This window comes from Phoca vitulina, unplaced genomic scaffold (assembly GCF_004348235.1).
Source record: "Phoca vitulina isolate PV1807 unplaced genomic scaffold, GSC_HSeal_1.0 scaffold1, whole genome shotgun sequence".
Lineage (NCBI taxonomy): Eukaryota > Metazoa > Chordata > Mammalia > Carnivora > Phocidae > Phoca > Phoca vitulina.
The window spans coordinates 85,519,349-85,663,527 of record NW_022589704.1 but is presented as its reverse complement, the minus strand read 5'-3'; the positions used below and the strand labels follow the sequence as shown (position 1 = coordinate 85,663,527).

At 36.3% G+C, this 144,179-nt stretch overlaps 1 protein-coding gene across 1 annotated transcript; it reads left to right on the top strand.

Annotated features, from left to right (window-relative positions):
- Window positions 1–112,592: 112,592 nt before the first annotated feature.
- Window positions 112,593–113,442, top strand: LOC116636386 (calmodulin-A-like). Its single transcript, XM_032411168.1, has one exon. The coding sequence runs from the start codon at window positions 112,764–112,766 to the stop codon at window positions 113,049–113,051; it is 288 nt and encodes a 95-aa protein (XP_032267059.1). The 5' UTR covers window positions 112,593–112,763; the 3' UTR covers window positions 113,052–113,442.
- Window positions 113,443–144,179: the final 30,737 nt, after the last annotated feature.

Sequence of the window (144,179 nt, the reverse complement as noted above, 5' to 3'; positions counted from 1 at the left end):
CTGCTCTAACAGGCATCACTGGCTTTGCTTGCTCGAGTTGACTGGGGTCCAGGATTATTATTCAAGGTAGCTTCTCCAGGCCCCAGTGAACCCCTGGCCTTGTGCTAATGGGTTTTTCTCCTAAAGATGCAAATAATGGCTGCCTAAAGTCCTGTTTTAATTGTCTCAAAATGAGGCAATCTGGCATCTTTGCAGAGCCATAAATAATCCTCTGAAACTACTTACAGAAATACTCTAGCAAGATGTTTTTTTGAGACTTGTAGTAAAAAATGTGCAATGCCAAATAGCCACCATAAACCAGATCACATCTGTAGGAGGAGGTTTGCTGGAAGAAGCTTCTTTCTGAGTCTCCCCTTTTACTGTAGTTGTAAAAACCACCTTCACTCATTAGTATTACTCTAGTAGTGATGTTTAGGACTCATACTGTCCAAAGAGCCAGTGTAAAGTTAGGGCTTTAGGAAAATGAAAAGTGAGGCTTCATTTGTGCTGCAGTCCAATCAATCATGCTTATTTTTTTTAAACCATACTAGGTGAGCTACATTCTATCACTATTTAAATTTATTATTTCAAAACTACCCAGAACTGCACTTCAAGCACTTCGATAATTTATACCTAGGATTAGAAGAGTAAATAGGGTAAATTAGAGTAGTAAAGAGTTCTTGACAAAAAATTCAGTTTTACTACTACATATTAAATATAATATAGCTGACCCATTATGAAAAATTAAATGCAGAGAATAAGGGTGTTAATGTTAACCAAGCCTCAATATTTATAATTGACATTTATATTTATCATTACAGACTCAGATGTACAGTCTGAGTATGCAATAAATATTTATTGAACACATGAATTAATGAATAATACTTTTAATATCATCTTTAGTTTTCTGATTAAAGCACTGCACACAGTTTCATAGGCATTCACCTCAGCAGTAATTAGACATTCATCCAGAAATCTAATTTCCATAATCTTAGCCCTCTGGAAAGGAGTCAAGAGCCCCACACACTGTACCTGAGAATATTATACAGCTTTTGGTGTTCACAAATGAGTAACTCTGATACCATGGATATCAAATAGCTTTGTGTTTAAGAATTAAACAGAAAAAAAGATGCAAAATACAGCTGCTTAACATTTTAGAGTGTGGATAAACAAAGAGAAGTTTCAATCATACAGAATATTCATTTTCACTGAAGTTTTATATAATGTCATACCTTGATAAAGAAGTTATTTTTTTCATTAAGAAGACTTTGATGAAATGAGATCCTGGAGAAGAAGGGTAGGAAGAATATGTGTCACAATTCATCATTCTCAAAGTGTAGATGGTGACTGGATTATTTAGTGAGCCAGGCACAGTGAAGGCTAATCAGTGAAAATGGAAATTAGCTTATTAAGCATTCTTAGATGACTGAGAGAAAGCATGTTACAAAAATAGAGAAATTGGAAAAAATTCATTTATCCTGTTCAGTCTTATTCTTCCAGAAAACTTTATTTAAAACATTTATTTCTAGGGAAAATAACATTAGAACAACTTTTCTCAGTAACCTACATTATCTCTTAACAATCTCTACTCTCAAAAGGCACTTCCTAATATTGAATCCAAAATTTTGCCAAGTGACAAGCTGATAAATTATCCATGCAAATATTTAAATATTTACCAGCTTATTTTTCAACTTTTTATTTATTTTCATGGTTCTCTATTCAATGTTTACAGTTTTGGGGGCACAGTTTTTCTGCATTCTGTACATCAATTAATAAGAATTTCTGAACCTCTTAAAAATAGTACCTGAATGTATAATCGGCTAACTATGGAAACAAATCAATCAAAGGATAATTATGATTTTAACTTAGGTCTGTATGAAATAGAAAGACTTATGTCCCTGCCTCAAACAACAGGAGAATTGAATAAAATATGAGAAACCATATTTTTCAAATACTGGGCAACAGGTAGCATATGATGGTGATGCCTGAGTGATAGAAAGCAGATGAAGTAAACCCTCTGATCACCTCAGCTTCCTGCCTAGAAGAAGTTTTGGGGTTGTAGTGCAGGGAGAGAAAACCTACAAAGAATGTGGTGGTCATTTATATGAGGGGACATAGATCAAAGTTTATGGAGGCCATGGTGCCTATAATTTGTGACTCAATAATGGAGAGGGGTTGTTGCACAGAGGGAAGGGTAAAGAGATTTGAAGAAGATCCTCAACTCTTCAGCTGAGTACAACTCAATGCATGTGATAAAGGAAGTTACACAGGTCGGGGAAAGACCTTCCAGAAAAGAGAAAACTGAACAATTTCCAAATCTCACACATGTCTAGTAATAGTTCATATTACTACCAGCCAAAAACAGAAAAATCTCAATAAATAAGGCATCAGACAGAATTCTCAGAAAATATCACCTTAGTAGTAGAGCTCAATTAGCCCTGGATTAAAGAATGCAAGCACTGGCCAGCAAAGCGTAAAAGTAAACCTCGGGATGTATTAAACAAATTCCAAATAACGTAAACGATGTGCCAAAAAAGTCCAACACTATTTACATGAACACAGTAATAGCAAGAACTCAAAAACGTAAAATTCATACTGTTCAGCATCCAAATTTCCAAACTTGCTAGGAAACAGGAAATTATGACCCATAATGATAAAATTCAATCAATGCAGACAAACTCAAAAATTACATAGATGAAGTAATTTTTAAATTGTAAGTTCTAATTATAATTTTATTTAAAACAGATCCAGAAAAATAAAATGTGTTCCATATATTCAGAAAAGTGAAGGGAAAACACAAACCTTCTAAGAGAGTACAGTGAATAAAAACAAACAAAAAACACAAATGGAAATTCCAGAGAGATAAAATTCAATACTGGAAGTGGAAAAAAATAATGAAATTAGCAATGATTAGATATTGAAGAAGAAATCAATAGACTTAAAGATTTAGCATTAGTAACTATCCAAAATGAAGCACATAGAAAAGAAATACAAACAAAGCAACTAGCAGATCAGTGATCTGAGGAATGATATTAAATGTATTGTAATATTCATAATTTAATTCTCAGGAGAGGAAAGAAAAGAAAGCAGAGAGGAAAAAGCAAAAAATAAAAAAAGAAATGAAAAGAAATTGATGGAAACTATAAAGCCAACTATCCTAGAAACTCTAAGAAATCAAAGCAGCATAAACATAAAGAAAACCACACCAAGCCACACTGAAATGAAACTTTTAAAAACCAATGATAAAGAGAAAGTCTAAAAGTAGTCAGAGAACAAAAGGTAAGAACAGAAAAGGATTAAAGTTATGAAGTGATATATTTAAAGTGCTAAAAGAAATAACTGCCAAACTCAGATTTGATAGCGAGCAAAAATAATTTTTTAAAACATAAAAGCAAAATAAAGACATTTCAGACAAAGAAGAAAAAAATGTGTGGAGCAGCAGACCTGCATCACAAAATATGTTTAAAAAGTTTTTCTGGCAGAAGAAAAATTGGAGGCACCCTAAACAGTAATTATGCAATTAATTGCAAAAGACATTGCTTATTTTTTAAATTTACTGTAAAATATAACTGCCTCCTTATAGCAAAAAACAATAACAATGTAGAAGTAAACATATGTAGAAGTAAAATACATGACATCTGTAATGCAGGGGATAGGTGGTGGGAAATAATGGCTAAAACAAACCATATCAATAAAATCATTAAATGTTCTTATAACACTTCTCATTAGAACTGTAAAGCAAGCCATATATGGAATTGTAAATTTTGTAGTAGCCATATTAAAAAAGAAAAAAGAAACAGGTGTAACTAATTTTAATAATATATTTTGTGCAACTCAGTATACACAAAATATTATCACTTCAACATGTAATCAATGTAAAAATTATTAATGAGTATTTCACATTTTTTTTTTTTAAAGATTTTTATTTATTCATTTGAGAGAGAGAATGGGAGAGAGAGCACGAGAGGGGGGAGGGTCAGAGGGAGAAGCAGACTCCCCGCTGAGCAGGGAGCCCGATGCGGGACTCGATCCTGGGACTCCAGGATCATGACCTGAGCCGAAGGCAGTCGCTTAACCAACTGAGCCACCCAGGCACCCAGTATTTCACATTTTTTTACAAAATCTTTAAAACCCAGAGTATATTCTACACTTAAAGCATTTCTTAGTATCAAGTCCTCACTAGCATATGTGGCTGTTGACCACCATATAGAACAGAATAGATATAAGTCATGATTGTGGTGATGGTTTTATGATCTAGCACATTTGTCAAAACTTACCAAATGATGTGCTTAAAATGATAAGTTTTATTATACTGCATTATACTCAGCATAAGACACCACCCAAATCACAGTACAGAATATTTCCATCATACTTGAAAGTTCCCTCATGACCTTTCCTGTCAATCCCAACCATACCCACGAAGTTAGCACTATTTCAACTTCTAACACCATAGGTTAGTTCTGCCTGTTCTTGACCTTTATATATATATATATGAAATCATATATCATTCATTCTTTCGTGTCTGTATTATTTTATTTGACATGATATTTATGAGACTGAGCGCTACCTACTGCGCTAACGAGGCACCTTGACATGATATTTAGAAGACTCATTCATGTTGTGTACAGTTTATTATTTTTTTACTACTAAGTGGTATTCCATTGTATGAATACAATTTAGGTATCCATTTTTCTCTTGGCAGACATTTGGGATGCTTTCAGTCTTTAACCATTATGAATAAAGTCACTATGACATTCTTGTACACAGCTTTTTGTGTATATAAAAATATTTTTTCATAATACCTAGTAATGGAATTGCTATGTCATGGACATTGCATACATCATATGTGTTGTGTTTGTGTTTATTAGAAAATGTCAAATAGTCTTACAAAATGGTACCATTTTATATTCTCACCAGCAGTGTATAAGAATTACATTTGCTTCACATCCTTGCCAATATTTAGTATGGCCAGCTTTATATATTTTAGTCATTTCAAAAGGTGTGCAGTAGTACCTCTTTGTAGTTTTAATCTGCATTTCCTTGATGAATGATAATATTGAGCATCTTTTCAAATGTGTATTGATCATTATGTATCTTTTTTGGAAAGTGCCTGTTCATTTATTTTTCCCATTTTTATTTTGGGATGTCTGTATTTTTATTACTGATTTATAGAAGTCCTCTATTCTCTCTCTGATCATTGAAGTATCTTTAGCCAATTACTTATCTTTATGGGAGAGCGTGTCAGATTTGTTTTCCACATTACTTGTCTGATTATTTAGTTTATCTCTACCTCCCTAACTATAATGCAGGTATTAATTCTTTTATTTTATTTTCCTTAAATAAGTATGTTTCATCCAGCTCACTCCCTCAGTCACATTTCCTTCTACATTAAATTATGTCATCTCACCTTTCATCTCTTATTTAATTTAATAAGATAATTAATTCAATATATTGAAAAAGAAAAAAAATGGCAATTTAAAATATTGTTCCAAATGATGCTTGTCTTTTTTGCCTTGTGCCAAAATTATTTAGCAGAATCTTTTTCAATACCATGTACTTTCTCCCACATTTTAGGTTGATAATGCTTCTTAAAGCCTGTATGCTGAATTTTTATTGAATCTTTTCAGTTTCCTACATTTCAAAGTTTAAGCAAAAGGACACATTGAGGGAGGCAACTGCAGACCAAATCTTTCTGCTCTAATGATGATTCTGTTAGAATGAGGAAAGGGCTCCTATTTCCAAGGACTGATGACCATGGAAAAGAATATATTCTTTCAGGTCTTTCTTTACTAGGCACTGTGCTTGAAAAGCTGACACACAGAGTATACTACTCCCTTGGCTTTTATCTGTGTTTGCAGTTTTTCTTAATGACTTCCCAACCTATAATTTTCCTCTATTATTTTGACCCTGATATTTTTTGCATCGTTATGATAATGTGGGCACCAATTTGATTTTTTTAAAAGCCAAGATGAGAGGTTATTCACTTGGCTGCCTCAGAAAGCAGATCATGGTCAATAGGTAAAGTGGCTTCTGGCTGTGTACTACATCAAATGGTTTTTGTAATACTTATCATATCACATTATAGTTTGCTTTTTTTTTTTTTTTTTTAAGTGACTGCTGGCTGAACTCAGAGCTCATGCATAGGCTGCAATAACTACCAGAACACTTTTTGCCAAGCCTTGTATTAAACATTTCACAAGCAATATTTCTTTTAATTCTCAAGATAACATTTGAGGTAAATACTATTATTACCTCTATTTTACAGATGAGAAAACTACTGACTAAAGGTGTTAAGTACATTGGCCAAAGTCACACAGCAAAGTGAAAATAAATGAAAGTAAAGGTTTCAGTAGGTCTTTTAAGGGTGTAAAAAGGATATTGGTAGAGTCTCTCCCCTTTGTCTTCATTTTTTTGCAGACTCAACTCAATATTGATATTGTTCAAGACGAGTTGCCTGAGTAATACTTTCTTATGGTGATTAATTTGTATCCTATGCTTTCCTGAGCGCTGACATTCTAATGGTGACAGTAAGTCATCATGGATAGAGAGGAGCACACAGATGGTAACACAAAACTCAGATCTCTCCTGTCCTTCTACAGCTCCAAGTTCCATTTTTTAAAATTTGTAAAACTAATATCATCATTTGTGGTGCTCTTCAAAATTCCAAAATAATAATGTAAATTCATATACAATTAATTATTCCTAAATACTGAAAAATAAGAGCTAATAAAATCTGCTCTGTGAAGTGAATCTTTTTCTACTTTTAAAATTACTCACAGTATCTTAATATAAGTGAATAAAATGAACTTCTTTGTTAAAGACATTATATAGGCAAAGTAGGGGAAACATAAACCTTTCCATCTTAGAACATTTGTACAAGTAAAATATAATCACTTTTATTAAACGGAACAGATAAACAAAAAAGTAAGTTTAAAAGAACTGTCCTGAAATCTCAGTACCATGCAATTCTTATCTTACCACATTTTCTTTTTCGTAAAACATGACAGGAAGGATAAAAACAAAATAATTCCAGACATATTGTGGTTGAGGTGTGTGGGATGGGTGAGACGCAATTCATTCAACCTCTCATTAGAATCCACCCTTTAATGAAGGCTATAATGTTCTCTAATGCTAGACATTTTATAGCTTCAAATACCTTTAAGTTCTTGCTTATTTATATTCTAGATGCGAACTTCTTGGCAGTTCCTAATGATTTTTCATAAAAAATGTAGGATTCTATCAGATGACATACTCCACTAAATGGAAATATTTCAGAGAATTAAATTTTTTTAAATTTATTATTCTGGTTGTGATAGTGTATTATATAGTTTCGGAAGATGTTTACCATTGGATAAAGGGCACATGGGATCTGTCTGATTATTCCTTTTTTTTAAGATTTTATTTATTTGAGAGAGAGAGAGAGAGCAAGCAAGTGAGAGTGAGAGCATGAACAGGGGGAGATGGAGAAACAGACTCCCCACTGAGCAGAGAGCCAGATGCGGCGCTCAACCCCAGGACTCTGGGATCGTGACCTGAGCAGAAGGCAGAAGCTTAACCGACTGAGCCACCCAGGGGCCCCGTCTTGATTATTTCATAGCACTGCATCTGAATCTACAATTCTCTGAAAAGATTGATTAAAAAAACTTAGAAGTAGTTTGAACAATACTTGCTCTCTTCTTAGTGTATAACTAAATATATGGAATGGGCATCTTCTCTGTGCCTTGGTGAATTGCCATGCTTCTTTCTAAGTTTGCATCAGCTTCCAATATTTTATCCTTTGGTCTTTCAATTTCAATAAAATATTTCGAAATTTTCCTTTATTGTGAGGATTTTGCCAGCATCACTTCCTCTGAGACATCTTCATCTTTTTCATCACACCCACTTTACTTACTATGTCGATAAATTCTCCTTCATCAAATTCCTCTCTGAGTGTATATCTAGAATCTCTCTAATGACAGTAATGTTAACATTCTCATGGTCAGCTATCGCTTCTCTAACTTTATTTATGTTATACTCAAATGTCACATCAAGCATTATTACTTTCTATTACTTCAAACACTTTCATCTTTTTTGCCTAAGTCTCTCTCTCTCGATGATCCATTTAAAAAAAAAAAATACCACGAGTTTATCACTAGGAAAGTAGGAGGTAACACAACAACATGCTTTTATGTCTGCGTGTGAACTGAATAATTGATGCTCAAAGATCATTTGCTGATTGGTCATTGGTTATAATATGCATCTGTTATTTACACAGTGATTTGGGGACTGAAGAGCTAGCAGCAAAGTTGGCGCTTTACGGAATTACAGTTAATATAACATGGTAACTGAAACTTGAGCCATGTTCTTGGGAGATTGATTTTATCTAAATAAACTCTGGTAACTGAAATTTGTGCACATCAGAACCATGCAAAGCAAAGGCTGCCTGTACTTAACCCTGATCACTAGATGATGTAGTGGAAGTAATGCTTTATCCTTTTCAGGGCTATGTCAGAAAAGGCCATGCACTGTCTACCTATTTCCCATGAAATGCTTGCCTTGGGAAAAACCAGCTATCATGTAAGAACTCCAAATACTCTAGAGTCTCAGCATGTACTACTATAGATGACATCCTCACCTGAGCTCTTAACCAATAGCCTGTATCATATGGTATCCAGGTGAGTGAGTTATCTTAGATATCTAATCCAGTTGAGTCTTCAGATGACTACAACCTCAGCCAGCATCTGACCACACCAGCACGAGAAGTCCTGAGTAAAAACTGCCCAACTGAGTTCTTCCTGAATTCCTGATCCACAAAATAGGAGAGAAATAAAATGATTATTTTAAGCCACTAAGCTTTGGGATAATTTGTTATAGCAGTAGTAACCAGAACAAAGGATTATACCAACTAGCAAATAAGATGTGCATTTTGATTATATGTTTGAGGACTTGGAAAATTACTAACTGGTGTGTCTGTGGAACAAGTGAAACCAGAGTGAAATGAACCTGGGCCAGGTTCGTTAATTATCCATTTATTATCTCTCTGCCATATACTCCCAGGAAATGATTATTGAGTTAATATTCTCAGATTCCTTTGGGGAAGAACTGAGAGAATCATTACATATTTCCTATGATGTTACAGGGTACTGGAGACCCAGCCTCCCATTCACTCTGTGAGTTCTTGGTCTATAAATTGACGAGTGTACAAACTGGGCAAAGCATTATGACTTTTATTGAGGCTGTTTTTCTTGATTTCCTTTCCAACCAGTATGGATAATGTTTGTTTTACTTTGTTTTATTTTATAAATCCAGCAGTGTCACTGTTGGCTACCATATAGCTTTTTTCCAGAAGCCCTGTGTTCTATTAACAGTTACCATAGTGATGGTTGGTTCAGTTCCTGGCTTCCTCTCTGACTTTGACACATATTTCAAAAATTTCACTCATCTTTCTCCTGACAATTAAGGCTTTCCACCTGGCCTCTATTAATGTGGCATTCCATCACCTTTCTTTCAATCAGATAATATCATCTTTTAAAATCATTCCTAGCCTACAGGGGATAGCCATCATGGATATTTACAATACCGGTGTACTCCTCACTAACACTTTTCTTCCCACTTTGCTAAATGAATTGCACTCAGGGTTCCCATAAAGTTTCACAGATTTATGTATTATATGCACTCTAATTGCCCATGTTTGTGAGCATTTGATCTTTTCTTCACTGTTTACCAGGGTATCTCTGCAATTTCTCTTTATTTAGTGAGGGCAATCACTTTTTCCAGCCTTTCACAAGCCACCCAGTAGTAATTAGCACCATCTCCCAGTGTCTTTTGTCAAAGGGTTAAATTCTATGTGACAGGGGAGTGTTTCTATGTGAGGAAACTCTTCCTTATGTAACTATATAGTCTGTTATCCTTGATCTAGCACCCTCAGATCTAATCCCATCTATACTGTCCAGGGTCCTGTCTGTAATCTTGGCTAGGTCCTGCAGTTTCTTTGGCACTTAGTGATTTTTTTCTCCTTTAGCAGACCCAGCACTTCCCAAGCCAACTTAATCTGGCAAGGAGCAGAAGTGGAGGCATAGCCTGAGAAAGGAATGTGTTGTCTTGCAAGCAGAGGTGTCTGCATCATCATTAAGTACGGATAAAATGGTAGTCTTTGAGCAGGGAGGAGTGAGACATTTCTGAAAGCCCCGAGAGTTTAAGGTTATCTGAAGTGTCAGGGTTTTAGGGACCATTGACCCAGATATCAACATCCTTAATCTCAGGATTCCACTCTTCCCTATCGAAGCCAGACTTCTTCTGCTCTCTAGCATCAGAAAATATGAATATTTTTTATGTATTTCCAAGGAGGCATTGTGACTTTAATATACTGCCTTAAAACAGTGATCAATCAGTCTTTGTCTTTTTCCAGTGCATTGATGGTACCCCGCGAGAGACACCTAATTCCTACATTATAATGACTACTTCTTTTTTATTTCTTAATTGCTTGAGATATTGTATTACCCAGTGTATTTATTTTCATTTGTTCGGTACTGTTTAAAGTTTAATAATGGCATTGCTGTAGCGTACCAGGGCTTATTAGTACCCCCTTTACTATCAATAATAGGATTCACCATGGTGGCCAGCCAGTGGGTCACCTAGCTCTAATATCCCATTTTATAGTTCACTCTTTAGAATCACTCTTGACACCAATCGGCTTAGGTCACGGTCTTCAAAAGCAGTATCTAAGATAGGAATTTGTATGCAGAAGTTGTACTGGGGAAGACATACTGGAACAACAACTGTAGTAAAGTGAAGGGAACAGGACAGGACAGAGGAAGAAGTTGAACTGTAATGCAGTTGCAACAGAAGACTCAACCAGCCCCGTGGGCATCTATGGAATGAGTTGTCCCCTCAGAACTGTCCCAAGTTAAAGTTACAAGGCCAAGACTTCAGAGACATGCATGTACCAGTCACTGACACCAGCAATGGCCATGACCTTGGGAGAGGCAGCTTCCTCAGACCGAGAGCAGTTTCCAAAATGAACCAATTATAAGCCATCTGCAGCCAATACACATGTCTATTGGAGGAATGAATATCTCCATCCTGAAGGAGAATCTGAGAGGTATACACTGTAATTGCGAAGTATGTAAAGAAGGTCATTCAATGGTAATACACATATTCACTGGAGAATCTGTTTTCAGCAAGGAACTCTAAGTTGCAAATGACTGTCTCAAAGATCCTTTCACTAGGAGACATCTTATGGTGATGGTGGCAGGGTGAAAATCTGTAGCAATTAGAGTACAGATAGCATGCTTAACTAAACTAGTGTTAGAGGACAGTAACTGTAGCCATTTCCAGTAATAAGTAAAGAAAAAACAACTAACATTTTGAAGTTTGTGATATGAAGCAAAACTTCTGTACTTAAAGGATGTTATTGTGAACAAATGCAAATATAAAAACCAAAAGTTGTCTTTAAGTAGTAATATGTCCCATACATGACAACATAAAACAGTATGGAAACCAGAAAAGACATAATAGACTTGAGCAATTCTAAGAGAAAACGTAGCCCAACCAAAGCTTTGAAGAAATGCAACCCTTAGACATCCTGCCCAATTAGAGCTCTCACCATATACCTTGTAGAAGAGAAATCAGAAATAGAACCTCACTGAAGGGTTATGGTTACAGTCCTCTTCCACCCATAGAGTTTGGACAGATAAAATTATCAACATATATCCATATTGAACAATCCTCAAGTTAATGAATGACTATCAAATACTTATATTTAGCAACCCTGCTAAGCCAACTCTGCCTGGTTGTGGCAACCGGTATTCTGTTGTCCAGATAGACAAAATCAGTAGACTCTACGTATAGTTATAGCTTTCCAAGTCAGTCTTAGACTTAATTCTCTTTAGATTGATTGCCTGTAAAAACCATTGCCCCAGTGACAAGAATTTTGATAGAATTTAACTGTTAACAAGATTAAAAACTCAATTTGAAATGAAATTTTTAAAAATAAACCACATTGAATCAGAAATACTTTAGTAATATAAAGCTTATAAAACATTTTAATTGGCAAGAAATAGGAGGGAGAATACATTAGGATCTTTTGGTTTCTCTAGATTATAAGCAATTTGGGGACAAGAAATGACTGAACTCATGTTCACTCTTACAGTCCCATTAATTAGCAGGTTTGATACTCATTGATACTTATTTAGTGAAATGAAAACATGCCTCAACAATATTTCAATATAATTGTCTATGGACCTCTCAAGCCTCGTGCCTCTGTTTTTTAGTTTTTTGTTTGTTTTTAATTCTAAAAATTGTTCTCTTGACATTTGGCTTCAGGTTTGTCATATCCCTCTCCCTGTTTGTGACCTGTCTTATCCAGCTTTGGCCATTTAATGTCATTTCCTACCTCCTAATGCCTGAGATAGGTCTTCTTTCAGTATTCTCCTTCCAACCTAAATTCAGTTAAAGCTTTTTACCATACAACATTGACCTTCAAATCCATGCAGTAGAGCCCTTTTTCTTCTTACTGACTAAAAGCAGAAGGAAAAACATTTACACACTGTCAGCTCTTTGCTATCCTTCATGGATTTCCATTGTTTATAACTTTAGCTGTCTAAATTTAAAGTCACGTTTTCAACTCCAAAATTCAAAAAGTATAAATGAGGGCGCCTGGGTGGCTCAGTTGGTTAAGCAACTGCCTTCGGCTCAGGTCATGATCCCAGGGTCCTGGAATCGAGTCCCACATCGGGCTCCCGGCTCAGCAGGGAGCCTGCTTCTCCCTCTGACCCTCTCCTCTCTCACGCTGTTTCTCTCTCGCTCGCTCTCTAATAAATAAATAGATAAAAATCTTTAAAAAAAAAAGTATAAATGAATAGTCAAGGTCATTTAACTAGTAAAACAGTTTATTAAGAAATATCAACTTTTGATATAAACAAGTAACAATTTTATTTATCCAAATATTGCTATGCAGTGAGTCCTTTAATATCTTGGGATTTTCAATAAACTTAGTCATTTCTAAGTAATTAGAAGAGTCTCATTTCAGTATTTATTGTGCTGTCCCATTATTTAATAAACATTCATATTAAATTAGATTCAAACTTTTCTTCTTCCTCCCACCATCCCAGGCAAAGTCTCTTAGGGCTTCAGTGTTTTGAAAGAGGAGCAGGAAGAGGGAAAATCTGACAGGATCACTATTTACACATTCCCTTCTTTCATTTTCTAGGGCTAGTTAAAAGGAGGAATAGAGAGGGGGAAATGGGAGTGTTCCTTGACTCAACTGGGATTGATGGCAAGTTGGCTAGGTTGATTATAGTTGTTTCTCTAGATAACTGAAACTGGTTACTCTTGCTTTTTATATAGCAGTTACTTAAATACTGGCTTTTTTGGAAGGACACCTATTGGATGTTAAGATTCCCTTCCAAAGCGGTGTTAAATAGCACGATTTCTTGATATCAGAGATAAGGCTCTGGCTAGACCTATTCCAACGCCACTCATTTCCCACTAGCATCAATCTACCCCAGAGACTCTTACTGATGAAGCTCCTTCTGTCTGTTCACAGCAGACGCTGACAAATGGTGAAGGACAAGGAGCTCCATTCAGCTTCCTCTTTCTTAGCTCCACCATTTCTTCCTAATTCTCTCTTTCTGCCTCTGTAGTACAGTGGCAAGTTCACTGCCTAAGCAGACAGCCACTGGGGAACAAAACTCTCTCCCTTTATTTTGGGCACCCATTCTTGAGAAGCAATCCCTTGGCTTTGGAAAAGAGAATAACATTTCTAATGTTCATTTTCTCTAATAACATTTACAGCATTCCCTAAGGGCTTGTCTCGTTTCAGTTCTTTATTATACAGTCTCCTCTGATTGGGTCTCAGTTTTGGAAAACAAGGAAAATCCTACTTAGCCTCATTTGACATTAATAAGAAGAATAGCCAGCACTATAAGTTTCTACTCCTTCGTCCTTCAAGGGAAGCATGGAGAGGAAAACCCACCAGGCATGGGTCAGGAGGCTTTGAGTTGTGATGACACTGACAGATTTTCAAGTCAAGCAAGCCAAGAGGATTGGCTGAAATCTAGAGAAGTCTGGCCAGATAGCACTCAAAGCAAGAAGATAGTGGGAGATAACTGCTGTCAAAATTTGGATCAGAGTATGCTGATTTCTATGAGATGTCAAAAGGAAGTTCATCACTTAGGAGAACCATATATAATATATTATATTATAGCAATTTATATAACCATATATGTTACTTAGGGGAACCACATATATATTATATATATAATATATATAGCAATTTTATAAACTCATAAATTTATGTTTTGAATAAATCTGGATGGTCATATATAAAAAAGTATTTCTTGGGCCACAGCAAATTAAGTCTGATATAATTGGAGTAAAAGTGACCAGTAAACAAACTCAAGAGTATGAATAAAGTGGAAACTTTCTGATACGTCCCTAACATGGAATCTCTACACCTAGGCCTTTCTAAATCTTTCACAGTTGTATGTAGATGGAGTGCTGTGAAGATTCCCGTATGAGATCCGAACTGCAGGATTGGGTTTGTACCACTTGCAATCATTTTTAGGTGCCATGTTTTGCTACGGCCACCTCTGCTGCACACCTCATGCATCATATGCAGTGGCATGAGTGCAGCACTCGTCTGTCCTGATTACTAGGAACATTTTCTAGCGTTGTGCATATGAATATTTTGCATTCCCTTTGTAACCATTGCTACAAATGTAGTTTTCTATGTTTGATCATAAAAGCAGTAGTGCTTTGTGCCCTTTATTTTATTCAGAAGACTTGGCTATACAGTACTTTAAATAATCTCAGCCTCCTTCCTTCCAGATTTCTTTGCCCTGATCAAAAGGTGCTGATGTGGGAGAAAAAAATCGTGTACGGACAGGTGATGCTGAGGTTGTCTTCATACACGTCACCCTTTAGACCTTCTTGTCCTTTCTAGTCTGCTGCCTGGAGTATGAAGAGTGACCTGATAATGAAGCAGGTTAGGCATCTTAGTCTTGGTGACTTGGTAATAGGGATCTACTTAGTTGCCATGCATCGTCCTACAAATGGTCTTACTTAATCTGGCCCTACAAACCATACCAGTACCTCAGACTTTGCAACCCAAAAAGTTTTAGGTCTTCACTCTGAGATCTGTTTCTCACATATATTCAGTTTCTTTAAAGTAAGGTACATATACACACACTTTAGAAAGCAATATAGTGTATTTCAAAGGCCAAGAGCATACGCAGTAAGGAAAGAGTCTAAAAATAAAAAAGAAATAAGGTTCTGAAAAAGAACAACTAGGCCAGCATATTTCAAACATACTTTTCCTTATAAAGTGTGCTGTCAAAATAATTCCCCGCTGATGTTACAACTTGAAAGCTTTTTTCCTATTATTTTTCACATTTTTTTTGGATAGAGCAAAAAATCAATTGGCTTTGTTCATTTATAAAGACAATTTTGTCCAATTAACACAAAAGTTTTCTAATTAATTACTGTCAATTGGCAATTATTCTTTAAGTGAATTAAGATCATGGAAAATGGTTTCTAATCATTTGGTGTCATAAAAAAGGATTCTTTCCAAGGCATCTTTTAAAATATATTCCTCTAAAAGAATATTCCTCTACATGTGCTTATTTTGTTGATTTATTATAGGTGTTGTTCCTGCACTTCGTTTATTTACATCATTTCCTGATGTGACTCAGTAAGCAACCTGAGACTATGGCCTCTGATCAGGATGAAAGAACTTGGAAATCAGTTTTGTGAATAAAAATGCCTATTGAAAAACAAGGAGGGCAATGGTAAGAGAAAGTCATCCTGTCTGTGTTTTGTTTTGTTTTTTTTAAAGATTTTATTTATTGATTTGACAGAGAGAGAGACAGCGAGAGAGGGAACACAAGTAGGGGGAGTGGGAGAGGGAGACAGGCCTCCCGCAGAGCAGGGAGCCCGATGCGGGGCTCGATCCCAGGACTCTGGGATCATGACCTGAGCCGAAGGCAGACGTAAACGACTGAGCCACCCAGGTGCCCCCTGTCTGTGTTTTAATACAATGCTTTCCTCTTCCTCTTCCCATTCCATTTTCTGCTTCATCTTGAAAAATTTAGTCTACTAACCACAGAGGGCTCTCATGAGCCCCTGAACCATGGGGCTAAGGACAATAGAAGTCCATGCCAGGCTTGGCACGAAGGATCAGATTATGAATGATATGAAGAAGATGTCTCCAGAAGGGTTATCTCTTCACTAGGTGTGTGAGCCCAAGTGGGTTGAGAATGGCATCTGTGTGGTATGACTGTCCAACAGGGCTATCATAACTATAGCTGGGAGAGAGTATTTCCACCTGGGAGACCATATCATCAGGAGGTATTGGACCCTAGGTGGGGTAATGAGGATGGAGTGAGAACATTTTCCGTATGATAGGGAAATCCCACCTAGGAAGTTGGAGCAAAGTGTGGAGAGAAGGACATTCATATGTGGTGGGGAGCAGTGCATCCTGGTTCAAAGTGTTGGAGCCAAAGTGGGATGAGAGAGGAATCTGTGCATGAAGAGGCTGACAGCATCAATTGCATAGAGGGAGGAGATCAATTACATAGAGGGGGATTGATCACGTAAATAAATATGTCAGGTAGGGATAAGGAGAACTGGATTTCTCATCATCACAGATGGAAATTACAAATATGGAAAGGGGGGAACCTAACATGAACTCAGCAGTATTATATTGAAATTAAAGACATTTGTGTGAACCTGTGATTTTCAATATAGAAATAAATATAGGAATAGAGATGTAAATGTGTATGTCTTTATATATGTTTTTCTTCTAGTTTTTTTTCCATGTGGAAAGTCTGGAAGCAAGGACATCCCAATAGTAATAAGCACATCTTGAACCCAGGTGTTGGTTTCTAAATTCTGTTCTCCCCCAAAATAACTAGGAATCCTTGCAGAAAAGTCTCATTCCAGAGGTAGGCCAGAAAAGGACAACGTGAGCCTAGAACATCATGTACGAGGAAAAATAAAAGTCTCAAACAATGAAGGGACATGCCAAAAGAACGTAGAAGGCAGCTTGAAGGACTGCCATTGGCCGATTCTGGGACAACCGAATATCAAAATAAATGATGATGTTAATGGATTGCAGCCCACTGAATAAAACAGGTAACCATGGTTCAGAGTGATACACAAAAAATGAATGAATAAATTGAAAGTTTGTGTAGTGGAGAAGCACGATAGATACCACCTTCACCATGTGATCAAAATTAACATTACCAGTAATAAGGCAAATTGAAACCTTAGGCAATCTAATAAGATGCAATGGGAACACAATACTACTTCTGTGGTATTCCTAAAATGCACAACCTGAATCTAGTTGTAAGTAAACATCAGATAAACTCAAATTGTGGTATGGTCTATGAAATTTCTGGCCTGTATCTATGAAGATAAAAGCCAATGAAAGATTGAGGAAAGGTTTCATATTGAAGGGGAAGATTAAATACAAATACCCCCCACAGAATTCTGAATTGTATTATTTTGCCATTAAGAACATTCCTGGAACATTTGGTAAAACTTAGATGGCAGCTTGAATTCAACTTTGTTGAGTAAATGGTAGTGACGTGTCAATGTTAATTTCTCTATTTCAATGATTCTGTTGTGCTCTGTAGAAAAAATGTTCTTGTTTTATTTATTTTTTTAAATTTTTAAAAAGATTTTATTTATTTATTTATTTGACAGAGAGACAGCGAGAGAGGGAACACAAGCAGGGGGAGTGGGAGAGGGAGAAGCAGGCTTCCTGCTGAGCAGGGAGCTCGATGCGGGGCTCGATCCCAGGACCCCGGGATCATGACCTGAGCCAAAGGCAGACACGTAACGACTGAGCCACCCAGGTGCCCCTTATTTATTTATTTATTTGACAGAGAAGAGAGAGCACAAGCAGGGGAAGCAGGCAGAGGGAGAGGGAGAAGCAGACTCCCTGAGGAGCAGGGAGCCCCATGTGAGGCTTGATCCCAGGACCCTGGGATCATGACCTGAGCCGAAGGCAGATGCTTAACCGACTGAGCCACCCAGGCGCCCCAGTGTTCTTGTTTTAAAACTACACATTTGGGAGGGCATCGTGTAAATAACTCTTTCAAATGATAAAGGGCAAATATTTGTGCTCTTCTTGCAATTTTTTGTACTTTTGAGTTTGTTTCAAAATAATAAAGAATTAAAGTTTACGAAAATAAAGGCATGGCATTTTCAACATATACTGATGTGAGAAAAGGAAAAAGGAATTTGATGTTCTTTCCACTCTGCATATGACAGCGTAATGCAAAGAAGGATGTAATATTTTTTTTAAAATCCTGAATTTTGGACCAGATAGCATCAGGAACTACTCCAAATCTTACTCACTATGTTGAACTTGAACAAGTCTACTTCAAGTCTCATGTTTCTTCATGTTGCATGTGATATCAATGCTTACATTATTTACATCAGTTCTTTTATTTGAGCTAGGAAGCTCAAAGGGGTTGTGTGTGAAAACATTCTGTAGACGGTAAAGCAGCAAAGAAGAGTCAGCTCTTAGGAAGTGACATGATTGAGCTGTGCTCAGTCTGTAGCCTTAGAGTGTATTGCAAAGTTCCTGGTGTTTTTGTTCGAAGTCCATCAGTTCAATTCTGATTCCATTGCCCCTTCTGTTGGTCTGACATAGATCACACTCCACAGCTGTGCCATCTGGTCAAGGGGGCTGTAAGTTTGCGACTACGGTATTCCTTCCAGTTCTGTTCAGCACAGTGGACTAAAGCCACCTCGCTCTTACTGTCGGACGCTGGTGCGCACACTCAGCCAAGCAGAGCTGTATTTCTGCAAGTATTTGCTTTCAGATCGGTGAGCTGGCTAAGGTCAAAACGTTTTCCTGGAAAATCCATCTTAACTTTGAAATTAAGAACGCTTACATTTGAAGTCAATAAAGGTCAGGCAAAATCATTTTTTTTAATTTTTATTTCACAGTGTGGTAACCCTCTAAGATGAATATGGTGGGAGTTTTTGTTTGTATTTCTTGTTTGTTTGCATAGTACTACTTCTAACCATTTAAAAGATTAAGATCCAGAGAGACAATTGGTTTCCTTAAGAAAACTCAGAGTCAGGCAAGAGTCTGTATCCTCTCAGGTATTTGCTGGGACTATCCAACTATAATCTTACCGTGAACTTTGACTCTGATGTCTGATGTGGCAATTGTTTCCGACTTGATGCTGCACGGGGGGGATGCATTAAAGAAAGTGGTAACTCTCCCTGCTAAGTAACAAGTATACATTTTAAATGGGCCTTCAACTAAAGGCTGTTGGCATAGTTTTTTCTTCGTTTTCTTTTCTTACTTTTCTTCTTTTTTCTTTTTTTTCTTTTTTTGGTTGGTCAAATCATGACTTTTAACCAGAACCAGTGAAAGCATCTTTCTGAGATATATTAAGGACTGAGAAAAAAGAAAAAAAATTAGTATGATTACTGAGATTTTGGGTGCCTCCTTAAATTTTGTGCCGACACAAGTAACCTCATTGTGTCACCTAGTCTTAGCCTTGGGCTCTAGAATAAGCTTGGCTACAAAACAAATAGGGTTTGTTACTGCTGTTATTCCATGAACTCTAGATTTTCAAAACCATATCATGAGACCTGACTGCACCCTGACATCATTGTCTCCATGGCTGCTGAAACCTATGCACACTTCAGCATACGCTTGTGTGTAGATTCTTCTGCAGAAACTGAAGGAACTGTAAGAAAATGTCTCCATTCTCACCCCATTATAAGAGAGATGAAACTGAATGGGAGAAGCCTGAGAAAGCATTCCCCATAAGAATTCATCTTTTCCTGTTAAGCTGCAATAATCACCCACTAGTCCAATGGTGCCCGTTTCTCAAAGGAATTCCAGGGAAGCTTGTACCCATGTACTGGCTTAGATTTATAATCCAACTTGCTCTCATTTAACATGTTTTTTCCCCTTGCTTTAAGGCTTAAAGAACTCCATTTATCCATCCATCTTCTCATTCATTCAGTAAGCATTTTCTGAGCACCTACAGAGCTCATAGAAGCAGCTTGGGGAAGATATTTAAGAGGTGACATTTGAACAGAATGTTTGGAAACAAATATGTGGTCATGGACTGTGTAAGAACAGGAAAATCATTTAATGCATTTAATGAGGAAGAAGTGGACACGTGAAACTGTAAAGTTTTCCTGAAAATTTTAGTCGTACAAAAAATTTAGACAATAGCGTGTGTCGTTGTGGCAAAATATGACTCTGGAGAGGAAGTCAGAGGTCAGTGTATGAATGGCTGTGCAGAAAACGAAAAGGATTTAACAACATTCTTCTTGTCACATGGATCATGGACTATTTAAGCAATTGATTATGATGCATCTTGGAATGGTTTCCTTCACGTTTCTTCACTTGAGCTTCAGCGAGCTTTTTGAATATGTAGGTTGGTAGTTTCATCAAATTTAGAAAGATTTTGACCATTATTTCTTCAAATATTTTTTCCTGCCTCTGCCAACTCTTTTCTCCTCTGCTGGGACTCTAATTCCATAAATATAGGCTGCTTGATTCTGTCCTCAGCTCACTAGTCTCCATTCAACTTTTTAAATGCAATATACAGTTTAGGATAATTTTCAATTTATAGAAAAGTTGTTAGGATAGTACAGAGAATTCTCCTATACCCCACAACCAGTTTTCCCTATTATTAACATCTTACATTATTAGTATGGTACATTTGTAAATTATGTTTTCTGTATGTTTTTCATCTTGTATAGTTTCTATTCATGTGTATGTAACTTCCTTTATCTTTTCTTTGCCGAATATAACCTACTATAATCCTATCCAAAGCACTTTTCATTTCAGACATTATTTTTTATGACTGGAAGTTCATTTTGGCCATTTTTATATCTTACATGCCTCTCCTTTTTATATTCATGCTTCCTACTATATCTTTTTGCATATATGGAGCATATTTATAATAGTGGTCTTACTTTGCTTGTCTACTATTCTATTTGTGTCTCTCTCCTTTTTCTGTTCTGTTTCTGTTGGTTAATTTTTCTTCTCATTATGAATTGTATTGGCTTGACCTCTTCGTATGCCTGGTAATTCCTTCCTTCCTTCCTTCCTTCCTTCCTTCTTCCTTCCTTCCTTCCTTCATCCCTCCTTCCCTCCCACTCTTTCTTTCTTTCTCTTTCTCTCTTTCTTCTTTCTTTCTTTTTCCCTTTCTTTCTTTCTTTCTTTCTTCTTCTCTTTCTTTCTTATGCCAGTTATGAATTTCATGAATGGGGTGCTATAATTTTTGTATGCCTTTATGGATTTTAAAATCTTATTCTGCATGCAGTTAAGTTAGTTGGAAGCAATTTGATCCTTTTGAAGTTTGCTATGCTAGGTGGATCTAGAACAGTATTGTTTTAATATGACGTTTTTGTTTTAATATGACCTTATTACTGAAACAACATCTTTCTAAGATTCTACTAAATATCACATCATTTGAAGATCTTTCTAGTGAGATAAACTATTGTATAATGAGAATAAACTGTTTCTATCCCTGTGTAAACTCTGAGAATGTACTGTAAGTTCTTTTCCAGGGGTTCTTTTCCTAGCATGTGTGGATTATACTCAGGTGAAGCCTTAAGGGAAAACTTCTGCATTTCTCTAGATCTCTCTCTCTCTCCCTTTCCCTTCATCTTTGGCTCTGTCCTCTATGACACTCTATCTTGCAATTCTACTTGCCTTGGCCTCCTTGAAATCTAAACTGTGTCTCTCAACTCACATTTCTAACTATGCTGTCTACATAGTATCCTGGAGTCATCAAAGAGCTCCCTTCTTTTTGTTTTCCTTCTCTCCAAGATTATCATCCTGCTATGCCTGTGGTCTGGTGTCCATCATTTTATGAATTTTGTTTTTTAGTTCTTTAAAGTAGAAGAGTAAATCTTCTTTCTATTATTCTATTGTGTCCATAAGAAAAGGTATTAGGTATGTAGATATTTTAGTTCTTCTTTTCATACTAATACAAAGAAAAAATTTAGATGTGTTTGACCACTAATCCATTTCTTTCACATTTTTTTTTTCAATCAATTGATGTCTATTCTTTGCTTCGGACACATAAAATACAAAGGGACCCATTGTGATTTTTTTTTAAACTGGAATCCTAAGAGAAAGCAGCTGAAGTTGCAGGGTGGCTAGGAATTTGCAGGTGTTGTCGAAGGGGGAGAAGAGTAGAAAGATAGGACTCTGGTTTGTTTTGGGTACTTTTAAATCGGCTTCTTCATGCATCACTATCTGTATTACCTAAGAATGTGATTGAAAGTGACTGATTTTATATCTATGAACTCTGGTAGTTTTTGATGAATTAGCAAACAGCCCACATTCCTCTTGGATTTTAATGCTGGACTCTTCTTTCTTTAATTTACAATCATGGGTGGGAACTTACGCCGCTAAACTACCACAATTATAATAATTCTTTGACATATGAAGCAGTTGACTCAAATTGTTTTTTCCCAAATTAGCACTATATATATAATCTGAATATATTTTCTGATGCATTTGAAATACAGTCAATAACCAAATGGTTGTGTGATGCTGGGTAATAGTAAGGCTGAGATTCTATTTTGATAAACAATAAAGAACTCACATTTAAAGATAAATATGGAAAATAACCTCATATTTATAAAGTGATTCTGGAAAGAAAATAATTATTTTGAGAAACTCAACTCTATTTTCTTATCATACAATATTTTCCAATTTGGTTCATAAGTGATTATTGAATGATAAATCTGGTGGGTGGTTATATATATATATATATATATATATTTTACAGAAGATAAACCTAATATTGCCTTCTAATTTTACTGACTAACTTCTATGACAGCTTCCAATTTTGTCAGCAATGATTAAGGATGCATTTCTCTTTGTCTCAAAAATGTTTATATCATTCAAAAGGTGAGAAAGAAAGGATATTCTAAGAAGCTGACCTTGTAAAGCTAAATGGATTATTAATTAGTCTGCCAAGTTTAATTTTTGATCAAGAAAGAAAGGTAACACTTGAGCACATTTTAATTAGCCGATTTAAAATTTTTCCATCATTGCCATTGAAGATCTGCAAGTAGAAGAGATTCGACAAGTGATGGCATTTATTCTCTCTCCAAAGACATGATCATTTAGATGATTATGGTGGATAGCATAATATATCCAGAAGACATTAGCAAAGAAAGGCTATTTTTTACCCCTGATCTTTGATTTGCTGGAGTCCCTATGAAGAACTGCACACTGCATCTCAATTACCCTAAAGTCTGTGCTATCACTTGAAATATTTCAGAAAGTTTTCTTCTTCTGTTATGCCATCCAGCAAAGTTTTACAAAACAGCATGCTTTCATTCACAGTGTTTTCCAAAATGTATCTTACAAATGCCAACAACTGAGCACAACCTGAAACATCTGTGGATTTGTCCATTTATGGGGCAAAGTAATCACTTTTCATACTCTTTAAAACCAGCTGTTCACAGGCATTAATTGCCATGTCACTTGTACGCTGTAGAACAGCAACGTTTGACAATGGTGCACGTGTTAATTTGTTTACCACATCTGGTTCTTTTTCAGTGAATACCGTCTTCGTGGCAGATGGCAATAGAAGAGTTGTTGCAATTATGTAGTTTAAGAGGGCTTTGAGTTGTGATGGATACAGTATGCATTTAAGTGACTCCATTTTTATATTAAAATGCATTATGTAAATGCCTTCAAACTTCTGGCTAAGGACTTCCATAACCTAGGTTTTGTTTTATTTTTAGAAATCTACATGTTGTCTCTCTGATGACAAAATGCAGAATGGTTTTAAAGATTTACTACTTTTATATATCAGATCTTCAAAATATATACCATGTCTGTCTTAAAAGAGATGTACATGTTGGTGTCTTCTTCAAGTGATCCAAGAGCATTAAGGCTCACTTATAGAGAGAAAGATTAAACATTGCCAGTTTGAAGCACTAAGGTTCTTTTTCTGTTTCCTCTTCAGTTTGTATACATGCACACACACGTACACACACACACACACACACACCCTACCCTGAAGGTCCAAGTGGCCTGGGAGAAGAGATTTATGTAAGAATTCTACCAAATACTTAGTCTCATGAAATCCCTCTGCAATTAATATCAATCTCTTGTAGCTTCTATACCTTGGCCTTGACTTGACTTCCTAAACTCTTCTACATTCTTCTTTTTTTTAAACTATGATACATTCCTGATGCTTGATTTGGGCAGTCTCCTGCCTTACTCTGTGTAGTGGCTGATGAATTCTTAGATTTTGTTTAATTCTTCTTCTTATCCTACCCTTTAGATATCAGTGCTCTCAGCAACAATATCAAAAGACAAACACTAAGAATAATATTTGCAGAATTGATGACAAAGGAGTAAGTCTTTAAATATATCTTTTCCATCAACCATGCTGTAACATCTGTCACGTCAAAAAAAAAACAAAATCCCTTCCTCACAGCTCTTGTGCTATTGTCAGGGCATTTCTCTTCCTGCCGTTAGAGTAAATGTGCAGTTGCCTGTTTTGCAGTCTCCAGTTCTTTTCTGTCATTTCTTTTGCCTATAGCACACCACCACTGAGCTCTCACCAAGGTGGCCAATGCCATCTATCTTGCTAAATCTAATGAGACTTTGAAGTCCTCATTGTTTGTAACTTATAGACAGCCTTTGACATAGTTACTTACTCTTCTTTCTTTAAAGACTTTCCTCACTTCACGCCTAGGATAGCACTTTCTGCAGGGTCTCTTCTTCCCATGGGACCTGACCCACCTCCCCAAACCCTGCATTCTCTTTCCTGGCTTGTCTTCAACTCTAGGATTTCTCACATTTGGGTGTCTTAGAGCTCAGTCCTCAGGTGTCTCTGCTTTCTTGTGGACCCCCACTTCCTAGATCATTCCGTCATGGCTCAGGGAATAGCATACTACTTGTATGCCGAAGACTTCATGACTTACGTCTGTGGTCAACCGTTCTCAATGTCATTTTTGCACATAAAATCACCTCTTGGAAATCTTCACTTGAAGGCTCAGTGGCATCTCAAACTTAAATGGATGTTTCAATAAAGAAGTAAATTAAAAAGCCTAAAAAATATGTATTAAATTGAATATAAAATCCCACTCAATCCCCAAATTTGCACTGATCATGTTCCTCATTTCAGTTATTTTAGGAATTTTGTTATCCTATTTGCCTTGATCAAAAGCCTTGCAGATACTCTTGTGTCCTCTCTTTATCTGATGTTTCACAGACAAACTCAGCAGCAAATTAGGGCAATTTGCCTTTAAAATACACTCAGAAGCTCACTACTTCTCTCTCTTTCACTTTTCACTTTTACCATCATCGTGGGCATGTGGGTGGCAATTGTCTCTTAGTAGGTTTTCTTGCTTTGCCTCTTCCTATCCACCTTCCAGCACAATCTATCCTGAACACAGCAGACAGGGAGGTCCTCTGAAACAGAAGTCAGATCACATCTCTCCTTTCCTCAAAACCCTTCAGTGACATCCTATCTTTCTGAGAGTAAAAGCCAAAGTTTTCTTTTTTAAAGATTTATTTATTTACTTGAGAGAGAGAGAGAGAGAGAGAGCAGGGGCGGTGGCAGAGGGAGAGGGAGAGAGAAACTCTAAGTAGACCCTGTGCTAAGCACAGAACCTGACTCGGGGCTCTATCTCAGGACCCTGAGACCATGACCCAAGCTGAAACCAAAAGTCGGACCCCTAACAGACTGTGCCACCCAGGTGCCCCCCAAACCAAAGTTTTTTGAAGGTATACAATACCTTTTATTTTGTTACCTGTGGATCTCAATTCTGGCTACACACTAAAATTTCTTGGCAAGCTTTCAAAATATATATGAATTTTGGAGCCCTATTCCAGAGATTCTGATTTAATTTGTATGGGATGAGGCTTAGATATTGGTTTTTAGTTTGTTTGTTTGCTTGTTTGATTTTGGTTTTTTCATTGTTGTTTTGTTTTGTTTTTGCTTTATTTTGTTTTGTTGTTTAAGTTTGTGCAACCTAAGTTGAGAACAACTGTCCCATGGTCCAGCCATGGTCCAGTCACCACTCTAGCTGCCTTTTCAGCCACTCTTCCCTTTGCTTGTTTCACTACAGTGTTTTGGCTTCTTGGCTATTCCTCTGACATGCCAAGCACATTTTCCGCCTTAGAGCCATTTCACTTGCTGTGATGCTCTTCCTATAAGGACTTTCTCCCAGTTACCTCCCAGGCTCTTACTACCTCAGTTCCTTCAAGTCTCTGCTCAAATACTGCATAATAGATAAAGGCATAGCTCCCTAACCTATATAGAACAGCAACTCCATCACCATTACCTCTGGCCTTCTTTATGTTCTTCTTGCATATGATATATTTATTTATTTACTCTCTGTCTCTTTCCCCCCATTAAATGTAAGTTCAAGTTTGCTGGATTGTTCATACATAGTCTACAGAGCCCAGAACAAAGCCTGACCAAAGTAAGTGCAGAATAAATATTTCTGTAATAAATCAATGAATACAGAGTTATTTTTAAAAATGGGGAAAAAAAGACAGTTGAATTTTTGAAAATTGAAGAAATATACATGAGCAAGTGTCTCAGGCAAGGTAATGAAAACATTCAAAATGTAACAATACAAAGAAGGTTTCTTTCTTTCTTTCTTTTTTTTTTTTTTTTAAGATTCTATTTATTTATTTGACAGAGAGAGAGCACAAACAGGAAGAGTGGCAAGCAGAGGGAGAGGGAGAAGCAGGCTTTCCGCTTAGTGGAGAGCCCAATGGGGGCTCGATCCCAGGACCCTGGGATCATGACCTGAGCTGAAGGCAGACGCCTAACTAACTGAGCCACCCAGGACCCCCACAAAGAGGGTTTCTTTATGAGGTGTAGGTGTAGAGAAAACACATGACACAGGTACAGACCCCCAGGTTTAGTAAAATTTCATTTAGTCTCAAACCTAAGCTCTAAGTTACCAGAACCTGGATGGACAGAGAATTAGTTGTGAGAGCTCCATTGCCCTCAAAGGAGCTGCGACCTTCAGTTCAGGGACACAGTTGGCTTAAGGTGCCTCATGGTGGGGAAAGAGATTACCAGGGAATAAATACCTGAACTTTACCCTCCTTCCTTCTTCTTTCTCTTCTTTTTGGGATCCCTATTAGGTGAATCCAATGAGAAGCTAGAGAATGTGAGATCTCTGAGAGGTCCAGATGAAAGCCAAAATCTTTTGTATGATCTTTCAGGCCCAACTATGGGCACTTATAAAGTCTTTCCCTGGTTCTCATGGGGAGAAGCCACCCACCTCATATCAGACTTTGTACACAGCCAGTTACATTGCAATCTCTGGAAGGAATTACAGTAAAGGTCTTATTCCTCCCTGCCAACTCCCACTGGTCAGCCAGCCATGCTCTCACGTTTATCTGCATTCCTAGCTCAGGTGCCTGCATTTAGAGGCCTCTGAAGCAGGCAAAGGCCTTAAGACACTTCTACCTGTGCTTACTCAGTACCCAGTACTTCTCCACTCCTAACAATTACCCTTCCCCCAGGTCTGTAGAATGACAGGAGCCTTTTGGGTTGGAGGTTCTCTTGGCAATGAAATGATCCCTCTGTCTGCATTGATTCACTTAACCCTCACCCCAGTGCCATTCTGTAGGGGAGAAATGGAACTCTGGGGGAGCCAGCAACTTCCTTCTGGTCTTTTTCTTAAACTGTCTCAGTAAATGAATAAAAACTTAGCTGTTACTTTCAGTTTAGTTTATTATCCTAATTGACCACCTCAACACTTAGCAGCGCTCTCTCTCTCTCTGACAATCCCTTTGATGTAATCCATATTTGTTATCATCTCTGGACAGATTACAAGGCAGAAAAGATGGACCATGGATCTGGAGAATAAAATAAAAGATCTTCAGTAAATTTCAGTCCTTTTGCCTCTCAATCATCACTCCTGTCTTACACTTCAGCTTCCATTCTTGTCCTTCATCCAAGTAAACTTTGTGTCCCTAACATGGGGAAAGCATGAAGTCCCATTAACTTCAATATCACTGTAAAGTGTTGCCAGTTTAATCATATTCTAAAACCTAAATAAAGCAAAGGATAAAACAGGGAGAATATAAACAATTTAATTCCATAAAACACAACTACTACAGAAACTGCTTCTATAGTTGATCACAAGATTTATATTAAATAACATAGCTGACTTCAACTCGTTCCAAGTCATCTTATCTCTGCCCCTAGTTTATCTAAATGGATTCTCTACCTGATTGTGTGACTCAGATATTTACTTTTATAAGATCTGAATCCTTGATGATCTTATCTCTACTGAATTGCTGCAGATTTCCAATGACCAGAACTGTTTAGCAAGGGACTATTAAGATGTACTCCAAATAAATTCCTTAAGTTTCAGACATAGTCCTCTTGCAAAAATTTATAGCAGCAACTCATTGACCTTTAATAATTGGGATCAACGCTCTTGGCCAATAAAATACTCCTCTTCCTAATGGTTCAGTTTTGTGAAAGACTATATCATCTGAAGATGGTCTCAAATTCCAATTTATGGAAAGCATGACCATGTTCCCTCATAGAAACATTACTTCCTTGGGCATAAGAACCGCCAAATTCATTGAGCCAAAACTCATGAGGAAAAGGGAACAAATTCTTCTGGTAGGCCATTCTCATCTTTTGCTTCCTCTCACCATTTGCTTCCTGGTTCTTACATCTTGGTTATGGGGGAGGAGGCACAAAATATTGACTAATAGGTTGAGACATATACTCCACTCTGTAGGACTTCACCCCAAACTTGCTGAGTTGGGTCCTATGCTGGCAACTAAGCCTTCAGCAGCCCAATCAAACTTTCTGCCAGGTCAGTTATATGTGGCCTTATCATAAGGCCAGTATATACCATAGGACTGAACCACTGCCACATGCTTTTCACACACACACACACACACACACACACACACACACACACACACTATGTCCTTTGGTTGGATGTAATGTTGTGTGGGATACTGTGGTGAAATCCATAATTAGCACAAGTTTTTTGAGAAAAGAGGCAAATCTATATTGAAAATACTTGATTCAGGTATTTAAGAAAAGATTAATAAAATCTACCTTTACTAACATGGAATGAATTTTGTGACAGAATATAAAAAGAAGTTGCAGAACAGATAGTAAGTATGCTTCTATGAAAGTAAACAAAGAAAATATATGTAAATTATCCAGCTATTACTAGGAAATTTTATAAAATTCAGCCATGATCTAATTCCATTATCTGGGACACAAATGTCCTCTCCACATTTTCTATTTCTCATGCTTTTTTTTTTTTCCGTATCTCTGCCCAAGCATGAATATAGATTTGAAGCACAAACTCACACACACACCCCAGAATCTTTTTTTTTTTTTTAACTATGAAAGTTTGAAAGGAGGTAGAAGAGAAACGCAAGTCCAGGGCCCCCAAAATTTTGGCCAACATCCTTGTTCCCACCTCAGTTTTTAACTTCTTATTTCCTCAGAGATAAACACAAATTATTCCTCTCCTTTACTGAAAGTCCTTCTTTATTTTGCTCATACTTCAGTTCTTTTAGTCTCTTAGGGGGTCTTACTTTCCATAGTGAGTTGTCAAGTGAAAGGTATTTTCCAGACCAAAAATCATGATCTACCTGAAACTCTGGTGAATGTCAATTTCTCTATTTACTTATTTAAACTATAGGTTTGCATATTCTTAAAATACATATTCAGAGATATTTACAAAATGATTGACAGTAGCTATCTATAAGACCAGTTGGGATAGTGCATAGTAGAGACTTTATTATTTTTCCAACAAACATGTATCACGTTTATAAACTGAAAAAAAAAAAAAAAAACTTTTAATAAAAGTATTGACACGCCCCAGGATTAATCCTAGTTCACGTCTCCTTCTATTTGTTTTCCTTTAGTCATCACATTCTATCCAAAGGTTTTAATTACTTTCTGTATGGCAATGATTACAAATCCATATTTCCATTTAGATATTTTTTCAAGCCACAAATAGCTGTATTTCCTACTGGAGATTCATCTTTTCATGGAGATACATGTATTACCTGCCTACTACATGCCTGGTGCTGTGATAACTGACAGGCACACAGTGGCTAAAGTAAAGTGACGTAGTCCCTGCATTCATGCATTTGAAAATTTTTGGAAGTGCTATATAATAAACAAATAAATAAATGTACTTAACATATTGTAAGCAATGCCTTTCAGAAAAATAAATACAATGCTATAATTAAAAAAATTAGCTTTCAATTGAAAAACAAACAAACAAACAAACAAACTGGGTAGCCAAGAAAGTTCTTTCTGAGGAGATAATATTTAAGGTGAGGCCAGATGGAGAATTGTCCAGGCATGTGAAGAGTAGCTTCAAGGCAGAGGGATAGCAAGTGGGAAAATCTAGTCGGGAAAGTGCTTGCTGTGTTTTCCAAATGGAAAGAGAGCTGTGTGATTTAGACATAGAAATTGAGGGGGGGGTGAGGCATAAAATAATCTCAGAGATATAAGCACAGGAACTCAGTCATGACAATTTTAGATCGTATGGAAATTTTGGACTTTATCTTAAAAGAAATGGGATTCACTGGTGTGATTTAAGTAGATTAGTGATGTGCTTTGGTTTATATTTTTAAAAATTCTCTTTGTTCTATTATTTATGCTGTAAAAGGAGGTCAGAGAGGTAGGGAAGAAGCAGATCATTAAGAACCTTTAAGGTATTTAGATTTTCCCTATTAACATTTTCCATTTCAAAAATCTGGATATGCTTGACTTCTCTATTCCTTTCATTTGTTCTACCATCTCTGATCAAGCTTTGGCAATTTTAGATTCTTAATATCTCTCATAGGTATAATTTTTTCTTTTTCTCAACCTTTACTTTCTTAAATTAGTGCTTCATAATCTTTTATCTGGACCATTACAATAGTCTTCTTAACACATTTCTGTGGCTACTATCATGCATATCAACCCTGATCATGCAAACTGATGCCTTAGTCACCTTAATGAAATAAAAATTTAAATATGGTACTCTACTACTTGAATCATCATTGCATGTCCACATAATTGCATGTATTTATTTACATAGGAAATGCCATTTATTGAGCACTTTTGTGGGCAAGGTTAATATATCAGATATTTGTAACAGCCTTGGATATTGGGTTTTGTCACTGTTCTTGCTTTATATACGAAGAAACTGGGGCTTGGGGAGAGTAAATGATAGTGAAAGTGAGTCATTTGGTTCATTGCAGAGTAAAGCCACTCTTAGAAACTACTTGACTGTGGCGTCTGGGTGGCTCAGTTGTTAAGTGTCTGCCTTTGGCTCAGGCTATGATCCCAGGGTCCTGGGATCGAGCCCCACATCGGGCTCCCTGCTTGGCAGGAAGCTTGCTTCTCCCTCTCCCACTCCCCCTGCTTGTGTTGTCTCTCTCTGTCAAATAAAATCTTAAAAAAAAAAAAAAAGAAAGAAACTACTTCATTGATAGATTGCAAATCACATTGAGATTATTTTGGGGGGAGCTCTGCTGCTCAAATTTATAGATAAAATGCATCCTCTTTAAGACTTTAAACTGTTTTAAGTTCTTTGGTGTGGATCATCTTGGCCAGCAACTTGGTGTGCTGTCATTGGGAACTTTAAGACTTCAGAAAATTATAACAATTTCTGATTAAAATTAGTAAAACATTCTTTGTGGTGTTTTTTTTTTTTTTTTTATTGGCATTAAAATTTTTGACCTACATACTCATAGGAAATTTCCCAAATTTTGCCTTTTATGATACATTGACTCAAATAATTAAGCATAAAAATTTCAAATGACTGATTTTTAAGATGAGTAGAACTATATCTCATTTTCTTAACATGGGGATAATCTTTATACAATAAGGAGTATAGATTTCTGTCAACTTGTGAGTCATTAGAATTGAAGCTTACTTTATCTTCCAGTCAAAGACCCTGAGCCTGGTACACTCAATGTCTGTACTTATTGTTCTCACTTCTCTCGCCACTATACCATCATCCCTTTAGAATCAGCTTCATTTCCTGGAGAAGGTTACCAGCCAGTCCAACCAATATTGGTCCCAGCAGGCCTTAATAAAGAAAGCTTTAATAAAAGAAAATAACATAAAATGACAACTATAGAATTCCACAGAGAGCTAGTCTGTTATCAAAACACACATCAGTGTCCCCCCCCGCCGCACCCCTTCCCCCTTAATGCTTTCCTTTTCCTCTGATAGTTAAGAAGAGAAAGAACTGAAAGTGATTTGTAACTTTTGGTTCAGGGTTTTCTTTTCAATATAAGGATTTGTTTTCCATATAGTTGTTGAGGCAGTAATTTCATAATCTTTATGAAGATTTTTGGTTGTTCTGAGATTTCTATCCAAACTTGACCCCTGGGATGAAGAACATCAATATTAACAATAGATCTCTTTTGTCCAATTCCAAGTGTTGGATAATTTTTTATTGACATCCCACAAACTCATAACCTACACACATCTCATGCATGTAAACATTGATTAATATATCTCATAATATATAAACATACTTTGCCTGCATTCAGTAATACTTGTGGAATTAGTTTGCCTAGTAGCTTCTACATACATGACGTTTAGGACAGGAGAACATCCTGGGTCCTGGATGATTCTCCTCTTCCATTATTATTGTCAGGTTGTGGGTTTCTACCATTATCTATCAGCTCATATTCAGAAGTTTTATCATGCCCAGATGAAGCATGCAATCATCATTTCACATATACACAAACATCAGATTCTCATAAAAATGAGACTGCTTATATACCTCAATAAAATGGAGAAATCTATTTCCACACATACAAATCTGTTTTGAATTGTATTACTTCTTTGAAAGAATTAAATTCAATTTTTTTTTGTTGATTATTCTTCCAAGTAAACATAAGGATCCTGAGTATTCTCAGGGAGGGGAGGGAGGGAGTATTACAGGAGACATATAAACAGCATTTAGAAATTATAAAACTTTGCCTACTCTATAAGATTTATTAGACCACTCCTGCTCTTAAGCCATATACTCCCTGGTTTTATTCATTCATAATCTGATTTATTTTTAACATCATGTGGCAATACTTTAAATTTTTTTCAAGATCCCTCTGATAATCAGCATAAGGCTGAAATATTATGTGAAAGAACAATTGAAGAGGTAATTTAACCAAGGTAAACTTTAACACATCTTTGTCAGACTGTCTACTTCCTCCTCACAGAGTTTATTTTCAGCATTTTGCCCTAAAGTCCAATGTTAGGGACACACAGGAAATGCCACATCCTCTAATCCCTCTTTCCCAAAGGTTGTGCTGTTAACTTGGACCTCATTTGCTTTTTCTATTTTAAATCAAAATTTCCCAACAAATTGAAACATTATTTAAGTTACTCCAATGCCCAGTTTAAAAATCAAAGGGAGATGAAAATTTGACTTGGCAATGATTTGTGAATGACAGTAATGAGTGTGGGGGAGATGAAGAACATGAACTTTTCAGAGTGCCTTAAAAATGACATTGTTATTTAAAGTGCTGATCACTTAATGATTTTTTTTAAAAAAATATGATTTTCTTGCTTCACCAAAAGCAGATTAAGCTGTGCTTTTCATCACACTCTTCTCCAAAGCACTGGAATTATGCTCTTTGTTCAGTCCATGCCCAGCTGTTGCCCTAGTAAGCCCCATAAACTTGGCTTCACAGCTGCTGGCTGTTCCAGATTTTGGAGTTGGAATTTTCCTCTCAGTAGTCTTGGTGATGTTGTCCCAGATTTCAGGTGAACATTGTGATAATCCACTGAAAAGCACTTTTTGTGAAAATCACAAAGTGATTTTGTTATTTTATTTTATTTTTTGTTTTGTGTGTTGGTTTTTTGTTTTGTTTTGGTTTGGTTTTTTTCTGTGCTTTTCTTAGTGTTGTTGGAAATATTTAAACTGATTTACCAACTTCTTAAAGGAAGCTCAGTATATGAAAAGGTGTGCAACATCACTAATCATCAGGGAAACATGAATCAAACCACAATGACATATCATCTCACATCTGTTAAGATTTTTTTATTAAAAAAAAGATAACAATTGTAAAGGATGTGGAGAAATTGGAACCCTTATACACTGTTGGTGGGAATGTAAGATGATGCAGCTACTATGGAAACAGTATGGAGATAAAAAATTACAAATAGAATAACCATATGATCCAGCAATCCCATTTCTGGGTATATGCAAAATAATTGAAATCAGGATTTCAGAAAGATATTTGCACTCCCGTGTTCATTGCAGCATTATTCACAATAGCCAAGGTGTAGAAAAAATCAAACTTGACAGATGAATGGATAAAGAAAATATGGTGTATACATATAATATAAAATATTATTGTCTCTAAAAAGGAAATCCTTCCATATGCAACAACATGGATGAACTGGAGGACCTTATGCTAAGTGAAATACACCAGTCATGGAAGGACAAATACTGCATGATTCCACTTTTATGAGGTATCTAAAAGTATTAAACTCATAGAAGCAGAGAGTATGATGGTGGTTGCCAAGACCTGAGAGGAGGGGGAAATGAAGAGTTGTTTTCCAACAAGCATAAAGTTTCAGTTATGCAATATGAATAAGTTGTAGGGATCTGCTATATAGCATAGTACCTATGGTCAACAATACTCTATAGTGCACTTAAAATTTTGTTAAGAGTGTAGATCCCATATTAAATGTTCTTAGCACAGACAGATACACACACACACAATGAGGCATGAGGAAACTTTTGGAGATGATTGATATGTTTATTACCTTAATTGAGGTGATGATTTCATGATTATATGTAAAAAATCGTTAAAATCTATACATTAAATATGTGCAATTTTCTGTATATCAATTATACTTTGATAAGGCTATTTAAAAAAAAGCTTGGGAATGTGAAGCTAAATGGTCTACCATTTCCAGTGACCAAGTGAAGCTGAACACCTGAGTGTTTTTAACTAACTATTCCAGCCCTCAACTATCTCCAACTGACTTTGACAGGGCATGTATACATCAATCTCTATCTTGGGCATATCATCCTGGAATCCAAGGTCTCATCCAGTCTCACTGACATTTCTGCCTTTACCCCTTTCCTTCATTGAGCTTCCACTCAAGCAGAAGAGTATGGTGTACTTTTTCTGTTTCTAATTTCTGTTTTTATCCTCTCAGAAAACACTTCTGCTTTGAATCTTTGCCCAGCCTCTCCTGGAAAGCAAAATATGATTGTCTTTTGTTTTATTCCATAAATAGTCTATTTAGTACAAGGCCAAGTAATCCTATAAATATATCTAATAAACTATGAAATTGATGCATGATAGATTATGACATTTATTCTCTCTGTATTAAAGTTATGTTTGTGCTCTTTTGTCATTTACTAGATTGTGAGTTTCTTGAGGGCAAAATTATGTCTTATTTATTTTTCTGTCACTGAAATTAAGCAATTAGTTGTAATTGTAATGTGTATGTAAATATACATACTATATTTTTTTAAAAATGATAGAGGGTGTGGTATCATAGAAAGGTATTTGGTCTTTGTCCCTCGTTCCTGGCATCTCCTAAAACCTTTGGAGTGTCCTGAGTGATAAGGGTGATAGGATCTTTTGTTCTGATGAGGTTCCCTTGATTAGCTACTATAGCTTCAGGGTGGTGGCTGATGTCCAGAAAAACCAAATCTTGATTAGAAGTTTGGAACTTTCAGCCTCAACCTTCAGGAAATAGAGAGAAACTGGAGATTGAGTTAGTGACCAATTGTTAATAATTTAATCAATCACACTATATAATGAAACCTTCATAAAAACCCCTAATGATGGGATTCAGAGAGTTTGTCAAATAGATTCACGTGTCAGGAGCGTGGCACACCCCACCCGCAGAGCAGTAAAAATTCCTATGCTTGGGATCCTTTCAGACTTTGCCCTATATACCTCTTCATTTGGCTATTCATTTGTGTCCTTTAAAATAAACCAGTAAATGTAAGTACTCTGTCATCAAACCCGAGAAGGTAATCGTGAGAACCTCCAAATTATAGCCAATCAGAAGTATGGTGTCCATACTTCCAGCATCTGAGGCAGGGTGCAGTTTTGTGGGATGGGATGGAGCCCTTAAACTTGTGAAGCCTGACTCTAATTCCAGATAGGTAGTGTCAGAATTGAATTGTAGGACATTCAGTTGTTATTAGAATCAGTGTTGGTGTCAGGAGGAAAAAGAAACCTCTCAGAGAGCCAAAAAATAAGAAAATGGCCCAACCCTTCTTATTCCCCAGATAGTTAAGATACATAGATATATAGATACACATACACTTACTCTTTCTTCAAACACATTTACACACACAAATAGTTTGAGATCATAGTGTACAGACTTTTTCACTGTCAATGCGTAGTTTCTTTAATGGACTAAGATGTCATTTTATTAATATATATAATTTACTTAATGCCAATTATTACATTTCAAGATAATATGAATTGTCATTTTAGTGTCTTATAAGTGTAACAGCTTAGATAAACTACACTAAGAAAATATCTCACTAAAAGTTGTAGCAAAAAGTAGTAGACTGTGACTGTCCATAACACTTTTTATTTTCTTTCCAATTAAAATAAGACCTGAGATAATGATAATTTCTGTGAAATACATCTAATAATATGAAAAAGTATTTATTACCTAAAATCTGGAGTTTCTGTGCTCCAAACTTCTAAAGTTTCTTTTATTTATTAAACCAAGTTTCATTGGAACAAAACTTTCAATTTATTTGAAATGGAATACACAGGAGGATTTTGGATGACTGAATCTTTGGATAAGCTGAGATATTGTATTAATCAAAAGAGACAAAAAGAGCATAAATCAAATTCCTCATATAAACTAAAATCAATAGGGTTCTGTCAGGCTGAATTAAGCAATATTGTATTATTAACTTCAAATATTTTCTTGTGTGGTTAAATGATTTCATTTATTTTTATCTGAGTTCATTTTTTCTTGTACATAAGAATCTAGAGTCATATAATTGTTGAGCACAGAGAGACAACCAAACAATACATGGTTGGAGTACAAACTCATTTGGATTAAATACTGCATTTTCTTCATCTTCAACTCAATACAGTACTTTGTACAAGTGTACCTAATTTTTTATTTTAATTGAATTAAAAATAAGGAAACTATGACCCAACATATTAAACAACTTATCCAGTGACTAATAGAGACTTAGGTATAGCTGGGCTTCAGATTTTTATTTTTTAATCCTAGACAGTAGTAGAATTATTATGCCAGACTTCCTCTCTCAACATAAATTCCATTAATTACAGGAATGTATTGGATATGGCAGTTTTTATCTAATGGAATTTTATAGTGGTATGGGTTTATTTATATTTGAGTTTCCATACTGAAATGCCGATGAAGAATAGGACAAATAAAGTGAGAGAATATGTCCACTATTGGGTGTCGGAGTATACACTGAGTAAATGGAAGGGGCTGTGATAAATTGAATAACTCATGTCCTCTCTTAATAAGGCTTCTGCCTCTCAACTTCAGGAAATCTTAGATGTTTATCAGTGTTGGAGGTAGATCAAGAAACTGTCTCTTGCTCAATACTCAAATACAAGGCAGAGTTTGGGTGTCATTAAAGGAAAGACTCAGGGATGCAGACAGACAAAACCCCATCTCCAAGACCCAGGAACACAAAACCTGTCTAAGATGGAGAATGAGCCAAGAGAGTAGAGGAGCATAGATGTTTATAGCATTTTTATTCATAATTGCCAAAACCTGGAAGCAACCAAGATGTCCTTCAGTAAATGAATGAATTAACTATGGTACATGCAGACAATGGAATGTTACTCAGCACTAAAAAGAAATGAGCAATCAAGCCATGAAAAGACATGGATAAACCTTAAATGCATATTACAAAATGAAAGAAGCCAATATGAAAAGTCTATATATTGTAGGATTCTAATATATGACTTTCTGAAAAAAGCAGAACTATGGAGACGGTAAAATGATCAGTAGTTGCCAGGGAGGAGGTGGAGGAGGGAGGGATGAATAGGCAGAGCACAGAGGATTTTTAGTGCGGTGACAATATTCTATGATATTATAATGATGAATACATGTCACTATAAATTTGTCTAAATCCATAATATGGATTCACCAAGAGGGAACAATAATGCAGATTATTGACTTTGGGTGACTATGTGTCAAAGTAGGTTCATCAGCTATAATTAATCTAACACTCTAGCAGGGGATGTTGATAATGAGGGAGGCTATGCATGTGTGAGGGCAGGTGTATATTCAGAATCTCTATACCTTTTCCCTCAATTTTGCTGTGAATCTATAACTGCTCTAAAAGTAATAAAGATTTTAAAAACTCAAAAAAATAAATTAATAAGAGAAGCTCATTGGTCAGAAGTATTATCAAGGAAGCTAATTAGATGTATGGAAAGAAATGAGCAGGGCTAGAAAAAGCAAAATACATAAATAATTATAATCAATATATTTTTTAATTATACTATGAATAATTGATAGATGACACAAATACTATAAATATGTATTATGCAATTTATACACATGTAAAAATAAAACACATGCCAGCAACAGTACCAGGAATGGATGGCTCTAAAATTCTTATACTGTATGGAAATAATATGGTATTACTCAAAATTTCACTATAATAACCCCAGAACAGTTTTTCTCAGATGAATATGATTACTCCTCCACCTCTTGTCACACACACATACACACACACACACACACACTTACACACACATACACAGGGTATATTCAGCAATGTCTGAAGACATTTTTGGTCATTGAAATTGAGATGTGCTACTGTGTCTACTGGGTATAGTCCAGGGATGTGTTATACGTCTTAGAGTGCAGAAGATGGAACCCTACAACAAAGTGAGAATTGTCTGACTCAAATGTTGTTGGTAATAAGGTGACAAATGCTGTTTAAGAATTATCATCCAAAAAATTTTTTCAAGTAACATATATAGAAAACCAATAGCGGTGATAAAATGGGATATGAATAATTATGCCCAATTAATCCAAAAGAAGTCAGGAAAAGAGAACAAGAGGAATAAAGAATGGATAGGAAAAATAGAAAACACCTTGAAAAGTGGTAGATTCGAATCCAACTATAATTACATTAAATTACATTAAGATGCAATTTAGTTGACATTAAATTTGAATAATCTAATTATTTATTTATTTATTTGACAGAGAAAGATACAGCGAGAGAGGGAACATAAGCAAGGGGAGTGGGAGAGGCAGAAGCAGGCTTCCCACAGAGCAGGGTGCCCGATGCGGGGCTCCATCCCAGGACCCTGGGATCATGACCTGAGCCGAAGACAGACGCTTAATGACTGAGCCACCCAGGCACCCCTAAACATCCTCTTAAAGACAGAGATTTTCAGATTGCAAAAGAGAACAAGACCCAAATATATACTATATGAAACTCAATTTAAATGTCAATACAGATTGGTTAATTTTTTTTAATGTGAACTATGTTCCATGTAAACATTAATTAAAAACAAAGTGGCCTGGTTATAATAGTAACAGGCAAAGTAGAATTACAACAAGAAATATTATCAGGTATAAAGAAGGACATTATATGATATAAAATTTAATTAACATAGAAGACCTAGGATCATAAATGTGTATCAGACACAGTTTCAAAATACGGGAAGTAAAACTGATAGAGCAAAATAAGAAATAGACAAATCAATGATTACAGTTGGCTAAATCAGTACCCCACTCATTAATTGATTGCAAAAGCATATGGAAATTTAGTAAAGATATAGACAACCTGAACAATACTATCAACCAATGTCATCTAACTGATACTTATACTTCCCACCAAGAACTGGATGCGTATTCTTTTCAACTGCACATGGAAGATTCACCATGATATGCAGAATCCTAGGGCATTAAAAAAATCAACAAATTCAAAAAGACATAAATCATGCAATCAACTGATGGTATTCAAATAAAAATAAATAAAAACCACCTTTGTGTAATGCATGCATCAAATAATATATCACAATGAAAATTAGAAAATAATTCAAATGAAAATAAAACAATATTTGAGGGACTAAGCTAAATTTTGAGGGAAAATTTGTAGCACTAAATGCTTATATTAGAAAACAAAAAGGTCTTAAATCAGTAATCTAAACTTCTGCATTAGGAAAGTAGAAAAACAAGGGCAAACTAAACCCAGAACAAGCAGAAGGAATAAAACAATTAAGATGGAAACAAAAAGCAATGAAATTAACAAGAAACCAGTAGACAAAGTCAGGAAACAAAAGACAGGTTATTTGTAAAACAACAAAATTGATAAGCCTCTGACTAGAGCAAAAAGGGGGGGAAAAAAAGAGATAGAATACCAATAATACCAATGTCGGGGAGGGGAAGGGAAAGGGAATGTCACTACAGATTATATAGACATTTAGAAGACAATAGGGTAATGTTATAAAAAAAACTTTATGTCAAAAAATGTGATGACTTAGATGAAATAGACATTTTTGGCAAGTCACAAACTACCAAAGATTACACAAGAAGAAATAGATACCTTGAGTTACTTTTGTCTATTAAATAAATTGCATTTATCATTAAACATTTCTGACTTCCCTCCCCCTAAAACAATAACAACTCCATGCCAAATGGCTTTACTGACGAATTCAGCCAAACATATAAGTAAGAAATCATATCAATTCAATGGAAGCATCTCTCCACTATGTACTTACTACAAAGGAAAAAAATAAAAACTTTAGAGTAACCCAACCAACACCATTTTAACCAAGTGACTGATTAAAGTTAACTTTAATAGGACAGTTAACTTTAATGTCAGTAATAGGACAAATGAACACAGTGTGCATCTTCATGTGATGCACCAAGAACAAAGTATGACTTCTGTACTATTCCTGAAAAACATACATAACAGAATTAAGTCATATTCTACAAGATAAATGTCCTGTTCTCTACAAAATTATCAATGTCATGAATCACAAAGAAAAACTGAAGAAATCAATACCTCAATTGAACATGCCTGGAATGAAATTGACTATTTTCTCCCCAAACATGTCATTACATCTGATTTTTTAAATTATAAATAGTGGCAATGCCACACACACCACAGTCACACAGATCAGTCAGAGGATGACATTTTATTGACCATCTTATTCATCAACATTCTAAGTTTATGAATTACTAGATTCTGCCAATTTTACCTCTGAAATATTATTCAACTCCACTCACACTTGATATTTTTATTTTTTAATTTAAATTCAATTAATTAACATATAGTGTATTATTAGTTTCAGGGGTAGAGTTCAGTGATTCATTATATAACACCCAGTGATCACTGTATCATGTGCCTTCCTTAATGTACATCTCCCAGTTAGCCATCCCCCCACCCCACTCACCTCTAGCAACCCTCAATTTTTTTCCTATGATTAAGAGTCTCTTATGGTTTGTCTCCCTCTCTGATTTCATCTTGTTTTATTTTTCCCTTCCTTCCCCCATGATCCTCTGTTTTGTTTCTTAAATTCCACATATGAACGAAATCATATGATAATTGTCTTTCTCTGATTGAAATAAATACCTTAGATTGAAATAGCTTAGCATAATACTCTCTAGCTCCATCCATGTTGTTGCAAATGTCAAGATTTCATTTTTTGATGGCTGACTTAGATTCCATTGTATATATATACCACATCTTCTTTATATATTCATCTGTCAGTGGCCATCTGGACTCTTTTCCATAGTTTGGCTATTGTGGACATTGCTGCTATAAACATTGGGATGCAGGTATCCTTTCGCATCACTATGTTTGTTTGTATCTTTGGGGTAAAAACCTAGTAGTGCAATTGCTGAGTCATAGGGTAGCTCTATTTTCAACTTTTTGAGGAACCTCCATACTGTTTCCCAGAGGGGCTATACCAGCTTGCATTTTCACCAACAGTGTAGGAGGGTTCCTGTTTTTTCCCCATCCTCGCCAACATCTGTCATTAACTGACTTGTTAATTTTAGCCATTGTGACCAGTGTGAGGTGGTTATTTCATTGTGGTTTTGATTTGCATTTCCTTGATGCTGAGTGATGTTGAGAAATATTTTCATGTATCTGTTGGCCATTTGTATGTCTTCTTTGGACAAATATCTGTTCATGTCTTCTGCCCATTTCTTGATTGGATTATTCATTTTTTGGGTGTTGAGTTTGATAAGTTCTTTATAGATTTTGGATACTAGCCCTTTATCTGATATGTCATTTGAAAATATCTTCCCCCATTCTGTCAGTTGTCTTTTGGTTTTGTTGACTGTTTCCTTTGCTGTGCAAAAGCTTTTTATCTTGATGAAGTCCCAATAGTTCATTTTTGCCTTTGTTTCCCTTGCCTTTGGAGATGTGTCTAGCAAGAAGTTGCTGTGGCCGAGGTCACAGAGGTTGCTGCCTGCGTTCTCCTTTACGATTTTGATGGACTCCTGTTTCACATTTAGGTCTTTCAAGCATTTTGAGTCTGTTTTTGTGTGTGGTGTAAGGAAATGGTCCAGTTTCATTCTTCTGCATGTGGCTGTCCAATTTTCCCAACACCATTTGTTGAAGAGACTGTCTTTTTGCCATTGGACATTCTTTCCTGCTTTGTCGAAGATTAGTTAACCATAGAGTTGAAGGTACATTTCTGGGCTCTCTATTCTGTTGCATTGATCTATGTGTCTGTTTTTGTGCAAGTACCATACTGTCTTGATGATGACAGCTTTGTAACAGAGCTTAAAGAATTGTGATGCCATCAGCTTTGGTTTTCTCTTTCAACATTCCTTTGGCTATTTGGGTTCTGTTCTGATTCCTTACAAATTTTAGGATTATTTGTTCCAGCTCTGTGAAAAAAGTTGACGGTATTTTGATAGGGATTGCATTGAATGTATAGGATGCTCTAAGTAGTAAACATTTTAACAATATTTGTTCTTCTAATCTATGAGCATGGAATGTTCTTCCATTTGTTTGTGTCTTCCTCATTTTCTTTCATGAGTGTTCTGTAGTGTCCAGTGTAAAGATCCTTTGCGTCTTTGGTTGGGTTTATTCCTAGGTATCTTATGGTGTTTGGTGCAGTTGTAAATGGGTTCGACTCTATAATTTCTCTTTCTTCTGTCTCATTGTTAGTGTATAGAAATGCAACTGATTTCTGTGTATTGATTTTTATATCCTGCCACTTTGCTGAATTCCTGTATGAGTTCTATCATTTTGGGGTGGAGTCTTTTGGGTTTTCCACATAGAGTATCATGTCATCTGCAGAGTGAGAGTTTGACTTCTTCTTTGCTAATCTGGATGCCTTTTATTTCTTTTTGTTGTCTGATTGCTGAGGCTAGGACTTCTTACTACTATGTTGAACAATAGTGATAGTGGACATCCCTGCCGTGTTCCTGACCCTAGGGGAAAAGCTCTGTTTTTCCCCCACTGAGAATAATATTCACTGTGGGCTTTTCATATATGGCTTTTATGATATTGGGGTATGTTCCCTCTATCCCTACACTGTGAAGAATTTTAATCAAGAAAGAATGTTGTACTTCGTCAAATGTTTTTTCTGCATCTATTGAGAGGATCATATGGTTCTTGTCCTTTCTTTTATTAATGTAGTGTATCACATTGGTTGATTTTTGGATGTTGAACCAAACTTGCAGCCCAGGAATAAATCCCACTTGGTCGTGGTGAATAATCTTTTTAATGGAAGGTTGGATCCTATTGGCTAGTATCTTGGTGAGAATTTTGGCATCCATGTTCATCAGGGATATTGATCTGTAATTCTCCTTTTAGCTGGGGTCTTTGTCTGGTTTTGGGATCAAAGTAATGCTGGCCTCATTGAAAGAGTTTGGAAGTTTTCCTTCCATTTCTATTTTTTGAAACAGCTTCAGAAGAATACATATTAATTCTTCCTTAAATGTTTGGTAGAATTCCCCTGGGAAGCCATCTGGCCATGGGCTCTTGTTTGATGAGGGATTTTTGATTACTACTTCAATTTCCTTCCTAGTTATGGGTCTGTAGAGGTTTTCTATTTCTTCCTGTTTCAGTTTTGGTAGTTTACACGTTTCTAGGAATGCATCCATTTCTTCCAGATTGCCTAATTTGTTGGCATAGAGTTGCTCATAATATGTTCTTATAATTGTTTGTATTTCTTCAGTGTTGGTTGTGATCTCTCCTCTTTCATTCATCATTTTATTTATCTGGGTCCTTTCTCTTTTCTTTTTGAAAAGTTTGGCCAGGAGTTTATCGATCTTATTAATTCTTTCAAAGAGCCAGCTCCTAGTTTTGTTTATCTATTCTACTGTTCCTTTGGTTTCTATTTCATTGATTTCTGCTCTAATCTTTATTAATTCTCTTCTCCTGCTGAGTTTAGGCTTTATTTGCTGTTCTTTCTCCAGCTCCTTTAGGTTAGGTTATGTATTTGAGAACTTTCTTGTTTCTTGAGGAAGGTTTGTATTGCTATATACTTTCTTCTTAGGACTGCCTTTGCTGCATCCCAAAGGTTTAGAACAGTTGTGTTTTAATTTTCATTTGTTTCCATGAATTTCTCTTTTTTTTAAAGATTATTTATTTATTTATTTGAGAGAGAGAGAGAGCATGAGAGGGGGGAGGGTCAGAGGGAGAAGCAGACTCCCTGCCGAGCAGGGAGCCCGATGTGGGACTCGATCCTGGGACTCCAGGATCCTGACCTGAGCTGAAGGCAGTTGCTTAACTAACTGAGCCACCCAGGCGCCCTGTTTCCATGAATTTCTTTAATTCTTCTTTAATTTCCTGGTTGACCCATTCATTCTTTAGTAAGATGCTCTTTAACTTCAATGTATTTGAGTTCTTCCCAAATTTCCCCTTGTGATTCAGTTCCAATTTCAAAGCATTGTGGTCTGAAAATATGTAGGGAATGATCCCAATCTTTTGGTACTGGTTGAGACCTGATTTGTGACCCAGGATGTGATCCATTCTGGAGAATTTTCCATAGGCACTAGAGAAGAATGTGTATTCTGTTGCTTTGGGATGGAATGCTCTGAATATATCTGTGAAGTCCATCTGGTCCAGTGTGTCCTTCAAAACCCTTGTTTCCTTGTTGAACTTCTGCTTAGATAATCTGTCCACTGCAATGAGTAGGGTGTTAAAGTCCCCTATTATTATTGTATTATTATCAGTGTATTTCTTTAATTTTGTTATTAATTGGCTTATATAATTGGCTCCTCCCATGTTAGGGGCATAAATATTTACAATTGTTAGATCTTCTTGTTGGATAGACCCTTTCATTATGATATAGTGTCCTTTTTTGACTCACTTCTTTCATGTAACATAATGTTTTCATTGTTTATACATGTTGTGGTACATATCAGTATTTCTTCTTCCTTTTTCAAATAATATCCCCTTATATAGAGATATCACATTTTGTTTATCTATTAATCAGTTGGTGAACATTTTGGTTGTTTATTATGCTTTTTGGTAATCATGACAGATGCTGCTATGAACGTTTGTGTACAAGTGTTTACATGGATATATGTTTTCATTTCTGTTGTGTGTATATGTAGGATTGGAATTACTGGGTCATATGGTAACTCTATACTTAATGTTTGAAGAAATACCAAACTTTTTTCCAAAAATGGCTGCACCATCTTACATGTCTATTAGTGATGTGTGAGGATTTCAGTTTCTTCACATCTTCACCCACATTTGTTATTATACGTCTTTTTTATTATAAACGTCCTCACAGGTGTGAAGTGATGTCTCATTATGGTTTAGATATACATTTCTGTAATGGCTAATGATGAACATCTTTTCATGTGTTCGCTGGTTTTTGGGGTCTTTTTTGCATATCTTCTTTGGAGAAATGGCTATTCAGATAATTTTTCTGGTATTTTAATTGAGTTATTTATCCTCTTATTATTGCATTTTAAGTATTTTTTATATATTCTTAATGTAAGTCCCTTATTAGATGTATGAATTGCAAATATTCAGCTACATTCTGTAAGTTACCTTTTTGTTTTCTTGATGGTATCATCTGCCACCCACTTCTTTTTATTCTCACAGTAACTATTTGAATTTAGGTCCTTATTATTTTTGGAATCATTTCTGAATTGTCTTGTAGACTTCAAAATGGACTTTTATCTTCACTTTCTTACCCTCTCACATCAATCCATCATGTAGCTGTCAGCTGTCCTCCAAAACCAAAAATCAGATTGCCATTTCTTCCTTACAAACTATCTTCTCTTTGTGTCTAGTATAAATCTTAACTCCTAAAAATGACATCAAACACCTTACATACTGGTTCCAACCTAGGATTTTAGCATTGTCTCAGGTTATCAATGCCCTCTGTTCCCTTAAACCTTCAGTTCACACCACTCTGACCATTTATTAGGTTATTTACACAATTACTTCTGTACTTCTGTACTTTTACTCATGACTGAAACATCTTTCTCTTTCTCCATCTCCACCACAAAATTGGCACTTATTCTTTACACCATATTTGGAAATCAACTTCTTTGGAAAGCCTTTTAGGAATCACTATGTCCCCAGCATAATCTTAGCATTTCTTCTATTCTCTCTTATGAAAATGGCATGGAAATGGTGTGAGGTTTAAACATTATAGTTAAAGATATATCTGTTTCACTAGTTGTTAAACTGCTTTCTTATGTAGGAGAACCATATATCTTTATACGTATTCCATGTCCAAGCATGTATTGCACATACCAGGCACATACTTATTCATTAAATATGAAAATGTGGGGGTGCTTGGGTGGCTCAGTCGTTAAGCGTCTGCCTTCCGTTCAGGTCATGATCCCAGAGTCCTGGGATCGAGCCCTGCGTCGGGCTGCCTGCTCAGGGGGAAGCCTGCTTCTCCCTCTCCCATTCCCCCTGCTTATGTTCCTTCTCTCACTGTGTCTCTCTCTGTCAAATAAATAAATAAAATCTTTAAAAGAATATGAAAATGTGATGTGATGAGCACTGAGTGTTATATGCAACTGATGAATAATAACTGAACTCTACATCTGAAACTAATGATATACTATATGTTGGCTAATTGAATTTAAATTAAAAAAGAGAAAAAATATGAAAATTAAAATTTTAAAGAGATTATTTAGAATTTATTTTCTACATTATGAAATAATTACTTATTTTATGAAGAGTTTAACTACATAGTACTTTTGTTTGTTTACTGACTTGTTTTTATGTTGAAATGTCCTGGCAAAAGTTTCATTATTTTAGAACAGACTTTATTTACAATCTACTTTCAGAATATCTGTATCAGCATGACTGGAACAGCTATACTACCAGTACTACAAATATGCTTCTGAAATTCATATTACCAGTGGACCTGATTCCAGAAATAAGGCGAATTGCTTTGTTTTATTCCTCTTTTTCCTTAGCAATTTACATCAATGGGAAATGCCACATTTTTCATCTTGTGCATTTTTAACCTCAGTTACCTTATCAGTAAAATAATTTCTTTTTTTTAAAGATTTTTTATTTATTTGAGAGAAAGGGAGAGCAGGGGGAGGAGCCAAGGGAAAGGAAAAGAGAATCCTTGAGCAGGCTCTCTGCTGAGTGCCATTAAGGGGCTTCATCTCAGGACCCTGAGTAGGTCAGATGATTTCTAGTGTTCCATTTAATTCTTAATACGTGTCATGTGCTGGGCATTTGCATGTAATCTGTGGTAGCAGCCACAGATTTTGGGTGTTATTTTCCCCATTTATATTTACCATCAGCATTTAAATTTCTGCTCCATATTTAAAGGAAATACTTTTAAAATGTTTCAGCTCTTCCAAGATGGTGGTGCCTTTCATGTTTCAAGACCTTAACAGCATATGCATGAAATTTCCACAACTGTAAACCTGAGCCAGTGATCCATTCTTAGCCTCCAACTAGTCGTTTATAAGAATTTGTGAATATTTTAAATGTGTTCAACTCATACTTTTCCTTCCCCTTAAATTCCCAGTATGATGTTCCCTTTTCTGCCTTTACCTGGAAAAGTGAATGCTGATGAGAAAAATTTGATTTGACTCTATAAAATTATATTTTCTTCGCTTCAGTCATTTTAACCTATACGTTTTCTCATTATATATTCCAATTTTCTGATATCTCTCATCCACACTGATACAATTAGCTGTAGCTGATTTGTTAGGCTAGATTATTTCCTTTCTATGTCTCAATATTTTTGAAGAGACTTACTCCTCTTCCTCTTATTCATCTTCACCATTCTTATCATCACCATATATCAATAGCAATAATAAAATGATAATAATAATATATCATTATTAAGTACCTTTTATGGGTGAGAACTCATTATACGTGTTTTCAATGTTTTTCTGTCACTAAACTATCTCTACAATGAATGGCATGATGAAATGAATAATATTAAATTCAATTTATCAATAAGAAAATTGAGAATCAGAGAGATAAGATAATTTATCCAAGGTTTTATTGTTAATAAATGGAGAAACCTGGATATGTGGAAAGAAAAGTCTGACTTCAAACCACATTTTGCAGGTTCATATTTCCACTGAATAGATTTAATTAAAAACAAACAAACTCTTGCATATTGAGGATTTCCAAGTGAACGTTTTCTTATACAACTGTATAGAATTTTAGAAGGCTGAGTCTAAAATCATAAAATCAGAATGTAAGGAAAGAAACAATTTATTAAACAATATAGACTCTAAATTTGAGTCTCTGTCCATGACAACACTATCTAGCCTGACACTCCTCTCATTCAGTGGATCTCTCTGGGGCTCAGCTTTTTCCTTTTTCAGAAAGGAAAACATTGTTTAACTGCATGAGTTTTGTAAAGATGATAGTTGTTATTGCTATTTCAATATCAAATTTTAATCCAAGAAAGTACTGGAAGATATTAGCGAACCATGTGAACTTAAAAAAAATAATATATGGGGTTTAAAACAGGTCAAAGTTAAAATTTTTTTAAATTACTTCCCAAAAAAGTCATTCAACTAGTTTTTCACAAGATGATTTTTCCGAAGTATTATATATCAATACATACTAAGAAATCAATTAAGAGACTTCAAATCTGGACAAGATGGTGTAGAATTGTTTTTCCCTGCATCTCTCCTCTAAGGACAACTTTATACCCTGGAAATGATACAAGACACAACCAAAGAACTCTGAAGGGTACTGGGACTGGGAGAAAAACACAGCAGCAGCAGGGCATCTTGTTTCTACACCCAACAGAAGAAGGCCACCCAGAACCAGCATTTCCCAAATCTTAAAGTGGAAACGGAAAGCAAGTCATTTCTCCCCAAACAGAATTCCCTCTGACAAAGCCGGGAAGCATGATACTACTAAAAAAGAGAGTCAGTTGGAAGCCCTGCCAGAAATAAACAGCCAGGAGAGGTATTCCCATTTCCCACTAGGCCTGAAACTCCCCTTATCCACCAAGGGATAATCAACTGGGCAGGCAGAGCTGGGAGAAGAGCCAATATACAGCAGGTGGTTTGGTTCAGGAAGCCTCATTGTACCTGCTGTACCCACACTCACCTCCCCTGCCCAGCAAAAGGGAATGGGCAGCTGGAACTGGGAAAATGAATGTAGCCACCATAAGTGGCCTGGTCCAGGAAGTCTTTTTGCTTCAGTGGAACCCAGATTCCTCCTCTCTGCAAGAGTCACTGGGTTGCGCTAGTGGGGTGAAGGACGCAGCTCCATCAAGGGGCTCAGTCTGAGAAGCCCCTGTATCCCCGTAGGCACAAGACTTTCCTCTCCCATCCAGAAATACTGTGGAGCAGAGGAACCCCCATAGGGCAGTCCCACTACACCCTCCCTGCTGAGAGATACCTGGCCGTCAGGACTAGGAAACTCCTTCCACTCCCTGAGGCAGCACCAGCAGGAAATAGCTTGGAGCCACTATAGCAACAGCTGAACCAGACTGATCAAAATAATACCACAAAGGCTCTGATAATTAAACTGACATTGGTACCAAAGCCCATCAATAATAGGCCAAGCCCCATGTGCTAGATCTGTCCACTAAAATTTAAAAAATGTTAAATAGAACCCAGATTCTCCTAAGATACAAAAGGTCCAGGATACAATAAAAAAAAATCACCCATCATAACAAGAACCAAGAAAATACAACTTGAATAAAAAAAAGACAATCAACTGAAGCCAACACCAAAATAAATCATATGGTAGAATTAGCTGACAAGATTTTTAAGGCAGCTGTCATATAAAAATATTTCAACAGACAATTACAAAAACTTGAAACAAATTAAAAAATAGGAAATCTCAACAAAGAAATAGAAGTCGTAAAAATAAACCAAATTGAAATTATAAAACTGAAAAATACAATAACAGCATAAAAAAATCTTGGATGAGCTCAATTATAGAGTGGAGGTGACAGAGAATAGCATGAGTGAACAATATAATTGATGCAATCTGAAAAATAAAAAATAAGCAGAAACAACAGCAACAAAAACACGAGCAGGGACTCAGGGACCTGTGAAACATAACAGAAGGTCCAATATTTGTATCATTGGAATCCCAGAAGAAGAGGAGAAAGAAATTGGGACTGAAAGGGCATTTTAAAAAATGATGGCTGTGGGGCGCCTGGGTGGCTCAGTCGTTAAGCGTCTGCCTTCGGCTCAGGTCATGATCCCAGGGTCCTGGGATCAAGCCCCGCATCGGGCTCCCTGCTCTGCGGGGAGCCTGCTTCTCCCTCTCCCACTGCCTCCGCTTTGTTCCCTCTCTCGCTGTCTCTCTCTCTGTCAAATAAATAAATAAAAATCTTAAAAAAAAAAAAAAATGATGGCTGAAAACTCCTCAAATTTGGTAAAAGACAAACCTACAAATAAGAAGTTGAACAAATTTTTTACAAACCCAAAGAAATCCATGTCAAGACACACCATAATTACACTTCTAAAAACTAAAGAAAAAGATTAAAAAATATTGAGAACAGCCAAGATGGATGGCACATTACCCATAGGGAACACCAGTTTGGATTGGAGTGGATTTCTCATCTGAAACTGTAGAGTCCAGAAGAAAGTGCCACAATATTTTCTAAGTGCTGAAAGAAAATGACTGTAGTTACTAATATTATAATACCTGGTGAATACCTTCCTTTAGGAATAATAGAGGAAATAAAAACATTCTAAAACAAAGCAAAACTAAATTTGTCACTAGCAGACCTACCCTACAGATTGGCTAAATGAAGTTCTTCAAACAGAAAGGAAACAATAAAAGAAGGAATCATGGAACATCAGGAAGAAGGAACAGTGGGAAGAGAGGAAATAGGGGTACATACAATAATCCATTCTTTTTTCCTGGGTTTTATAAATCATATATGATGATTGAAGCAAAAATTGTAACACCATCTCATATTCAAGACAATGATATTTAAAAGTGGGACCTCAATGGAAGTGAGATTTCCACACTTCACTTGAACTGGTGAAATGTTGATGCCAGTAGCCTGTTGTAAGTCACATATATGTATTTTAATACTCAGAGTAACCACTATGAAAACTATACCAACGGGTACTCTCAAACACATTTTAAGTAAATCAAGATGGAACCTTAAAAAATATCCCTACAACCCCACAATAAAGCAAGAAAAGAGTAACCCAGGTATGAGAACTAAAAGAAACAAATAGAAAGCAAATAAAATAGCAGATTGAAACTCTGACATATCAATAATTATCTTAAATGTAAATGCTCTAAATACATGCTTTTTTCAGCAAAGGACTAACATAGCAGGTTTGAGGTTGTTATCCTTAAAAGAACCAGCTTATAAGATTGACCCCTACCTGATGTCTGGGAACTTGGTTTTCTCTAGTAAGAATGTCTCTCTGTGCCCAAACTATGTAAACAGTATGGTCCATAATAAACACCTGCTTTTTTTTTGGGTGGAGGGGGGGACTCTGGAATTTTGGTACATGCCCAGCAGAAGATGCCTACATGACCAGTTGCCAATAAAAAACTCTGGGTGCTGAGTCTCTAAGGAAGTTTCCTAGTGGAAAAATTTTCCACACTTGCTATCATAACACGTTGCCTGAGGAATTGAGTACTTAGTGTGTGATTCTACTGGGAGAGGACTCTTCTTCAAGAGCTGCACCTGTTTTTCTCTGGATTTTCCTCCATGACTTTCCCTTTGCTGAATAAATCCTTTGCTCTAATATATCGTAGCTGTGAATCTGACTATATGCGGAATACTGCTAACAAATCTTCACACAAGGTATGGTGTTGAGAAATCCCGACACATGCTGCTTATGAGAAATGACCTCAAATTCAACAACATAAGTAATTGGAAAGTAAAAATCGCTCTCTCTCTCTATATATATATATATATACCTCATGCAAACATTAAACAAGAATAGCAGGAGTGGCTATATTAACATATAATAAAGTAGATTTCAGAGCAAAAAAATATTAGAGACAAAGAGGGTCATTACATATTGATGAAAGAATTAATATACCAGGAAGTCATATGATCCTAAATATAGACACATCTACCATTGGGAGAAACTGGGCAAAATGTTCAAAAAATCTCTCCGTATATTTCTTGTAACTGCATGCAAATATACACTTATCTCAATAAAAGTTTTAATTAAAACTAGAAAATAAAAGTCAGTCAGTCCAGAAGGCTTGTCATGAAAAATATTCTGGATTGAAAATCATTGTTCACTCAGTGCCACAAAGGAATAACTTCACTCATTTTCTTTTTTTTTTAAAGATTTTATTTATTTATTTGACAGAGAGAGAGATAGCGAGAGCAGGAACACAAGCAGGGGGAGTGGGAGAGGGAGAAGCAGGCTTCCCGCCGAGCAGGGAGCCCGATGTGGGACTCGATCCCAGGACCCTGGGATCATGACCTGAGCCGAAGGCAGACGCTTAACGACTGAGCCACCCAGGCGCCCTTCACTCATTTTCTTATAAGAACAATGATGCTGGGTTCACCTGCAATGGGTTTTCCCCCCAACCCCATCCCCAAGAATTTTAGGATTTCCTCTGTATCTAAGCTTTGATAATTTTTCATTCACTGTGTTTGATTCGGGCCTCTCTAATGTGAAAGTATTTCACTCAGAGAAATTTTCTTGTATTAATATTATCGTTATTATTGATAACTTTCTCTGACCTTTCTAATAGTTGAAAATTTTTTCTCTTTTATCTTTTCTGTCATATTTTTACTTAAATTTATTTTTATGTCTTATATTCAGGGAGACTTCTTCAGATGTATCTTTTAATCTTTTTATATTTTGCTTTTAGTTTCCAGGAAACTTACTTTGTGACTATTTCTTTTTCATAGTACCTTCTTTAATGGATGCAATACACACATATGTATGTATATGTGTATATGGAAATATATATTCTCTCGCTCTATCTGAAGATTTTAATTAGAATTTTGGTTCGTGTTATTTAGTTTTATTTTTTCCATTTCCTAACTTCTTTCTCCTTCAGAATTGGTTTTCCTTTGTTTATGCTGGTTTTTGTTTTTCATGTTAGAGTCTTACATGGGACCGACAGTTAATTATTCATACTTAAGCAAGCCAAATAAAGGTTGATTTGCAGCTGTGTATACTTGTTTGAGTTTTGGCACCTGGAGAATGTATCTTCCGGGTGAGGGTCCGGCACAAGTTCATTTTGCTGGGGAACTCTTAAGTGCAAGAATAGGAATGGAGGCACTAATGCCTATTATTTCTGCCCAAGTAAGTCATCCCTAACGTAGTTTTATTTAAAACAATGAAACCTAATTTTAGATTTCCCATTTGTGGGGTGGAGTTGCAGACCCGCAGGGACAGCCACTCCCGTGACCTTGCAATCAACCCTACTTTGCACTCCTGCCTCTGTAGCCTGGCAGGGAGTTTAGCTAACTCATCAGTTACAACCCCTTTTGCTTGTCAACTAAACTACGGCTTTCTCATGTCATCAGTCAATACTGTGTCTACTGTTTTCTGTCTTCTAGAAACTTACATTTCTCATTTTCTCATGGCCTCCATTTGGTATTCTTTATTGTAGTGGTTTATACTACTTACTGTTTTGCCATTATTTTAATGATGTGTCACGATAAAGAGGAAATAATGCATTTGTGCTGTCTGCAATTTTCAAACATTAGTCACCGTTAAAATAGTCTTAAAGTAAAAATATAACTGTTGTACATTTTACCAATGGTAAATTTAAAAATCAATAAAAATTTCTCTTTACCCTCAGAAATATAATCAAAAACTAAAGCCATAATTAGATTTTGCCAAGCTAACAAATAATTGAATCATGGATTTCTTTTACTTTACAACTCATGTTTCATGTGATTTTTAGCTACCAGCCTTTCATGATTAAAATAAGTAAATTCGTTTCTTCCAAAGTGTTTTAAAATCCTAACTAGGAAGAGTTTTGTTTATTTATAGAAAAGTGTTTTCCTATATTATATTTTACTGAGTCAATGCTAGGCACACAGTATTCAATCAATTAATACTTCTTTGTAGAAAACCGCAAGTGTAATTTTAATGTGCAGTGATGTGCAGTTTTGTGTTCTGTGAATCTCCGCTGGTCTTCTAACATCATCGCCCCCACCCCCAAATCAACCTCCCTTCCAACCTTGTCATAAGTTTCACTGACAGTAAAGTCACTCTTCTCAGTGAAGCAGAAAAGTAAAAGCAGAATCACCGTTTGGAACTACTGGCACATTATACATTTATTTCGTTTAGTTCAAGAACCAAAACATCTAAGTCATCTTAACCATGCCAATAATAGCAAAAAATCTTCTGAGCCCTTCAATCTCTTAACAGCTACAAAATTTCAATTATGTACTTTTTTTTTCCCCTTCTTCCTGACGTCCTATTTCTCACTGAGGCCATATTGTGTAGCTCTGTGTTCCTGATTAGAAGATGAGAACAAAGGTGATGATGAAAATAATAACCAGGGGAAACACTTAAAAATACACTCCTGATTTAACTACTTTTTGTGAAGGCTTATGTTAGCATATAATATTATTTGTCATTTGGAGAACTACTATTAAGATTTAATTAGCAGTGAAGGAAGAGGAGAACAGAAAACTTTGTGTTAAGGCAGCTTGACTTTGAGTAACTAAACACTGACACGGTGACTTTCTCTTGTTTCTCTTCATAGCTCCAAAAAAAAAAAAAAGCCCAAGGCACAGCAGTAAGTCAATATAATCTTGTAGTTACAAAATCACTGTGAAGGTCTAACTCTCTCACAGTGAGGCTTAAACCAGGGAATGGTTTATTTCCCATGGTGTGGATTATAGAAAAATAAAGTCCTAATTTAATTTTATCTTGCCAGTAGACCTTATAGGTTGGAGGAACCAGGGTAGGTTAGGAAAAGAGTCTAGGTTATTCTAATATTTTTCAAGATTATTCTTTTTTTTTTTTAAGATTTGTTTATTTATTTATTTGAGAGAGAGAGTATGGGAGAGCACAGGGAGAGGGAGAGAGGGAGAGAATCTCAAGCAGACTCCCTGCTGAGCACATAGCCCGATGTGGGGCTCAATCTCACAACCCTGAGATTGTGACCTGAGCCGAAACTGAGAGTCAGGCGCTTAATGGACTGAGCTGCCCAGGTGCCCCAGGATTATTCTTATTTCTTAACTACAACAACTGAATGAACAGTTGTTATTTTTGGTGTTACCTCTATTTTTATATCTAGAAATACTATTTCTTGCTCAGGTAATAAAGCTAAAACCTCTTGTTTTAGAATAAACTATGTTTTATTCAGAGGGGCCAGCTACTATAATAAACAATCTTACAGTATCCAGGGCTTAATATAGTAAGAATTTATTTCTAGCTAATATCACAGTCCAAATCAAAGGGCTTTGCTCCATGGTGTCATTCAGGGGATCCATTTTTTTGTTTGGTTTTTGTTTTGTTTTGTTTTTATAAATACATGTTTGAAAGTGGTTGAAGGGAAGAAAGGAAGTACCTGTTTTGATCATTAGTATCTTTCTTAAAAGGTTTTATTTCAATCTGATAATCAGGATAGCCAAAATTCTAGCTCTGTAACAAAACACCTGTAATTCTTTTTTTTTTTTTTTTTTTAAGATTTTATTTATTTATTTGACAGAGAAAGACAGTGAGAGGGGGAACACAAGCAGGGGGAGTGGGAGAGGGAGAAGCAGGCTTCCTGCTGAGCAGGGAGCCCAATGCGGGGCTCAATCCCGTGACCCTGGGACCATGACCTGAGCCGAAGGCAGACGCTTAACGACTGAGCCACCTAGGCGCCCAAAACACCTGTAATTCTAAATATGTTTTTTTTTTTTTTTCCTCAGCTGTATTTTCAATGTCAGGCCATGGTCAGCAGCATTGCGAACTTTCTCCCTTTACTCATTAAGAAAACAAGGAAAGGAAAGGAAAGGAAAGGAAAGGAAAGGAAAGGAAAGGAAAGGAAAGGAAAGGAAAGGGAGGGAAGGAAGGAAGGAAGGAAGGAAAAGAAAGAAGAAAAAAGGAAGGAAGAGGGGAAAGGAAGAAAAGAAAAAAAAAGGGAAAGGAAGGGAAGGGGGGAGGGGAGGGGAGGGAAAAGAAAAGAAAAGAAAGAAAAAAAAAGAAAAAGCAGTCTAGGCCAGCTTCATGGGCTTATGACCTATGTAGATGAACTAGGCTCCCCAGTCAAAAAGGCACTGCTCAGTCCTGCTTTTGGCATCTTGAAATTTTTAAACGTTTTGTCTTTGAACTGGTGTCATATAAGTTAAGTCAAAGGGCCAGTAGAGCAAGTGCCCATACAGAGGTTTGATGTACAATATGTGTGTCTCTTCCTTTCCCAGCAGCACCTTTCCATTCACGTGTTGTTGTTCATAGTGCCCAATGAGCACAGAATTCCCGTTGGCCTTCCCAGCCTAGTGGACCCAGCATTTCTTGGGACTTCTGCATCCTTACTGGATCCTCTAATTCTTGGTAGCAAATGAAAAAAGAGAAACATAAGAATTGAGAAGTTTTTAATTTAATTTAATTATTTTATTTTAGGGTCCATCCCCCAAAGCTGCATATATCATCTCTGTCAATGTCATTGGGCAGACCTGGGTCCTATAGTCTCAACAGGACCATCTACATACTTTGGGGGCCCAGTAGAAAATGAAACTGTGGGGCCTCTTGGTCAAATATTATTGAGAATTTCATGACTATAACAACAGAGCATTAAGCCAAGCCCATGGCCTTCTTAAGTGTAGGTCATACGGGACTCTACAGTCCACATGCCCTTGTAGATGGCCCTAAGTCTCACCTAAATTCCAGGGAATCTGAGAAATGTGGTTCAACTGTTGTATCTAGCAGGAAAAGGCAATGGAGTTTGGTAAGTCTATTACCAAACAAAGGCTGCTACAACAAATTGCCACAAACATAGTGGCTTCAATAATACAGATTTATTATTTTATGGTTCTGGAGGACAGAAGTCTAAAATGAATTTCGCTGGGCTAAAATCAAGCTGTTGGCAGAGATGTGTTCCTTTCTGGAGGTTCTAGGGAAAATCTGCTTGCCTTTTCCAGCTTCTAGAGACCAGCATACTCCTTGGCTCATAGGCTATTCTTCCAACTTCCGACTTTGCATCTTTCTGGAGATCCTTCCCCAGTCATATCTCTTTCTGACCATAGTTGGAAAAGATTATAAGGACCCATGTGATTCTCTTCGCCCACCTGGATAATCCAGGATAATCTCTTCACTTTAAGGTCTTTAATCATGTTTGCATGGCCCTTTTGCCATGTAAAGTAATGGATTTACAGGTCCGGGGGATTAGGGCATGGATAGCTTGGAGAGCCAATATTCTGCCACCACAACAAGCATATGGCATCGTTTCCACTACAGCTTGCTATATCATGAGGGTTAATATAAATTATCTCTTTAATGAACTCTACCCAAAGAAGTTTAGTTTCTGAAAGTGATTAGTTCTAATTAAGGCAGTATCTCATCATGGAAACTATGGCTCCAGTGATAGCCTGGTGGGGTCTTCCTTTATACGTTCTCCCTAAAATGTTTTCCTTTTCAAGATCATATGACTGCTATTTTTTTGGAATGCTTATTAAATTACTCAGTCTTAGATCTCTTTTTCTACCTTTGTTTGCCTAATCTTATTTCTAAAAAAAAAACAAAACAAACAACAACAAAAAAAACTCCAGCTCTCTGAATTACATGAAGATTGAATTACTGAAGTTGAATCAGGGTGGGAGAAAAAGAAGGAAAAATGTGTGTGTATATATCCTGTCAAAGAGTTAAATTTAGTACCCACAGGTATTTTCTTAATTCATCTCTTTTCTTAATGTTAAATGCAGTTGTTTTGAATTCTGATAAAACGTAGCCTGCCAACTTATGCAGACATTTTTTAAAGCAGTTCATTTGGTACCCCCCAAAAGCAAAAAAAAAAAAAAAATCCAGTAACTTTTCTCTCATTTTTTGATTAGTAGCAGCAAAATTGTCTATGAGATGTTTAGGGGCATGTTCAGACAATGTAGTAAGGTTACAATGAGAGGAAAATCACATTTTTATTCTTCCTTGGGCAACTTTGATTTAGTTCAACTACTTCTGAAAGAATGAAAGTCCCGCTTGAATGCCTTCTGCTTGATTTCTACTAAGCTTCATCTCTTGTTTCTTTATTAATAGGAGAACTTAGAGAAAGGATGAGGATTCACATTAAAAAAGGAAGAGAGAAAATTGGAGGAGCAGTTCTAGACATTTTATTTTCCCTTCATTTCACCTCACCTGTGTCAGAAATGACAATGGGCACTCTGTAAAATGAACTCACCAAATACAGTCTCTGATAATGGCTAAAATGTACCTGTAGGAAAAGGAAGAAAGATGACCCTCAGGTGCAAGTGACCTCTTAGATCATGTTGGCTTAACAAGAAATTTTAATAGCATCAGATTAAAAAAAGGAAAACTTTCATTTGTATACATGTGTATTAGAATAAGTCACTTATGCACTTTAGTATTAGACAACTTTCACCAACTTTTGCAATGATGATAAGTAACCCTAACATCTTAATAGCATACATTAACATTAGTTTAGTTCTTGCTTGATATGTCTATGGCTGTCATCTACTTCGCCTCTACTTAAATGCCATCACCTTTCAGAGCAGAAGCTAAACGGAGAGCCCCATCTGGGACATGCTATTCTTATGGCAAAGGGAAAAGAACAAGATGGATTTTTTTAAAAGATTTTATTTATTTATTTTATTTTAGAGAGAGAGAGAGTGAAAGCAGGGGGATGGGCAGAAGGAGAAGGAGAGAATCTTAAGCAGACTCCCCACTGAGCGCAAAGCCTGACATGGGACACAATCTCACCACCCTGAGATCATGACCTGAGCCAAAACCAAGAGTCAGACGCTTAACTGACTGAGCCACCCCAGCTCCCCAAGAACAAGATAGTTCATGGAAATGGACAACAACAGCACATAAAGCTTCCTCTAAGAATAAGCTTATACCATTTCTGGTTCATTTTATTGGCTGAAGTAAGCCACATAGACACACTTGACACTGAAAAAAGGAAATATATTTTACCTACAGTGAGCTAATGCAAGACATATAGCAATGTGCCAAGATATGTAAACCTCTAAGACAAAAAGAGAAAGAGAAGCAAATGATTTGGAATCATAATGCAATCAACCACACAAGTAGTAGAACGGAAGCTATTTTTTTTTTCTTAAACTACTGAGTTCCAAATGATCCAATCAAGAAATGGGCAGAAGACATGAACAGACATTTTTCCAAAGAAGACATCCAAACGGCCAACAGACACATGAAAAAGTGTTCAACATCGCTCGGCATCAGGGAAATCCAAATCAAAACCTCAATGAGATACCACCTCACACCAGTCAGAATGGCTAAAATTAACAAGTCAGGAAACGACAGATGTTGGCGGGGATGCAGAGAAAGGGGAACCCTCCTACACGGTTGGTGGGAATGCTAGCTGGTGCAGCCACTCTGGAAAACAGTATGGAGGTTCCTCAAAAAGTTGAAAATAGAGCTACCATACGACCCAGCAATTGCATTACTGGGTATTTACCCCAAAGATACAAATGTAGGGATCTGAGGGGTACGTGCATCCCGATGTTTATAGCAGCAATGTCCACAATAGCCAAACTGTGGAAAGAGCCAAGATGTCCATCGACAGATGAATGGATAAAGAAGAGGTGGTATATATATACAATGGAATATTACGCAGCCATCAAAAAGAATGAAACCTTGCCATTTGCAACGACGTGGATGGAACTGGAGGGTATTATGCTGAGCGAAATAAGTCAATCAGAGAAAGACATGTATCATATGACCTCACTGATATGAGGAATTCTTAATCTCAAGAAACAAACTGAGGGTTGCTGGAGAGGTAGGGGGTGGGAGGGATGGGGTGGCTGGGTGATAGACATTGGGGAGGGTATGTGCTATGGTGAGCGCTGTGAATTGTGCAAGACTGTTGAATCATAGATCTGTACCTCTGAAGCAAATAATACATTATATGTTAAAAAAAGAAGAAGAAGAAGAAGATAGCAGGAGGGGAAGAATAAAGGGGGGGAATCAGAGGGGGAGACGAACCATGAGAGACTATGGACTCTGAAAAACAAACTGAGGGTTCTAGAGGGGAGGGGGTGGGAGGATGGGTTAGCCTGGTGATGGGTATTAAAGAGGGCACATCCTGCATGGAGCACTGGGTGTTATATGCAAACAATGAATCATGGAACACCACATCAAAAACTAATGATGTAATGTATGGTGATTAACATAACATAATAAAAAAAAATCTACTGAGTTCCTCAAATTATATCTCCTATGTTATAAAAGTTACAGAAATTATTGTAGAAATTAGAGTAGAAACATTTTGATATGTTTAGGGTAATTACAAATTTAAAGAGCTAATGTAAAATTTAGAGAAAGCTGGAATATTCATTGCAATACTACTGTTTTCCCCCCTAGGGAGAAAAATACTTTAATCAAAGAATACAAGTTTCCTCCATCAAGTCTAGTCTGCTTTCCTTTAGGGATGAATTACTAGTTTCTTGCTTGGCTATGTGCCCATATAAGCAACTACATTTCTCAGGCTCCATTGCAGCTAAGGTGGTCCATTAGGCATAAGTGGGAGTTGACAGATGGCACTTCTGAGAAAATTCTTTGAGGATGGGACAGAGGGCTAATGCGTACCTTTCTGCCACCACTCCCTTCCATTTCCTTCTTCCTGTCTAGAACTAAGACTGAGTAGATGAAGATCTGTAGTTATTTTGGGCATTGACTTTGAGGATGGAAGCTGAGTGCTAAATTCTTGGGGCTAACTATTAAAGGTGTTTGCATCTTTGCTGGCAATATGTAGCCTTCCTATCAGTCCTGAAGGGCTTAACTCTGTACTTCTTTTATGACAGGACAATATAAACTTCAATTTTAGTTGACTTGCTATGATTTTCTATTTTTTTTACTAGCAGCTGGGCACAATTACTATATGTTACAAGACTTAGTTAAAGAATATTGATTAAAAATTGAGGGGAGCTCATTGCAGCGTTTCTCACTGAGACCTGTATGGATGTTTAACTGGGAAATAAAAATATGCAGAATAAGATGCCAAGGAAAACAAAGCAAGATTTCCATGTCCAAGACCAGGAAAAAGATTGAAACAGTGCTAGTGTTCAGCCAAATGAATAAAACTAAAGAAATGGTATTGTAGTAAGATTATGACTGCACGAAGCTTAAACATTTAGCTGTAATGATAGATATAGATATAGGTTTTTGATTATATATGGATACATACAGATCCAAATACATAAATAAATAAATATCACTTATTTTTTATGGGTAGGATCAAATCAAATAGACGCCTCAAGACACTTAAACTGGGACACTATAGAACTATGAGCCCTTAGTTAAGTAGATTGATATAATGTTCTCTCTTTGGGCCACTTGGCACCACTGTCAGCCATTTGTTTTGCTTCTACAGACTTCTCAACAATAGCTACTCCCAAACAATGGGAACTGTTCAAATGGGTCTATTGGTAATGGGATTGGGGTTCATGAACACGCGAGTGCCCCAGTTTTTTAAAAATCTATTATTCCAACATTTTTTTTCCTCTGTTAGTTCCTATTCGATATAAAACCAGAAAAAAATAATAGAACTTCTCATTCCATTCTGCAGAATCTCTGTTCCAAATATCCAGGATCCTTTCCAAACAGTGGGCTAAGCGGGCCGATCTCAGCATTTCTTAACTCCTATGATGTGCTGTCTTTGTCTATGACCTGATTTTGTCCTCTCTCATTTATTCATCATCAGTTGAAGACAGCAAATCTAAGAGGCCTCTTAGTTGCTAAAAGTTTTAACTGTTTAAATCTGCCAGAGCAGGTATCTGAATTTAATATAGATTGAGAAAAAGAGCAAGAAAAAATATTCTCAAATGCCATGTCAAGAAATATCATCAATACTCTAAAGCAGGTGTAATCAGCCCATATAAACTGATAGGTCCACAGAGGATGTTGACAACCAGTTACACAATTCAAAAAATGATTTTAATTAATTATAATTGCAGGCAGAGAGGACTCATGGTAAATCCCTGTTTCAGTTTTCATAGAGAAATTTTTCAAAGTGTCCAAGGAGGAATTGAAAATATTTGATTGTTTGAAGTAAAGAAAGTATTATTAGTGTGTGGGATTGGAACATGAAGAATGAGAAGAAGGAGCAGGAGCAAAAGGAGGTAGAGGAGGAGGAAGAGAAAGAAGAGTGTGTGAAGTTGGGCTTTAAGCAAGTGAGAGGGTGAAATGAACAAATGTTGGAGGTGAGCAAGCGAAAGTTGGCTGAAGACCATAGAATAATAAAGGAGCTGGACTTAAGCAGCTGGCTAGAGGCCCAACAAACTAGCATGTTCTGGCTACTTGAATATTGCATTAGTTTCTATTGACTGGAATTAGAAATTCACTTAGTTATTTCAAAGAGGATGTGAACTAACACGGGGTTTGGATAGTATTAATATCCTGGTTATATAGAGATGTTTGGGTAACATCTTGGTTTTGTAGTGTGCTTTGCTGTTTTTATTCTAATAACTAAATACATATTATTTTTCTATAATTGCCAAATAGTGGTAGATTAAAAAATACTAAATAATTCTTAAAATGAATCTCTTGCCAGTCAATGAAATATTTTAAATCTTTTTAACATAAAGAAGCCAATGTTTTATTTGTACTTATATTCCTTTTTCTCCTGGGGAAAGAGGAGTAATTGTATATTTTTTTCTACTTCAGAATCTGCCTCTTAGAAGTGTATCAGTTGTATTCAAGTTCTTGCAGTTAAATGTGTCCATTTAAAGTTATTTTCTGTATTTACCTCCTGATGCTACTTAAGGCAGAATAGGTAGGTATCTTGTTGAAATAGAAATGTCCACACTAGACTCTATTTTCCTTTCAGAAATGATTTCAAGCCTGATAAAGAAAGAAAAAGATAAAGGCAGCGAAGCACTTGTCATTTTTTTGTAAGTGCTGCACTTGTTTCTTTCAGGCATTTGGGAAAGGACTGAATATATATTATTTGATTTATTTTACTGTCTCTCGAAGTACATTTGGTTTTGTATATTTTAAACAGAGAGACAGAAATGACTTGATAAACCATATCCATCAAAACAACTTGGAAACCACTTAAGATGTTGGTCTTCGTCAGAAGTCAAGACAGCTTTTCCATCCAAGTGGCTTTGAGTGCTTCTGTTGAAAGTATATAGCAGGAAGGAGATGAGGATGGCAGTAAAGCAAAGAAGTAGAAAGGTTTAAGTTGGAAATAGGACTTTAAATACTGTTAGTGCAGTGTTAGTGTTTTCAAAACAGATACCCCAACCAGTAAGCCCCTGCTTGATAGCAATGGATTGTCAGTGTTTGGGCTGAAGTTAAAGCACTGTTGAAAAGCTCATTAGCTAAATATGAAATTCTGTTTAAAATAACAAACTTTGAGATGTTGTAATTGATTCAAAGTGTCTTGCTCAGGGAAGATACTCAATTTATGTACATGAGATCGCGTTATTGCTTTTCAAAAGACTAACTAGGACTTACCACTTTAGAATATGTGAATCAGCTTTGAAATATACTATGGCAAATATTTAACAGCAAACAATGCTGGTTAATAAGAGAGAAAAGGAATGGATATTGCTCCAGTAAAGTAATGGGAAATTCAGGAAGTTTGTAAAGAATGATACAACTTGAAATTTGGCCAGAAAACAGTGCCTGACATACACCCACACCCTCCTTTGGCAATATGTTCTCTGCTATTTTAAATGGCCACGAACAGTTGTAACATTAGTTTTGTAGCTAAATGATGAGAAAAGGATTGTAAAACCAGTGCCCTGAATTCTAATCCCAAGCTCCGTATTTATTTTGTTTATGAGGATATATCATTTCTTGACATTAGTCTATTTTGTGGAGGACTGAGGGGCTTAACTGGTGTAGTATATTTATTAAATTTTCTGCCAAGTCCCAGTAAATTAAAATGGCTAATATATATGTAGTAATGATCATGTCTGATAAGAGTAACATGCATGGTCAGGATTAGAGGGATAAAGAAGTGAAAGGAAACTCAATCCTTTAACCTACAATCAGGGTAGAGCTCAAAGGCAAACCCCACTACTGTCTCTGGAACCATCACAAAAAGCCATACTATCCCCCATAAAAAATTCTATTTTCAGTTGCTGCAATTCATCTCAGTGTGTTCTCTTGCCTAAATCATCTCCCCTCCTGGGCACAGTAATTCTCCAAATTTTCATGTTAAATCCCCACCGAACTTTTGACCACGAGCAGCATGCTAGACAGCAAAGAAGCATGATGGCCCCTCAATCACCCACCTGATGGACAGCATGATTTTCTTTACAAGAGTAAGTGTGGTTCATTTTTGCAAACTGAGAAAATCACATTTTAAATGCCTTGTCTACAGGCTATTTGGGGCTAATGTGAGACAGCACGTTTCTCTAAGGCTGAAGACTTAAGTAAACGTTAAGATTATCTAGTTAACTTGGAGCCCTGATAGATTCTGCCTTGTGCAAGCCAGTAGACTACACCCTTGATCATATTCTTTTATTCCACCCACCTCTACTTCATATCTCTTAACAAACAAAACACACAATTAATGGAAAAAAAAAAACAAAAAAACAGGAGGAGACAGTGAGGGAGTGCAGGAATAATGAAATTATTCCAGCAGTTTATCCAAAAAAAAAAAAGATTACCTGTTATCTCTAGGTTGATATTTTCAATGGATATTTTTAAGTCTTTTTCTTATTTGAACTCACAGTAGCATTAGGTAGTATTAACCATTCTCTTGAAATTCCCCTTTCCCTTGTCTTTCATGAACAATACACTCTTCCAATCTACCACACCTCCCACCTTTCTGACCAATCCATGTTAATCTTTCTTCTCCTTTTTTTTAAAATTTATTTGTTTTAAGATTTTATTTATTTATTTGAGATATAGCACACAAGCATGAGCGGTGGAGAGGGGCAGAGTGAGAGGGAGAAGCAGACTCCCTGCTGAACGAGGAGCCCAATGCGGGACTCGATCCCAGGACCCTGAGATCATGACCTGAGCTGAAGGCAGATGCTTAACCAACTGAGCCACCCAGGGGCCCCTCTTCTCCTTTTTTTTTTTTTTTTTTTTTTTTTAAGATTTTAGATATTAGAAGGCCCTAAGATTTGGTCCTCTTTCTACTTGTATTCACCTGAATGATAACCCAGTGCCTGAAATACACATATTAGACGCTCAAGATTTTTTTTTGAATGTCTAAAGGAACGACCTGGTTTATTTTACATATCATCAAGCTGAATTGCATCACTACAGTTGCTCCATGTTCCCTGTGTTCTCCCACTTTTCCACATGGTAACTTTACTTTAATAGCATCTTTTTTCCAATGTTGCCTCAATGTCTTCAATGATCTATGAGGGAGCATAACACAAGGTTAAGGATATATTTTCTGAAAAGGTCTGTGTGGTTCAAATGACTTGTCTCCTTTCCTAGCTTTGAGATACTTACTAAGCTACTTAATTGCTCTGTTTTAGTTCCTCATGTGTAAAAATGTGGATTAATATTGATTTATAAGATTATGTGAAAGTTAAATAAAACTTTCTATTTAAAGCCCTTGGAAAAGTACATGATATATGTTCAATAAATATTAGCAAATTTTTCAATCATATTTTTCATTGGAAAATTTGAAGGGATATACAGGGCAATACTGGGGACAGATACTCTATTTTTGAGGAACTGGTCGGTAGAAAGAGTTTTGTAGTAGGAATTTGGAATCTGTCCAAAACACTAATTTACAAAACTATTTTTTTCTCAGTAACGATGCAGTTTTCATAAACATTAAGGGGAATACAGGAAAAAGACACTATCCCAGATCTTTAGGCCCTACTAAGGAGAAAAATGACAAAATACTGGTCAGCAATTCATCTTTTGTATAAATGCTTGACGTCTATGCAGATGTTTTAAGTTGTAGCCTTGGGTATGAAACTTACAGTTAAAATTACTTAATTGGTTTCGATAAAGAACATGTTTATTCTAGACTTGATTTTTAAATAGAATATTCATTTTGATGAGGATTATTACAGTTGCAGAATTTTCTAGCTTACATCAATATGTTTCTGAAAAAAAAAAAATCATTGCAAAGTCTAGAGATAACCAGAATAAGAAGCAACTTATATAACAGTTGAATTGTAATAAAACATGGTAGGTATTTTGCATCTTTTTATCTGATAGCTCTGAAAATTATTTGCTCTTCACGATTATCTTGTGTTTTTTTTGGTATATTTTAAATTGGTTATTATATTTAGTTCTTGAAAAGAATTATCCACTGCAAGCCAAAAATATAGATATATTGGAAAATACTTAATAGTTCCCTTGTTCTAAATTTAAATAGCACAAAAATCTACTACAGTCATCAGTTGGTTGTACAATCTTCCTTTACCTTTTATAGCAGGATTATAGCTTGAAGGCAGCTTCAAGTGTCTTTCCCAGAGATAGAGACGATATGAAAAATAAGAGTATATGAACACTCACTCACTCTACTGAGATTTTTGTCTCGTCTCAAATATACCGTGAGGTACCAAAAAGTTACAGTTTTAAACAAAGGTATAGGCAAGAATGAAAATGATGTCAACTATGGAAATACTCTGAATGTTAAAATATTTCTGTTAATTTACATATGTCCATATTAATAATTACTAATAAATTGATATGGCCAATTAATATATAAAAAGATAGTCAACTCATTACTAAAAACATGTTTACAAATTTAAAAAGCAATATAATTTTTTTTTAAATTTTTTTTATTGTTATGTTAATCCCCATACATTACATCATTAGTTTTAGATATAGTGTTCCATGATTCATTGTTTGTGCATAACACTCAGTGCTCCATGCAGAACGTGCCCTCCTCAATACCCATCACCAGGCTAACCCATCCTCCCAACCCCCTCCCCTCTAGAACCCTCAGTTTGTTTTTCAGAGTCCATTGTCTCTCATGGTTCTTCTCCCCCTCCGATTTCCCCCCCTTCATTCTTCCCCTCCTGCTACATTCTTCTTCTTTTTTTCTTTCTTAACATATATTGCATTATTTGTTTCAGAGGTACAGATCTGAGATTCAACAGTCTTGCACAATTCACAGCGCTTACCAAAACACATACCCTCCCCAGTGTCCATCACCCAGTCATCCCATCCCTCCCACCCCACCCCCCACTCCAGCAACCCTCAGTTTGTTTCCTGAGATTAAGAATTCCTCATATCAGTGAGGTCATATGATACATGTCTTTCTCTGTTTGACTTATTTCGCTCAACATAATACCCTCCAGTTCCATCCACGTCGTTGCAAATGGCAAGATCTTATTCCTTTTGATGGCTGCATAATATTCCATTGTATATATATACCACATCTTCTTTATCCATTCATCTGTTGATGGACATCTTGGCTCTTTCCACAGTTTGGCTATTGTGGACATTGCTGCTATAAACATCGGGGTGCACGTAGCCTTTCGGGTCCCTACTTTTGTATCTTTGGGGTAAATACCCAGTAGTGCAATTGCTGGATAATATGGTAGCTCTATTTTCAACTTTTTGAGGAACCTCCATACTGTTTTCCAGAGTGGCTGCACCAGCTTGCATTCCCACCAACAGTGTAGGAGGGTTCCCCTTTCTCCGCATCCCCGCCAACATCTGTCATTTCCTGACTTGTTAATTTTAGCCATTCTGACTGGTGTGAGGTGGTATCTCATTGAGGTTTTGATTTGGATTTCCCTGATGCCGAGCGATATTGAACACTTTTTCATGTGTCTGTTGGCCATTTGGATGTCTTCTTTGGAAAAATGTCTGTTCATGTCTTCTGCCCATTTCTTGATTGGATTCTTTGTTCTTTTGGTGTTGAGTTTGATGAGTTCTTTATAGATTTTGGATACTAGCCCTTTATCTGATATGTCATTTGCAAATATCTTCTCCCATTCTGTCAGTTGTCTTTTGGTTTTGTTGACTGTTTCCTTTTAAAAAGCAATATAATTTTAACCTAGCATATGAAAATATTTAACAAGATCATAATATTCTGAGTAAATTCATAGAGGTAAATATGTACTTACAAACTCAGTTCATGTACATAGTACAACCTACTAAAGGACACTTTAAAAATATATGTTCAAAGTATTTCAAATGTGAATTCTCTGGCCCCCAATTTTTTCATTCTTAGAAATTCGTATTATTTTTGATAATAGGAAAAATTTATATAAGAAGTTTTTTTTTTTTGAAAAGTTACAAAGATAGAATTCCCATACATCCCACACCCATTTTCCCCTATTATTAACATCTTCCTTGGTGTGGTGCATTTGTTACAATTAATATTGTATTGTAATTAATATTGGTGCATTGTGATTAACTGAAGTCCATATTTTATTCAGATATCCTTGTTTTGTTTTGTTTTGTTTTAAGACTTTATTTATTTATTTGAGAATGAGCAAGAGAGAGAGCAGGAGTGGTGGGGAGGGGCAGAGGGAGAGAGAGAGAAGCAGACTCCCCACTGAGCGGGGAGCCCGATGTGGCCTGATCCCAGGACCCTGAGATCATGACCTGAGCTGAAGGCAGACTCTTGACGACTGAGCCACCCAGGCACCCCCAGATATCCTTGGTTTTTATCTGTCTCCTTTCTTTTCTAAAATCCCTTCCAAGTTACCATATTACACTTTGTCATCATGTCTCCTTAGGCTGTATCTCTTGGCTGTGAGTTTCTCAGACTTTTCTTATTTTTCATGACCTTGATAGTTTTGAGGGGTACTGTTAAGGTGTTTTGTAGAATGTCCCTCAATTAAGATTTGTCTGATTTTTTTTTCATGATTAGACTGGAGTTACATTTTTTTCAAGAGGAAAACCACAGTGGAAAAGTGCCATTTTTCATTACAAAGGTATGTACTATCAGCACAACTTATCACTATAATGTTAAACTTGATCATCTGGATGAAGCAGTATTGGTCAGGTTTCTTTACTATAAAGTGACTCTTTTTCTTCTTCCTATATTGGACTCTTTGGAAGGAAGTCACTCTGTACAACTCACCTCCTCGAAGGCAGAGCATTTATGTAAATGATTTGGAATCTCTCTGCACAGATTTGTCTATTCTCTCCCATTTATTTTTTCAATAATTTATTTACATTAGTATGGACTCATAAAAATTTTATTCTAACATCATTTATAATAACACAATTTTGAAAATACTTTAAATGTCCATCACTAGTGATTGGTTAAATAAAGTATGAAATTTTATGCAATGGAGTAATATGTAGCATATTATATCAACATATATATTGACATGGAAAGATATCTATATCCAAAAAGGCAAGATACTTATTCTTAGTAAAGTTAATTTTTACCAAAACATAAAGTAAATAAAGTGTATGAATGAGTATGTGTGTATGTGAATATATTTTTAAAAGTCTGAGTGTTAGTTAACCTATAGTAAAATGTATGTAATCTGTTGTGTGTTTAGTTCTCCCCAATAAATGGTTTTTTCCTTAAAAAAAAAAGTCTGAGGTGAAAGAAAAATGTTGACAGTGATTATATCTAGATGTTGGGATTATGGAAGTGATTTTTAATTTTCTATATTATATAATTTTAAATATTTTTGTTCGGATATTTTTCATACTGAATACATATTAGTCTCATCGTTTTTGTCTTTAATTTTTTTCCACATTGAATTCTGTTTTAAATGCACATTACTATTCACCTTCGCACAGTTTTACTTTCTTCTTGCGTTATATATAGTGACAAATAATTGGCTCAGTCCAGTTCTATTTAAATAAATCTGCCCGCCCATGCAATAGAAAGATCTGCTATTTGTTGCATGTGCCGAGCCCTATGTTCTCTGCGTGCATCCTCAGACTTTCTGATGCAAAAACCTATGTGTCATTATCATCATCATCATCATCATCACCACCATCATCAATACAGAGATGAAATTCCTGAGACTAGAACTTGTGGTGAGTCCCACAGTTAGTAAAGGGAAGAGTTAAGTTTTGAACAAAGACATGTTTAAATCCAAAGTCCATGTTCTTAGTCATTATGTTACGTGTAGGAACACTTGCTCCTATACAAGACTGCCTCCACTCACCTATTTAATACCACCTGCTTTCTCTTACATCTTCCCTGGCTCTTTTCAATACCTTGTCTTTACACCTTATGTCAAAATATTCTCCTTGAGTCCTCCCTTACTTAATAACTCATCCAAGTGAGTCACCATTGTTTTTTCCCTTAAATTTCAAATGTATTCATGATGATGTACTGCCCTCTGATTCCACATACCTATAGTTATGAGTTGAATGATATCTCTAACAAATTTGGGCAATATCAGGCCCACATTATTATAAGTCATATTCATAAAAGCAAGGTCTGCTGCATTGGTATGCTGTATTTGTGATGCACATAGGGTTTTTCATTAGCTTTTAATATTAATTCCAAAAAAAGAGAAAATATAACCCTTACCCCTTTGAGAAGGGCAAACATAATTTTTAAAAATGAGTTACCCCTTCAAGAAAGAATTCTGTTTTAACTAAAGGCTAAGTATGAAGTAATCACTCATTCTTTTTGTTTGACCAGGTTTAATAAATTGTCTGTGCACCTGAATATTTTAAATACATTATAATCACAGACCTTGACATCTGGTGCAGTTGGGCCAAGAGCAAAAGTCTTAACTGAGGTTGCATTCTATAATACTCTACCATATTTCAGCAAGTTTTTGCATGTATTTTTTTCCTGTCACCTGAGGTCCTAGGAAGCATGTTTCTCATTAATATTTAAGGATGCTGTATTCATCTTATTCCTTTGTAAATATAAGTTTTAAATTTGTTTTAATGTTCTTCAGTTGTTGTAACATATGTTTTAGCTTAATTGCATGAAATCATAAAACATGGCTAATGTAGGAGATAGTTAAATTTCAAAAAACGAAAACTGCTGTTAATTACTCAAAATGTAAATGAGTTCATAAGAAATAGCTAGCTTTCTTTTTTTTTTTTTTAAGTTTTCTGCTCCTTTTGGCTTTTTTTCCCCCTCTCCAACACAATAACTTGATGTTACATAATTCACAAGTCGCATAACACAAAACTCAGTGTTATATCTAATTTTGAGATATTTATTCATTTTCCTAGCAGTGGAGGTTTTAAGAATCTTGTATTATTGAATGCTACCTACCATAATGGGTTTGTATCATTTTATAGGAGAGTGGGAGTATTATTAAGTAATCTTTTGTATTATTGATTTACTGTTGATAATAAGTATGGTTGTTCCTCTCAACCAGTCACCCTCCTTAGATCATGTTTTTGGTGTAGACATATGATATTTGTCAATACTTTGTGGAGATGGTCTTTGAAAAGTGTTAACTGTTGTGAAAAATAAAAGGGTAACAATTAGACAAGGTTCATATTGATCCCACTTAAAGTTTCTGTCAGTTAAGGAAATCTAAATGTGTATTAAATTTGTTAATGGAATGTTTATGAATTATGCTCAACTTAGTAAAGAAGTTTAACAACACAAAAACAAAACAAAAGAAAACAGAAACCCCAACAAGCTATGAAGTTCTTTAGGACTAATACATAATAATACTGAAATTATAACAATTATCCCTTCAAATTGTGCCCCCCAAATGGCAGAATATAGTCTTCCATGTGGAGGCAAGAAGCAGGAGAGATGCATATTTACCATTATACAGAAAACATGTTAATAAGTAAGTTGCAAAATGGTATGAGTAGCAGATGAGAAGGCATTTAATCAACCAGTGTCAAACAATATGCTACTGTGGTTCAGAGCCAAGAATTTTGATGTTCTCTCATTTAATACTCAGGACAATTAAGGGAGGTAACTATTGTTACCTTCTTTTTACAAATGAGAAAACTGAAGCCAAAGGTCATTCTGTGTAAAAAATGGGTCGAAGCGTTAAGGAAACAGATCTAGGCAGAGGACATCAAGAAGAAGGAAAAGGACCTCTTAGACAAAGATTTCTAAACTTCTAGGGGAAAAAAGTATCTCTATTATTTTTATTTTTTTGCAAAAGTAAGAGACTTTATCCCAGAAACTTACATAGGTAGAAATCAGCAATGACTAGTCAAAAACAATTCTCCCAAGAGATAAAAATCACAAGCCTCTATGAAGTCTTAAAAGTTGCTTTTATGATTCTGCCTCCCATCGTAAGACCATATGTGGCCACAAGATGTTTAAAAACAAATGAATCACGTCATTGAGTAAGAAGTCTCATTGATCACAATATTTTTAACGTTCCAAAGCATGTCACTTTGGGCCCCTTCCTCTGTACCCACTGTCACATAATTACTGAAGTTTTTCTATTTGTGCTGTTACTTCAGGGAATGAAAATAAACGAAGTGGAAATGCATTGATGGCTCTGTTAGTGAAGAGGTCAAATGAACTCCTGGCTCTGGGCTTTGCAGCCACAGAGGGCAGTGGCTTCCACATCAAATAGTCCTACTAAAAAGATCTACAGCACAGGAAGTGGAAAAGTTGGTTCTTTGGGGGGTCCCAGGGCTGGAAAGAAATGTTAATATTGTTTTCATCATTCATGTACAAATGATCTTCTTATTGTTAATCATTAATCAGGAACGCTAAGGAGGGAATGATAGGTTTGGCTAAGATAAACATTTCCTTTAAAAATGTATGTAGTTTTAAAAGAATCACCATATTTCAGATTGCCAGATTTAGCAAATAAAACTACAAGATGCCCAGCTAAATTAGAATTTCAGATAAACAATGAATGATTTTTTAAGTAGAAGCATGCCAAAAGTATTTAATGGTACATACTTATATTTTTAAAATATTATTTATTGTTTATCTGAAATTCAAATCATCGAAGGAGTCTATATTTTATTTGTCAACCCTACTAGAAAATGTATCGACTAGAAGACATTTGGGGAATATGGAAAATAAGATGATAGCTCAATAACACTTCAGGAAGAAGAATGGATATATCAAAATAAAATCAAGTATATTAGCCTATGAGTTACCACTTTTCTAGGCCAAAGCCTATTAGGCATGAAAGAAATGTCAGTTCCCTGAAATAAGGGTGAGGTGGCTCCTCACTTCCCAGGTCTGTGGAGGTAAATGCAGTGCTTTCCATAAATGATGTTGCTTCACTTGCTGAAGATACAAAGGCTCACATAGCACATCCATTACATCTCCTGGGTTTTCTAATCTTTATTACTAAAGAGGCATTGGCTGATACTTATTTAGTTTTGACTTCAGACTTAATTTTGGTCAGTGATTTTATGTATGCATAAGGTTTGTTTCAAAGGACTTCTAGGACTTAGAAATTAAATAGGATTCCTGATTTTTTGTGTATGGCTGTGCCTTTACATTTTGTAATGTTGGCAGATGAGAAAATGAACAAAAAGGGCAAATTTTCGAAAAACTCCATGACCCTAGTTGCTTTAGACACTTAATAAGAATGTAGCTAGAGATAAAATGACAAGGACTATCCAGTCTTACGCTTATGAACGTACAATTATTTGCTAAATTTAAGAGCAACACCCTGCCCTCACCCCCATTTTTTCATTGGTAAACTGGTAGGCAATATAGAAAGAATGTCAAATCTGGGTACATTCCATGACGTTCATGGGTTTCTCTGAAACATTTGCAAGCACATGTCAGAGAGGCAGGACACAAAGGTGGCTTGTTACAACAATCTGTATTAGAAGACTGGTGGGACTTCATGCCTCAGAGATTGACAAAGCATTCAGCTATTGGTCTGGAGAATGAGGTTCGAAACTGGAACTAAGTTTCCCTGAAGCCCTAGCCACATGTATTAATTAACTGTGTCCCCTCTAGCAAGAGTCTCAGAAGAGTTCTATCCTTCAGTTTGAGATTTTCACAATTAAATCATCTTCTTCCCTGTTTTTAGGCTATACTTTTATTTATAAATGGTATTAATGCTTGGGTATTGTGTTAAAAGCTACACAAAAACACCATGCCAATTTTCTTTCATTCATCATAAGCAAAGGTTGAAAATGTTTTATCTTGTGAATATTTTTTGCCCTTGTGGACCTCATATTTATATAGAGAGACAGATAAATAGATAGATAAACACATGTAAAACTCTGAATTTTAGGGGCGCCTGGGTGGCTCAGTTGGTTAAGCGACTGCCTTCGGCTCAGGTCGTGATCTCAGGGTCCTGGGATCGAGCCCTGCATCGGGCTCCCTGTTCAGCGGGAAGCCTGCTTCTCCCTCTCCCACTCCCCCTGCTTATGTTCCCTCTCTCGCTGTCTCTCTCTGTCAAATAAATAAATAAAACCTTTAAAAAAAAAAAAACTCTGAATTTATATATGTATATTTAATATAATTACATATATAAAAATATATATAAATATTTATTTTCAAATGATTTTGCTGAATTTCTAAGATGATGCAGACAATAATTCCATCTTGGAAATATACTCCCTTTTAGAGGATTGAGAATGCACATTTGTAAATTTGTCACACTTTGGTCACTTTCTTGTTTGCCTCATTTGATTGGTGTTTGCCTAGAAAGCTGCAAGTCGCTAGCAAGAGCATGAGGCTTTCCTTGGGCACTGTAGGCGCTCACTGAATAATTAATCACCAAATGAAGCTGCAGCAGTTTCCAGGAGGTTAGCCAGCAGGCATCAGCTGCTATCGTGTGCTGGCTTGAGCGGAAAATAACTGACTGACATGAAATCAGGTAATTCCTAATGAAATTAGGACCTTCCTTTAAAAAAAAAAAGGGGGGCGCCTGGGTGGCTCAGTCATTAAGCGTCTGCCTTCGGCTCAGGTCATGATCCCAGGGTCCTGGGATCGAGCCCCGCATCGGGCTCCCTGCTCAGCGGGAAGCCTGCTTCTCACTCTCCCTCTCCCCCCGTTTGTGTTCACTGTTCTCGCTGTGTCTCTCTGTCAAATAAATAAATAAAAATCTTAAAAAAAAAAAAGTCTGCTGGAATCATTCAATAATAATAATAGTAAAGGGAATAAAAGAAAAAAACCAATCTTAGCATTTTTTTTCAACTTTTCTACGAGCTGATAAAAAGCCATCTACTGTCATTCATAAATGCATTTTCAGACTTTATCATTTTCTCAACTTCCCTGATGATCTTTTGGCAGTTTTATTCCCTCCCCCATCAATTGTAGCACCTTACTAAGCTTTAGCAGTTTTGAGTTACTGTGTCTTCCTGAAGCATTGATAATTTCTACCTCATACATTGTAGTGCTTGCAACTAGGAAAGGAAAATTGTGATGTGTAATCAGCTTGTCTTTAAGAGATTTCATTTGCAAAATTCTCTTAGTGCATACCTTACGATGATATTAAGTTAGACAACTTGAATACCACATTACAACCTGACAAATCCTAACATACTCTAAATTACTAGCAAGGAGATCAAATAAAGGATACATAAGTTTGCTAGTCTGTGGGTAGGTGGGGGAAGAGGGAGAAGGCAGCAAATATAGAGAAATGACATAGGTTAGAAATTGTGTTCCTTGAATAAAATTGGCATAACTCTGTTGAAACATTAAAATGCACTGGAGATAGAAAAAGGCCAAAGGAACACTGAAATCAGATAAATCTCTTTATCACATAACCAGAAAATGTGAAAGAACTGAGGCTGAGGTATGTCAAAATTATATTGAAGAGTTGTCTGAAACATTTTATCAGCACCAAACCTATGATTCCTTTGAGTTCTCTGGTCATTAGTTGGTCAATTATATGAGTCACATTATGTCACCTGATTTTCTGTCTTCTAATCAAATAGATTTTAATTTCTAATCAGGATAAAGGAAGAACAAAATATGTACGAATTATTCAAGATTGTCTTCTTTGATAGTTTTTCTTGATCACCTCCTTCCAGTACACTCTCCTGGTCATTTATCTTTTTCATGTTTTCTGATCTGAGGTGTCCTTTCTCTGGGAAGCCCAAAGGCAAGACCCTGACTTCAGGATCTTTGACCCTCTGAGTACACTGCTCCATTCTCTGTAAACCCTGGGTCTCAGTCAAAATTTTTTCATCTTTCACTCTTTCTTCACAGTCCAGGCTAATACACATAAAAATGCTTGATTATGAGATTTCACATTCAATTTTTAAGTTAAACTCAAAATTTTGCCAGTCATTTGAAAACTGACTGCTTCTTCGTTAGCCTCTATGACTCAAAGCATTAACCAAGCCAGAGAGGTAGGTAAGGAAGTGGTGAGGTATGCAGGGATTTTTCCATAGAAGTAATTTATAAGAGCATTGGTCTCTCGCCCTCCCTTTTAACAAATACCTGTCTTTAGAGACACTTAAAGGTCACACATTATTTTCCTAGAGTAAATGCTAGAAAATATTATTATTAAATTTAGAGTATATTCATATCTTTAATTATAAAATAAACATCTTACTGAAGTGAGGGTTTAGAAGAGATGACTCCAGGGACACCTGGGTGGCTCGGTCCCTTAAGCGTCTGCCTTGGACTCAGGTCATGATATCAGGGTCCTGGGATCAAACCCCACTTTGGGCTCCCTGCTCAGCAGGGAGTCTGCTTCTCCCTCTACCTCTGCCCCTCTGCCCTGCTCATGCTTGCTCTCTCTTTCAAATAAATAAAATCTTAAAAAAAAAAAAAGAAGAGATGACTCCAACTTCTCTTTTAAGGGCTTTGTTGCAGTACAATTTACCATAAAATTCACGTATTTAAAGTGTACAACTCAAGGTTTTTTAATATATTCAGAGTTGTACAAGCATCATCACAATCAATCTAGAATATTTTCATCAACCCAAAAAAGAAACTCAAAACTCTTTAGCTATCATGTTTCAACTGTGCCTACTTCCACCTTTACCCCTAGGTAACCACTAATCTACTTTCTGACTATATTTGCCTATTCTGAACATTTCAAATTTTTGTGTTTGTCCAAGCCATCTTTTTTCTTACTGACTCCCAGTGTTGAGGGTGCACCAATACCTGTCAGTGTCCCACGGGAGAGGATCACAGTCAGCACCTGGAGGCAAGCTGAAGGGTTTCTTCGTCTGCTCCCTCTGTGCTGGGTCTGGGTGTATCATCTAGGGGGAGGGAGGGTGCTCTTGTGCCCAGGAATAATCTTTTTTTGTTTGTTGTAGTCCTATGAGACTTGAGAGAGCAAGCTGCAGTGACTTTTAGAGCCAGATGACCTAGAAGCCTGTCCCTTAAGTGGCAGCCACAAAAGCTGGGTTGTTGGCTGTGTGTACAAGTTCCTCGTAGGTAGATATTGGCTATTAAGAGTGGGCTTGAATGAGAGGCAAAAATGGTGTCTGCTGGCTTCCGTGGTCCCCAGGGAGGATCACAGATAGCTCCCAGGTGTGTGCTAAATTAGAAGCTTGACCCTCAGGCAGCCGCTTTTAAAGTATGCAAATAGTCCTCTTTTAGGGAAAGAGTAGGAAATGGGATTTTGTGTGCTCTCTCTATGCTGAACCCTTGGAGCATAGCCATATTAATGAAGGATAGTCTGAAGAAAGGCAGGCAGGGACAAGGGGCCCCCAACCTAAGAGGAAACCACCCTAAAAAGGATTTTATACCACCCTGGAAGGAGCCCTCCACCCTTTCCCACATGATAGGTAGATGACAAAAACCTGATAGGATGACACGTGCAGGGAGGGTTAATCGGGATTAAAACAGCCCACCAACAAACCTATAAAAATCCCTAGACTTAGAAACTCCCATAGCAACCTCCCCAGGTCCTTTCCCTCTTTGGGAGCTTTGTACCATCACTCAAAAAACTTTGCTTTGCTGCCCACCACTCTTCATCTGGTCTACCTCTTCATTCTTCCAAGCGGCATGACCAAGAACCACAGGCACTGAAGGAAAAGAAATCCTGCAACAACATGTCCTTGCGAGCCCATTAAGAACTATGTTTTCTGTCATCTGTGGGTCTCTGGATGCAAGTTCTGTTGGCTTTAAGAGCTAGGTTTGGGGGGACATTTCCTAGGTGGGAATCTTAAAAGTTGGAACTTTAGGTGTGGAGTCCAAACCCATCATTCCTCAGAGAGAAACTGGGAGTTGTGGGTTCCCTCCTGATTGATGAGTGAAGGGTTTGGACATTGTCTTTAAATATAACCCCTAATTCTGAAGTACTATGGTCATATACACTCCAGTTATGCACATCTCATGTATGCTGTTTTGTGGAATTAAAAAAAAAAATTTAAGGGGTGCCTGGCTGGCTCAGTCAGTACAGCATGTGACTCTTGATCTTAGAGTCATGAGTTCGAGCCCCATGTAGGGTGTAGAGATTACTTAAAGAAATAAAATCTTAAATAAATACAAAAATAAAAATCTTTATTTGAAATTCATATATAAAGGCATTACTGAAAAAATAAATTAAAATCTTTGTTAAATTTATTTTGCTTACATTTTCCCTTTCGTGCATGAGCAGAAATCCTATGTACCAAAAAAAAAAGTCTAGTTCTAATAAGTCTCAAGGGGTTATTTAAATAAATATAAACATTCTAAGTGGAAAAAAACCCAAAAAATCCATAGATTGGAAAACTGAAGTGTGTGCTTGAAAGCAATACAAAAAAAAAAAAACCCCAAAAAAACCAACCCCCCCAAAAAACCCCCAAATATCAAAGGAGTTTAGTGAAGTATTAAAACTGGTAGAAATTAAAATGATGAATAAAGTGTCAAAATTATCACTCTTCCAATTAGAATGAAAGCATGGATATTGACTTTTAAAGAGGTGGATGAAGATTAATCTTCACTAGTGTCAAATGCAGGTATAAGTAGTCTGAGAGTACTAAATGAGTGTTTTTGCAATATCAGAAATTTTAAGGACATTTGTTCTCTCATGCAAACTGTAAGGAAAAGCTTCTTTACTGGACTGCACAGCCTAGAAGCTTACTATATATGTTTCCTGGATTCCTTAAAAAGCATTCCTGCATAGCAGGGACTTGGTGCTGCTGTCAAATCCATCCTAATGCCTGTTTTTGTAAATAAAGTTTTGTTGGAACAAAGCCACCCCCATTTTTGACAATTGTATGTGGTTGTTTTCACCCTGTGTTGCAGAGTTGAGTAGTTGCGACAGAGACCCTAGAGCCCACAAAGCCAATTTTGATTCTCTGGCCTTTTACAGAAAGTTTGTCATTGTCTATTGCACAGTAAACTTTTTAAAGTTAGTTCATATAATTGTTTTTAAAATTGGATAATTAGGTTTTGTCATCTCAATAAATTTAATTGTATGCATGTTAGCATAGAAATGGTAAAGGTAAGGAAGGAAAAGAAATCAAACCTTTATTGCTTTGGGACACTGCTGCTAATGACTAATTTCATGTTTACAATTACAAATCTCTGCGACACTCCACCAGACACGGTCTGCATTGAAATAAGGATGCTGCAGTTAGATCAGTCTGCAATTATTTTCCCTGAAATTTTACTATTTGGCCCTAGAAGTGAGTTTGATGAGACCAACAGCGAAGCCTATACAAATTGTTTCTGTTCAATGCCACGTCGGACACCCACGCTCAGAGCTTAGGCCATTCTCTCTCTCTTTCCCTCTCTCCCTCTCTCTTTCTCTCTCTCCCCCCTACCCCCGACTGTCTCTGCCTTTCAGTCTCTGCTTCAGTCCCTCTTGCCTTCTTTTTGTGTCTTTCTCTTTCTGCATCTGGTTCTCCCAATCTCTTTGCTTCCTCTCGCCATCCTCTTCTTGACTCCCTAATTCACAAAAGTCACACAAATTCCATCGCTGAGGCTTTGTTTCTACATTGTGAATATCGATATTTCATTAGAAACCCAAATTGAAAGCTGCCTAATGATCCCAGGAGAAGCCTCTCCCAGTTTAACATAACCTCTAAACAACATCTGAGAGGCGAGCGCAGAGGGTCACCGGGGAGCGGGTACCGCAAAGAAGCTGGTGCACGGGCAGGTGAAAGTAATATGCACTTTGGTTCCTCCTCTTTGCTTTTAGCACAGCCGTGGGGTCCTGCAGACATTTGCTCCCGATACTGCTGGCTTCTCACTTTCATTTTTATTAAAAAACTAACAAGGAGCATTAAGCAGCTCCCTGTTTAATTTCCCATAGAAAAGCAATAGTTTCGAGCAGCCCGCTGGTGGAGGGATATTTAAATGCAAAATGCACAGCTTGCCAAATGTATGCGCCCGAGCAAAAAGGCTTTTTTAATATGACAGGTTAACACCATGGATTTTTATTTCATTTGCCACTGAAACAGCTAATCAGAGAGAATTGGACCAGTGGAAGCAGAGGTGAAATTGGGTAGTTGTTAGGAGACAAAAGATATTGCTTGTCGACCTTCTATGGTTTTAATATTATGATAGTGAAGTGCTGCAGAATTGACCAAAAGTTACCCCGCTGAGGAGATTTGCTCGGACCTACCCTCACTTAGCTGAGCCTCTAGAAGCTTCCTACACGGAGACACTAAGTGAACCATGTTTTCGCCCAGCCACATGCTCTGGCCCTGCATCTGTCCTACCCAATGGGGGGAAAATTATATTAAAGCAAAAGCTAGACAAGATCACACAGAGGAAATCTTTAAGGCTTCATATCAGTCTGAACACTTGGCTTCCCTTTGGCTCTGGGTAAATAGACACATAGTAATGTAAATGATTGTAGAAAAAAGAATGCCCTAAGCACAGATTTCACGAAATCTCTGTATAAACTAGGCAACCATGTCAGATGACCAGCTTAGCCCAGCCCAGCTTTATAGGAGAACAATCCTTTAATTACATTTTTAACAGATGTCCTTCCTAAGCGGATCCCGCTTCCTTACGCCAGGTTTCCAGAATGACTTTTACTTTTCTTTAGTTTGTAACATACACATCCTAGTGAAAAGCCGTGTAATGAATAATAATGCTTCCTGATAGGAAACTTGGCAAGACCTCTCAATGGTATTTAAGAACTTAGGTAAAGATGCAATTATGATGTTCACACCCATTAGGTCTGTTTTCCTCCTAAAGAACAAGGTTTTGTCAAGAGATAGGTCAAAAAATAACTTTCAGTGTCAAAACGAGTATTGACAAATATGCTCTGAATTGTCTCTTTTAGAATTTTTCCTTTTACTTGAAATGAATTTGTGCTTGGCCCCAGGGCACTTTCTCTCACATCACTATTCAAGTTCTGACATTCTGTTTCTCAAGTCCAGACCCACTACCACCTAGATCCCATTAGAATACAACTATAAAGTTTTGACACATATGTTCTGTTTTTCAAATAGTAGAAAAGTCAAGTGATTAGGGTTTGAAAGAGGCCACAATCCACATATCTGAAGGGAACAAGGTGTTAGAAGGTTCTAAGCAGTAGACAGATCACTACAGAGTAAAGGAAGGAAATGTTTTCCATTAATTTGTTGACTTACAGCTCAGGGAACAGCTCCCTTGCTTTCAAATTAAGTCATTTCTGCTCTGCTACCCTAGACAAGCATCATGAAGGAACCATATGATGATCTGAGTGATGCTTTCAACAATAAATTGAATATGGCCATTTACAAATGACTGCTTTCATACAGGTCCTTTGTCTGTTAGCTAAGGCAAAAGAGGTTAGCTTCCTAAAATGGTAAGCAGAAAAAGAGAGAGAAAGAGAGGGAGAAGGGAAAAAGGAAGGGTAAAAGGAAAATGTGTCTGTAGAAATTAACTACTAAAGGATTGATCTAAGGGGAAAGGCTATTATTATATTTCCAGAGGAGGAAGCAAATAGATCACCTGTAGTTTTATTAAGTAGACACCTGATATATGGATAACTCTGAAATGACGTTTCCATTTCTTCTGGTTAAATGGTGTTATGCATATATAATGCAGCTTCTGAATGCAGGCCCCAGAATACACGGGGATAGCAATATTTGCTGCCATCTGGTAAGTGTTTATTGCATGTCAGGTATCACATTAAGTGCTTTGTAAAAAAATGAATTTCAAAATTTCGGTTAGTGTTTGAGATGACTTAAGTCAGCATGAGAATAGCTGGAGAATGATATTTGGGTATTAAGCCTTATATCTAGAATCCGATTACTATAAAGTTATAGTTCTCCCTATTCAACACTTTCTTCTGTCTCAGTCCTTGCTCTTGTCCCTTTGGTACAACCTCTTCTTCCATCCCCTCATTCCTAACACACATAGTCTGCATGCTGATTCAACAGCCCTTGGTCCAACTCCAAATCAGCACAATTGAGTTTTCTCCCCAGCTTTACTGGGTATAACTGACAGATAAAATTGAAAATTTATTTTCAGCTCTGAGTACAAAAATAAAAGTTTACAAATCAACATATTCCCATGTCTCCTTTCATCTTCTACTCCCCCCTTCCTCCTTTTTTTGTCAATAAATGTAAACAGGCCCATCGTGCCAATTCACATGCCTGAAGTATTCATTTTTTTCTGCTGGAGAGCTACACCAATGAACTCTTCCAAAGCTCAGCTTGTGTCTTAATTTAAATAATAATGCTAGAAAATAAATCCCATCCTGATCCAGTTGAGTGGAAAATGGCTCCAGCAGCACAGGGGTCTGTCTGGCCAGTCTCGAAGTTCCTCTCCAGGTCTGGAATACACTTAGGCTCTGAGAGTAGCTCTGTCCCCTTGAGCACAGTAAAAGAATGTTCACAATTAAGCCCTACAATGTATTTACTTATAATTGTGCTTGTCTCGGCAGATCGCCTTTTCCTTAGCTTTTCAGTGCCTGACTCTAAAGGCATCGTGTGCTTTTATAGGCCAAAGTATCTTTTTAAAACTTTTTAAAAGAGGGTTCAGTTCTACTCACGAGAACATACTCACGCAGAGAAAGTGAATAAGGCAGGAGTAACTGAACTCGTAGAATTCTAGGTGATAACAGCAATGAAGTTCTAATTTGGAAAAGTCAAAGTGGGGAGTTTCCATCACCATAGAGTCTGTATTTCTGATATCTTATTTCTTCAGCTTTACCCCTTTTTACAAAATGCCTATAGGAAGAAGGTAACAGCTAAGAACTAAAAGTCAGTACTTATAAAAATCTAAAGTGATTCATATATACTTTAGAGAAAAAATCATTATTTATCTGAAATTAGTTGGAAGTGACACCAATAATGAATGACAAAGGAGGCATGTTGTCTATATTTTGTCTTAACAGAGGAGACAAAAATGAAACCTTTGAAAGCTAAACAGAAGCAAAAGCTTTATTCCGTTTTTCTTCTTAATATACTTTCTTTTGATAAATTCACAAAATCATAATCTAAATTCCACTTCAGAAGTGCAGTTTGATTTTAGATATACCCATGTTTCACGTTGCCCATCTGACACTTTTCTTCTCCTAGTCCTCTTTTTCTCCTTCCCCCTCTTCCTCTTTCCCTTCCTCTTTTTATTTTCTTCCAAGAATCAGAGTCTGTCTGTAAGGATACACATCTGTGTGTTTGTGTATAAGTTAAACGGCATGCCTTTTCAGACATCAGCCTTTGGGAATTTCAGGATCTGGGATCAGGTCAGAACCTGGAATTAGTTGGAAAAGACAAAAGAAACTTTTTTTGGCCAATAAACAACATTTGAGAACCGTGGAACATACAGTTCCGCCAGGCATCAAAGAACCTTATGCTAAACTTGATGGACAGCTATTGTTTAGTTCACTGTGCAAGAGAATCAAAGTGTGTAGATTCACTGGTAAAACTTAGGAAAGCATTCTCAGCCAAGAGCTGTTGAGGGCAAACAGAGCACAGAACAAGACAACAGGGGCTGAATAATCCCGAGGCTTCATTTCCTTTACATCAGAAAAGTGTTCACCTTCAGGCCCTAGGAAAGCAGTCAAACTGACCATCTGAGATAGAGATTGTCTGTGATCACCACCAACATCAACCTCTTGGTGTTTGTTTTTACTTATGTTTTTATCCTGTTGTTCTTGCCTTCTCTCTTTTAGCAGTGTAATGACTTCTCCCTGGATAACTTCATCATTTCTAATTTTAACATTCTCACTTTTTTTTCTATAATGTAAGTGCTGTGTATTTCTCATAAAAATGTAGAAAACACCTATGAAAAACAAAAAAGAAAACAGATACAAATTGCTACCACATGAAGACAGCCACTTTAAAAAAAAATATTAATAGATGTTTTGACTTGCTCCTTGGTATGTTCCTGATATTTCTCCCCCAAAACACTGAGATCCTTAAGTATTAGTTGACTTCATCTCAGGTAGAGACTTCATCTTACATACATTTCAAAAAACAAACAAACAAACAAACAAACAAAAACAAAAACGAGGGAGATGCAAAGGGCGGGAATTTCTATATCCTTCATCAACATCACATAATACAGAAATAACTAGAGAAGCTACAATCAGAAGCAATGAAGGTTTGCAGATTTATTTAGCTGGGAAGAATAAGAGAACTAAACGCAATGTAGATATATTGATTCCCAAAGAACGTGGTTCCCCATCCTACTCTCCATGTTGCCTGCAGCTGTGCTCAGCCTAATCACGTGGAAGATTAGAAGCTAATAGTCAATTGCACCTCCAAAGTGTAAATCTTTATAGCTCCCGAGACATAACACATTTCAATAGTATATGCGAAGAAGGTGAGAATAACAACTGTACTTCAAGACCTACAGAGTATCTGTGCACCCACTTCTGTTCTGGCAAACAAAACAACAACAATGTAATCGTGGTTGGAACTAAGTCTGTGGGAGATTGGCATGGAAGAGGTCATAGGTGAGATGGTTTCACAGACGCATTAGAATAACATCTGCAGTGTGTCATAACCATATTCATAAAATGTGTTCATTCGAGGCTTCAAATACTCATTTATATTTAGTGTATTCTCTCTTAAAGATGTCTAGTTCATTCTCTGCATTCGTAAGGTCTCTGCCTTAAGTGTCATCTCCTCAGAGAATTATTTCCTGAATTTTATATTTTCAGTAGGCTACCCGTTTACTGTCATGTCATTTGATCTTAATTTCTTTTTTTTTTTAAGATTTTATTTATTTATTTGACAGAGAGAGACACAGCGAGAGAGGGAACACAAGCAGGGGGAGTGGGAGAGGGAGAAGCAGGCTTCCTGTGGAGCAGGGAGCCAGATGTGGGGCTTGACCCCAGGACCCTGGGATCATGACCTGAGCCAAAGGCAGACGCTTAACGACTGAGCCACCCAGGTGCCCCGATCTTAATTTCTTCATAGCAGTTATCATCTGAAATTATCTTATTTGGTAAATTGTTTATTTGTTTATCTCTCATCTTTCCCCCAAAGAATATAAACCAAGGCAGTTGTCTATGTTCTTGATCATTGTATTACTAGATAGAGAGCTTAAAATATTGCTTAGAACACAGCAGGTGTTTGATAAATACTTATCATAGAAACTTAAGTAAAATAAAACCAAAAAACAAAACAAATTGGATGCATGTGAGATCCACAGTTTCACTGATTATTTTGTCTTCTTTTTCTCTTTTTCCCTATTTTGAAAGCTATGTGTTAAAATTCCCCCGCTGTTATTGTGGATTTTTCTTTCAGTTTTATACATTTTTTTGTCCGTTTAAAAATTAGAGATTTTATCATATGCATACAAAGTAAGAATTGGGGAGTGGAGAAGTGTGTCAGAGGCAACATTTGACCTTAAACCAGTTTACCATCTTTAAGTTCTCTTTCATGTTTGTCACACCTTTCCCACCTCTTCCTGCTTACACTGTATGCAAAGAGTCGGGGCTCAAAATTACTCAAAGAACACTTGTTCCAGACTTTCACAGCATTCGTATATAGCTAGGAGATCAAAACAAAGACTTCCTACACGTTTCAGCTTATCAAATGCAGAGTAAAGCATGAAAAAAAAAGCATGAAAAAGTTGTATCTTTTTTTTTTTTTTTGGTTTCTTTCTTTTTTTCACACAAAAAATAATAATATGGCTAGGAAGCCATTGTTGAAACTTGCATTCTGCATCCTTCAAATGAGCATTGTATTCGGAGGAAAGCAATATGTTTTATTTTAACTAACACATGACATAAAATTTCCAGTTGAGTCATGGAAAGGGTGAAAAAGAGGAGAAAAATGAGCCAGACAGTGAGACAGTGCTGAGTGCACAGATAATAAGGAAATGGTTTCCTTGGCAACAACAGCACTTTGGAAGGCTTCAGACAAGAGTACAACTGGGTACGAAGTATCTGATTAAAATTTATTGCAGGAGAAGGAAATTGTGCAAATTTAACAGTACCAGAATATGCACTGTAAATCTGAATGCGATTGCTGAAAATTGATATACATATAATTTTTCTAATTGATTTTATTTTCTCTGTTTTGGTATAAAGTAGCATTTGGGAGGCCACATTAATCTAACAAAGAAAGTTTTAAAGTAGCCAAAAGATATTTATGCTTGATTTGTGACTTAAGAATCAAAATCCATTGACAAAAGCAACAAAGTATATATCTTTAAAAAAAAATCTGACACCTGTTATGAGATTCCTAATATCTCCTTTAAATCCATTTCTTCAGAGAAAGATAATATTCAGTTTTCTTCATTTTCAACCATCAAAAATAAGAATTATGGGTCATTTTCTATACATTTAAAAATAATTCATGCTTAGCATTTAGTTTTCAAAGCTAAAATGGGACTACAGATCATCATGATAAAAATCTATTGTATAAGCTTTGGACAAACAGAGTCAACTGGTCATTCTGATGGGCATATTCTATTACATACAATGATGACAACTTCGATTTCACATTCTTAGGCACTGTCCTGCGTATTGCATACTATTAGGACATAAAGAATAAAGGGTTATTGGATCTCTAAAATATTGCCAGTTCTGGGGGGAAGATTTTAAATGTCATAAGCTAAAATGAATCATCATAGTATTTAAGAAATCCTGTTTTATATTCTACTTGTGCACAAAATAATGTTTGTTATAAAATAATTTTATAAAGATAATTCTGTGTTCTAAGACTTATTTGGCATTGATATGTAAGGAAACTGCACCATTCAGTTCTCATTTACTTCACCTTACATACTGGAGGTAAGCATAGGAACTGGTGAGTGAGCTTTAGTTCATTTTTGTCTGTGATTACCACTTAAGTTTTCTGAGAACTCAGCATGCCTAAGATGTTAACTCCTAAAGAAGTAAGAAAGATAATATTTCTATAAGGAAATTGAAAGTAAGGGAGCTGTATTAGCTTTTTAATGTACAAGGTACACTTGGACACTTTTGCTGAAAAGATGTAGAAAAGCAGAAAGGATTTCTATTTATTAACTTTGTCCTTAGTTGCAGCTAATATTAAGAAATTTAAATAAAAGAAATATATGCCCATACTTAATTTTTAATTTTAGCTCTCTAGAAAAAATATGCCAGGTCAAAATTTTAGCAAAAGGTCTGGTTTTGACTAATGGAAACGATTCATTCATCCCAAATGATGGGCGATTTCTAATGAGTAGAAAGCAGGAAATAAAATTAAAATGTTCTACAGAACAGTATATGGGTACCCACATTTTCTTTCATTTATTTCTATTTCTGGTAAATTGTATTTAAGATACCATTGGTAAAAGGACAATGGAATTTCTAATTCCACCTCTTTTATAATTATATTGGCAAATAAAATGCCTTTGCGTTTGGTTCTGAACTTTTACCATTAATTTTTTAGTTTATTTAAATTCTCATGTTAAAAAGACTGTTATTTGAGAGTGAAAAGTCCTGTGCTTGGGTAGAATACAAACTTTTTTTTTCCATTTTATGAAATTGGTACGGTGCACAGATCATTATTACCCATGTTAATTGACTTGCCATTGAAAATCTGATGATTTTATAGAGATAATTACTGATGTACACATTTCTAGTAATTTTCAGCATGATGTCAAATTCATTTTATTAGACCTTTATTTTTTTAAAAGAACTTTATAGAGAGCCTTAATATTTGAATGAATACTTAGAATCTGAAAAAGAAGACTAGAGCAAGGACTTTGCTCTAAAAGAAATTACACACTCCCTAGCGGGAAAAGATAGGATTGTCAAATTACTTTCACATCTCTGGGCCTAGATACAAGTTAATAGTGTACCTAGTCCTTAAGGTCTATCTGAAATGCCACTAATTCTATACCTGCACTGATTCACCCAGCTAGACACACTCTTACACTATGTTTTCTTCCTCACAGGATTATTCTTGAACTGAGTATCATCACACTAAGATGTGTATGGTTTTCGCAGTTACTATCATGTAAGATCATTCCCGTTATGGAGGCACCTGGAAGTATATATAGGCAGGGGTAAAGCCAGAGGGTCATTAAAAGGCAGTTAAGGAGCTACGACTCTGGCAAAGCAGATGGGAGGGACCTATACGAAGTGGGAATTATAGGATGATTAATTAGTGGTGATTGAAGGATGGGTAAGTTAGAGAACTAAAGTCATAGAAGTGGTAAGCTGATGAAATCTGTGTAAAGATGGTGACTGTGATGGCACAAAGGAAGTGACAGATTTAAAAAATGATTGGAAACTTAGAAAGCTGACTGGCCTTGATGAAAGAGTGAATGTAAAGGGAGAAAGACAAATCCAGTGCCAGAGTACGATCAGGAAACAAGAATGCAGTAAAAAAAAGTGAGAGATGTTCCGGGTTCAAGTTTTAATCATCCTACTAACTGGTGGACTTTTAGTAATTTTCTTAACTTTTCTTAGCCTCAGTACTTCAATTTTAAAAGATAAAAATAATACTTATTTCATTTGGTAGTTTTCAAGACAAAGCAAGATAATACGATATAAATTCCTTAATATGGTGTCTGGCAGGTAGGGAGAATTCAACAATTATTCATTTAAACCTTACTAATCTGTTATTACATTAATAATAATAACTTAATATTAACTTATAACTTAATAACATTGCTAGTATTGTTCTTCTGATTTTTTTAAAGATTTTGTTTTTAAATAATCTCTACACCAAATGTGGGGCTCAAACTCACGACCATGAAATCAAAAGTTGCATGCTCTACCGACTGAGCCAGCCAGGTGCCCCATCTTGTGATTTGAACCTAGGTGATCCCCTCACCCCGAAAAGATGACAAGGGACATCTAAATAAAAACTGATTGGGGGAAAGAAAATATTCTAATATTTTTATTTTTAAATAATTATTGAAGATCTTGGAAACTAGTTCAAAGAGTTAGGAACAAGAATAAGAAGGGACCTTTCCATAAATCTTTTTGAGGTGAGCCTAAAGTGGTGCTTCATCTATTCCTATGATGTCCTAGGAAGCACAGAGTAAAAATAAATAAATAAATAAATAAATAAATAATAAATAAATAAAATTTTGTAAGCCAAACTGGTCTCTAACTTTAGTTTGCTACCCCAAGTCTGGGTGGTTTTGCTGAGACTAGTAACCGGCAATATTATATAATTTCAAAAGAGGGTGTATGATCCTAAAAACCAGGGGAACTTCAGAATATTTATATCAATAAAACATAAGAGACAAAAACTATAAAATACACCCACCTAATTAAAAGCTCCATGGGGGCAGAAACTATATCTTGTTCTATTTACAGGTAGATACCCAACGAGTCTTGCACTCAACAAGGAGACTTTGAGTGAATGAAATATTATGAGTTAATACCAATCTGACTACCATTTATTATAAGCTCACTCATGACTGCCCATTTTGTAAGTCACCAAGAGGTGACTCTACATCTGTTCGATTCCAATGTGTATTTTGTCTTCCCACATATGTGTCAGTAACTGAGTCCAAGGTTTGGTGATATTCTAGTGTTTTTAATGATGCTCACAAGAGAGAATGTGATTAATCAAAAAGATTAATTTTTAGTTTTTATTCACTAGAACATGTTCTTTGGTTTTGAGAAGTAACATTGAAAATTTTCAATAAAAATTTAATATTTCTAAGGACCTTAAATTGTATTATAGGTATGCTAATATTATGGGTACCAAGATATATTTTGAAATCTGAACCCTCTAACTAGAGGAATTTTACCTTGATCTAAACTATAGTTTTCCCTAAGCTCTTAATTTTATGTAATTAATTTAAAATATCTTTGGAAGGTAGAGAATACTTTTGGCCTACATTAAATTCAGAGATACTTTCTATTAGTTTTCCAGATAGGTAAAATTGTCTGTCTGAAATTCAGTTCTAATGAAACACTCTACTCAAGGGCTTTGTGAAAGTAACTCTATTTATAACATGTCCTTCTGGAAATTGAAGGCAACCTCTGAATGGCACAAAGCTTCAAAAATATGTTAAATGCTTCTTGTCATTGTTAAATAAATATTGGTAGGCATCGGAATTTTCCAAGGAACCTTCAGAATTAGTATATGTAAGTATCAGGAATTCAATCCTAACTACACATTGGATTTAAGGATGTCTCAAAGCTAATAAAGGTAAAATAAGTTATTTTCCTTTTATATATATGAGTTTTCTAAAACCAGCATATAAAAGTGGATTTGTATTAATTTTTGGAAGCAACAGAAATGTATGTTTTGGCTTCTCCGGGGGTTCCACAATTTCTTCTGTGTCTAAGTTGATGCTGAAAATAAACCACATGTTTTAAATGCATCAATCTATAAATCTCACTTTTCTAAAACAATAGTAGATCTTTTTATCTAGAGTCTTTGATATTAGCTTAATGACCCTTCATTTTCCATAAGTTCACGTGTAGGATCCTTCTCTCCAGTAAAAGCCAAAATAGACATGACATGAAACCACATTATATGCCTTGGATATTCGCCAACTGTTAGGGGTTTTGTTTTCTTTTCTTTTGTTTTTTTTTTTGTTTTTTTTTAATTTTCCTCAGTAACTCTGTTCTCTCAATTATAGGAACATACAGTGACAACTGAATGTGGATAGCACAAGTCTTTTCTTAAGTGTTTTAGTATTCTTACTCATTGTTTTGTTTTACATTATTTTATTGATAAATATACTAAGCTTAGGGAACAACTTATCTTTGCAGTCTCATCAATTTAAAAGCTACATTTGATTTAATTAATAGGAGGAGTTTATGGGAAAAGCTTTTATCGATGGGCATTGGTTTAAGATATCTTGGCCTTTTGAGGACGATGCACTATAATAATTGGTCTAAGATCATGTTAGAGAGGGCAGGTCACTTTATATTCTCTCCCAACTAATAGAGGAGTCAGGTGAGGTTGCTTCCTGACACGGCTACTATTTCATTATTTTGGCTGATATTACCGACCTGAGGAAGCTATTTCCAGTATTACTTGGACCCAGCAGATATTGTCACTGACAAGCAGTGTAAATATAGAAAACACGCCAGTTTCTTCGTATCTGGACCTCAATTTACCATTAATTTTCCACTCTTGATTACATGATAAATGACATCTATCAAATCATTGTGCTGTTATCTAAAAAAAAAGATAGGTAATTGTGTGTAGTCATCAGGTTAATTATTGTTCTGGATGCAGGGAAGCTGTAGTCTACCTCAGGTTTTGAAACAGTGAGCCTTTGGCCAAATAATTTTATGCAGTGATTCTCAACTTGCAGTGCACACTCTAGTCACTGGAGCATCTTAACAAATCAGAATGCGCACAACTGATTTCCACTGCCAGAGTTTTATACTTCTATGATTTATTTTTAGAAAATAAAATATTCCAGGTATAAACTTGATACATTTGGTTTTGTTTTGTTTTTTTACAAATAGGCAGTAGCATATTTAACCTAAAATTGAGAAGTCAAGAATAAATATTTAATTTAATTCATATAATTTTTAATAATAAAATGCACTTCCATTTTTAAGTGATTTTGAAGCTGTAGATAGACACTTTCCTTAAAGGCATTTTGTATCCTCATTTTCTTCCTTAATGAAGTCCATATAATCTAATCTAAAAAAATGGAATCAAATCTAATCCTGAATATGATTCTTCTAGAGGGTATAGACTCCTGATCCCTTTACCTTTTCTGTTAAAAATATACCTCTAAATGAAGATATAAATGCATTTTTCAAATCATTACCTAAAAGTATAAAAAAAAAAGTTTCATTAGTTGGTTATTACATAATATATACCTGTTTACTATTATTCCATTGGATTTTTGAGTCTTTTAATTTACAAATTGCAATCAGGAGGAATTATCAGTCTACAATCTCTTCTATCTGCAATATAGTAAGGAAGATATACACTAATAATCTTACATATATTATTACTGTGTTTAATAGATGAGGAGAAGATAGTCTTGGACTCCAGAAATCTTAAAACCTAACAATAGAAGACATAGCTGTTGTCACTCCAGAAAATGAAAGAAAATCTTTAATTAACCAGGTAATTAAATTATTTGAAGGAGGGATAAAATGTAGAGATTTTTAGTCTCAGAAAATGGAAAAGAGCAGAGGGAAACTGATATATACATCACACATATCTAGGGACACCTGGGTGGCTCAGTTGGTTAAACGTCCAACTCTTGATTTCGGCTCAGGTCGTATCTCAGGGTCTTGAGATCAAGCCCCTCGTCAGGCTCAGCACTAGGCATGGAGCCTGTTTAAGATTCTCTTTATGCCCCTATCCCCTCTCCCTCCCTCTCTTAAAAAAAATTTGCACATATCTAACTTCTCATGCCTTGAATCTCTGACATGAAGCTATATATGTCATCCTGATCTTGTTATTTCTGGCTGTCCCTTTTTCCCTCCCTATATCTAGCTATGAGCATTTGCATAGGGTATGCATCTGAGTCTGCCTTTGGTGGTTCCAAATTCTCTTTAATTCCTGCTGAATTTGCACAAATCATTAAAGTTGATCAAAAAAGTCAAGTTGAGGATCATATTTTCACAGTTTACACCAAGGAAATTAATTTAAAGTTGAAAATGAAACATATATGATTGAATTAATGGGGAATCAGAAGCTATTAGAATCTCATCTCCAATGTAGAAGAAGGAGCTGAACATAGACACATTCCATCTTTACCTGATAGAGAAATTTAAGACCCTCTGGAAATGAAAATGTCTTTGCCTCTTTGTCTGTATCTTTTTGTCCCGTGCTTGTCTGCTAGGTTCATTGTATCAATTACTATCAAGCTATTTTTTAAACTTCTATTTCACACAATCATAAATTTTTGAGACTAAGAAAAGCCTCCAGAGTCTCATTCTTATTTCTCCTTCTCTCTCCAAAAGGATTTTTTCCTCACAATCATAGGCTGTAAAAAATGTTCAGAGTATTTCAGGTTAAGTGTCCTGCATATATCAGAACCAGATACTATGTCACTCCTTATTTCCAGTCTTTAACAGAAAAATGTCATGCTTTTATATCTTCTTAAGAATCTACCTTTTGATACAAACTGGTATTGTGCCACATGAACTCACAGATTTATTCCCTGATTTCACTTTGATTCCATTATTTTATTATTTTTATTTCAGCTTTTTGTATACATATTTACTTTCTACTTCATTTCAATCAGTTTGCCTTTAGATTTTTCCTCCTTACAGTGCCCACCAATGAAAAATCTAGAAGACTCTTCATCTATTGCTATTTGGAACCTAGAAATTACATATTGTCTCAGAATATAAAAGGACTTAAGCTTAAATTACCTATATCTATGTTGTTCATCTGTTCTAAAATTCTATATTTTATACTTGGCTCTATTGTCTTCACTTTTTTAACTTCCAATTCAATTAGCACTTATTAATTCCCTGCTAATTGATGACATTGCACTATGGGTTGAAAGCATAGAACAATTAACCCTCAGGAACTTTACAATCATGGCCCCAAATGTCAATATGCCACAAGCATCCATCAATTTAATTTGATTTAAAATTGGCTTTTACTAGTTACTTGAATACACCAATAGTTAATGGTTCCCTTCGGTGAACTAAATGTGAATAGTTACTATCCTGTAAGTATTACTCCTGAGGTGAGCGAAAATGTGAGCTCTTATCACAGATACCCTCACCACCCCTGCTCACAACCTTCTGAAGACCTGACCCTACACATATTTGAAAGATATTTTACCATCCTTTCTAGTAGATAAGAACTTAAATTTAATTACAGTAAGTCCAAAATTATAGCTTTTGGGAAAGAGTCACATACTAAATCCAGGTTTATAGATAACCATAAAATTGAAAAAGTTGGTAATTAGACCAAAGTTAGAACTGACTTTTAATACCAAGTTATTGAGCAGCCCATTCAGATTAAGGGGAAAACAAAACATTTCACTCATGGATTACTATCTCCTTTTGAAGCTTGGTAACTTTCTTTTTTTTTGGTCTGTTTCTTCTTTGAAAGCTGTTATAAAATAATTTCATTATAAAATGTGTTACATGTTAGTTGGTGAAGATAATAAAAAATACTTAAATGCAATTCAGAGTCATTTTTCAAATGCACCATTCCTAATCTAATATTCCACAGATTACAAATAACATAAGTAAAATCTGGTCAGCCAAAATTTCTATTGTTTTCCATCATATTGAATGTGCACATCACAATAAGGCCCATTTTGTTCTTATTGATGTTATTAAAATTTTATTTTGAATGTACTTTATTTCTGAAGCGTGAATTCTTTCCCTTTCCAATGGATATTAATATTCTGTGGAAAATAAGTAAGCAAAACTTAAAATGGACTTAATAGTGAACTAAAATTCTGTAGGATAAATCATTTTCCAGAAGAGAAAGTAAGAGGGAATGTTGAATTTTCCATCAAATAGCTCGTTTTAAAATTTTTCTATCTGCTGGACCTAACCCCTTTGAAAACTACATCTTCTTTCATTCTTCTTCTACTTTTCTTTCTATTGTCACTTTCTTGCATCTTCATCTCAATCATCATCATAATCAACAGTAATTGTGCCACTTACCATGTTCTGGACACTGTTCTCACTGCTTTCATGTATTATTTGATTTACTATTCATATTTACACAAGGTAGATGCTATTACTACTCTTGTTTGCACAAATTAGAAAAATATATAGAGATTTACAGGGTTTTTTTTGTTTCTTTTTAAGATTTTTTGTTTATTTATTGACAGAGAGAGGGAGAGAGAGCAAGCACAAGCAGGGGGAGGGTGAAGCAGGCTCCCCACCAAGCAGGGAGCCCGACATGGGGCTCGATCCCAGGACCCTGGGATCATGACCTGAGCCGAAGGCAGACGCTTAACCGACTGACTGAGCCACCCAGGTGCCCCGAGATTTCCAATTTTTCTTCCCACATCTCTATTTCCTGAAAACCCTCAGTCATTTTAGAATAGATGAACTCTGCTCAAGCTTTTCTTGGACAAAAACAATTAACTTAGGATTTGAAATGCAAAGTTGTTAATAGGATATGAACACAATTTGCATCCCTCCCTCCTTACTATTCAAGTATGAATCTGGCCCTCATCTGAATAAGTTCAAGAACTCAGTGTTTTAGCTCACTCAGAAAATGATCAGACCAGATCCTCACTGGCATAAAAATTCATTCATGCTAATCAAATTTATAAAAATATCTCTGATACATCAAAGTGTCAATGTATTAATTTGCAATGAGAAATTTAATTTCCTGAGATACAGTGATATTTGCACTGACTAAAGATGGGGGCTAGTCTCATCCTTGAATAGCAAGGAAGGAGGGATGTATAAGTTATATTCATATCTTATTAACACCATGTTCAGTCTCCCCTGAAGACTCGTCCTAGGCACCAAACTGCCCTTTTATTAAAGAATTTATCATTTATAATCTCCTCTGGCCCCAACCTGCTTTCCATGCCTGTTCTCATATGCCTTAAGATATCTCTATGCCATCATTCCAATTAGCTAATATCCTCAAAGTACCTTTTATTTTTCTTTTGTCTCCTTTCTTCCTTGCATCTCTTTTCCCATCAAAGTAAGGCTTACTTTCTATTTTTCTGTATCTGCTGTAACATCATTTGATTTCCATTCCTAATGTTATCACTATGATAAGAAATTTCACTATATCCTGCATAAAAAGCTATAATAATCCCTGAATTGGAATATCCAATAAATTGTCTCCATTGCCACAAGATTCATTTTCTTAAAGTATAACTCAAATAATATTATTTATCTTCACAGGCTCTACTGAATTAATGAATTTTTTTTTTAAAAAAACCCATAGTTGAACTTTCAAGAACGTTCAATACCTTACTAATCTCCTTCATATACCACTCATGGCTTTCTTAATTAACTTTACACTTTTTGATTTACTCATTCTGTTCCTTTTCCTAGAGTAATTTCCCTTCCTATCTCTTGCCTACTAAAATTTTTATCACTCTACAAGACCATTTAAATGGCACCTCCTCCATGCAGTCTTCTGGAGCTTTAGTAGAAGGATATCATTTATCCCTCCTTTGACTTCTCAGAAGACTACATTTTTACTTTTCTTACACATTATTATTCTTTCTTATATTAGAGAGATTTTATAATCATTTGTTTCTAGTAGTCCACTAGATCACAGCTTCTAAAGATCAAGGACTATGTCTTATTCATTTTTGCTTCCCTCTGTTATCTACTTACTAAGTAAGTATTTACTTAGTAAGAGCGTCCCATTTTAAATTAAATAGATCAGAGTGAAGCACTTGGAGGCCCTACTTTTTGTTTTATTTTATCTTGAAACTTTGTTTCTCTGACATTTCTCCCAAAAGGTTTATACTTTCTGTTTGAGCATAATTTCCCATTAGGTGAACAGCTTCAACCTATATATGAAAAGTTGTAGGCAGCAGTTCCTGTCTAGACAGTATTTCATTGTCTTCAATAATATTTGAGTCTAAGAGGATCATCTTTATTAGATGGATGCTATAAAGAAATGTAGTTTAAATGGAAAATCAGTCATTTATTTATTTTATACAGTTGAAGAATATTATCAGTAATGGTTCTTCTCAGGTTTTCCTTGAGATACCCAATGTCTTTCAGTGTTCAAATAATTTTAAAATTAAATTTAGCTACCCTTCCACTCAGACACCGTGGGCTCTTTGGAATGGTTTTTGTTTGTTGGTTTTTTTGTTTTGTTTTTGTTTTTGTTTTTGATGGGTTTAGTGTAGTAGATGTCCTCTGTAGTTTTCCAAGTCAACATTTGGTAAGAGAAATTGCTGAGCAGACAGCATACATAAGGAATTGAGATGTGCAAGCTCTGCATTGGGCATCTAAGTGCTTATGGTTTATGCTCAGATATAGTGCAGTTTCTCCAATGAACTCAGAAAAGCAAAGTGGATATTTGGCGTGTTCCTTTCCAATCTGTTTCAGCGTATTTTATTCATGGTATGGACAATCTTTGAATTTTTTTGTTAAAGAGATGAAATCTCACTGTTCATAAACAGAGGGGATTATAACATGTCAGCTAATTAAAAAAGATGTCAAACTAATAAGAGCACCCTTTATTACAAGCACATATGGAAAAAATCTTTTTGAAAATGTACTTTCTTTCCATTCTCTTAAACCAATGAGACATTTCCCTCCTAGAAGAATCTTGATTATATGTGTTGAAAACCCCTTAGGACTCCTCCAATACTTTATCCAGCTAGGTATATTTTCTCTATATATCTACTAAAATAAAATTTGGGGCTTATATTATACTTTCTTTTCTCCATTTTTTGAAAAGACAGACAATAAACCCATGTCCAATTTTGTTGATTTTTTTGGGGGGGTTTTCTTTTGATTTAATCAGACATAGAATTCGTTGTTTCTCTCTCTCTCTTTCTCTCTCTTTAGGTTTTAGGACCTCAGAATAAAATTGTAAAGTGCTGTTGAAGGTCAAGATAAGTTAGGAAATGACAGTAAGTCTCATACTATCTGGTCACTTGCCTCTTTTTCTTGCTTTACTTGTGCTACAAGGTAAGCAGTGCTCACTTGCAGGAATTAAATTTGAATCTATCTATCTGTATTATATATTATGTTTATAGTATATATTATAATTATATATATATATATAACACATTTTTAAATATATATTGTTATGATATATATGTTACTATAGTCCAATGAAAAGGAATGGACCAGAAACCAAGAAACTCTCCAGTTTTCTCTCTGGCATAACTAGCTGCATGAGCTAGCACACATCATTTCCTCCATGGTCAAATATGTAGCAAAATTTATTTGCTTTACGTTTTTTTGGGTTTTTTTTAAAGATTTTATTTATCTTTTTGAGAGAGAGAGAATGAGAGACAGAGAGCATGAGAGGGAGGAGGGTCAGAGGGAGAATCAGACTCCCTGCTGAGCAGGGAGCCCGATGTGGGACTCAATACCGGAACTCCAGGATCATGACCTGAGCCGAAGGCAGTCGGTTAACCAACTGAGCCACCCAGGTGCCCCTTGCTTTACGTTTTTATGAGGTTCAACTGAAATATTGGATCCAAAAATATTTTTAAGTAAGCCTATGTACTGTGCAAATTCAGGTGGAGGCAGTAAGTTGAATTATAAGTAAAAGAAAAAAAAACTTAAGGGGCGCCTGGGTGGCTCAGTTGGTTAAGCGACTGCCTTCGGCTCAGGTCATGATCCTGGAGATCCAGGATCGAGTCCCGCATTGGGCTCCCTGCTCAGCAGGGAGTCTGTTTCTCCCTCTGACCCTACCCCCTCTCATGTGCTCTCTCTCTCTCATTCTCTCTCTCAAATAAATAAATAAAATCTTTAAAAAAAAAAAAAAAAGAAAAAAAACTTAAATAGTTGAGAGGGAGTAGATAGAACATTTAAGAACATCTCCAATAAATACTTATCTTCTCAATTAAATTGCAACATGATATTTCTAAATAAATCTTTCCTATACCTGGTTTCTTTTGGAGGTCAGTCAATGAAGATTGATTACAACATGTAAATACGGATGATGATACTGATTGATGATGGATGGAGCATATAGTTAAAGCTCATGTAAAGGCTGGAATAACTAACAGGATGATGGAGATAAAGTAAATATTGGGAACATTCAGGAGGTCCTTCTAGTTCTGAAAGCACTCCTTAAAAATTTTGAAATTTATTTTTCCTTTAAACTCAGGATCTTATAGAGCCTAGAAAGAAATATTGTTAAAAAGGTGTAAAGTCACACAAATAAAGAGCTTATAAAAAATATATTCAGTGGCAAATTCCAAACAAATATAGCTATATTACACTGTGGATCCCATGTTAATTCCCCCTAATCTTTTAAAAATATTTCTAAAGCAAGGAGTGACTTCTTTTCATTCTGTTGTCTCCCCGCAAGCATGAATCAATTACTTGTGATAATTGTTTGCCATCAATATTCACACCAATATCTTTAGTTTCCAACTGCAATTAATCAAAAGTTAATATCTTAAGTACAAATCTTTCTGCATCATCTCAACATCGATTGAAACACATCTCTGCCACCACTACTGAGTAGCTTGTTTTGTTTTTAGTTGTCATTAGACTAGTTCCCTGCCAGCCCCCCCAACAAAAAAAAAAAGGATTCCATGAGATGGAAACAAATAATGCTTTTAAATATGAGCATACTGGATAAACTTCCTTGCTTGTGAATTGTACCAAGGTGAAACCTGTTACAAGCTTCCCAGGCTTAGGCAGGTAGGCAAATACCTTTTGGAATGAATGCTGTGTACAACACTGCCCTCCATTACCATTCTCCCTTCTTTCCCACGGTTATTCTCCACCAGCAACTACTTTAGGCTACAGCACCCAGGACCCAAACTAAATAATCTGCAAGGTGACATTGTTTTTCCCTGGCCTTATTGTTTCATGCACACTAGTTAATAGTGGTAAGGAGAGTGATGGTGCAGAGCCTTACTTTGTGTATAAATGAAGGATGCATAAAATCACTATGCAGTGACAGGGATAAAACCAAAGATACTGAGGAAGTCACTGGAATATTTGGAAAAATAGGGAAAAAAATAGGGGGAAAAAAAGGACAAAACCCACAAAATATCATGATGGAGAAAGTCAAGGCAGTACAAATTTTAGCCATTTTTCTTTATAAATATGTTGGAGTGGTTTTATAAGGTAGTGCATCTTAGTTGTGATTTTCTTACCAGTGCAGAGAAAAATTTCAAGAATGTTCTCTGAACATTTTTCTTAAACAAAATAAACTTAGTTTTGCTTTCTTTTAACATGCTTTTTAAATTGTATGTTCAAATATCATATTCAGATAGTATTTGTAATTTGAATTTAAAAGTTACCATGTGGTTGATGGAGCTGAGATGAAGCCATCAAAAGCAGGATATTTCTATTGAGTTCTACCTGCACTGCAATGGTATGTGGAGTGACAGGATCAAAGAGAACAGTTGCAGTATTATAAAATATGAAAAATGATACATACTTTACATAACATCTAAAAAAATCATCTTTAAAAAATGAATTGGTGAGTTGTATTTGTTCTGTGGTGCTTTACATCTGATCCCTTTGAAGCTGCTTCAAAGGGATCCCCCAGTCTCCTTTACACCCACACATTGCTAAAAGACTATTTTTTTGGCACTTTTCCAGATATTGTGCTTACCTTTCAGTTTTAAACTTTGTTTCGAAAATACGTGTTCGCTAAATTACACAATGTCTAAGGAGGCATTTAAATTCAAACTACTGTATTGGGATATTTGGAGCAAAACTGTAATCTTATTTTTTCTGCTGTCGTTTCCTTTGGCATCTTAGGAAAATCCATGTCTCTGATGCAGTCCACATACTGCAAGAATGGTATGCCGTCTCAGTAATTTATCACTTTCTGTATGATGGAAAGCCTCATTTTCTGAAAGAAATATCAGAAAAGTGAATGAAAGCATTTTGTACACTATTTTATCATTTTACCAAGAACAAAAAGAATGGTTTAATACTTCCTGGAATTCCACTTTTTCCTTCTGCATACAAAGTAAGTTGCACAAGTTCAAGATTAACAGATCCTAATTGAAATGCTAAAAGACAAATATACAGTGTAATTATCCAGTTTGAAGTTTAACATTTTTGAAGATATTTCAATGTGAAAAAATCTGTTCAAAGACTTCTTAACACATGTCATATTATAGAAAGAAATGAGCACTGATTTTTCTAGATATTTTCAGTGCCTAACAAAATATGGTATTTTATCTTGACTTTGTAACCAAGCACCATATTTTTTAACAGATGCCATTTCTCTTCTGATTACTGTATCCCTTTATGAATTACCTCAGTTGGGAAGAGGAGGGGGAAGGCTTTTCATCAAAAAATAAATCGGGGCGCCTGGGTGGCTCAGTCATTAAGCGTCTGCCTTCAGCTCAGGTCATGATCCCAGGGTCCTGGGATCGAGCCCCACATCGGACTCTCTGCTCAGCGGGAAGCCTGCTTCTCCCTCTCCCACTCCCCCTGCTTGTGTTCCCTCTATCGCTGTTTTGCTCTCTCTGTCAAATAAATAAAATCTTTAAAAAATAATAATAATAATAAATAATAAATCTATGCACCTGAAATACACTATATTCTGAAGATAATAAAAAAATGCACACATACAATAATTTATCTTTGCCAATTTGAAAAATCATCAAATCTTTACAGCCAAAATACTGAGGTCTTGGGAGATACCATAAAACCATTAGGGTGGTATATTTATACTTCTAAAGGTGGTATTCTTCTACCCCGATGAAACCTTTCCATATATGCAAACAATAATGGCAACAATGCAAACTGAATTATCTATAAAATATTATGTTTTTATTATAACATTGCTAAAAAGGTGTTCTGGGCTACAGTGCTGTTAGAAAGTGCTATCATGTTGTACATACCAAGGCTTCTAATTAGACTTGTCAATTACTGATTGATTACCCCCATAAGATGAAAGAGCAATTGCATCCCAGCAATTATATTATCTTAAGGGTACAAAATGCAATGTTCTGCTCTCAGCTGTCAGCAAGATTTCACTGAATGAAGGTCTGTTCTATCACTGCAGGCTGTTCAAAGGCCCTTCTGAGAACCTAAATGGAACATTAAGTTCTAGAAATATTGCTACTCAAAAGAAAATATGTAGTAGATTGAAATTGACTAAATTTTAATTGATGAATGAGAAATCACATCGCATTGCAGCTTCACATTCTGTAATTTTGGGAAAATATGATCCTTAAAAACATGCAAAATTTCCGTTTCCATACTTCATATGGTTCCCTTCTCATTCCTCCCCACCTCTCTCTCCCTGTTGACTCTCTCCATGTGTAAACACTTGCACTTCTGTGAGAAGACACATGTGTTTCATACACTGAAGTTTGCTTTGTGGCTTTTTAGAATTTTAAAATATTCAGTGGATATTTATATTTCTAAATATGTTCTAGCTACATAAGTATTCTTTTTTCTCCTTTTCCTAAGGATGAAATATTGTCAGGTCAATAATTATTTATTAATTATTAAATATTCATTTAATAATGATTTATATTATTTATTGATTTAACAATGGTTTATATTATTTATATTAAATAAAAATAAATAATTTATTTAAATAATTATTTAATGACTCAAGAATAATTATTAAACATTGTTTTTCGTCCCCAAACATACTCTTTGGGGATTAACAAGCTTTCCAGTAGCATTGTTTTAGGTGTATCTTTCAAATTCCAAAGTCAAGAGTATGGTTTAGGAGAAGTATGTGGTTTAGGAACTCTACAGCCATGATAGCTGCTAACTGCTGTAGTTTCAAATATTTTTGGGGGGGGGGACCAAATAACTGATTTGGAATGTGGAAGAAAGGCTTTAAGTTAGAGACAGATTTTGAACTTAACTTTTTTGTTTTCAGCTTTTCCAATAAGGAATACTGGATGACATCCTAGTTACTATTGCTGTGAAACAAATCACCCAAAATTCGGAGTAGAAAACCACACCATTTTCCTACACTCAAGATTTCTATAGGCCAAGAAATAGGATGGAGCACTGCTTCACAGTGTCTGGGGCTCACCTGGGAAGGTTTGAACAGCAGGGGACTGGAATTATCTAGAACTTTCTTCTCATGCCTTCCTTGTACCAGGGATGAGATGACTCAAAGGTAGGCATAGCTGGATCTGTCAACTGGAACGCCTACAAGAGGCTTTCTGTGTGGCTTGGTGTTCTCACAATACAATGGCTGGGTTCCAAGAAATAATGTGATATGAGTGAGCATGAGGGTGTGGAAGAAGCTATATGAGTTTTCATAAACTAACCCCAGCTACATAGGGTCACTTCTGCTGGGCTCTATTAGTTGAAGCAAATGCAAACCTCACCCATACACAAGGCAAAGGGACATAGAACGACCTCTCCTGGGAGGAGGCTCAAATAATTTACCACTATTTAAAAAAGCCAACAAAATTTCAGTTGGCCACAAATTATTTATATTTTATCACACCTACAAAATAAATCAGGCTCTCCCATGACTCTCAAAATGCCTAAACTCTTTATGGAATTAGGTTCAAATTCAAGAGCCAAGATCTGGTCATTTAAATATGGTCCAGGTATGGATGGTGCTCCTCAGTGTGATCCCTCTAGTATAGTCCTGGAGTTTAGTTTCTCTTGGTCTTAAAGCTAGTGAACTAAAGAAATGTGTTATCTTGCTTCACACATCCAAAGTACAATAGTGAGGTAGGCATAGGCTAACTGCAAATGGCAGTCCTGCTAGGAGACAGATGTAGGGACGGGAGAGGAGGAGGGACAGGAAGTACAAAGCAGTCACTGTCCCATTGCATTTCTGAGATCCAGCCAGTATGAGTGGCCAGGTTCTGGATTAGAGCCCAGTCTTATCCCTTGGCTCCTGGCTCTGGAATTCTCCATGGCTGTGAGCTCCACCCTCCAGGCCCTTGTTCTTTCCTCTGCGGTCTGTCTTTTTCTGTGAAAGGCAGCCCATATTTGCAGCTGTGTAACTGCTGCAACCTGAATCCTGCTTGGAGAAATAGGGAGTTCAAAGCCCCCCCCCCCCTTTTTTTTTTCATTTTGCTGTCTCTTACCATCCAAGCTGCTATAAAAATCTTTAAATTTTATGTGTTTCTTGTGTGCCGATTTATCATTCATTTCATTAGACAAAAGCCACACCTACAAATCTTTCTCTCTTGCACTTGCTTTAAAGGTGCTATGAGGAAAAAAAAACCCTAAGAGTCTTAGAATCCTTGGTGTTCGACAAAACAGGCCTGAGAGAGACTTTATACACTGAAAGGGTTTATGATGCACATCTTAAATCTTTCAGGAGTCCTACAAAGTATGTTATAGTCATCCATTGTTTAATTTTTAGTCTGAAACCATACTTTGCTGTTGCATCTTGGATTTGCCTTGAGGCCTTTCGCTACTTGAAAATAGTCTGCTGGCAATAGTTGGTGTGGTGGCCTTAAAAACATGCCACTCAGATGTCTTGCTTGATGAAGCCCATTGACAGATAATCCCAGCTGCTGTACTCAGAATCTACTACGTAAGGAATGAGCCTTTGTTCCCATGGGCTGTTCTCAGCAACTAAGTGTGGCTAGGGTACTAAATTAAGCACATTCTTGTGAGAGGAAAGACTCCCCCAACAGGGGACTTGGGCTTGAGGACTCCTTATCTGCCTAGTAGAAATTTCTTAGAACTGCACTGTAGTTGAGTAATGTGCCTATCCAACACTTTTTCTCTCTCCCCTTCAGGGTGGACAGACCTGCATCACAATCAAATGTTTTTTCCCACTGGCTTCCCCACTCTTTTTCCTTCACAGTATTTACTTGAGTAAATCTCTTGCACATTTGATCCTTAGAGTAACTGACTAACACACATGATACTGAAAGTAAGAATTTCACAGTGGAGAAGGCCAGGTAAAAAACTCTGAAATTATCTCCCTAAAAACAACATCATATCCTAGAGTGACTAGAGTTGAGAACTAATGACCTAAAAGATGCAAAGGTGATGGTTTTATGATAGATAACCTCCATTTAATTCACCAATATGACCCCTGCAAGAATTTAATGGATTCTGAATAGTGACTATAGACTACTGAAGGCTTAACCAAGTAGTAACCCAGATTATAGCTGCTGTACCAGAAGTGATATCATTGCGGGGCGCCTGGGTGGCTCAGTCGGTTAAGTGGCTGCCTTCGGCTCAGGTCATGATCCCAGAGTCCTGGGATCGAGTCCTACACCAGGCTCCTTGCTCAGCGGGAAGCCTGCTTCTCCCTCTCCCTCTGCCTGTCTGCCGCTCCCCCTGCTTATGCTCTCTCTCTATCTCTGTCTCTGTGTCAAATAAAAATAAATAAAATCTTAAAAAAAAAAAAAAGAAGTGATATCATTGCAAGAACAAATTAGCAAGACTTCAGGTACAGTGCATGTGACCACTAATCTGACAACTGTGTTAGACTCAGATTACAAAGGGCTATCAAACGGTTTGCATTCATGTCAGTTAGACAACAACATTCATTTACAGTTTTTCTCATGACTATGTTAATACTCTTATTTTTTGCCATAATATAGTCTGAAGATATCAGTTCTGCATGGACATCCCAAAGAACATTACACAGATCATTACACTGATTATATCACACTGGTGAACAAAATGATTAAGAGGTGACTGGTGGCCACACGTAAAGACCCATAAGCCACAGAAGCTGAGAGATAAATGCTATAAAATTCAGAGACCTACCACTTCAGTTAAATTTTTAGGGGTCTCTGAAGATACTTCTTTCAAAATAAAAGATGCATTGCTGCATCTTATGAACTCCACCACAAAGAATCACAGCATTTGGTAAAAAGTCCCTTTGGGTTCTGGAGACAACATATGTCAGACTTAGGACTACTGCTTCACTCCATCTACAGAATAACGTGGAAGACTTTAACTTTTCATGGGGCCTGCAAGCATCTCTGTTACCTGTAGTGTGACCTCAGTTTTCCTGGAACAAAGGGGTTTCCTGGGACATGAAACTTTGAGTGCTGAAACCAAGAAAGCGCTAGACCAACCAACGTGGTTGGTTATCCTAGTTGGGGAATAAAATCTGGCAGACGCGGAGGTGTTGTAGGCATCAGCAGTGGGAAAAATGTAGGATAGAGCTCATGGTAAGCCCCAGTGAAAGAATAAAAATGCAGACCCCTGGAATTATGGGAAAAGGCCATGCCATTTCCAGCAGAGAATTATACCCCATATGAGAGTGAGAGAGTTTAGAATGGATAGCAGAGGAGGGAGAGGATGATGCTGATGGCTCCAAGAGGTAAGCTACTGTGATGGGGGCTAGCCTTCATCTCAATAACCCCTCCTTCTAAGTTTCCTCTCAGGAAAAGAGGTCCCAGTGAACCATAGAGAAGCTGCTCTTGGCACACGTATAGAGAAGTATACTGTTCAGTACAGGCAGTGAACTGTGGTTGCTCAGAAAATTCATAACCCAGATTTCCTGCCGCAGGGAGTCTAATTGACAGATGACCGCCATCTGTCCGTTCCACTATTTTTGTACCACAGTCTTAGTTCCCAGCAACTTTGGCCTGGCTAAAATTTCTTAGAACTGCACTATAGTCTAAGATTCTGTCTATGCAGTCTTCTCTCCTTTTCTCTCTCCTTTATAGGTATCGTGCCTGCATCATGGTCTACCACCTCTCTCTCCCTCCTTAGGCTCTTTCCTCTTCTTACCTTACAACTATTTCCACCCCCCGCCCACCACCATAAATGTAGTACAGTCTAATCTTGTTTTGACATCTGCCTCTTGGACGACCTGAACTAATGCACTGGGGGTGAGTTGTTGCATTTTATAACCAGAAAATCCTGATTCTCATAGTTTCTCTATGTTCTACTTGAAAAACTAAGTAAGTTCTCTTTAGCTCATCACTCATTCTATTCTCATCTTATGGTGCATAGTTACAGAATATAATTGACACTTTGAACATGTTGCCTAAAAATCTCCTTAGCTGGCTCTATCAGGCCATTAGGTATTTTGTCTGTTTTCCATGTTACTGCAGGTGCTGGTTGCGCTTAGTTCCACATCACTATGTAACAAGAAATCTGTTTTCCTCCAGCTTCCAATAACAGCTTCTCTACTTATTTTTAAGCCTTTCCAACAGCCTCCTCAAGGCCTATTGAAGCATCTTCCATGACCCAGTTCCAAGGCTAATAACATATGTTTTCAATTTTCACTTTATATTTTAAATTTTTGTGTTTTGTTTTTTGTATTTTATTTTTGTTTTATGACTTTAGGCCACCTCAAGGTACCACATTCCATTTCAGTTGTTACGGCTGCATAAGAACCCATTTCAAACTAAGGGCATACAACAAAGACTCTACTATGTTCATGCATTCACTTTTGCTTTTCTCTCATGTTTGAAGTAGATCCAAACCCACTCAGTATTAAAAGGGGGAGTGCATAGACCCTACTGCTCAGTAAGAAAAGTGCCAACAAATTTGGAGCCACTTATTAAAATGCCCATAGAAAATATTTATCAACTGATTACCATTTTTGAAAATGTGTAATATTAATGAAAGAAAATGCATGAAGCTAACTAACAGTCTAGGGAGAATTTTCAGACCTACAAAAGTTATTCACTAACCCTTCCTATACTTAAGGTTCTTCTTTCTATCACGTGCTACTACTACCCTTTCAGTACAGAAAAGCAATTGTCTTTAAAACAGTTTCTCTACTATCAGGGACATGTTTTTTTTTCTCTACTAATGAGCCTACAGTAGTTCCCCTTATGTTACCTCAAATCCAAATTTTTCAAACTTCCCTTGTCTCTGCCTTGAAATTTGATTCTTATCTTCCTCTTCTTCTTAACACCAGTCCTCTTTTCTAGAGAGTTCAGTCCTTCTTAAATGCCTTCATGATGCCTAAATGAAATGGATTTTGTCTTTCTTCTCCATCAATCTAAAACTCATGTTTTTCCTATGACAAATGGTTAAAAACCTAACTTTTCCCAAAAGATTGTCCTAACCCACTATTTCACAGATCTTTCTCTTTGAATTTCTAAGTCTCCATGGCATGTATGTTTTCTAATCATATACCCTGTTAGCTAAATGAGAATGAGATACTCATTCCTATTAATTTTGTGTTATTTAAAATCTATTTCTGGATTAATAAATTAATTCTGTTTGTTGGGCATTTTTGTGTATTTGATTTTTTTTTTCTTCTAATTCATGGTGTTGATCTTCCTCAGATGTTTGCTGCTCGTTAGTTGTGTGTTTTAGTTTCGGAACAGAATTCTCCCATTTGCATTCTGGGCTGTGTGACCTGCCTTGTGGGCTATGACGTCTTATTTGGGTCCTTAGCTTATTGCTGTTATGGTAAATTTCAGTTGGATACCTTCAAAAAAATGTTGCACAAGTTCAGTGCCTCTGAAAAATCCTCTTTATTTTGGTCAAGACTATATGCTCATTAACCAGTTTTTACATTTCTTTTCTTGTAATTTTTGTAGATTGGAGATGGCAAGCAGTGATTTCAGTGTGTGACCCATCTGCCATTTTTTTAGTGAAAATTCACTAAATTCACTGTATACTTTATGTTATCTTCCACATACTTGACAAGGATTATATTTTCATCATCTTGGCTTTCACAGTAGCTAAAAGAGTATCTTAAATGTAGTAAATGCTCAATGAATGTTTTTTGAATGATCTAATTAAGTATCATAGTTCTAACTCATGGTTTAATTCTGACATCTTGGAAATATAGTTTTAAATTGAAATGAAACCACAACATCCCCTTGGATCTAGAATATGAGAAAATATTCATAACCAGAGATAAATGTGGGAATTAAGATTTACTTCAGAGAAAACTGTAGTTTTAGATTCAATCTAAATTTCTATAGCTTTTCAGCTCCATTCAAAGCTCCATTTTGCTCCATTCAAAAAAAAAAAAAAAAAGATTTATAAAGACTAATGTTTTTTAGGTATTGTTCTGGATGCTGAGTTTATAGAAATAAACAAAATGAAAAAATATCCCATCATCAAGGAGTTCATATGTGTTAGAGCACTGAGATGTTTTCAAGGAGGCAAGTATAGCTGGAACAGGAGTGACAAGAACAATACCAGGACAGTGGGGGCAGAGAGGTTGTGAGGGAAAGATTGGGTAGAAACTTTAAGACCATTGTGAATATTTTGGGTTTCAATCTGAGCTATATGGGGGACCACAAGAAGGTTTCAATAGGGGAATGATGTAATTTTATTTCTATTTTAGCAATATTACTCTGGCTATGTAGAGGCCAGCCTGCCATGTAGATATTAGCCTGGAAGCAGTAAGAGTAGAAGCCTGGAATCCAGTTAGGGTGTCATTGTCATTATACAGGTAAGAAGGCTTAGTTCAGGAGCAATAGTAATAAAAGTGGTAAGAAGTGGGCAGATTCTGGGCTATTCACAGAAACGTGAAGGATGAAAGGAGAAACAGGTTTTGGAAAAAGATCAGTACATGCTTGTTAAATGTCCCCAAAGTAATATATTTTATTAACTGAAACCATAAGGGTAAAGGAGAGTGTTCTAAAATTCTTATAACTACAAGAAGATGTCTCTCTCCCATTTCAGAAGGCATTTCAATTTCCAAGCCTTTATTAGAATGGAATGATTGCTAGAAGGACAAGTGCTTTGAATGATATTGTTGCCTAGGGCCTCTATGCAGTGGCCATCACCTTCATTTACTTTTACACTCCCCTATAGCAGTCATTCTCAAACTTTTTGATCTCAGAACACTTTTACCATCTCAGAAATTATTGAGGACTTTGGGTCCAACAAGGAGTCAGAAACCACACAGTATTTTCAATAGTGGAGGTTAAATAATTAGGTAATAATTAGGTTCAATAATCAGGTAAATAATTATTATCAAGCTTTTATAGTAGAATAAATATAAAGATGGAAAGGTAACTCAGAAGGGTACTTTGGGGCTGAGAGGGAGTTCCTGAAAAAAAGGACAAATTTGAAAAGGGAATCCTATCCTCAGGGTTGGGGCTCAGACCTTGTTGAAGAAGGTCTGAACAGCCGACTAGATGGTAGAAAATTTTGCTGAGTTGCCTGGAAGAGCTGGTCCAGAGTCACTGGACAAGGGGTAAGAACCCTCTGAGGAACAAGTGAGCTGAAGTTAGTAGCCAGGCTCCTAGAGGGACTCAGAGCATCACTGCAAGAACTGCTGAAAACAGGGGCTGGCCAGGCCTCCTTCTTTACAAACCTAGAATACTCTGTGCATGGCCTGGGCTGTGTGGGATGAAGGTAGGGTGGTCTGCTCCTTAAATGGCAGCCTGATGGGACCTCTGGCATGCACACGTATGTGCAGAACTGAAGAGAGAATGCAAGGAGCAGTGATCTAGGCTGGGCTGCAGATGCTGCAATGTCTGGGGGTCCTAGCTACACCATTGCTCCCTAACGTTGAAAGCCGCAGAAAGCATGTTCTCCACAAGTCTGGCAATGAAGCCACACCAGAAGCAGGAAGGAAAACCTCCTCCACCTCTAGTGTCACTCCAGTGTTCTCATAGACCAAGCTTCACTTCCCACTGACTGGCAAAGGGGAAATATTTAGAGGGAACAATTCCATTATCACAGAGAAGGCAAAAAGAATGAATTTGGAGCTGAGAGACCATAAAGTGATAACTGGCACAAAGACCCAAAGGAGTTTTGTTTATGTGGGTTAAATCTAGTATAAATTAAAACTGTAAAATTTTTAAAATATTTTTATTAACTTATTTAAATTGGTAATAAAAAATCTACTTCATGTTTACATATAAACATATTTTTATGAAAAAATATTTTAAAAATATAGAGAGAAGGGTAACATTGTTTGACATTTTGCAGATTTCTTTGATGTCTGCTTTGAAAGAAGACAATTGGATTCTTATATCTGCTTCTGCATTCAATCTATTACAATATGTTGTTTTGGTTGTAGTATATTGAAAAAAATCAAATTCACCCTCATAAAAATACATAGTTAGAAAATGGAAGAATATTTAATAGTCTTTTCATATGATCATGGATAGTTTTCTTTGATATAACACCAAAAATTGATAAGAGGTAGTTTCTTAAATATTGATTACACTGCAAAACCTGAAACCATATCAATGAAGCTCTCACATTCTATTGCACTAATATTCATTGATCAATCTTGCAATCTGAATGAATGTTACCAATACATGATTTTACAACAATGTGTTGATCATTTGGTAAATACAGGTTCATTGATTTTTGCACATCTATTATTGACATGTTTCATTACATAATATTAAAAAATCACACTCATTAATAGCACCTTTGATCTCACCAAAAAAGTCTTTAAACATTATGAAGCTGACAAGCACATAGTGGCAGATAAAAGTTTTCCAAAATTTTAATTTTCTCTTGAAAACTCAATTTGTTTTTTCCCTTAGCATCATGTATTGTCAGTTGCTTTAGTCACTTGTTTATTTTTTTTTAAGATTTTTTATTTATTTATTTGACAGAGAGAGACACAACAAGAGAGGGAACACAAGCAGGGGGAGTAGGAGAGGGAGAAGCAGGCTCCCCGCTGAGCAGGGAGCCCAATGCGGAGCTCAATCCCAGGACCCCGGGATCATGACCTGAGCCCAAGGAAGATGCTTAACGACTGAGCCACCCAGGCACCCTGCCACTTGTTTATTTTTGAGAAAATAACTGACGAATACCCAAATACCAGTTTGTCATTCTTTTAAGGAAAAATGGTATTTCATGAAGTTTTTAATTCAGTTCACAACTTAATCACACAAGGGCTTTCCTTTAGGCAACCATCGTACTCAGTATGCTACAGAACTACCGTATGCACACTTTTCACTTGGTCATACACTATATTGGAAATAGGTACTCAAAAGCTGATATTTAATAAAACTAGTAGTTTTTAGTAATTTATAACTGAAGACATTTATAACTGAAATTGCCATTGTATTACTGCCAAACTGTAGCAGTTACTACTGCAGTCTTACTTAACTATTAGTATATGCCTTGAATCCTGTTAAGGCACCAGCAATTTTACCCACTATTGCTTTTAGCCATCATTTCTTTTCTTCATAATTTCTTTTCTGTACTCCCATAGATCTTTCAGTGTACTTCTTTTAGTGCATGTAGCTTACTCACCCTTGAATTATGACTAATTATGTTTCTGTCTCTGCCATATTCCCAAGCTCCCAGAAGTCAGGATTTATATTTGATTTTACTCCATGCTCCATCCCAATCACCCCAGTGATTTCCATTTAGTAGTAGTATAATAAGTACTGGTTGAATGGGTAAATAAACAGATTTTTTTTGTCCTAAACAGGAGACTATATATATTACAATTTTGTTGATGATCATTCCCACCAAGTCCTTCTGTACTTAAGCTATCTACAGTGTCGTATTGTGATAGATGTGTGCATTATAATTTATATTTACCAATGCACAGGAATAATCATTTGCCTTACAGGAATACATACATGTGTGTGATTTTATTTTAATTATTGATTTACTCCTCTGTATCTTTTATGATAGAGTTCCTTGTGGACAAGGAATATGTCTTATGAAAGTTTAGTGTCTAGCATGGTATCTTGTATGTATGAGTCATTCAGAAATTGATTGCTGATGAATAAATAAATAGATATTTTTTAATAAAAAACTTATTCACACATAAAAAAAGAAGGCAATAGAGTCCGAGTGGGGCGGGCGAGCTGAGTGGTTGTGTGGTCGCTTCTTGGAGACCAGTAGCACTTGCAGCATGGCTGACCAACTGGCTAAAGAGCAGATTGCAGAATTCAAAGAAGCTTTTTCACTATTTGACAAGGATGGTGATTGAACTATAACAACAAAGGAATTGGGAACTGTAATGAGGTCTTTTGGGCAAAATCCCACAGAAGCAGAGTTACAGGACATGATTAATGAAGTAGATGCTAATGGTAATGGCACAATTGACTTCCCGCAATTTCTGACAATGATGGCAAGAAAAATGAAAGACACAGACAGTGAAGAAGAAATTAGAGAAGCATTCCATGTGTTTGATAAGGATGGCAATGGCTATATTAGTGCAGCAGAGTTTTGCCATGGGATGACAAATCTGGGAGAGAAGTTAACAGATGAAGAGGTTGATGAAATGATCAGGGAAGCAGGATATTGATGGTGATGGTCAAGTAAACTATGAAGGGTTTGTACAAATGATGACAGCAAAGTGAAGACATTGTACAGAATGTGTTAAATTTCTTGTACAAAATTGTTTATTTGCCTTTTCTTTGTTTGTAACTTATCTGTAAAAGGTTCCCCCCTGCTGTCAAAAAATATGCATGTATAGTAATTAGGACTTCATTCCTCCATGTTTTCTTCCCTTATCTTACTGTCATTGTCCTGAAACCTTATTTTAGAAAATTGATCAAGTAACATGTTGCATGTGGCTTAGTCTTGATATATCTAAGCCCTTCTGCACATCTAAACTTAGATGGAGTTGGTCAAATGAGGGAACATCTGGATTATGCCTTTTTTTTAAGTAGTTTTCTTTAGGAACTGTCAGCATGTTGTTGAAGTGTGGAGTTGTAACTCTGCATGGACTATAGACAGTCAACAATATGTACTTAAAAGTTGCACTATTGCAAAATGGGTGTATTATCTAGGTACTCATACACTATTTTTTTGTACTGCTGGTCCTGTACCAGAAACATTTTATTTTATTGTTATTTGCTTTTTAAACTTTGTTTAGCCACTTAAAGAAAATCTGCTTATGGCACAATTTGCCTCAAATCCATTCCAAGTTGTATATTTGTTTTCCAATACAAAAACTTACAATTAAAAAAAAAGAGGCAATAAATGATGCTGGAACAACTAGGAAATCACATGAAAAAAGTTATCTAAACACAGACCTTACACACTTCACAAAAATTAACTCCAAATGGATCCTAGGCCTGCATGCAAAATGCACAACCATAGAACTCCTAGAAGAGAACATAGGAGAAAACCTAGATGACCTTGCATTTGGTGATGACTTTTTACATATAACACCAAAGGCAAGATCCATGAGAGAAAAGATTGTAAGTTGGACTCCATTAAAATTAAAAACTTCTCTGTGTAGGACACTGTCAAAAGAATGAAAAGACCAAAACAAAACAAAACCAAAAAAAACAAAAAACAAAAAAAGAAGAAAAGAAAAGAAAGAAAAGACGAGCCACAGAGCACAGATTGGGAGAAAATATTTATAAGACTTCCTTGCTAAAATACCGTTATTCAGAACACACAAAGAACTCTTAAAACTCAACAATGAGAAAACAAACAACCTTTTTTTTTTTTTTTTTAAAGATTTTATTTATTTATTTGAGACAGAGAGAATGAGAGAGAGAGAGCACATGAGAGGGGAGAGGGTCAGAGGGAGAAGCAGGCTCCTTGCTGAGCAGGGAGCCCGATGTGGGACTCGATCCAGGGACTCCAGGATCATGACCTGAGCCGAAGGCAGTCGCTTAACCAACTGAGCCACCCAGGCGCCCCCAAACAACCTTTTTTAAAACATGGGCCCAAGGCCTTAACAGACACCTCACCAAAGAAAATATACGAATGACAAATAAGCATATGAAAAGATCATATGTCATTGGGAAATGCAAAGTAAAACAACAATGAGATACCACTACACACTTATTAAAATATTCAAAATCCAGAACACTGACAACACCAAATTCTGGTGAAGATGTGAAGCAACAGGAACTCTTTTTCATTGTTGGTGAGAATATAAAATGGTACAGTCACTTTGGAAGACAGTTTGCAGTTTCTTTCTTTTTTTTTTAATTTAAGTTTATTTTATTATGTTATGTTAGTCACCATACAATACATCATTAGTTTTTGATGTAGTGAGCAATTGTTGATGTAGTGATTCATTGTTTTCGTATAACACCCCGTGCCCCATGCAGTATGTGCCCTCCTTAATACCCATCACCGGGCTAACGCATCCCCCCACCCCCCTCTCTCTAAAACCCTCAGTTTGTTTCTCGGAGTTTCTCATGGTTTGTCTCTCCCTCTGATTCCCCCCCCCCCTTCATTTGTCCCTTCCTTCTCCTAATCTCCTCCATGCTATTCCTTATGTTCCACAAATAAGTGAAACCATTAGATAATTGACTTTCTCTGCTTGACTTATTTCACTTAGCATAATTTCCTCCAGTCCCATCCATGTTGATGTAAAAGTTGGGTATTCATCCTCTCTGATGGCTGAGTAATATTCCATTGCATATATGGACCACATCTTCTTTATCCATTCATTTGTCGAAGGGCATCTCTGCTGTTTCCACAGTTTGGCTATTGTGGACCTTGCTGCTATGAACATTGGGGTGCATATGACCCTTCTTTTCACTACATCTGTGTCTTTGGGGTAAATACCCAGGAGTGCAATTGCTGGGTCATAGGGTAGCTTTATTCTTAATTTTTTGAGGAACCTCCACACTGTTTTCCAAAGAGGATATACCAACTTGCATTCCCACCAATAGTTTAAGAGAGTTCCTCTTTCTCCACAACCTCTTCAACATTTGTTGTTTCTTGCCTTGTCAATTTTTGCCATTTTAACTGGTGTAAGGTGGTGTGTCAATGTGGTTGTGATTTGAATTTCCCCGATGGCTAATGATGATGAACATTTTTTCATGTGTCTGTTAGCCATTTTTATGTCTTCTTTGGAGAAGTGTCTGTTCATGTCTTCTGCCCATTTTCTGACTTGATTATTTGTTTTTTGGGTGTTGAGTTTGAGAAGTTCTTTATAGATTTTGGAAATCAGCCCTTTGTCTGTAGTGTCATTTGCAAATATCTTCTCCCATTCTGTGGGTTGCTTCTTTGTTTTGTTGACTGTTTCCTTTGCTGTGCAGAAGCTTTTTATCTTGATGAAGTCCCAAAAGGTCATTTTTGCTTTCGTTTCACTAGCCTTTGGAGATGTATCTTGAAAGAAGTTGTTGTGGCCGTTGTCAAAGAGATTACTGCCTATGTTCTCCTCTAGGATTTTGATGGATTTCTGTCTCACATTGAGGTCTTTCATCCATTTGAGTTTATCTTTGTGTATGGTGTTAGAGAATGGTCAAGTTTCATTCTTCTGTATATAGCTGTCCCATTTTCCCAGCACCATTTATTGAAGAGACTGTCTTTTTTCCATTGCATATTTTTCCTGCTTTGTCTAAGATTATTTGGCCATAGAGTTGAGGGTCCATATCTGGGCTTTCTATTCTGTTCCATTGGTCTATATGTCTGTTTTTGTGCCAGTACTGTGCTGTCTTGGTGATCACTGCTTTGTAATATAGCTTGAAATCAGGCAATGTGATGCCCCCAGCTTTGTTTTTCTTTTTCAACATTTCCTTGGCGATTCGGGGTCTTTTCTGATTCCATACAAATTTTAGGATGGTTTGTTCTAGCACTTTGAAAAAAGTCACTGGAATTTTGATTGGGATGGCATTGAAAGTATAGATTGCTCTGGGTAGCATAGACATTTTAACAATGTTTATTCTTCTGATCCATGATCATGGAATGTTTTTCCATCTTTTTATGTCTTCTTCAATTTCTTTCATGAGTGTTCTGTAGTTCCTAGAGTATAGATCCTTTACCTCTTTGGTTAGGTTTATTCCAAGGTATCTTATGGTTTTTGGTGCTATTGTAAATGGAATCATTTCTCTCATTTCTCTTTCTACAGTTACATTGTTAGTGTATAAGAAAGCAAACAATTTCTGTGCATTGATTTTGTATCCTGCTACATTCCTGAATTGCTGTATGAGTTCTAATAATTTGGGGGTGGAGTCTTTTGGATTTTCCACATAAAGTATCATGTCATCTGCAAAGAGAGAGAGTTTGACTTCTTCTTTGCCAATTTGAATACCTTTCATTTCTTTTTGTTGTCTGATTCAGTTTTCAGTTTCTTGTAAAACTAAACATACTCTTACCATACAATCCACTGTTATGTGTGTCTTGGTATACCCAAAAGGGTTGAAAATTTACATTCACACAAAAACCTGCTCACAAATGTTTATATCAACTTTATTCATAATTGCCCAAGTTTGGATGAGACCAAGATGTACTTTAGTATGTCAATGGATAAACTGTGGTACATCCAGACATTGGGATATTATCCAGCACACACCTGTACACAAAAGCTATCCAGCCAAGAAAATACATGGAAGAAACTTAAGTGTACATTACTATGTGAAAGAAGCCAATGCTAAATAATTTCAACTATATTATATTTATATATGACATTCTGGGAAAAGCAAAGCTATGGAGATGGTAAAAAGATCAGTGGTTGCCAGGGGTTAGAAGAGGGTGGGCGGGGAGCAGAGAGGATTTTAGGACAGTAAATTACTCTTTATGAAACTACAATGGCACATGATCATTTATACAGATACATGTCATTATAAATTTGTCCAGTCCCATAGAATGTACAACACCAAGAGTGACTCTTGTGATAACATGTCAGTGTCAATGTAGGTTTATCAGGTGGCTCAAATGTACCATTCTGGTCAGAATGTTGATAATCAAGGAGGCTATGCATGTGTTGGGGCAGGTGGTATATGGGAAATTTTGGTACTCTGCACAATTTTGCTGTGAACCTAAAACTACTCTAAAAAATCGTCAATAAAAAAAAAGAAGAAGAAAGGAACTTTCTTGTATGTTGGAGCCCACTGAATATAATCCATACTATATAGATTATAAAAAATATTCACACAGAAAATTTTATTTTCTGACGATAAACCAATTAAGCATAAAGTACAGATGTTATTAACCATTTCCTTCACTTGTAATTGCTCTACATTTATGCTGTTGTTAACCAGTCTTTCTATTACTGTTAAATGTTAACTTTTGGCAAACCTTTGGCTGCATAATAAATGCATACAAATGGATGGATTGATAATTAGCTGAAAACTTATAGCTTGATCACACTATTAAAATTATAATAAGAACAATAGTTAACATGTATTGACTATGCAGTAAAAATTGTGCTAAATGCTCAATATGATCTCATTTATTTTTCTTAACAACTATGTATAGGTTATATAAGTATTTGTATTTTCACATAAGGAAACTGAAGTATAGAAACATCAAGTAATTTACAGAAAGCTACACAGTAAGCAGTTAGAACCAGGGTTTGAAACAATGTGCTCATTCCACTATGCTTCTAAATACCATAATATAATGTCACCCTGTTTGCAAAAATAATCATTAAATATTATTGAAAACATGATAATTTGCTAAGTATTCTAAATCAGACACTGTCTAACCTTTTAATGGTTTATAGCCCAAAATGCCCATTGTGCAAATGAAGAACAACATGTAGGTGGAGTTTGTATTGGCCTAAATAGCTTGTTTTACATGACCGTATGAAATTAAATAATTGCAATGATTAAATTCCACTGACTTATATCTCCCCTGCTATTGTAATAGACTAACAACCTACAGGGTCCTCTTTTCACTTATCACTACTTCCAGGAATCCCCAAGGGTGTTAAATATGCTCATTAAACCAATCTTCTCCCCTCAGATATTGGCAGTTGTGATGGCTAATTTTATGTGTCAACTTTGAGAGTGTTTTTGAATGAAATTAACATTTACATTTGTGAACATTGGGTAAAGCAGAATGCCCTCCATAGTGTAGGTAAGCCTTTTCAGAAGGCCTGAATAGAACAAAAAGACTGGTTTCCCTAAGCAGGAGAAAATTCTCCAGTATGTTGCCTTTGGATTTCATCTGCACCATCAGCTCTCCTGGGTCTGCAGCCTGCCTTCCCACACTGCAGATTTTGGACTTCAGTCTCCATAATCATTTGGACAATTCCATATAATAAATCTTTTCTTTTCTTTCTTTTCTTTTCTTTTCTTTTTTCTTTTCTTTTCTCTTCTTTTCTCTTCTTTTCCTTCCTTCCTTCCTTCCTTCCTTCCTTCCTTCCTTCCTTCCTTCCTTCCTTCCTTCCTTATCTGGAGAACCCTGACTAATATACCAGTGACCTAGCCTGTCATGGTGGCATACCTACACGGTGATATATGACAAACTGGAGCAAAAGGCCACTCCCTCTCATGCAGTATTCTGCTGGAGAGCTCCCAAAGCAGACCTGCTTATAACCCAGTGTTTTACATAGTTTTTCTGTAGTTTTTTTTACAGTCCTTTTTCTCCTTGGGATATATGAGATTGGGCTGGAAGTACTCATCATGGTGTAATCGGAATCGTGACTCCCCTTCAACAATGACTCTAGTTTAAACAGTTAACTCTCATGCATGGCTACTTCTCTTGGGATGAGTTATTTCCCTCTGTTACTGGCAGGTTGGTGTGTTACACTCTTTTTCCAAGACATGCTTCAGATATTTCTGTTCCCTAGAAGAGTTCTTTCCTGAGGATCACTTCAGATGCCTTGCAAAGAAAATTTTCTTAGGAATGTCCCACCAGGACTCTAAGAAAGCCAGGTATGTCTGAATCTCAACAAAGGTAATATTACCCAACAAAGTTAATATTTCTTACTTTTGTTCTAATTCCCAAGGCATTCATATTCTGTGGGAAAATTAACCCTCATGTATCCTACATGATGTATCATTTTTCCATTTGACACAATGATACAAATGATGTATTCATACAAATGATGTATCATTTTTCCATTTGACCATATGGCAATAAACACAAAACACTAGAAGTTCCACTAACTTCACTTATGAACATGGAGAACTATAATTTTACCCAAATTGTGTCTATATAGGAGGAGTCTTCTGCATGAAGGGTAAGGACAAATTCTGTTCTATGAGGGAGTGATTTGATAAACATGTATGATGTGTCATCTGACCAGTAAGCACATATTTATGTGGACAATGAGGCAGGATGTGATATCTGAAGTGTCCCAAAAAATCTGGCCTACAGACTAATATTAATCATCACTCTGTAAAAAGATGAGATTAGGAAAAAAAAGTAAGAATAGAAGAATATACAATCTAAAACAAAAGTTCTGTTTAATTTTTTGAGACAGTGAACAATGACAGCTAATTAGGGTTTAATGTTTAACTAGGTAAGGTCACAGCTGAATTTTTGGTTTTCCTCCTATTATAAAGGGGTGGAATTTTAGAACCTATTTGAGGATCAGAGAAGAAAATGCACTTAGCACTCCAGGGGATAAAAAGAAGATTCTCCAGACATTAAGATAACTTTGCTGTACCTACTCATTATCTGTCTTACAACAATAGCCACCTAGTCAGTGACTCATCCAAACCAAATGTGCAAAGTGTGCAACAAACTCTGAATAGATCAAAGACTTGTACTCCATTTGCTGGTATTAACATACAGGTGTTAAAGTTGAGGAAATAGAAAATAAAAAGTGATGGAAAATTTACTACAGTTGTTGGCTGTAAGGAGTTTCCAAGTGAGCCAACCTCAGTCATCTGTTGTTCAAACAAATGTACTCTATTATGCCCCTAGAGCTATGTCTACTGGCCTGAAGGATGCCCTCCAGGTGATCTCAGGAGATAATAATAATTCAGGTCTGTCTGTGAGTTAAGATAAATTTCTACCACATTAATATTGGATTTGTCAGTATTTAACTGATATTATGGAGGAAGCATTTTCTTGTTACTGAATTCTTTGTTCATTTTTAAATCTCAAAGTATTATTGTTATAATTACAAGCAAAAATTATTAGCTAGAGAACGCCTCCCCCCTTTTTTTTAAAGAAAAAGGCTGTTTATGATTCTGTGTGCTAAAACTTCCACACCTAAAAGTTACCCTTCAAGTTAATGATCCTAAGTTTTCTTAATAACAACTTACCGACAATATGCTAGTTTTGAACATCTTAGAGTTAATTTTGAACTAGTATACTTAATACACATTGATAGATTTTTAAGAATAGCATTTGAGGGGTGACTGGATGGCTCAGTCAGTTAGTGTCTGCTTTCAGCTCAGGTCATGATCCCAGGGTTCTGGGATCAAACCCCACATTGGGCTCTCTGCTCAGCGGGGAGCCTGCTTCTCCCTCTCCCTGTGCCTATCCACCCCTGCTCATGCTCTCTCTCTCAAATGAATAAATTAAAAAAAAAAAAAAGAATAGCATTTCAGTGTAGCCTAAACAATAACTTTCTTTGGGACACCTGGGTGGTTCAGTTGGTTAAGCACTGACTCTTGGTTTCTGCTCAGGTCATGATCTCATGGGTCATGGGATAGAGCCCTGTGTCGGGCTCTGTGCTCTGTGTGTCCCTCTCCCTCTGTTCCATTCTCTCTCTCTCTCAAATAAATAAATAAAATCTTTTTTAAAAAACCTTTCTTTTATGTTGTAACAGAAGTTATTTATTGTTCCAATATGTTAAAATTTTCTTATTCTCTTTACCTGCATCAAGGGTACTCGGGTATGTCCCTTGCTAACGCTAAAAAGCATTATTTTTCTTCTCCATATATATTTTCCAGTCTTTCATGGTTTTAATGATGTTTCCATTCAAATGCTCAGTCTTACTATCCATAACTATATTAATTATACAACAATACTAATCATCGGAAGGATTAGCAAGTAAAAAATAATGATATTTCTGCAAATGGGAAATAGTACCAAAACATCCCATTTTGCCCCTCATCACAGTCCTCTTAGTATTTATTTTTGGATCCTTTGAAATAATCCTTTCATGCTCTAGGGCAAGCACTATTGGTCACCTACCTAATAGTCATTCTTCTCCAATTTTTCTTTGTTAATCTAACCACAAATTTACTTAGACCTCAGGTGGCCACCTGCTTTAGAAAAAGGGGATCCTCCTCAGACCTAGCTAGAGGATGAATCTTGATTACTGAATATCATGGCAATTCTAGTCCTCTCAAGCCTGAATTAAGAAGGATTTAAGAAGGCTTTTGTTATATAAGGACAGTGTTGAGGAAATCTAGGGGCCTCTGGAAAAGATTTCATCCCTCTTAGGAATATATCCCCTTTGCCTCTTTTGACATTTCAATGCTTGTGTGAGGATGGGATGCTGAAAGCTCATCAGTAGCACCAAAAAGGGTCAAGTCTAAGGACATTAGCTGAGAGGAAGGGGATGCTTGCTCAGAAAGATTAGAGGAATTGGATGTTTGATTATTTCATTTAGCCATTGATTTAATGAATTCTGGAACCTCCTCCTCTGGGACTCTTGTTGCATGAGGTCATGTGGTCCTTATTGTCTAAGCAGTTCTGAGTTGGGAATAGTACTACTTGAGGCTGGAACAATTCTAATTGATAACATCTTACATTTAGGACCCATGCATATTTATTATTTGCTTTCACTTTAGCTCCAGGATCTTGAATTTTTGAAAGGAAATGTTAAATCCCTGCTCTCAGAGAGACCAAACATTCTCCCACATAACCATTGGTGAAGAGCCACAGGGCACATTCTGAAAGAATATGTACTGTTTTTTAGGTATTAAATCTGAAATTAGGAATTCCCATCCAACTTTGGTAACTTTACAGTTAAGCACTATATTTTAAAATGTAGAAGAGTAACTAATGTTGAAATAATTAGATTTTAAATTTGGATATCATCTTAGAAGAGCTAAAATTATCTTTATATATACATATTATTATACATTCTTTATCTTATAAATACTTCAGACTAATCTATAATCTGTGTCAATATTATGCAAATGCTGAGATTTGTAACCTAGATATCTCACTAAATTTTCAGAGAACAACTAGGAAACTGCAAAATTTCTTGTTAGAACAGATGGTCTTTTGATTAATGCTCTAGTGCATAATCCTACCTCTGTTGAGTCATTTTAACAAGAAGTGTTTAAGTGTTCCACCAGTTGGCTTGTCAAATTAGCGACAGGCGCCAGTTAAGGTGTAAACCACAAGCATAAATCCACCTAGTGACGGATGAGCAAGTAAAACTCTATCTGCAAGAGTCTTTCTAATAGAGAAGATAGTGCTTTAAGATTTCAGAAAGCAGAATGACAAGTTTCTCATTGCTTTAGTTCCTAGCCAGTGACAATTATTATATACAGGTCTATGTTAAAACTAGTCATTTAAATATTTTAAACAAATCAGGAATAACCGAAGTAATCAAAGTCCTTTGGATTTAGTCTTCAAAATGTTCTGAGGTTAGAACTGAAATGCCTCAACACCAGATTTAAATCAATTGAAGTAACTGGAGAAATGATATTTTCTTTTTTTTTTTTTCTTTTTTAAAGATTTATTTGACAGAGAGAGACACAGCAAGAGAGGGAACACAAGCAGAGGGAGTGGGAGAGGGAGAAGCAGGCTTCCCGCGGAGCAGGGAGCCAGATGCGGGGCTTGATCCCAGGACCCTGGGATCATGACCTGAGCCGAAGGCAGATGCTTAACAACTGAGCCACCCAGGCGCCCTGAGAAATGATATTTTCAACTCACATATTCATAGTTCATTGGGTTTAATAGTGTGCAAACGTCACATTTAGAACACTACTGGCATTACCTACACATCCCCTCCCATAAACAGCCAAAAACGTTTGCATTCAAATAATTCTGGTAAAAAACTTCAAATTTGAAATGTAGTTATGAATCCAGTTATTTTCTCTTAGAAACTTGAAAAGCTCCAGGAATTTATCCATTCAATTTCATTATAGTTCATTTCAAAGCCCTTTTTATAAAAATGAAGCCTTTTATTTTTTTATTTTTATTTTATTTTTTTTAAAGATTTTATTTATTTGAGAAAGAGAGAGAGTACAAGCAGGGGGAGCAGCAGAGGGAGAGGGAGAAGTAGGCTCCCCACTGAGCAGGGAGCCCAATGCGGGGCTCGATCCCAGGACCCTGGGATCATGACCTGAGCCGAAGGCAGACGTTTAACCGACTGAGCCACCCAGGTGCCCCAAAAATGAAGCCTTTTAGATTAAGCTTTTCGCAACTGCTCCTTTCAGTTTTACCATATTACATAATTTTGCTTAAAAAAAAAAAAAGACTCTTGAACTTTTAAACTTGTCCTATAGGCTAAGTCATAAGTTATTGGTTATTAGTGCTCTTTTATATAAATTAGAAAGAAGTAAAGGCAATGGATAGGTTTAGACTTCTCTGAGCATGTTGCTGGTTACCTCAGTCTGCTGGTGGATCTGCTGGATTCAGAGTAAAAAAGTGTATGCCTTGTACCACTTCTCAGCTTTTCCGTTCATATCCTTATTAGTTTCCTTCAGCATAATTATTTAATGATAGAATAATTATTGAGGGCTAGTAACGGTCCTCCATTATTGTGGTCTTCCAAAAGCCCTAGTCCCTTTAAACAACTTACTCATATACACATATACTTTCCTAATTTTTAACTTATTTTAGCCCCCCAATTATACTTAGATATATTTGTTGGATGTCTATATGGGTAAAGCAAGTGTCAAATGGTACTGAAGGGAGGAGATAAAACTGATACCTCAGATAAGAATTAGTCAGTACAGAGCAGGGTACACTATGCTAACAATCACAAGGGTTCTCTGGTTTAACAAAACAAAAAGTTATTTCTCTCTTGTACGTAATCTGTTATGGATTAGGACAACTGTTTAGGAGAGCAGGGCCCCAGCAATTGAGACTGAACTGATCTATGACTTTACCATATCAGCATGAGGCCTTGTCTGCTTTTCCCTTAGCAGAAGAAAGAACTTGAGAGTTGTTTGTTGGCTTTTCCAAGCTTTGGCTGGAGGTGACACACATCATTGCTGCCCGAAGTCCACAGGCCACTACTACTTACAGGGTCAAGGGGAACAGAAATGTGGTGGTGCAGATGAAATGTTTGGCAAGTAAAATTGTTGCTGCCATAGTGGGAATTTGAAAATATTCATCCTTTTTGGGCGCCTGGGTGGCTCAGTTGGTTAAGCGACTGCCTTCGGCTCAGGTCATGATCCTGGAGTCCCAGGATCGAGTCCCGCATCGGGCTCCCTGCTCGGCAGGGAGTCTGCTTCTCCCTCTGACCCTCCTCCCTCTCATGCTTTCTGTCTCTCATTCTCTCTCTCTCAAATAAATAAATAAAATCTTTAAAAAAAAAAAAAAAAGAAAATATTCATCCTTTTTAATAACAACAATGACAACAACAAAAATTCTGCTAACATTTCAGAAAGGAGTGTGAATGAACAGTGGTAGATTATAACTCAGAGGTAAACCAATTATTACTTGGTAAATTGGGACCCCTTTGATTCATTGATCTTATAATTTTTTTACAGTAGGAAGTAATTGTTTTTGTTTGGAGAATTAGAAAATGTTAACAAATCAGATAGTAAGTACATGTAAATCCTCCACTTGACTTTACAGACCTCACTTCCCTCCTCTTTTCATTTACACTGCATTCATAGAACAAAAATTTAAAGAATAAAATTTGCAGGCGCCTGGGTGGCTCAGTTGGTTGAGCGACTGCCTTCGGCTCAGGTCGTGATCCTGGAGTCCCAGGATCGAGTCCCACATCAGGCTCCCTGCTCAGCAGGGAGTCTGCTTCTCCCTCTGGCCCTCCTCCCTCTCATGCTCTCTGTCTCTCATTGTCTCTCTCGCAAATAAATAAAATCTTAAAAAAAAAAATTTAAAGAATAAAATTTGTGTTTATTTCAGAAAGCATACATTTTGTATATTGGTTTAGTAAATCATGACTTTTAGACCCTCAATATATCTTATGATCATATGACTCTTTCTAGGTGAGAAAATCAAGAAAGCACACATAGTTTATTTTTTTTTATTTTATTATGTTACGTTAATCACCATACATTACATCATTAGTTTTTGATGTAGTGTTCCATGATTCATTGTTTGTGCATAACACCCAGTGCTCCTTGCAGTATGTGCCCTCTTTAATACCCATCACCAGGCTAGCCCATCCTCCCACCCCCCTCCCCCCAGAACCCTCAGTTTGTTTCTCAGAGTCCATAGTCTCTCATGGTTCGTCTCCCCCTCCGATTCCCCCCCTTTATTCTTCCCTTCCTGCTATCTTCTTCTTCTTTTTTTTAACATATAATATGTTATTTGTTTCAGAGGTACAGGTCTGAGATTCAACAGTCTTACACAATTCACAGCGCTCACCATAGCACATACCTCTCCAATGTCTATCACCCAACCACCCCATCCCTCCCATCCCCCACCACTCCAGCAACCCTGTTTGTTTCCTGAGATTAAGAATTCCTCATATCAATGAGATCATATGATACATGTCTTTCTCTGATTGACATATTTTGCTTAGCATAATATCCTCCAGTTCCATCCACGTCAGTGCAAAAGGCAAGATTACATTCCTTTTGATGGCTGCATAATATTCCAGTGTGTGTGTGTGTGTGTGTGTGTGTGTGTGTGTGTGTGTGTATCTTCTTTATCCATTCATCTGTCGATGGACATCTTGGCTCTTTCCATAGTTTGGCTATTGTGGACATTGCTGCTATAAACATCGGGATGCACGTACCCCTTCGGATCCCTACATTTGTATCTTTGGGGTAAATACCCAGTAGTGCAATTGCTGGGTCATACAGTAGCTCTATTTTCAACTTTTGGAGGAACCTCCAAACTGTTTTCCAGAGTGGCTGCACCAGCTTGCATTCCCACCAACCGTGTAGGAGGGTTCCCCTTTCTCTGCATCCCCGCCAACATCTGTCATTTCCTGACTTGTTAATTTTAGCCATTCTGACTGGTGTGAGGTGGTATCTCATTGAGGTTTTGATTTATATTTCCCTGATGCTGAGCAACGTTGAGCACTTTTTCATGTGTCCGTTGGCCGTTTGGATGTCTTCTTTGGAAAAATGTCTGTTCATGTCTTCTGCCCATTTCTTGACTGGATTATTTGTTCTTTGGGTGTTGAGTTTGATAAGTTCTTTATAGATTTTGGATACTAGCCCCTTATCTGATATGTCATTTGCAAATATCTTCTCCCATTCTGTCGGTTGTTTTTTGGTTTTGTTGACTGTTTCTTTTGCTGTGCAAAAGCTTTTTATCTTGATGAAGTCCCAATAGTTCATTTTTGCCCTTGCTTCCCTTGCCTTTGGTGCTATTTCTAGGAAGAAGTTGCTGCGGCTGAGGTCAAAGAGGTTGCTGCCTGTGTTCTCCTTCAGGATTTCGATGGACTCTTGTCTCACATTTAGGTTTTTCAACCATTCTAAGTCTATGTCTGTGTGTGGTGTAAAGAAATGGTCCAGTTTCATTCTTCTGCATGTGGCTGTCCAATTTTCCCAACACCATTTGTTGAAGAGACTGTCTTTTTTCCATTGGACATTCTTTCCTGCTTTGTCAAAGATTAGTTGACCATAGAGTTGAGGGTCCATTTCTGGGCTCTCTATTCTGTTCCATTGATCTATGTGTCTGTTTTTGTGCCAGTACCATACTGTCTTGATGATGACAGCTTTGTAATGGAGCTGGAAGTCCGGAATTGTGATGCCGCCAGCTTTGCTTTTCTTTTTCAACATTCTTCTTGCTATTCGGGGTCTTTTCTGGTTCCATACAAATTTTAGGATTATATGCTCCATTTCTTTGAAAAAAGTGGATGGTATTTTGATAAGGATTGCATTAAATGTGTAGATTGCTCTAGGTAGCACTGACATCTTCACAATATTTGATCTTCCAATCCATCAGAATGGAACGTTTTTCCATTTCTTTGTGTCTTCCTCAATTTCTTTCATGAGTATTTTATATTTTCTGAGTACAGATTCTTTGCCTCTTTGGTTAGATTTATTCCTAGGTATCTTATGGTTTTGGGTGCAATTGTAAATGGGATCGACTCCTTAATTTCTCTTTCTTCTGTCTTGTTGTTGGTGTATAGGAATGCCACTGATTTCTGTGCATTGATTTTATATCCTGCCACTTTACTGAATTCCTGTATGAGTTCTAGCAGTTTTGGGGTGGAGTCTTTGGGTTTTCCACATAAAGTATCATATCATCTGCAAAGAGTGAGAGTTTGACTTCTTTGCCGATTCGGATGCCTTTTATTTCTTTTTGTTGTCTGATTGCTGTGGCTAGGACTTCTAATACTATGTTGAATAGCAGTGGTGATAGTGGACATCCCTGCCGTGTTCCTGACCTTAGGGGGAAAGCTCTGCTTTTTCCCCATTGAGAATGATATTCACTGTCGGTTTTTCATAGATGGCTTTTATGATATTGAGGTATGTGCCCTCTATCCCTATACTCTGAAGAGAATTTTGATCAGAAAGGATGCTGTACTTTGTCAAATGCTTTTTCTGCATCTATTGAGAGGATCATATGGTTTTTGTTCTTTCTTTTATTAATATATTGTATCACATTGATTGATTTGCAGATGTTGAATCAACCTTGCAGCCCAGGAATAAATCCCACTTGGTCGTGGTGAATAATCCTTTTAATGTACTGTTGGATCCTATTAGCTAGTATTTTGGTGAGAATTTTTGCATCCATGTTCATCAGGAATATTGGTCTGTAATTCTCCTTTTGATGGGGTCTTTGTCTGGTTTTGGAATCAAGGTAATGGTGGCTTCATAAAACGAGTTTTGAAGTTTTCCTTCCATTTCTATTTTTTGGAACAGTTTCAGAAGAATAGGTGTTAATTCTTCTTTAAAGGTTTGGTAGAATTCCCCTGGGAAGCCATCTGGCCCTGGGCTTTAGTTTGTTGGGAGATTTTTGATGACTGCTTCAATTTCCTTAGTGGTTATAGGTCTGTTCAGGTTTTCTATTTCTTCCTGGTTCAGTTTTGGTAGTTGATACATCTGTAGGAATGCATCCATTTCTTCCAGATTATCTAATTTGCTGGCATAGAGTTGCTCATAATATGTTCTTATAATTGTTTGTATTTCTTTGGTGTTGGTTGTGATCCCTCCTCTTTCATTCATGATTTTATTTATTTGGGTCCTTTCTCTTTTCTTTTTGATAAGTCTGGCCAGGGGTTTATCAATCTTGTTAATTCTTTCAAAGAACCAGCTCCTAGTTTCGTTGATTTGTTCTACTGTTCTTTTGGTTTCTATTTCATTGATTTCTGCTTGGATCTTTCTTATTTCTCTTCTCCTGCTGGGTTTAGGCTTTATTTCCTGTTCTTTCTCCAGCTCCTTTAGGTGTAGGGTTAGGTTACGTATTTGAGACCTTTCTTGTTTCTTGAGAAAGGCCTGTATTGCTATATACTTTCCTCTTAGGACTGCCTTTGCTGCATCCCAAATATTTTGAATAGTTGTGTTTTCATTTTCATTGGTTTCCATTTTTAAAATTCTTCTTTAATTTCCTGGTTGACCACATTCATTCTTTAGTAGGATGCTCTTTAGCCTCTATGTATTCGAGTTCTTTCTGACTTTCCTTTTGTGATTGAGTTCTAGTTTCAAAGCATTGTGTTCTGAAAATATGCAGGGAACGATCCCAATCTTTTGGTACCAGTTGAGACCTGATTTGTGACCTAGGATGTGATCTATTCTGGAGAATGTTCCATAGGCACTAGAGAAGAATGTGTATTCTGTTGCTTTGGGATGGAATGTTCTGAATATATCTGTGAAGTTTATTTGGTCCAGTGTGTCATTTAAAGTCTTTATTTCCTTGTGGATCTTTTGCTTAGATGATCTGTCCATTTCAGTGAGGGGGGTGTTAAAGTTCCCCACTATTATTGTATTGTTGTCAATGTGTCTCTTTGCTTTTGTTATTAATTGGGTTATATAATTGGCTTATATATACAACCATCTTAGGGGCATAGATATTTACAATTGTTAGATCTTCTTGTTGGATAGACCCTTTAAGTATGATCTGATGTCCTTCCTCATCTCTTATTACAGTCTTTGGTGTAAAATCTAAATTTCCTGATATAAGGATTGACACCCCAGCTTTCTTTTGGTGTCCATTAGCATGGTAAATGGTTTTCCACCCACTCACTTTCAATCTGGGGTTGTCTTTGGGTCTAAAATGAGTCTCTTGCAGACAGCATATCAATGGATCTTGTTTTTTTATCCAATCTGATACCCATTGTCTTTTGATTGGGGCATTTAACCCATTTACATTCAGGGTAATTATTGAAAGATATGGATTTAGTGCCATTGTATTGCCTGTAAGGTGACTGTTAATATATATTGTCTCTGTTCCTTTCTGGTCTATGTTACTTTTAGGCTCTCTCTTTGCTTAGAGGGCTTGTAGGGCTGGTTTCCTGTTTGCAAATTCCTTTAGTTTTTTTTTGTCCTGGAAGCTTTTTATCTCTCCTTCTATTTTCAGTGACAGCCTAGCTGAATATAATATTCTTGGGTGCATATTTTTCTCATTTAGTGCTCTGAATATATCATGCCAGTCCTTTCTGGCCTGCCAGGTCTCTGTGGATAGGTCTGTGGCCAATCTAATGTTTCTTCCATTGTAGGTTACAGATCTCTTCTCCCGAGCTGCTTTCAGGATTTTCTGTCTCTGAGACTCGTAAGTTTTACTATTAGATGTTGACGTGTTGACCTATTTTTATTGATTTTGAGAGGGGTTCTCTGTGCCTCCTGGGTTTTGATGCCTGTTTCCTTCCCCAAATTAGGGAAGTTCTCTGCTATAATTTGCTCCAATATACCTTCTGCCCCTCTCTCTCTTTCTTCTTCTTCTGGGATCCCAATTATTCTAATATTCTTTCATCTTATGGTATCACTTATCTCTCAAATTCTGCCCTCGTGATCCAGTAGTTGTTTATCTCTCTTTTTCTCAACTTCTTTATTTTCCATCATTTGGTCTTCTATATCACTAGTTCTCTCTTCTGCCTCATTTATCCTAGCAGTTAGAGCCTCCATTTTTGATTGCGCCTCATTAATAGCCTTTTTGATTTTGACTAGGTTAGATTTTAGTTCTTTTATTTCTCCAGAAAGGGTTTCTCTAATATCTACCATGCTTTTTTCAAGCCCAGCTAGTATCTTTAAAATCGTCATTCTGAACTCTAGTTCCAACATCTTACCAATGTCTGTATTGATTAGGTCCCTGGCAGTCAGTACTGCCTCTTGTTCTTTTTTTTGAGGTAATTTTTTCCATCTTGTCATTTTGTCCAGAGGAGAATAGATGAATGCGAGAACAAAATGCTAACAGGGTAACAATGACCCCAGAAAAATATACATTAAACAAATCAGAAGAGACCTGAAACCGGGGGAAAAGAAAGGGAAAGAAAGAAAAAAAGAAAAAGAAAAAGATTAAAAAAAACAGAATATGATCAAATATGATCAGGCTGGTGCATAGATCAGTGCCACACACTAGATTTTGGGCATATTTTGGTCTGTTAGAAGAAAATGCTTCCCAAAATTAAAGAAATAAATAACTTATATATGTACAAAAATAAGGGTAAATACGATGAAGGGATGGAATATGAGTGTAAAGATGAAAAGTATAGAAGATTTTATAAAAGGAATTGATAAGAAGTTGGTTGAAAAAAGAAAGAAGAGGATTTTAAAAAAAAGGGCAGGGGGAAGAAGGTGATCAGTCAGGAGACTAGAACAAAGCCATACACTAGAGATTTAGGGTATATTTTGGTCTGTTAGAAGATACTGTATCCCAAAATTCTGACAAGAGATCAACTTATATATATATACCAAAAACAAGGTTAACTAATATGAAGGGATAGAATATGACTCTAAAAATGAAAAATAAAAAAGATTTTTTGAAAAAAGGATTGACAAGATGTTGGTTGAAAAAGGGAAAAAGAAAAATTCAAAAAAAAAAGAAAAAGAAGAAAAAGAAAATTTAAAAAATTAACTTTGAAAGACTAAAGACTCATAGGAAAAAAGCCCTGAATTCTATGTGCAGTATTCCCCTAGCACTGGAGTTCTGCCATTCTCATTGATCGGTAAACTTGATCTTGGCAGGCTGTTCTTTCTGATCTTCTGGGGGAGGGGCCTGTTGCTGTGATTCCCAAATGTCTTTGCTGGAGGCGGAATTGCCCCGCCCTTGCCGGGTCCGGGCTAAGTAATCTGCTCGGGTTTGCTCTCGAGAGTTTTTGTTCCCTGCAAGCTTTCTGCACAGCTTTGGAGGATGAGAGTGAAAATGGCGGCCTCCCAATCTCTGCCCCGGAGGAGCCGAGAACACGGGGCCCCACTCCTCAGTGAGCCCTCAGAGAAAAGCAGTCAATCACTCCCGTCTCCCCGGTCTCCGGCTGCACTCCATGCTCACCCGGCCTGTGAGGGAGCATTTCTATCTCTGGCACACAACCCCGAATGGAGTCTCCAAACCCAGCAGATCCCTGCGGTGCACTCCCACCGCTCCTCCCAGGGGAGGAAGGGGAGTCTCCCCGGATCTGCTGCTTATTGGGTCCCTGCTGGAAGAGCAGTGGCCCGACTGTGCTGCAGATCACGGTTTATGGCAACCCCGAGCTGAGAGCCCGCTCTTTGGCTCCATCTCTGCAGCCGGCTTCCCTGCTCCGATCCCTGGGAGCTCTGCTGCTCTCAGGCACCCCCGGTCTTTCTGTGACCCCAAGGGTCCTGAGACCACACTGTCCTGCGAGGGTTCCACCCCTGCTTAGCCACTGGAGCAACGTCCCTCCGCGGAGAAGACTTCTAAAAGTTCCGATTTTGTGCTCTGCTGCTCTATCACTTGCCGGTAGTGGCTGACAGAGGCCCCCTCCCCCGCCGTCTATCCTCCCGAATATCACCTCGGATTCATTTCTCCGCACATCCTACCTTCCAGAAAGTGGTCGCTTTTCTGTTCAGAGAGTTGCTGCTATTCTTTTCTTCAATCTCCTGTTGAGTTCGTAGGTGTTCAGATGGTTTGATCCCCATCTAGCTGAATTCCTGGGACCAGACAAAATTTAGGTCTCCTATTCCTCTGCCATCTTGCTCCTCCCCTCACGAAAATGCACATAGTTTAAATGATTGCCAATACTCTTGAATTTAACCACACAGCTGGCTCTATGTGCACTGAATCCAAGTCCTGTGTTCATATCTTGCTCTCTTTATGCTATACTTTGAAAATATCTCCATGTTATGTTCATCTCATCCACCAGATAGAGAACTCCTAAGGTCAAGCAACATGGATTTTTGGTGTATGTTTGATCTATATTACGTAGATTATGTATTTGATACAGGTGCTCTGACCAGGAGTTTAGTGTCTTCTATATTCCAGAGGTCGAAAGAGGCACTAATTTGTGTTCACACTCATGTATATGCTAATCTCATCAGGTCCAAGTTCAGTAGTTGTTTTTATTTTTTACTCAAGTAAAATTAACATATACTAGTATAATAGTTTCAGGTGTACAGTATAATGACTCAACAATTCTATACATCTCTCAGTACTCATCAAATACTCTTTTTTTTTTTAAAGATTTTATTTGTTTATTTGACAGAGAGAGACACAGCGAGAGAGGGAACACAAGCAGGGGGAGTGGGAGAGGGAGAAGCAGACATCCCACAGAGCAGGGAACTCTATGTGGGGCTTGATCCCAGGATACTGGGATCATGACCTGAGCCGAAGGCAGGCGCTTAACAACTGAGCCACCCGGGCGCCCCTCATCAGGTACTCTTAATCCCCTTTATGTATTTCACACATCCTCCTTCTGGCAACCACCATTTTGTTCGCTGTGTTTAAGAGTCTGATACCTTTTTTTTTTTTTTTTTTTGGCCTTTTTTTCTTAGTTTGTTCATTTATCGTGTTTCTTAAATTCCACACATGAGTGAAATCATATGGTATTTGTCTTTCCCTAATTGACTTACTTCACTTAGCATTACACACTCTAAATCATCAGGGTTGTTGCATGTTGTTGCAAATGGCAAGGTTTCATTCTTTTTTGTGGGTGAATAATATTCCATTCTTTATCCATTTATCTATCAATGAACACTCAGGTTGCTTCCATATCTTGGCTATCATAATTAATGCTGCAATAAACATAAGGGTGCATATGTCTTTTTGAACTAGTATTTCCATTTTCTTTGGATAAAAAACCATTAGTAGAATTGCTGGATCATATGGCAATTCTATTTTTAATTTTTTGAGAGCCTCCATACTCTTTTCCAGTGGCTGCTCTAATTTGCATTCCCACCAACAATGCAAAAGTGTTCTTTTTTCTCCACATCCTTGCCAACACTTATTGTTTCTTGTATCTTTTATTTTAGCCATGCTGACAGGTGTGAGGTAATATCTAATTGTCACTTGGATTTGCATTTCCCTGATGATTAGTGATGTTGAGCATCTTTTCATGTATCTGTTGGACATCTGTATATCTTCTCAGGTTCAATAGTTTCTGACAGATATCTGGCATTCATTACTGATTAACATACACACCACAGTTATAAATCCCTAGATATGGTAATTATCCAGGATTAACTACTGATGACAAAAAGAAGAGAATGGGAGAGACACTGTTGTACCCATGCTGCTTACATTATATGATGTAATACTCAAGACAACTGTATTGACAAATGAGTTTACTGGCTCAGAGAAGTTCAGTAGCTTTCCAAAGTCAGTGTTAAAACAGAGATTTGATCACGTCTGATTCTAAATGTGTTTTTCCTCAGTCCCGTAATGATTCTCCCATAAGAATATTTAGTACTCTAGCAAATAAAAACATCATCAATAAAAACTGCATGCCTTCCTTTCCTCGTTCCTGGACATACTATTCACCTTCATATTGAATAGGGATTTTTTTAAGATAAAAGTTTTATTTTGAGATAATTATAAATTTGTATATAACTATAAAAAATAGTACTTAGAGATCCTGTGTATCTTTCACCAGTTTCCTCCAATAATTACATTTTTCAAAACCATAGTACAGTATCACACCTAGGATATTGACAGTGATGCAGTGAAGACAGCATTTCCATCACCAAGAATATCCATGGTGCTGCACTTTTGTAGCCACACCTAGTTCATTCTAGCCCTGACTTCCTCCACAACCCCTGGCATCTACTAATCTAGTCTCCATTTCTAGAATCTTATCATTTCGAGAACTTGAATAGGGATTTTATCCACACTTGCCAGCAGTAAGCCCACCAGTTGACATGCTTTTTAAATAAGTTTGCAGTGCATAAGAATTACTGTTTAAATATTTCCCTAGACTTGGCCTCTGCATTTTTTCTTCTTTTCTTGGGACAAGTCAGAGAGCATAGCTGTCTAGCTACACATGTTTTTGGAGAATGATGGAGTTTGTGAGAATGGGTATCTCTCTTATATGTATACCAAAAAATTGTAAAATGAACTATATTCTGGAATTAAAAGGGGAAAAGGGTATCCTGCTAAATCTAGTTAAATCATAGTCCTCTCTCTATTCCAGAAAAGACTCTCTTGTGAAAATTTCTTTTTTTGTTTCTAAACTGGAGGTCAATTACATTTTTGACAAAGAAAGAGTTTTCAAATACTTACTAATTTGTTTATTCAGTAAGTACATATTTATTGAATGAATTTTTATTGAATTTTTAAACACTAGATATGGTAGTAATTGTGTATGGTTGAAAACATATTTACTGTTACTTTTCAATTTTCAGTCAAAAAAGAGAGGGCAAAAGGAGATAGCATGAGTGCAGAGGGAAGAGTAGTCATCTCCTCTCCATCACCTCAGACATAACAAGATTCCAATGTTGTAATAGAATTTTCAATTTAAGGATATTGGGACAAAGAGCACACCCAAAGTCTTTTAATGTAACAAGAGTCGTGGCTTTTATTCAACTCCCCAAGTCTTGAATCATCCTCTGGGCCAGAGTAATAAACCAAGTACTTTTCTATTTACTACCCACATTGTTGGTGTCAAGTTTGTACGTCAGTCTTTCACATTTATTGTTTCATTTAAGCGGGATGTTTTTCCAGCCAGCAAAAGTTGTTACTGATTTGGGGGTTTAAGAGTGAAGCAGAGTCAAGAATTTTTAAGTGGATCTTTGTGCTGAATGGGAAGTAGCTTTGGTATATGCCTGATCTACACTATAGAGATTACTTATTTGATACAGGTGACCTGACCAGGAATTCACAATCTTAAATAATGCAAAGTTCTAAGGAACCATCAGGATGTGTTCACACTTACATGTGCACTGATGTCATCAGGTACAGGTTCACTATTTTAAATCTAAGATAGAGAAGCAGGCAGGAGGTGGCTTACATTAAGGAAGAAGGAGTGACATCACAAAGATGGTGACATAGGTTGTTCCTGACTTCTATCTCACTCACAAGTATAACTGACAACTACTCACAGATAAGATACCACTGAGAGATCCTAGAACACAAAGGTGAGGCTGAAGTAATCCTCCCCCTGCCCCTGCCTGCACAAACGAGGCCAAGAAAGACTGCATTGGAAGGGTAAGAGAAGAGGCTACACATTGAACACATTGTCCCCTCCCTTAGGCCAGCACATCACCATGTGGAGAGGTCTCCCCTGAGCCTCCAGTTTCTCCAGTGGGAAAAGAAAACTCAGGGGGTACCACCTGTCCCTGAATTGGGATTGCTCTGTGGGCACCCTTACTCTGATCTTGCACCGTGGGTACTGCAGAGGAATCTGGGGGCTCAGCCACTGAGACTGTGACTGTGACAAAGAAGAAGGAAGGTGCTGGCAGCAACCAGCACATGGATATTGGCATACCGAGTTCATACCTGCAGTGCCCACGTAATAATCCCAACTGGGAGATTTGTTCATCAGCAGAACTAAGATGGGGACATACCCTGCCCAGGGAGCTTGTCAGGGTGTAGATATTCCTGATTTGGATCCTCAAGTGATGAGCTTTGCTGGCTCTAGAGCCCTGTTTGCCCACCTTCAGCCAAGGAGCTGAGTTACAGCCCAACTCACTATACAAAGTGTTTTCTAACCCTGTCTGATCAGAAGGGCAGGTGACAACTCCTGGAAGCAGTGTAGCCCAGCAGCACTTGAGCTGAGAGGAGGACACACAGAGTTGATTGCCCACAGAGCAAATATAGTACCAAGCATGGAGCATTCTCATGTTCCACACAGGCAGGGGGATAATTCATAACCAAGGCTCAGGGTAGCTCCTGACCGCACCCAAATAGAAAGCTTGTTTGAGAAAATTAAGATATTTTATGTAAGTTTCATGGTAACCACAATGGCAAATCCTGGAGTAATTATACAAAAAAAACATAATAAATGAGTCAGAGCATACTGATACCATAATACATCAAAACACATACACAAAAAAGACAGCAGAAACAGGGAAGAATGGATCTACAAAACAACTAGAAAACAGCAATATTAAGTCCTTACTTATCAATAATTATTTTAAATGTAAATGAATTAAATTCTCCAATTAAAAGACATAGAATGGCTGAATGGATTAAAACACACACACACACACACACACACACACACACACATAAGATCCAAAAACATGCCTACAAGAGACTCACTTTAGCCTTAAAGACACACACATAGACTAAGAGTAAAGCAATGGAAAAAGACATTTAAAGCAAATGGTGACAAAACAAAAGGTGGTGTGGGTAACTACACTTACATCAGACAAAATAGATTTTAAACTAAAAATTATAAAAAGAGACAAAGAAGGTCATTATATAATGATAAAGTTGTCAATACATAAAGAAGATACAATTGTAAATACTTACACACCCAATATTGTAGCACTTAAATATATAAAGCAAAAACTAACAGAGCTAAAGGGAAAAATAACATTGATACAATAATAGTTGGGAACTTTAATACCTCATACTCAATAATGAATAGATTATGTATAGAGAGAATCAGTAAAGGAACAGTGGATTTGAATAACACTATAGACCAGATGGACTTAATAGACATACAGAACATTGTATCCAACAATAGTAGAATACACATTCTTCTCAAGCACACATAGAACATTTTCTAGGATAAACCATACTTTAGACCATAAAATGAGTCTTAGCAAGTTGAAGAAGATTGAAATCATACCAAGTAGCTTCTCTAGCCACAATGGCATGAAACTAGAAATCAATAATGAGGAAATCTGGAAAATTTCCAAACACATAAAAAATTAAATAAGACTCTCCTGAACAACCAATGGATCAAAGAAGAAATTAAGGGGGCAATAAAAGTTCATTGAGACAAATGATAATGGAAACACAATATATCAGAACTTGTGGGGGGATGCCTGGGTAGCTCAGTTGCTTAAGTGTCTACCTTCAGCTTGGGTCATGATCTCATGAGTCCTGGGATTGAGTCCTGCATCGGGCTCTTTGCTCAGCAGGGAGTCTGCTTCTCCCTCTGCCTGCCACTCCCCTTGCTTGTGCACTCTCACTCTCTCTCTTTGACAAATAAATAAATAAAATCTTAAAAAAAAAAAAAAACAAAGAACTTGTGGGATACAACAAAAGCAGTTCTAAAAAGAAGTTTTATACCAATAAATAGCTATAGTAAGAAACAAGAAAGATCTCAAATTAACAACCTAAATCTGCACCTAAAAGAATAAGAAAAAGGAAAATAAACATAGCAAAGTAAAGAAATAATAAAGATTAGAGTATAAGTAAATAAAATAGAGAACAGAAAAATAATAGAAAAAGATTAACCAAGCTAAGGATCAGTTCTTTGAAAATATCAAAATCAAACTGAAAACCCTTAGCTAGACTAACCAAGGAAAAAAAAGAAAGGCCCAAATCAACAAAATTATAAATGAGAAAGACATTATAATTGGTACCGCAGAAATTCAAAAGACTATAAGAGGCTATTATGAACAACTAAACACCAACAAACTGTACAACCTAGAAGAATGGAAAAACTGTTAGAAACATACAACTTGCCAACACTGAGTCAGGAAGAAATAGAAAATCTGAATAGTCCAGTTACAAGTAACGATATTGAACCAATAATCTAAAATCTCCCAATGAAGAGAAGCCCAGGACCTGATGGCTTCACTGGTGAATTTTATTAAAGATTTAAAGAATTAACACCAATCCTTCTCAAACTCTTCCAAAATATCAAAGAGGAGGGAACACTTCCAAATACATTTTACAAGGCCAATATTACCTTGATACCAAAATCAGAAAAGGATACAAGTAGAAGAGAATACTATGAGGCAATATCCCTGATGAACAGAGATGCAAAAATTCTGAAGAAAATATTAGCAAACTGAATTCAATAACACACCAAAAAGATCACATACCATATCAAATGGGATTTATCCCTGGGATGCAAAGATGGTTCAACATACACAAACCAACCGATGTGATACTTGATGAATGAAAGAAATGAATCATATAATCATCTCAATAGATGCAGAAAAAGAATTTGACAACATTCCACATCATGCGTGATGAAGACTCTTAGCACATTTCACATAGAAGAAACACGTTAGCATAATAAAGGCAATGTATGACAAGCTCACAGCTAGCATCATACTCAATGATGAAAGACTGAAAGGTTTTCCTCTAAGATCAGGAACAGAACAAGAATGCCCACTCTTACCACTCTTATTCAACATAGTAGTAGAAGTCCTATGTAGAACAATCAATCAAGAAAACGAAATAAAAGATATCAAAATTGGAAAGCAAAAGTAAAATTATCTCTATTTGCAGTTGACATGATATTTTTATATATAAAAAATCCTAAAGACTCAACCAAAAAACTCTTGGATCCAATGATGAATTCAGTAAAGTTACATGATACAAAATTAACATATAAAAATCAATAGCATTTCAATGCACTAACAATGAATTTTCTGGAAAGGAAATAAAGAAATCCATTACATTTCCAATAGCACTAAAAATAATAAAATACTTAGGAATAAATTTAATTAAGGATGTGAAAAATCTTTACTCTGAAAACTAAAAGACATTGGGGAATAAAATCAAAGAAGATGCAAATAAGTGTAAAGGTATCCCATGTTCATGGATTAGAAGAACTAATTTTATTAAAATGTCAGTAGTATAAAAAGTCATCCTTAGATTCAAGCAGTCCCTGTCAACGGATTCCAATGACTGACTGTTTTTTGTTTCACAGAATTCAAAAAAATAAAAGTAAAACTCCTAAAATTCATATGGAACCACAAAATTCCCCAAGTAACCAAGGAAATCCTGAGACAAAAAGAACAAGGCAGGAGGTATCACCCTTCCTGATTTCAAGGTATACTATAAATCTATAGTCATCAAAACAGTATGGAACTGGCATAAAAATAGATGGTGGAACAGATCACAAGCCCAGAAATAAACCCATGTATTTATAGTCAAGTAATATTGACAGGGGAGCCAAGAATATTCAGTGGAGAAAAGACAGTCTTTTCAATAAATGGTGCTGGAACAACTGGATATCCATATGTAAAAGAATGAAACTGGACCTTATGTTTTAAACCACTCAAAAAAATAAAGTGGATTAAAGACTTAAATTTAAGACCTGAAACCATGGAACTCCTAGAAGTAAACAGAGAAATAAAGCTCCTTGACATTGGCGTTGGTAATGCATTTTTGGAGATGACACCTAAAACACAAGCAACGAAACCAGAAATCAACAGGTGGGACCGCATCAAACTAAAAAGCTCCTGCACAGCAAAAGAAAGCATCCACAATGTGGAAAAACAAAAAAACAAAAAAACCCCTACAGAATGGAAAAAAAATATTTTCATGTCATATATCTAATAAGGGATTAATATCCAAAATATTAGAGAAATTACACAACTCAACAGAAACAAACAAAATCCAATTTAAAAAATGGGCAAAGGACCTGAATAGACATTTTTTTCAAAGAAGATACATGAAAAGCCAACAGGTACATGAAAAGATGTTGACTATCACCAGTCATTTGGGAAATGCAAATTAAAACCACAATGAGATATCACTTCACACTTGGTAGAATGGCCATCATCAAAAAGACAACTGATAACAAATGTTGGCATGAACGTGGAGAAAAAGGAACCTTTGTGCATTGTTCGTGGGATTGTAAACTGATGGAGCCACTATTGGAAAACAGAGGGAAGATTCTCAAATAATTACAAACAAAACTACCATATCATCCAGCAATTCTGTTTCTGGGAATATATCTAAAGGAAATGAAAACACTTAATTGAAAAGGTATGCACCCCCATATTCATAGCAGCATTGTTTACAACAGCCAAGACATGGAAACAACCTACATGCTTATCAGTGGATAAATGGACAAAGATATATATATATCTTTGAGCCATATATATATATATGTGGCTCAATAATATTCCACATATACATATATATGTATACATATATATATGATAGAATATTATTGAGCCATAAAAGAAACAAGGAAATTGTACCATTTGGGACAACATGGATGGATATGAAAGTCATTATGCCATATGAAATAATTCAGAGAAAGACAAATACTCCATGATGTCACTTTTAAGTGGAATCTTCAAGTCATAAAAAAAGAGATCAGACTTGTGATTATGAGATGGACGTTGGGAGGGGAGGGGAAATTGAAGGTAGTCAAATGGTACAAACTTTGGGTTATTAGATAAATAAGTACTGGGGATATAACATACAACATGATGACTAGCTAACTCTGCTATATGATATATAGAAAAGTTAAGAGAGTAAATCCTACGATTTAGCATCACAAGGAGAAAACTTTTTTTTTTCTGCTTTTCTTTCTTTCTTTTCTTTTTATTGTATCTGTACGAGAAGATGGATATTAGCTGAACTTACTGTGGTAGTCATTTCACACTAGGTAAGTCCAGTCATCATGCTGTACTCTTTAAAAATAAACCACTATTCATTTGAATGAACATATATACTTGGTTGGATTCGAAATCTCAAAGCATACAAAATGCTAAGTTGAATGTATTTATTTATTTATTTAAGATTTTATTTATTTATTTGCTAGAGAGCGAGAGAGACAGCGGGAGTGGGATGGGGGGTAGGGGCAGAGGGACAAGCTGACTCCCCACTGAACAAGAAGCCTGACTGGAGGCTCTGTCCCAGTACCCAGAGATCATGACCTGAGTCGAAGTCATATGCTTACCTGACTGAGCCACCACACAATAATTATATGTATTTATAATTAAAATATTTTGTGCTGATACCTGCAATTTAGGTAAAGTTAGAGTCTATTTTTGATTGGAAAATTTAGTAAAAGAGCTGCATTAAAAATGATTTTTTTTTTTAATTCCTCAAACAAGAGGTAAAATCCATGTCTTCTCCCCTTCAAACTGAATGGGCTTTTGCAAGTGCCTTGACAAATAGAATGTGATGAAAGTGATGCTTCATGACTTCCAAGGGTAGTTTAGAAAAGGCCATGCATGTTTCTCTTGGGACACTGGTCTGGGAGCATTAAGCCATCATGTACTAAGTTCCAAATACCCTCAGCTGCCATATGGAGATAGATACCATGTAGGGAGAGGGGGGACCAGCACCAGATGCTTGAGTAAAAAATTCTTCTCTATGTCCCAGTTCCAGCCAATGTCTGACTACTACCCCATGAGATGAGAAAGAACTGGCCTAGCTGAGTCCCAATCCCCAAATTTGTGAACAAATAGATGACTGCTATTGATTTAAGCCACTGTTGTGGAGTGGTTTGTTACACAAAAATAAACAACCAGAACACACAGACATCTCACTATCATGCTTTCTTTATACAGTGCTTACCCATTGACTTGCAAAGAGGAAAATTTGGTCAATTGACCAGTGGTTTTGGTTTTCTTAGCTCTAAATATAATTTCCCATTAAGTTCCTAGAGAGAGTACATTTTTGGTGACTATATGGAACTATAGTTCATGTGTGAACTTAAATGAATAAGCTTTGCCCTTAATTATTAGTTTTTAATCTTTGATATATTAACTTCAACTAATAAAACCCCAACTAATAAAAAGAAGATTTAGACAGATGATAGATACAGAGATATTTGGACAGAGATAAAGATAGGGTAGAGATTTCTGTCCAAATATTAACCAAATTTCTAGATTAGTTAAAGAAATGTTTCAAGAATAGGGCAAAACAAGATTTGTAGTGCTGACAAACATGAATGCCTCAGCTGTTAAGACCCTGGGGATGAATAACCATCTTAAGAAGGAATGAATGCCAAAAAAGTGAATAGTGAGCCAGTGCCCAAAACTGTGGGTGGGGATTTAATCAACAAGTCAGGTTAGTGAAGCACCTCCTTCCCATTGAAGCTATCCAAATAACACATCCTTTTCAATATGTCGTTGAACAAGAGTGTAAAGAAATAAAATCTTAATATTTTCAAATATAACTTGTTAACATATACATAAGTTCTATTACTGTTTACTCACTTCATGCATAGTCAAATATGCTATTTTAATCAGTACTATTACCAATTAATTAAAATGTTGATAAAAATAAACATTTTTATTTTGTAGCTTGAATGTTACAATAACATCACTTATAATAAAAATATTACAATATCTTATGCAAAAGTAATAGGAAAAATAATTACTTCTAATGCATTATTTTATAGATTCCATTTTCAGATTAAAGTATAAATGAGGTAAAATATATATACTTACTCATGTAACAATCAGCATCTTCTAAATATATTTGAAACAAAGGAAAGTATGAACAATCCATATTCTTCACATATATAGAAATAATGTTTATATAATTTTAAAATAAATTAACATTATAAAAATGAATGAAAGTAAGAACATGTCAAATAATATGATTCCATTCCTTTAAAAATTTCTTATGAACTTTAGTTTTCCTGTGCAAATCAATTTTAATGTATATTCCTGTACATGCTGTTGTATTTCATTAGATATTTTAATATAATCCTGTTAACTGTCCATATTTCCCATAATTTTTTTTAAATGATTAAAGAGATTGGTTCTCATCAAGAGTATCTCTGGATTCTCACTGGTTGTTCTGCTTTGGATAATAACAAATTTAAATGAATATTAATTTAAAGAAGATAGTAATAATTTCTAATTTGAAAAATAGACATTAGTTAGTAAACCAAAATTTATCCTCAAGTTATTTCTTTGGTCTTGTCTTAAAACCTCCCCTTCCTTACAGGAATGAATGAAATCTGTTTTATTAGATGAACAGGAGATTATTTACAACAGTAAAAATTACAAGGTGATAAATATGAATCATGTGAAAGTTTAAATACCACAACCAGTGTTAATTACCCATCCCCAAGTGATTATTAGAATTAAAAAAGGAAATAAAAACTGAAAGTTTCAATATATGATATCCTGATAATATAAATTGTACAGTACTACAGTATAAGAGTGCCTCCAAGTGGCATTCATCAAAACTCCATATGAAAAACTAACAAGAGCTAAAATTTAAGCTTTAGTGACAGTAGACCCTAAAGGAACACTATCACTCTTTTCTTTCTGCTTACTTAGGATCTACTCTTCGTATTTATAATCTAGTTTAGAGGAAATGCCTAAGTATCTTTAAATACCCACACGTAAGCCCCATTAATCTTCAGAATGCTAGATTGTTTTTAAAACCTTATTTATACTGTCTTGATACAGTGTTTAGGTAGCTGATGAGTAATTTCCATTAAATTTGTACAGTAGAATCTGTTATGATTAGTAATACCAGGCCCCTCTTTTCAGTGTTC

Coding starts and splice junctions, on each gene's coding strand:
- LOC116636386 (XM_032411168.1), top strand. CDS start 112,764: ATGAGGTCTTTTGGGCAAAATCCCACAGAAGCAGAGTTACAGGACATG.